The 144,179-nt window shown below is 44.9% G+C and overlaps 1 protein-coding gene and 1 non-coding gene across 3 annotated transcripts; one reads left to right on the forward strand and one right to left on the reverse strand.

Moving 5' to 3' along the window:
* The first annotated feature begins 9,769 nt into the window (after positions 1-9,769).
* Positions 9,770-77,366, forward strand: ccdc82 (coiled-coil domain containing 82). 2 transcript variants are annotated; one of them, XM_078221771.1, is made up of 8 exons: positions 9,770-10,104; positions 18,073-18,626; positions 28,024-28,195; positions 31,468-31,560; positions 37,239-37,363; positions 41,748-41,918; positions 54,327-54,512; positions 75,924-77,362. In XM_078221771.1, the coding sequence occupies exons 2-8, from the start codon at positions 18,078-18,080 to the stop codon at positions 75,990-75,992; spliced, it is 1,365 nt and encodes a 454-aa protein (XP_078077897.1). In that variant the 5' UTR covers positions 9,770-10,104; positions 18,073-18,077; the 3' UTR covers positions 75,993-77,362. The 2 variants fall into 2 exon arrangements, with proteins under 2 accessions (XP_078077897.1, XP_078077898.1); XM_078221772.1 differs by lacking the exon at positions 41,748-41,918 and having other exon boundaries at positions 75,924-77,366.
* LOC144500187 (U2 spliceosomal RNA) lies at positions 25,528-25,719 on the reverse strand. Its single transcript, XR_013498955.1, has one exon. It is a non-coding gene; the product is annotated as a U2 spliceosomal RNA (small nuclear RNA).
* Positions 77,367-144,179: the final 66,813 nt, after the last annotated feature.

Raw genomic sequence — 144,179 nt, forward strand, 5'->3', positions numbered from 1 at the left:
AGGAAGAGGACAGATGTGACCATATGTTGCCTGAGGTTCCGCACCTGGATGGTACAGAAGCCTGCAGTGGATAATCCAGAAAAGGAAACAGAAGGTAAACATAAAAAGGAAACTGAACTTCCCAGTTTCTAAGGACAAAAAAACAAATTGAGGTTGGAAAACCAAAGCTTCTGGCAAGCTGAACCTGCTTAGAAGACATGAAGGGACACAGATCTGTCCAAGCTGAGCAGTAGTAGTTGATGAGTCCATTGGTGCAATATAAGCAGGCCGAAAGAGACTGAAGAAATCAGAGGTCATGTCCAGATGCTGAGAACACGTGGTTACAGCTGGAGATAAGCTTTTCTATGTCTTCCCTCCATTCTTCTGCTTTCAGAATGCTTCTTCGGCAAGGTTTCCAGCAACCATTCAGGCCCCTGCTGGCTGGGGCCCTTTTAAGTAGAGAGCCTTCGTTCACAGAGTGCAGGTCATCATCATGATTGGGTTACTCAGAGGTGGGATGTTAATGCTGTGGCTGAGTCAAACAGCCATGGCAAATCCTGCTACTTAAACAAATGGATTCCTGATGCACTACTGGTCTTCCTGCTGTGTAGGGGTCAATTCTATTACGATTATCCCAAGGAAACAGGTCCTATGGTCACTATTGTCTAGTCTCTATTGTGATCATTTTAAATTGATTACTACTTGCCGGAACAAATGGAATGCACATTCTCTGGGCCGGGACTCTCTGGAGTTAAAGCCTTATAAATAGGATGACTTTGAATTCCTTGACTTTTCTGATATCTTTGATTACAGTTGAGGAAAATATGCATAGCCACATTTAAACTGAAGTTGTGCCAACTCTTAGCAAATTGTAAATTGTTTAGAAAGAATGAAATTAACAGCATATTGACGTAGACGGGACCACATACTGGGGCTATAAATGAAATGCATATGTTGTCAGCTGTCCCAGGAAATCAAACAAAAACTTACCAGATGGACTGGATGGAAGGGGAAGACAAGATTTGACTGTTTAAGTTAGCTTTTTGACTGATTAGGCTAAGAAACCACAAACTGGTGGAAGGAGGTAGTTTTCAAACATCTACTGCTTAAGGGTTATTAGTGTGCCCTTCTCCATAAAAGGTATATTCTGAAAATTGGCATCCTAGGATAACACTAACTCCTTTCCCACACCCAATGAGGAGATCTGCAGCCTCTTGCAATGCGCCCAAGATCAGCAATTCAGCAACTTGGGAGAATGAAACTTCCAATTTGCTGTATCACTCTGCCACATGCTCACTGATTTAGGTTTTCAATGCTCCTCCCAGCCCACAGGTTCTCTAATACTCTTTTTGAACAATGCACAATGCTGGAGACTGAATCCTACTGGTTACTGATTGACTTCCAACCACGCAGGTCACACAGAGCCAGCTATGGCATCTCCCCATCATTCGCCTGGGCACCGACATTCTGCTGATTGCCCCCACACCCACCCCAGCTCACAATTCTCCCCCTGGCTGCTGATCCCCCACCACACATCCTGATTACCAATTCCCCTCTACAGTTCTCCCTCTCCTAGGACACACTAACATCTACATGACACCGATCAGCTCAGGGACTGTACCCAGCACATTGCCCACACCCCATCTCACCAAATTGGGCACAACTGAATTTCTAGGCCATAGGGTATAAGATATTCTTTCAATTACCAGACAAGTTAACATACTACCTATTATGTAGTTTCTGGAAGAATTAATCATTTTTCATCATAGTGCTCTACGTCAATAGATTATATTTATAATATATATAGTTTCAAATTCTGTGGAAGATTGCTAAAAACAAATCTTAAAATGTGACACCATCCAACTAATATTTAGCTTTATTCCAAGACACATTTTAAAGATAACTGATTTTAGTAGCAAGCAAAGTGCCTGATGCTGTTCTAAAGATTCAAAGATAAAAATCGGTTTTGCCTTGTTTTTCCAACAAGATGGTCATGCTTTGTGACCTGCTTCTGCTGATCAAGATAGGCAGCATGTAAATTTGCTGCTGCTGCCATCTGATGGCAGTGTTGGGCAAGGCACCTCCAACACTTCTGGCTGCCTCAAGGGCTGAGCAGAATTGTATTGATCACACAATCTGCAACCAGCTTTCTGTTCTTAAAGGCAGTCTGTCCCTCTTAAAGGGTGGCTGCTGCTAAATACTATTGCTGCAAGTCTAAACAAAAGAAATAAGCACCATGGGCTGAGACAGGGTTCCAAGAACATATGGGTGGCACTGGAGTCTTAGTGGTCAAGGTGGACAGGAGGAGGGACAAGATGGTTCTGTGGGATCCAGGAGGCCTTCAAGGATCATCTTCAGGATGAATTAGGAGCATATGGCCAGGGATACCTATTCCTAGAATCTGGACACAAGGATTTGGTAATAGTTCCACAAGAAGTCTAATGAGCTCAATCAGGTGGTCAAGGTTAGTGAATGCATCTTTATATAATATCTACCAACAATAATGCCAACAGCCTCTCACGCTACTCAACGCACAACAACTCATTATTAACCCAGCAGTAGACCATGGCACTTAGAATTCAGGCCTTATATCCAGATCCACATTGGTCTTCACACCTACCAATGCTGCCAGCCGCATATTCACCTTTCAGTGCCTCCACATACCTTCAGCTATTCAGCTATGGCAGGCACATCGCCGAAACACACGACAATACAATTAATGGCATTCTTCCCTCTCTCTTGCAGCTCAGGGTGGCACGCAATAGAAGAGAGCAGAGCAGAGCTTGGTGGGGGAGCAAAGTTGTCTAAGGGCTTACAAAGCAGAGCGCTTTCGGCAACATCGAACCGATTGTGACAGAGCTCTGAACATGAAAAGACACCATCAATTGATTGGAAAACTGCACCCACCAGTTCAGGTACTGGCGGTGTATGGATGTTGGAGAGTGGCATTGAGTTGGGATTTGCCTATGGTCATTGGAAATGAGTGAGCTGCAGCCTGGCCTCCTGTGCATTTCCAAAACCCTTTGTTTCACATTCCTGTTACTTTTATTTCTACATTCCTACTTACTTTTTGAGCAGATTCTACAGGAATTTGCAAGGAACCTCAATGATAAATAGCTTTCAGTTAAACACTTTTATTACCACAGATGGCAGTTACCTTTCAACCCGTGTCATTTATGGTGCAGGCATCATTGTTCAAAATGCCACTTTTGAATTAAATTATTGATTAGTTCAATCAGAACGGTGCACACTCTTGATAAATGATTGAATCTTCTTCATTAAGAAGCATGTTCTGAACAAATCTCTCTATATTGCAAAACATATTTTAGTTGCTCTGCTTTCTTTCACATTCAAACATATTACAAAGTTAAATAAAGAGGTAATAAATGTGAAAAACTAAATGCTTAAAACACTGTATGCATTAATTAAAATCATAAATCTTTTAACAACAGATAATTTATTAAATGTCATAAATCATGCGAAAACAAAACATTTCAGGAGAAATGGGAACGATTGTACTGCAATGTAGCAAATTTCAACAAGTGTATCAGTGTGTATAAGATGTTAAATGTAAAATTAATTGGATTAAAATAATATATTGGAAGAAAGTTGCTTCCAGGAGAAGTCGCAAGAGAAAAAGGTGTAACTTGTTCGGAATGGAGAAAGACTGGAGATAGTGCTCCCCAACAGCCATTGCTGGATCCACTTTCATTTCTGCTCAGTGTATATAATTTAAGCTTTGACATAAGCAGCACGATATCAATACTTGCTGATGCCACAAGCAGGAACATTGTTCTCAAAATGCATGACCTCACTCTTCTCTGCAATCGAACTGCTTATTGCACTTAGCTATCTATTTCCCTTGAAGTTTACTTTACGTCTTTCTCACTGTTTGCTAAATTTGCTCCTTTATGCCATTGGCAAATTTTTGGCAAGTACAGCACAGGAATAGGCATTTTGGCCCACCAAGCCTGTGCCGACACATGACACCTTTCTAAACTAAAGACCTTTTGCCTCTACACGGTCCGTATCCCTCTATTCCCTGCCTATTCATGTATCTGTCAAGATGCCTCTTAAACATTGCTATTGTATCTGCTTCTACCACCTCCTCTGGCAGCGAGTTCCAGGCACTTACCATCCTCTGTGTAAAAAAACTTGCCTCTCACATCTCCTTTAAATTTTCCCTCTTTTGCCTTAAACCTATGTCCTCTAGTAATTGACATTTCTACCCTGAGGAAAAAGACTCCGACAATCCATTTTATTCATGCCTCTCATAATTTTGTAAACTTCTATCAGGTCACCCCTCAGCCTCTGACATTCAAGTGAAAACAAATCAAGTTTGTGCAATCTCTCCTCATTGCTAATCCTCTCCAAACAAGGCAACATCCTGGTAAGCCTTTTGTGTACCCTCTCCAAAGCCTCCACATCCTTCTGGTAGTTTGACGACCAGAACTGTACACAATATTCCAAGTGTGGCCGAAATAAAGTTCCATACAGCTGCAACACGACTTACCAATTTTTATACTCTATGCCCCAATTGATGAAAACAAGCATGCCATATGCCTTCTTGACCACGTTATCCACTTGTGTTGCCACTTTCAGGGAACTGTGGACCTGTATGTCTACATCCCTCTGCAGGTTAATGCTTCTAGGGTTCTGCCATTTACTATACTTTCCTCCTGCATTAGACTTTCCAAAATGCATCACCTCACATTTGTCTGGATTAAATTCCACCTGCCATTTCTCCACTCAAGTCTCCAGTGTATATGTATTCTGCTGTATCCTCTGGCAATCTTCTTCACTATCCGCAGCTCTGCCAATCTTTGTGCCATCCATAAACTTACTAATCAGACCACCCACATTCTCCACCAATCCATTTATACATACTACAAACAACAGGGCTCCCAACACTGATCCCTGCAGAACACCAGTGGTCAGATTGCCAGTCAGAAAAACACCCTTCCATTGCTACTCTCTGTCTTCTATGATCAAGATGTGGAGATGCCGGCGTTGGACTGGGGTAAGCACAGTAAGAAGTCTCACAACACCAGGTTAAAGTCCAACAGGTTTATTTGGTAGCAAATACCATAAGCTTTTGGAGCAATGCTCCTTCGTCAGATGGAGTGGTCTCTGTTCTCAAACAGGGCACAGACACAGAAATCAAATTACAGAATGCTGATTAGAATGCAAATCTCTACAGCCAGCCAGGTCTTAAATGCACAGACAATGTGGGTGGAGGGAGCATTCATCACAGGTTAAAGAGATGTGTATTGTCTCCAGACAGAACAGCTAGTGAAATTGTGCAAGTCCAGGAGTCAAGCTGTGGGGGTTACTGATAATGTGACATAAATCCAACATCCCGGTTTAGACCGTCCTCATGTGTGCGGAACTTGGCTATCAGTTTCTGCTCAGTGACTCTGCGCTGTCGTGTGTCGTGAAGGCCGCCTTGGAGAACGCTTACCTGAAGATCCAAGGCTGAATGCCCGTGACTGCTGAAGTGCTCCCCCACAGGAAGAGAACAGTCTTGCCTGGTGATTGTCGAGCGGTGTTCATTCATCCGTTGTCGTAGCGTCTGCATGGTTTCCCCAATGTACCATGCCTCGGGACATCCTTTCTTGCAGCGTATCAGGTAGACAACGTTGGCCGAGTTGCAAGAGTAGGTACCATGTACCTGGTAGATAGTGTTCTCACGTGAGATGATGGCATCCGTGTTGATGATCCGGCACGTCTTGCAGAGGTTGCTGTGGCAGGGTTGTGTGGTGTCGTGGCCACTGTTCTCCTGAAGGCTGGGTAGTTTGCTGCAGACAATGGTCTGTTTGAGGTTGCGTGGTTGTTTGAAGGCAAGAAGTGGGGGTGTGGGGATGTGTCTGTGCCCTGTTTGAGAACAGAGACCACTCCATCTGACGAAGGAGCATTGCTCCGAAAGCTTATGGTATTTGCTACCAAATAAACTTGTTGGACTTTAACCTGGTGTTGTGAGACTTCTTTCTATGATCAAGCCAGTGCTGTATCCATCTTATCAGCTCATCGTGGATTCCATGTGGCTTCACCTTCTGTATCAGCCTGCCACAAGGGACCTTGTCAAAGGCCTTGCTAAAATCCATGGAGACAACATTCACTGCCTTTCCCTCATCAATCATCTTTGTCATTTCTTAAAAAAAACTCAATCACGACCTCCCCTGCACAAAGCTATGCTGCTTATCACTAATATGTCCATATTTTTCCAATTATAAGTAAACTTGTCCCTAAGAATCCTGTCCAATAATTTTCCTGATGTGGAGATGCCGGCATTGGACTGGGGTAAACACAGTAAGAAGTTTAACAACACCAGGTTAAAGTCCAACAGGTTTATTTGGTAGCAAGAGCCACACAAGCTTTCGGAGCTCCAAGCCCCTTCTTCAGGTGAGTCACCTGAAGAAGGGGCTTAGAGCTCCGAAAGCTTGTGTGGCTTTTGCTACCAAATAAACCTGTTGGACTTTAACCTGGTGTTGTTAAACTTCTTACAATAATTTTCCTACCATTGATATAAGGCTCACAAGCCTGTAATTTCCCGGATTATCCATGTTGTCTTTTGTTAGGGGAACTTTCTGGGGGCTTCTCGCTGGGGGTCCTGCATTCAGCCGAATTCAGCTAATACAAAACTTGCGAGAGACAGTATACAGTAAAAGACGTTCTTTATTTGATCAATATGCATTGGGAGATGCTAGAGTGGATTCCAACTTCTCTCTAAATTAACATCACATGAACATGAATATACTATTTTCCAAGATTCGTATTCGCCGCCCAATCTGTCATACAAACTGGATGATCCAATTACATTAATGCACATTATCTACCTTGGCCAACAGCATTCTACCCCCAGCATAATTAGGAATTCATTGGCTATTTGGACCCAAAAGTCTTTCCTTCGTTGCTTAGCAACCTGCTTATGTAGGTCTGACAGGTTCAAGGTTTGCTCTCATCACCTGCATACTGTGAGAACTAAAGGAGTCATCCTTTCTAACTGGCTACCTTATCAGGCCAGTGAGGGGTGGAATGCTCCTATTCATTTTAATTAGCAGTTGAATCCTTCTATTCATTCCATTATCTAGTATCTCACAACTGCAAGGTCTTCCAAAGTCTTTCATTGATTAACTTCTATAATTCATTGTTCCATTTGAATGTGGCCTGTCTGGTTCTGCTTTTTCCCATTATACTGTGGGGCAGTTGCTTTTGGCCAGAACTCACAAAAACCTTTAAAACTACATTTCAAAGTTTAAAAACGTGTTAAAAATCCATTACTATTGGTTATATATGTGGTTAAGGCAATACCTCCATATATGTAGGAGGCACATCGTGATACCTTTGGTATATATAAGGCACATTATGGTCCCTATTTTAGACTAGTCTACTTTGTTTTAAAAGCTCCTTAATGAGCAGGAGTTTCAGCACCTCCTGCTACATCCTTCTTAAACAAAGGAACAATACTGGCTATTCTTCAGTTCTCTGGGACCTCTCTTGTGACTAAAGAGGATACAAAGATTTCATACAAGGCCCCAGCAATTTCCTCCCTCGTCTGCTATAGGATTCTGGGATAGATCCCATCAGGTCCCAGGGACATGTCTACCTTAATGCTTTTCAAAACACCCAACACCTCCTTCTTTTTTCTATCAACATGCCCTAGAATATCAACGTACCCCGTTCTAGACTCACCATCCACCATGTCCTTCTCCTTTGTGAAAACCAATGCAAAGTATTTGTTAAGGACCCCACCCATTTTCTCCTACTCCATGCATAAATTTCCTCCTTTGTCCTTGAGTGGACCTACTCTTTCCCAGTTACCCTCTAGCTTCTTATATACGTTTAAAATGCCTTGGGATTTTCATTAATCCTGTTTGTCAAGGACATTTCATGGCCCCTTTGAGCCTTCCTAATTTCTTGTTTAAGTTCTTTCCTGCTTTCTTTATATTCTTCAAGGATCAAAATCCTGGAACTCCCTCCCTAACAGCACCTACCCCTCAAGGATTGCAGTGGTTCAAGAAGGCAGTTCACCACTACCTTCTGAAGGGCAACTAGGGCTGGGCAATAAATGCTGGCCTATCCAGCAACACTCACATCCCATAATTGAATTTAAAAAAGAGTATGGGAATGGAGTTTGGAGTGGGGTTGTTTTTATTGGAGCAGAGAAGTCTGAGGGGCAACCTGATCGAGGTACAAGATTATGAGGGGCATGGACAGAGTGGATAAGGAGCAGCTGTTCCCCTTAGATGAAGGTCAGTCACAAGGGGACATAGGTTCAAGGTGAAGGGCAGGAGGTATAGGGGGGGTGTGAGGAAAGGTCTTTTTACCCAGAGGGTGGTGACGGCCTGGAATACGCTGCCTGGGAGGGTGGTAGAGGTGGGTTTCCTCACATCCTTTAAAAAGTATCTGGATGAGACTTGGCACATCATAACATTCAGGGATATGGGCCAAGTGCTGGCAGCTGGGATTAGGTGGGAGTTTAGGTATTTCTGATGTGTCGGTGCAGACTTGAAGGGCTGAAGGGCCTCTTCTGTGCTGTATGATTCTATGATTTTACAACATGCCTATTCTTTAACCTGTTTAGATGTAATTAACAAATGTTAAGCAAGTACCAGAATATAACAACAGCATTTCCAGCAACCAAAGACCACCCCTGGACCCCATAGATATGAATAACCGTCTCAAAATATTTACTTGTAATCTGTCCCAAAATGTCATATTACATTCCTCATTCTGTTTCTGCGAGTTTTACAAATTTGCACATTTACACAACTGTACCAAAACTGTGAACCAGTAAATATCAAATAATGTAATTTAATCTCGCCCTACCTATCACAATGATTATTGATTGTGTAAATTGCACAAAAGATTATCTGGTAAAATTATCTGCTGCAGGAACACTTGTGCATTTCTTCCAGTACATCTCCTGCGGACAATGAGAAATGTATAATCAATATCAGAATATTATTCATTTTCATGTAAAGTAAGTCGACAGAATTTGTGTTCATACAAATGCACAATGTTCATTTTGGAAAGTTAATGGGAGGTGGGGGATTGGGCACAGCTGGAGACTTACCTAGGAATCTAACGCTCTTGCACTAGCCCTGGCGAAAACTGAAAATACAATTTGAGAATTATATTGCACAACAATTTTAATATTTCTACAGCCACAGCACGGTGACAAGCACTGCTGCCTCACATTGCCAGGGCCAGGGACCCGGGTTCGACTCCCGGCTTGGGTCACTGTCTGTGTGGAGTTTGCATGTTCTCCCTGTGTCTGCGTGCGTTTCCTCTGGGTTCTCCGGTTTCCTCCCACAGTCTGAAAGATGTGCTGGTTAGGCGCATTGGCTCTGCTAAATTCTCCCTCAGTGTATCCAAACAGGCGCCGGAGTGTGCTGACTCGAGAATTTTCACAGTAACTTCATTGCAGTGTTAATATAATACTTGTAATAAATAAACTTTACTCAGGTGAATATGTAGCAGGTTCTGTACAAGTGAATCATGTGGAAAGATCGTGAAGTGCTGAAAAGAATTACAAACAGAAATATCTATCACTTTTCTGTTTTGTAAGTTAGTGACAATATAGCTATTAGCAACAGAGGAAGTCTTTTCAGGGAATATGTTGGGTGATATGGCAATTGCCAGCGCATTAATGTTTTGAAAGTACTTTACACTTTGAAATATCCTTCCTCCTCTGCCACATTATGTAACGATGTCAGTGAGAGGCGGAATCTCTGTAACCCTGTTTTCAGCTCCTCTATTGGAGCCAGGCGCTTTTACTTTCAGTTTCACTGGGAAAGCTGCCCGTTGCCGTTTAGCTGCTGGGTGTTTCCATTCCAGCGGAGGCTGCAGCTCACTTTCCCGCGGTGCGGGGCTGGCCAGGCGGCGCTTCCCATTCATTGCACTGTGTGATTATCGAAACTCAGCCCGGCCGCCTCTGAAGCTGCAAACACCTGGGTGCGTCTGAGCCCAGGGCTAAAGGCCGTTTCATTCTCATCAAACGGGCGATAAATTTGATATAAGAGGCCGAAGCGGAAATGTTGTTGGTATTTCAACAAGAGACAAAAATCCTCCTTTAAGAAGGTGAAATCCGAGGAGTCACTGCTGCAGGAGGACATTAGTGTGGTGAGTTCAAGGACTAATTACTGTTTGCAGTTGCCCCTGGACCCTCCCAGTGTATCTGCCTCCACCACCACCCTGGCATTTATAAAGACCACAGTTTGTGATATAATCCCCGCAGCGCTCCCCGGAACCGATTTATAATCAACAGAGTGGCCCTCTCTCACTCACTAGCTAATATCCCAGCCAATCACCGAGCAGCCCCAACCCTTCCAGCCAATCACCGAGCAGCCCCAACCCTTCCAGCCAATCACCGGGAAGCGCCAACCCCTCCAGCCAATCACCGGGCAGATCCCAGACCCTTGCAGCCAATCACCGGGCAGCCCCAGACTCCTCCAGCCAATCCCTGGGCAGCCCCAGAATAGCTACATTCCACTGGGGAGGGGGCCAAAGTCAGTGACATGATTCTATTAGAAGAAGGCAAATTACTGCTGGAATCTGAAACAAAAACAGAAATTGTCAGACCCTGCTGAGATTTTCCAGCATTCACTGTCTTTGTTTCAATGACATGACTTCCTGGCTTAGCATGAAAATAGAAAGCTCTTTTCCCCTCGCCCAGCTGGTTCACAGAAATTTAACAAGGGTTACTCAGAGGCATAGTGGTTAGCACTGCTGCCTCATGACACCAGGGACCTGGGTTCGATTCCCAGCTTGAGTCACTGTCTGCAGAGTCTGCACCTTCTCCCCATGTCTGCGTGGGTTTCCTCTGTGTGCTCCAGTATCCGCCCACAGTCTGAAAGACTCGCTGGTTCGATGCATTGTCCATGCTAAATTCTCCCTCAGTTTACCCAACAGGCGCTGGGAGTGTGGCAACTAGGGGATTTTCACAGTAACTTCATTGCAGTGTTGATGTAAGACTACTAATAAATAAACTTTATACCCATATCTCAATCTCACTTTGCCACAGAGTAACTGATATCACAGCTGTGACTTGGAACATTTTTGATTTTCCTGAAAACAATTCATTGTCAAATAATTAAAAGTGAAATCAGTCATCAAATTATACCAATTTTCCTGCAGTTCATGACGTTATTGTGTAAAAGAAAAAAGGTTGGTGCCGGAGAAGGCCATTCAGCCCTTAATCCTTGCTCCACCATTCTGTACAATTGTGGCTGATCTTCCACTTCAGCTCCACATTCCCATACGAGCCTCGTGTGCCTTGATTCTCTAACTATCCAAAAATCTGTTATCCTCTAAGTGAGCATCCACAACTCTCAGGATAGCAAATTCCAACGATTCACAACTCTTTACTAAAGATATTTTTCCACATCACAGTATTAAATGACCATTCTGAAACTGATTCTAGACACCTAGGGACACCAGCACTGTAGATCAATCTCCAGGACACTGCTGTGTGCAACCCTGGAGAAAATCGTTGTGAAACTCAGGAGATTTTTTTGTTTTGCCATTTTCTTTGGATATTTCAAAGAATATATTTTTAATATCTTATATTCTGAGAATATAAAAATATTGAAAAAGAGGAAAATTTGACAGTCAAATATTGTGGTGGGGAATTCTGTTTATCCTTATGTTGGGTATTATATGATTAAATATTCCCTCCATCAAATATCATCCAATTAGGCACTGTGTCTTTCTGAAGCGGGGGGGGGGGGGGCGGCATGTGATGAAACCTCCAGGAATGCATTTATTATAGAATCATAGAATCCCTACAGTGCAAAGGGAGGCCATTCGACCCATTGAGTCTGCACCAACTCTCCGAAAGAACATTTTACTCAGGCCATGACAGGCCTCAAATTGGAGGGAGGGGACATGCTGAAAGTAGGGAAAGAGGAGACTGGCTATCAAGGGAGAATGGGGATCAGGAGGGAAGATGGAAACTAGGCATCGAGGACTCAATTGTAGAGACGGAAACTGAGAAATAAGGGCTCAGAGGAGAAATCGAGGATGGAGAATAAGACTTTTGGGGGAAGAGATGAAGATTGGCGAATAGAGTCTTGGGGGTAAGTGGAGATTGCAAAATTGTGGCTCCAGAGTCATGGAGACTGGGGAATAGGAACTCTGGGGTGTTGGAGACAGAGAACCTCATGTCCCTCAATCACCTCTCCTGAGCTCACAACAGTGTTCAGACTCAGTTGTAGTTAACACTGCAACTTATAGAACATAGAACAGTACAGCACAGGAACAGGCCCTTCTGCCCACGATGTTGTGCCGTACATGACACAAAATTAAACAAATCCCTTCTGCCTGCCTTTGGTCCATATACCTCTATTCCTTGCATATTCATATCCTTATCTAAAAGCCCTTTAAACACCCCCCATTGTATCTGCCTCCACCACCACCCCTGGCAGCACTTTCCAGACACCTACCACTCTCTGTGTAAAAACAACTTGCCTCTCACACCTCCTTTGAACTTCCCCCTCTCACCTTAAGTGCATGTTCCTTAGTATTAGACATTTCAACTCTGGGAAAAAGATTCTCACTGCCAACCTATTTATGCCTCTCATAATTTTATAGACTTCCCTCAGCCTCTGCCATTCCAGAGAAGAAAACCCTAGTTTATCTAGCATCTCCTTATAGCTCAGACCCTCTATTCCAGACAGCATCCTGGTAAATTTCTTCTGCATCCTTTCCAAAGCCTCCATATCCTTCCTGTAATGGGGTGACCAGAATTGAATGCAATACTCCTAAGTGTGGCCTAACCAAAGTTTTATAAAGCTGCAACATGACATGCGAACTCTTGTACTCAATGCCCCGACCATACTCCTTCTTTACCTCCCTATCTACTTGTGTAGCCACTTTCAGGGAACTATGGACTTGAACCCCAAGATCACTCTGTACGTCAATGCTGTTCAGAGTCTTGCCATTAACTGTATACTTACACTTAACATTTGATCTCCCAAAGTGTAGCATCTCACACTTGCCCAGATTAAACATCATCTGCCATTTCTCTGCCTATATCTCCAACTGATCTATATCCTTTAACAACCTTTTACACTATTCACAACTCCATCTATCTTTGTGTCGTCTGCAAACTTACTAATCCATCCATCTATGTTTTCATCCAAGTCATTTATATAAATCACAAGCAGCAGGGGTCCCAGTACGGATCCTTGCAGAACACCACTAGTCAACTTGATCTGTTGTACTTTCAGTTGGGGCTCTTTTTTCTGAATCACCCTTTCGAACCCCAATAAGTCCCATGAATTTCCTATGCAACCTCGAGCACTGTGCATGAAGATGTCCCACTTTGTTACAATGTAAATACTTGGGCCTTTGAATATCACCTCCAACCTCAACACCTTCCTTTGTGGTCTGAGTATGATTTTCCAGGCAGTCCCAGCTTCTCTTCTCTTTACTGGCTACTTGCCTTCCTTTCATCCTCCCACACTTCTCTCTGAAATCCATTGCCTTGCAGAAACATGGCTTTTATGTTGATTGACCGACGTGTCAAGTTTCATTTCCACCTCTTATCAGAGATTTACTCAACAACATTGGTGTTACACCAGAGACTACATCAGTACTTATAAAATGGATTACCCCAGTTATTTTACATGGAATTACAATTCTCTTTAGTGACTTCAGTGTCACCATCCACTAAACCTAACACAAGGAGCACTTTTATATTGTTTAACGTTACATCGATCCTAACTACTTAGTCAATCAAGGCAACATGTTAAATAATCTGTTCCACATACTATTGAAGTGCAAGCACTGTCGAGCACTTCAAAGTTAAAATGTGCCTATAATTAACCCATTCATTACAGGATTAAAACTCCTTTCAACCACTATAATGTCGTCACATTTGTCATTATCTTTGTCACCTTCCTCAGAAATCTTTGCTCATGTGTCATTTCAAGGACCCAGCCTCTCTGCTTTGGGCAGTTCATTGCAAAATGATACTTTGGGTTACACCCAAAGAAACTATTAACTCTGCCTTCGAAATTCCTGGGATTCATTCACCTATTAATCTGTTCAAATTCTGTCTTCTGCTGCAATAGCCAAATCCAAATCTGCCAAAGATGCTTCCATCTTCATTCTGTCTGTCTTTAACAGTAGATATTTGATCAAACAGGGTCTCTCTTTCTAAGAATGAAACACCACTTAGAACTAGGAGTCTGTCCCTATAAGTCATCTTAGCACAATTCAGCAATTGAAAATTATTAATGATCTTGCGATCCCCAAATTGAATTAAGAGTAATGTATATAACCTGCTAAAGCTCATGATGCATTCCTCCATGGTACAGGTCTTGCCGGTAGTAGCAAATATTCAAAGAAGCACTTTGAAGGCCAAAATGGAGGAGGATTCTATGTGAATAACATGGGCTAGTTGGTCCAAAGAAAGAGGAAATCTATCAAAGCCTGACCATGGCTTATTGGCATTTAACAGATTGTCGTTCCAGTAAATTTCTTCCAAAAACTCTGCTGGAAAGTCCGAACCATCAATCTTCATTATCCAACTGACAGGCATCCAGCTCACAAAATATTTTACTTCTGATTTTACTTCTTGTAGGAAGTAACAATGCTAAGACTATACCTTGGTTCATCTTCAGTGGACACATTCTACCTAATTCTTCCATTAGTCACATGGGTGGGTAATCATACCCCAACAATTTGTACTTGCATTCTGCCATAAATGGCTCCTAAGATTGCAAGATTTTCTTACTGGCTTCCAACCTTTGGCAACCATCCTCTGCTACCATGTTCTAATCCTGATGTGGAGTTGCCAGCATTGGACTGGGATAGGCACAGTAAGTAGTCTCACAACGCCAGATTAAAGTCCAACAGGTAATTTTCATTATAGGAGCTTTCGGAGTGTTGGTCCTTCATCAGGTGAGTGAAGAACTCTTCACTCACCTGATGAAGGGGCAACGCTCCGGAAGCTTGTGCTACTAAATAAGCCTGTTGGGCTTTAACCTGGTGTTGTGAGACTACTTATATGTTCTAATCCAGAAAGCCAGTTGGTGAAGAATGGAACTGGAGCCAATCTTTTCACAACTTTATCTTTATTTTCCAAGTTATGCCTTACAATCATACACCTCCTAACCCAACAGCCAGCATTTTAGTCTGTGTCTATTTAATGAGCTCAAGTGAAACTCCAGTCTTTGCTCAGCACCTGCATAGAATTAAGCATAATTTAATATTCAATTAACAAAAGGGAAAAGTGATCAAGAAATTGGCACCCAAACGAGCAGAGATGGAGGAAACGGTTGGGTGGACGTGGGATCAACATTGCCCATAGAAATGGGCTTTTTCGAGCAGGGTATTGAGGAATGGAGCTTGAGGACATTCCAGTCAAAGACAGAGTCTCAGTTGAATAATCCTTTAAAATGTTCTCTCTAGCAGTTTCTCCTGACTGCCTTCCTGTCCTTGTCACGGTCCCCTCCAAGCTTGGCTCTAAGTAGGGTGGGCCCTTGATTGCATAGGCCATAGATTGGTTTGAAAACGCTAAAAAAGCCATACATATTGTTGATGCCCATGAGTTATGGATCTCGCATGCTCTTTCAACCCACTATTTGTTCTTTATGTTGAGGGTTTTATGCTGTACCACTGCCTAGGCTTATTGAATTCCAGCTTTTCTCTTGAGGTGAAATGAAGTTTCTAGACTGCAAAAGCTTTAAACTTGTGCTCGATTGGGTCCTGTATCTTTTGGTTGTTTTTGTCAAATCAGTAATGATGCATCCAAGCCAAGGACTCTTCAGATCTTCTTGTTATTGTAGACTTTAGGATGAACCAGGAACTTTGGGTGCACTGTGGCTCCTGGTAGCTAGAGATTGAGAGGTTGCAAGTGAGGCACTGGCAGAGAAGAGCTGCTTTGGTGGAATCTTTGAGGCCTTCTATGCTAATTTTCTAGTGGCATTGCTTCTGTTGCCTCTTGTTTGGGAGCCATGTTGATGGAGATGATAATTCAGAGAAGGCGATCATCGGTCTAGCAGTCTTTGCTATTTGTCATGGGATGAGTAACATAGACATTTCTGCAGTTCCTTGCATGAACGCTGACATAGTCAAACAGGTGCCAATGTTTGTTCTGTCGAAATTGCTATGAGGTCTTGCCAATGGAACAGGGAATGTGACAAGGTCATATTCCAGACTGTTCAGGACATGCCAAAACCAATGAAGTATTTTTGTAGTGTAGCTCTATCTCACCTCTTCACATCTTCTTGTTATGGTAGACTTTAGGAGTAATATTCACTTGGCATCTGTCAGAATTCTAAATGAAACAAGACACTGTAGCCTGTCACTAACAGCAGCAGGGTCCCAGGGACAGGCCAAAGACTTGCAGTTAAGAGCTTGAGCAGATCCAAATCTCTGCTGCCCATAATCTAATCTAAGTCCCATTCACCCACCATCCTGATGCTCTCAGTCCTTCATTGGCTCCTGGACCACCAACATATCAATGGTATAATTCTGATTTCACATTCAAACATTGCCATGGCCTTGCCCCTCCCTCTCTAACGCCCTGCTGCCTTATAAACCTCCACGAATACTCCAACTTTGACCTCTTGTTCATCCATTACTCCCTTTATTCCAACATTGTAGTCAACTAGGTGCTATAGTTTTAGAATTCCTTCACTAATCCTTTGTTTATCCACCTCTCCTTGCATCTCCCTCAAAACTTACTTGACAAAACTTATTGTCACCATTCCTAATTGCCCCCCCTTTGACTCAATGATAATCTTTGTCTAATTATGCTCCTGTGAAATGCATTGGAACATTTTCCTGTACTTAAGAGGCTGCATAAATGCAAGTTGTTCTTTTTATTAAATAACAGTTTTGTTATTAAGCAACACCTGGAAATTTTGAGAGTGATCAGGGATTTCTAACTGCTGATTTTGACGAAAGGTCCTTACCAGAGGTCTGGCCTCACCTGCAGGTTGAAGTTTCAAGAACAAAGGGAACAAAGAAAATACAGCGCAGGAACAGGCCCTTTGGCCCTCCAAGCTTGTGCTGATCATGATGCCCTAACTAAACTAAAAAAAATCTTCAGCCCTTACTTGGCCCAAATCTCTCTGATTTCCTGCACCTTAGAATTTTCATAGAATCATAGAATCCTACAGTGCAGAAGGATGCCATTCGGCCCATCGAGTCTGCACCTACCCCAATCTATCCAGGCTCTATCCCCATAGCCTCATGCATTTATCCTAGCTAGTCCCCCTGACACTAAGGGGTAATTTAGCATGGCCAATCCACCTAACCTGCATACCTTTGGACTTGACCTTCTTGGTCAATGAGCCAATATAGGAGATCTCAGTGCTCCTGTTCCTGGACAGGAACAGCACTCTGGTTGGGAAGAATAGGAAAATCTCCTTATTGTATAAAAATATTTTAAAAAGCTATTCAAAGACACCAAAAGGAAATGACAAATCAGTTTTGAAATATGGCTTATCTACTTTTTAATGCTGTGTTCTTCCAACTGATCTTTTGGGACCAGTTGTTCACCTAAATGGCGCAGTTTCTCCTTGGCAGTTTTCTAGATCTTTTCCTTCTATATGGCAGCACAGAGACACAGTGGTCAGCACTGCTGCCTCACAGCGACAGGGACCTGGGTTCAATTCCGACCTCGGGTGACTGTCTGTGTGGAGTTTGCATGTTCTCCCTGTGTCTGCATGGGTTTCCTCCGGGTGCTCCAGTTTCCTCCCACACTCCAAAGAAATGCGGGTTAAGTTAATTGGCTGTGTTAAATTGCCCCTCAGCATCAGGGGAACTAGCAGGTGAATATGTTGGGTTACGGAGATAGGGCCTGGCCCAATGCAGGTTCAATGGGCCGAATGGCCTCTTTCTGCACTGGAGGGATTCTATGATTCTAGCTGAAGGCTCTTTCACCGAGGCACCACTGTGAACATTCGACTGATTCTGATTTGCTGCGGTTTTATTTTGAGCTAATTGTCAAGGTGTGACTGGAAAAGCGTGATGTTATACAATAGGACATGCATGTGGAAGCTAGTTGTATAGTATATAATGCTTGATATTAACAGTTTTATAAGTTCACACCTTTCCTGTTTCCTTCTTAATCAGAAACAATGGCGACTGAAATAGTTCGATACAAAACACGAGCAAGAACCAGCGCGGCGCAATGTTTACCGAAAGCAAGGATTGATCGAAGGCGTACACGGATGGACTCAGTTTCTCTTTTGTGTGACACGGATGAGGAAGAGGAATCTCCGTGTGAAGAGAGTGATGACGAAGAGCAAAGGAGCAGTACCTCAGATGATGAAGAAATGCAGAACATAGTCAGTAAAGCAGAGAGCTCAGATGAGGATAATATTCGAAGGAAACGTGTGTGTTTGAGCAACTTATTGACAGACAGTGGCAGCAGCTCAGACAGTGAAATTTACAGTCGACCAGTCAGGAAGATAAAAGGTAATTCACGTCGTGTTTATATACAAGATGTGGATGAAGGCAGTGAAGAGGAGAGAATTTCTGCTACTAATTTCTATGTACAAAATGAAGATGTCGCTCAGATAGAGAAAGAGCTAACAATTGCTCGAAAGAGAAAGCGACAGATGGAGCTCAAACGGTTGTCAAAGAAGAAACAGCCTCATTGCACAACCAGCTGTGAGTTATTTGAGGTTTGTTTTCCACAAAATTTATAATTAAAAGTCTCATGAACATACTCTGTTCTCTTGTCAGAGATTGCATTCTCCCTCTTTGCTGTTTCAAGCTGAACCTGACTTTGCAGCCTTTAAGTTCTGTTCAATCCCAAGCTGTGCTTCAACCTCATATCCTCCCTATTCTCGAACCATATGCTTTCATCTCCTTGGCCAGCATTTTTAGGATGGCAGGGTTTGTCTTCCTGCCATCCAAACAGTCGACAGAGAACACAGAGATTGCTTGCCCTGCCCTGCAGCCATTTCAACCTCAACAAGCACTACTTGCCTGGAGACAGCACTTCTGCCCCTCACTCAGGAGGAAGCTCCGCCTCAGAGAGCAAATTCCCACCTCAGAGCATGAAGCCCCATCTCAGAGAGCGAATAGTCCGAAAGACGTGCTGGTTAGGTGCATTGGCCATGCTAAATTCCCCTACATGTACCCAAACAGGTACCGAAGTGTGGCGACTAGGGGATTTTCACAGTAACTTCATTGCAGTGTTAATGTAAGCCTACTTGTGACATTCATAGTCGAAGCCCCATCTCAGAGAGCTGCTGGGCAATCTGATTGGCCAACAGCTCTGTACACCATGCAGCGCCAGAAGCTGCAGTGGACGAGACTGGGACTGCAAGTCCCCAGAGCCTTGAGTTCCAGGAATCCAGAACCAAGTGGGGAGGTCTCAGGGCAGAGAGGCTTAGGGAAGTGGTCAGTGGTAAAGAGGCAAGGGATGAAAAGACTCAGCATGGATCAGACCATTTGGGGGGGGGGGGTTGCTGTGTTAAAAGGACGATGCTGTAGAAGATATCCCTCTGAATAGGTTCATTTTTGGACTACCCCCTCCCCTCCATTGAAAACTGTCAGTGTAAAAATTGAAGCTGGGTAGGAAACGGCCCTTGAGTGGTTGTTAATTGGTCAATTGATGCAAGGGTAGGCAGGCTGACCTATACATCACCCATTCAGGTGTAACTATGGAGCCATAGAATCCCTACAGTGCAGAAAAAGGCCATTCGGCCCATCCCGACTGCATCTACTCTCCAAAAGAATATCCCACCCAGGCCCTTCCCTCCATCCCAATCCCTCTAACCCTACACATTTACATCAGCTAATCCACCTAACCTACACACCTTTGGACACTAAGGGGCAACTTAGCATGGCCAATATCCACCTAATCTGCATACCATTGGACTGTGGGAGGAAACCAGAGCCCCTGAAGGAAACCCACAAAGATATGGGGAGAATGTGCAAATTCCATACAGTCACTGAAGGCTGGAATCAAACCCGGGTCGCTGGTGCTGTGAGGCAGCAGTACTACCCACTGTGTCGCCCTCAAATTGCAGTGAGTTTGGGGTGGGTGAGAAGGCTTTCTGAGAAATTTGTCAGTCACCATGCTCCCACCGAGAAACCTGGCCTGAGTATTGCTAACCCAGCCATGCCTCTGCTCCTTGTTGCTGCCAGAACTGTCATACATGCCATCAACATTTCCAGACCCAGCTACTCCAATACATTTCTTGTTGACTTTCTATTTTTCACACTTCATAAACTTCAGCTTGTTCAGTACTCTGCTGCATGTATCCTGTTGCGAAGGTGATGGTGAACCACTCGAGTCAATGTGATGTATAGAGATATAGGTACAGAGATACAGATATATGAATTGACTTTGGGATACACAGAAGATGCTATCTAAATGCTGGTGGGTGATATTAAAAAAAAATAAAAACTAGATAGCTGGAAGATTTTACTGTACCAAATTCAAATTTTATTACATATTGTTTTCTCTAATTAACTACAACATATTTTACCACGTGTCTGATAGTGTGAACTTTACAAAGAAAATTGTCTTTAAATATATGAAAATGTTGACATATGTCTCTTTAGATTGCTGATCATAAACATTCTTTAAAATGTAACTTAGTCATATTTTACAATACTCTGAATGCTTTAAATTACCCACATTTGTAAATACAGTAATTTTACAAAAGATTTGTACAGTTAAATGATGAATAAAATAAGTCGGACACTTTAATTGTTTTTCTAGGCAGACATTGCAGTTACAATTTGGATACATTGTTATAGGTTTCCACTGGAGAGAGGCTGCCCATTGTGGAATCTATACCATGGACATAGAACTATTTTTTAACATAGTACTGTGGTGGCAATTTTTATGGATAGTCTTGAAAAGAAGGCCGACATCACTTTTGTAGATAAATTAGTGATGAGATGTAGCTTTGTGAGAGTTGCACAATTCCTTTCAACAAATTTTAGAAATACCATTGCTTATTTTTTTCATTCATTTTATGGGATGTGGGCATCACTGGCTCGGCCAGCATTTATCGCCTATCGCTAGTTGCCCTTCAGAAGGCGGTGAGCTGCCTTCTTGACCCGCTGCAGTTAGACGGTAATTAGCCGAGTTGGATTTGTCGTGCTCTTTGTGTACAGGACATACCTGGGCAATTTTCCACATTGTTGGGTAGATGCCGGTGTTCTAACTGTACTGGAAGAGCTTGGCTAGGGGAGCGGCACGTTCTGGAGCACAAATCTTCAGTACTATTGCCGGAATATTGTCAGGGCCTTTAGCCTTTGCAGTATCCAGTGCCTTTAGCTGTTTCTTAATATAATGTGGATGGAATCAAATTAGTGATGCTGGGGGCCTAAGGTGTAGATACAACCACAGTGCCGTTAGGGAAGGAATTCCAGGCTTTTGACCCAGTGACAGTGAAGGAACAGTGATATCTTTCCAAGTCAAGATAGTGAGTGACTTGGAGGTGGTGGTGTTCCCAAATATCTGCTCATCTTTCTAGGTGGTAGTGGTCGTGGGTTTGCAAGGTGGTGCCTAAGAGACCTCGGTGAGTTCCTGCAGTGATTTGTAGATGGTACAGATGGCTGCCACTGTTCGTCAATGGTGGAGGGATTGAATGTTTGTGGAAGGGGTAGCAATCAAGTGGGCTGCTTTGTCCTGGATGGCATCAAACTTCTTGAGTGTTGTTGGAGCTGCATTCATCCAGGCAAGTGGAGTCTATTCTATTACACTCCTGACTTGTGCCTTGTAGATGGTGGGCAGGCTTTGGGGGATCGGGCGGTAAGTTACTTGTTGCATGGTTCCTAGCTCTGGTAGCCACAGTATTTATATGGCTAGTCCAGTTCAGTTTCTGATGAATGGTAACCTGCAGGATGGTGATAGTGTGGATTCAGCGATGGTAATGCCATTGAACGTCAGGGTGCCATAGTTACACCCTCCCTTGGTGGAATGCCTGTCACTTGTTTGGTGTGTTACTTTGCACTTGTCAGCCCAGGTCAGGATATTATCCAAGTCTTGGACATGGATTGCTTTAGTATCTGAGGAGTTGCGAATGATAATGAACATTGTGCAGTTATCAGCAAACATCCCCACCTCTGACCTTATGACAGAAGGAAGCTCATTGATGAAGCAGCTGAAGATCGTTGGGCTTAGGACACTACCCTGACGGACTCCTGCAGAGATGTCCTGGAATTGAGATGCCTGACCCTCCACCCACCACAACCATCTTTCTTTGTTCCAGGTATGACTCCAACCAGTGGTGGGTTTCCCTCTGATTCCCATCGACTCCAGTTCTGCTAGGACTCCTTGATACCATTTGACCTCGGTCAAATGCTGCCTTGATGTCAAGGACAGTCACTCTGACCTCACCTGTGGCATTCTGTTCTTTTGTTCTTGTTTGCACCAATGTTGTAATGAAGTCAGGAGCTGAGTGACTCTGGCAGAACCCAAACTGAGCGTCCGTGAGCAGGTTATTGCTGAGTAAGTGCCACTTAATAGTACTGTTAATGAACTCTTCTATCACTTCACTGATGATCAAGAGTACACATATGGGACGGTAATTGGCCGGATTGGATTTGTCGTGCTTTTGTGTACAGGACACACCTGGGCAATTTTCCACATTGTCGGGTAGATGCCAGTCTTGTAACTGTACTGGAAGAGCTTGGCTAGGGGAGCAGCAAGTTCTGGAGCACAAGTATTGCCGGAATATTGTCAGGGCCTTTAGCCTTTGCACTATCCAGTTGCCTTTAGCTGTTTCTTGATATCATGTGGATGGAATCAAATTGGTTGAAGACTGACATCTATGATGCTGGGGGCCTCCGGAAGAGGCCGAGATGAATCATCCACTCAGCACTTCTGGCTGAAGATTGTTGCGAATGCTTCCGTCTTATCCTTTGCACTGATATGCTGGGCTCCTCCATCATTGAGGATGACATGGAGATGCTGGCGTTGGTCTGGGTGGGCACAGTAAGAAGTCTCACAACACCAGGTTAAAGTCCAACAGGTTTGTTTGGTATCACGGGCTTTCGGAGCACTGCTCCTTCATCAGATGAGTCATTGAGGATGGGGATATTTGTGGAGCCTCCTCCTCCAGTGAGTTGTTTCATTGTCCACCACCTTCACAGCTGGATATGACAGGGTTGCAGAGCTTGGGTCTGATCCATTGGTTGTGGGATCACTTAGCTCTGTCTGCTACTTGCTGCTTATGCTGTTTGGCACACATGTGGCCCTGTGTTATAGTTTCACCAGAGGTTGAATCCTCAGTTTTCAGTATGCCTGGTGTTGCTCCTGGCATTCCCTCCTGCACTTTTCTTTGAACCGGGGTTGATCCCCTGACTTGGCAGTAATGGTAGATTGGGGATTTGCAGGGTCATGAGGTTACAGATTGTGGTTGAGTGCAGTTCTGCTGCTGCTGATGGCCCACAGTGCCTCCTGGATGCCCAGTCTTGAGTTGTTAGATCTGCTTGAAGTCTCTCCCATTTAGCACAGTGATACTGCTACACAACACAGTGTGTGGTGGTCACTCCTACTGATATTATCATGGATAGATGTATCTGTGGCAGGCAGGTTGGTGAGGATGAGGTTAAGTATGTTTTCCCCTGTTGTTGGTTCCCTCACCACCTGCTGCAGTCTCAGTCTAGCAGCTATGTCCATTAGGACCCGGCTTGCTCGGTCTGTGGTAGTACTACCAATCCATTCTTGGTGATGGACATTGAAGTCCCCACCCACTGTACATTCTATATCCTTGCCACTCTCAGTGCTTCCTCCAAGTGCTGTTCAACATGGAGGAGAACTGATTCATCAGCTGAGGGAAAATGGTAGGGATATGGGGGTAGGGCCTGGGTGGGATTGTGGTCAGTGCAGACTCGATGGGCCGAATGGCCTCTTTCTGTACTGTAGGGTTTCTATGATTCTATGGTACGTGGTAATCAACAGAAGGTTTCCTTGCGCATGTTTGACCTGGTGCCATGAGACTTCATGAAGTCCAGAGTCGATGTTGAGAACTCTCAGGGCAACTCCCTCGCAACTGTATTCCACTGTGCAGCCACCTCTACTGGGTCTTTCCTGCCGCTGAGAGAGGACATACCCAGAGAATGGTGATGGTGGTGTCTGGGACAATGTAAGGTATGATTCTGTGCGCCCTATTTTACAATTTTGATTCTACGTGCTGGGTGGACTTGAAACTGGGAGTGTTTCAGATCCGACTTTTAGATCCGTTCTCAGGCGCTCCCATACACACTCTGCCTGAAAAAATATCAGCGATTCTGAATCGTGCTGTAGAAGCCTGTGGGCGGGGCTTAACGCGCCTGAAATCCTGCAGCTCCGATCGGCGCCTCCAACTGTGCATGCGCAGAAAAATAAATAGAATGTGGCTGCCCTCATTGCTCCCGGGCTGGATAATGCCACCCCCTGGCCCCCACAGATATTGCCCCACCCCCCCAACATTACTGACCCCCTTATCCCCCACCCCTAGACCACCCAGATCACGGGCCCCTCCCCCTTCCCCCCCCCCCCCCCCCCCCACTGATCTCAGACAGAGTGGCAGCGGACCCCCCCCCCCCCCCCCGTCTCCCCCCACTGATCTCAGACAGGGTGGCAGCGGACACCCCCTTCCCGCCCCCACTGATCTCAAGCAGAGTGGCAGGGGACCCCCCCCTTTCTGCCCCCACTGATCTCAGGCAGAGTGGCAGCGGACTCCCCTTCCCCCCCACTGATCTCAGACAGAGTGGCAGCGGACCCCCCTTCCCCTCCACTGATCTCAGGCAGAGTGGCGGTGGACCCCCCTTCCCCTCCACTGGTGGCAGGCAGTGGACCCGCCACCCACCGATTTCAAGCAGAGGGCTGTCGGGCACTAGGCACCTACCTCCTCACTAACTGGAGCGCCCGAATCGAAGCATGTCCATTTTGCGCCAATTCTGGATGGGCGATCGCAGTGGTAAAGGGGGAAGTACCGGTAAGGTTGGGCGTGCAGCCCATCTAGTCAACTTAAATGCATGTAAATGCATTTAGATGGCCGTCGCTTTGGGCATGGTCCCGATCGCGGCCATTTTCGGGCCTTGGTAAAGTGGGAACCGGCGCGGAGGCGGGCGCGGATCGCGCTATTCGGCTCACACCCGACATTACCAAGTTTGCGTGCCCAAAAACGGGCGCAACATGATGGTAAAATAGGGCCTGTGAGTACAACTATGTCAGGCTGTTGCTTGACTAGTCTGTGAGACAGCCCTCCCAATTTTGGCACAAGTTCCCAGATGTTACTAAGGAGGACGTCGTAGGTTTGACAAGGCTGGGTTTGCCATTGTTATTTCTGGTCCTAGGTCGATGTTGGATGGTCCTTCAGTTTCATTCCTTTGTGTTTTCTTCGTAGCTGTTGAATAATTGAGTGGCTTGCTAGGCCATGTTAGAGAGCTTTTAAGAATCAACCATATCGCCGTGGGTCTGGAATCACATGTTGGCCAGACTAGGTAAAGATGGCAATTTTTTTTTGTTTTTATTCCAATTCAATCAAATCAAGTCCAATTCAGAGTCTCAACAAGTTGAGACATTCCCGATCCAAGCTGACAAGACAGGGCTCTCACCTCCTGTCTTGGGCTTGATCCAAGCTGATTGGAGTAGGCATAGCTCCTCCTCCAAGGCTTGATCTCATTTGCATCTTGGCCAAAAGGCTGAGATGCCGCTTTTAAAAATAGCTTCAAATGAAGCTAAAATGTAACCTAATGACATCAACCAAGTACAGCATGTTGATACTACACTTGATCTTAGCCGAAAGGCCAAGAAGCGATGGCAGTTTTTTTTCATTTCCAAAAGAAAACTCAAATAAACCATTGCAAAACGACAGATCCAAAAGTTACAAACAGTGCAAAAAGGAATCATTTTTACAGTACAATACAGTACTTATTTACACGACATTACATTCATTACTTAAAACTATATACCTACATCAGAGTTTACCGTGTGCTGTTATTTTTCAGGTTGGCACACAGTTACGCAGGCCGAGGGTATTCTGCAGTTACCGGGCCCTCGGTCTGCCTCGGTTGGAAGGCTTTACACGGTGGCCTTTCCCCATTGTGCCTTTGCGGCGGCTGCCCCAAGCTTGAGCGCGTCCCTCAGCACATAGTCCTGGACCTTGGAATGTGCCAGTCTGCAGCACTCGGTCGAGGACAAATCTTTCAACTGGAAGATCAGCAAGTTTCGGGCGGACAGTTTTTTTTATACTTTTCCAATTCAATCAAATCAAGTCCAATTCAGAGTCTCAAAAAGTTGAGACATTTCCGATCCAAGCTGACAAGACAGGGCCTTCACACCTGTCTTGGGCCTGATCTACATGAGCCAAGCTGATTAGGGTAGGTGCAGACTCAACTCCTCCAAGGCTTGATCTCATTTGCATCTTAGCCAAAAGGCCAAGATGCCACTTTTAAAAATTGCTTCAAATGAAGCTTGAATGTAACCCAATGACCTCAACCAAGCACAGCATCCGATCCATACTACACTTGATCTTAGCCAAAAGGCGGACAATTTTCCTTCCCAAAAGGACATTAGTGAACCAGATGGGTTTTGTATTTACAACAATCAATAATGGTTTCATGGTCATCATTAGACTTTTAATTTCGGCTGTTTTACTGAGTTTAAATTCAACTATCTGCCAGTTGAACCCCAGAGCATTTACCTGGGTCTCTGGATTGCTAGTCCAGTGAGAATACCACTGTGTCACTGCCTCCCCATTTTTGGGTGGACGTATGCAAATGAGGTGGCATTGTACTGCTACACTATCATAGAATATATTTGCCATCATTTCTGTATTTATTCACACTGAAGACTGTTTTATACAGATGCCTGGGATGGCAAAGTTAATTGAGGACGCAGAAGACAATTTATGGAGCAATGATTCTATTAAATACAGATGTTAAAAGTTTTTATCTCAGTTGCCTACAAGATGTTTTGTTTATTTTTCTTTGCCCTCTGCCTTTCAACCTTTTGTTAATTTGTTGTCATTTTCTCTGCCTTGTTCCCCCATCTGGCACAGAGCATTGGGAATTCTTTATCTTTGCTTCTTGTATTGATGTCAGGCTACAGAAACTGCACTGGAAGCACCCAACAGCCACTGCCTGGTTATTTTATGATGTGGAGATGCCGGCGTTGGACTGGGGTGAACACAGTAAGAGTTTTAACAACACCAGGTTAAAGTCCAACAGGTTTATTTGCTACCAATAAACCTGTTGGACTTTAACCTGGTGTTGTTAAAACTCTTACTGTGGTTATTTTATACCAGAGAATACAGCAATTGGCTTGATGAACAGAGTAGGCAGAGGTTTTGCTTTCCAAAAATGGAAATGCACAGACGCCACTCTGACTGACTAGAGTCTAGGACATGGGGTCATTACAGTCTGTGGACATCTGCAAACATTAGATAAATAGCTGAACTGATGTTTAGACAAGTATTAGATGCTAAATAATTGTTCAAACAAGTGACTTTAATTTCTCCTGCTACATGGATGACAACAGCAGCATGACACGACATTGTAGTTTTACATAGAGAAGGATCCCTGAAGAACCAAGGAACAAGCTTGTGCTCCCATGGCCCTTTGAACTTTGCTCAATGCCACCACATGCGTCCACTCCTACAATCTGCAGCTCATTAGTGACCAGCAAAACAGCATTGTTCAAGTAAACGTTCACTCTTCTGGGAGTCATCACAATGCACACATCTGACAGCAATCCAGTTTGAGCCAGAAAGGTAAATCTGGGTGACTTCTGGCAGAAAAGCCAAACTGTACACTACATTCACTGTTGGTGATTCCTGTATGGTGCATAATGAGAGATTGTCAGATCTAACACTGAACAGGATTCATGTTCATGTGTCTCTGTGAATACAGTTGAGGTCGGGTTGAATACTGTGTGTTGTTATGTTAAAATAATAGCCTGAGGTTTGCTTCATTTAGAGTCAGGAAAATATTTCAGACTTTTACCCCAGTGGTTTTATCTGTACTCAGTAACATCTGAGACACTAAGATGGTAGAGTGGATTTATATAGAAATGGATCCTTTACATTTCCAAGATATTGTGATATTTTTCTATCTGCTCATCAGGAATCAGAAAAAGACTCGAGGTCATCTTCTCCGTCCCAAGTGGTAAGCACCTCCGAATGGGAAAATGACAGTTTAAAAGACTTCATTGTCTTTGATGAAAAAGAGCCCCAGGTGACAACATCAGGGCAACCTGAACCATCAACATCTGTCCTGGCAAAACACCTTCCAAAGTGTAAGTAAAAACGGGTTTATATTTTTGTGGGATTGCTCTTATGATCCTTGTATAATCAGAAGGCAAAAGTCAATTGTCATTAACTCAAGGCTGACCAATCACAAACCTTAACTGAAGTTTAACTCTATTGTTTGCAGAGTTTTGGAGGAACAATAAAAACTCATTTATTTTCAACTCTTTTTGATTTTCTTATATTTGATTTTGTTAAGATAAACAGACTGGGTTAATTTGATGTTTTGCAGGTGATGACAATGTTAAGTTCTCTCAGATCAGATACGTTTGAGCTTGTTGCAGAAATGTTCCAGTTTAACACTTGTGAAAAAATATTAATTTTAAAAATCTATTTGATCACGGACTGATGGAACATTTTGATCATGATCAATTAAATTTGAAAGAAATTGTCGAGGGTGAGGGTGAGGTATCTAAATGGATACAAAATTGGCTTCTTAACAGAAGCCAAAGGGTGGTTGTAGAGAGTTGTTTTCCAAACTGGAGGCCTGTGACCAGCGGTGTGCCTCAGGGATCAGTGCTGGGTCCACTGTTACTTGTCATTTATATTAATGATTTGGATGAGAATATAGGAGGCATGGTTAGTAAGTTTGCAGATGACACCAAGATTGGTGGCATAGTGGACAGTGAAGAAAGTTATCTCCAATTGCAACAGGATCTTGATCAATTGGGCCAGTGGACTGACGAATGGCAAATGGAGTTTAATTTAGGCAAATGCGAGGTGATGCATTTTGGTAGATTGAACCAGGGCAGGACTTACTCAGTTAATGGTAGGGTGTTGGGGAGAGTTACAGAACAAAGAGATCTAGGGGTACATGTTCATAGCTTCTTGAAAGTGGAGTCACAGGTGAACAGAGTGGTGAAGAAGGCATTCGGCATGCTTGTTTTCATCGGTCAGAACATTGAATACACGAGTTGGGTCATCTTGTTGAAGTTGTACAAGACATTGGTAAGGCCACTCTTGGAATACTGTGTACAATTCTGGTCACCCTATTATAGAAAGGATATTATTAAACTAGAAAGAGTGCAGAATAGATTTACTAGGATGCTACCGGGACTTGATGGATTGAGTTATAAGGAGAGGCTGGATGGACTGGGACTTTTTTCTCTGGAGCGTAGGAGGCTGAGGGGTGATCTTATAGAGGTCTATAAAGTAATAAGGGGAACAGATCAGCCAGATAGTCAATATCTTTTCCCAAAGGTAGGGGAGTCTAAAACTAGAGGGCATAGGTTTAAGGTGAGAAGGGAGAGATACAAAAGTGTCCAGAGGGACAATTTTTTCCACACAGAGGGTGGTGAATGTCTGGAACAAGCTGCCAGAGGTAGTAGTGGAGGCGGGTACAATTTTGTCTTTTAAAAAAACATTTAGATAGTTACATGGGTACGATGGGTATAGAGGGATACGGACCAAATGCAGGCAATTGGGATTAGCTTTGGGGTTTTTAAAAAAAAGGGCGGCATGGACAAGTTGGGCCAAAGGGCCTGTTTCCATGCTGTAAACCCCTATGACTCTATTTCCCAACAAGTAATGAAAAACCAAGCAGATAAGAACGATGCAACTTGAACTTTTAAACTTGGAGATAAAGTAGTAGTTCTGTTACTTCTGCTGGGTGAATCACTGAAGGCTAGTGGACCTTATTATGCTGAAAAGAGACTTGGGGAGGTAAACTATGTAATTAGTACCCTGGACAGAAGGTAACATCAATGAATGTGTGATATAGATATTCTGAAATGGTGTTAGGACAGTGATGCTGGTCAACCAGGGAGTGTACTCTCAGTAGCAAAGAAAGAATATCGTGATGTGAACACACTTGAAGGTTCAAATAATGAGTCAGAGAATTAAACTTCTCATACCAAACCCTCAGTAATGGAAATAGCCAATACCAAGCTGTTAAAATATTTGGATAAAATATTACACCATCTTCCAGAGGAATCTCAGAATGACATAGCCATGGTGCTAAAAAATAATGTCAGTGTGTATAGACTATGGTGAACTTTGCATGACATTGATGTGGGAAATGTTACACCAATCAACAAAACCCTAACTAACTCAATCCTGGAACATTGGTCCTAGTCAGAGGAAATTAAATTTCTGCTGGACAATGATATAATTGAACCAAGTCAAAGTAGCTGGAGTGCTCCAGTCATCCTGGCACCAAAACATGGTATATCACTAAGAGTCTGCATTGATTACAGAAAAGTTAATGCTGTAACCGCACAGTGCAATTCCTCGACTTGAAGGTTGCATTGATAAATTTTTTTCAGTAGTGTCACAAGTAGGCTTCCAATAACACTGCAGTGAAGTTACTGTGGAAATCCCCTAGTCGCCACACTCCAGCACCTGTTCGGGTTCACTGAGGGAGAATTTAGAATGGAAATGCAGCCAACCAGCACTTCTTTCAGACTGTGGGAAGAAACTGGAGCACCTGGAGAAAACCCATGCACACATGGGGAGAACGTGCTGACTCAGCACAGACAGTGATCAAATCCAGGTCCCTGGAGCTGTGAGACAGCAATGCTAACCACTGTGCTACCATGCTGCCATTGTTAGAAATACAGACTTTGTGACCAATATTGGCTTGTGATTCTCCTACCTGCATTCATATTCCCTCATGCACCGAAGAATCTTACTCAACTCTAGAACACTGCTCACTCCCAGATTTCCCAGATCCTGTGAACCTCTAAGCGTTCACCATTCCCCAAACCCCATACTCCCCAATTTTACATCATTGAATTTTAGATTCTGAAATCTTCCTCTTCGATTCGCCCAGATCCCAGTGCCTACTGCATAGTCCCTCATACATCACAGTGTAATGTCTATCCCCCCCTTCCGCCACTCCCCACTCTAAATCCTGAGAACCCTTCCGGTATTTTCAGAAGTGCTTTCCCACCACAGGGACACCCCTAATGTTGGTACTTCAATGTCCCTGATAACTACTCAGCATAGTAAGAAGGCTCACAACACCAGGTTAAAGTCTAACAGGTTTATTTGGCAGCACAAGCCACCTGAAGAAGGAGCCTGAGACTCCAAAAGCTAGTGCTGCCAAATAAACCTGTTGGACTTTAACCTGGTGTTGTGAGACTTCTTACTGTGCCCACCCCAGTCCAAGCCGGCATCTCCACATCATGGCTACTCAGCATAACAGCCTTGATCTTCTAAAAGCACTGACACACATTGATCAATACCACAGGAAATCTGCCAGTATTGAAATCAGGTTAAGAGTTAAGGACCAATATAAATTTGTTTCTATTTATATTTGCAGTACTCATCCATGATCTGCAAACCCACTTCAAAAGAGTTGTGAAAGCTTTGATGATCAATGCATTTGATGGCAATTTCCTCAAATCCTTATATGGTGAGTATTGCTTTATAAAGGGAAGTGGGAGTTTCTCAATATTTCAGTGAATAAAGGCAGTGTCCACTGGGGGACTGTGTGCAATGGAAGGGACCATTTAAAACAAAGAGAAGTACAGCACAGGAACAGGCCCTTCGGTCCTCCAAGTCGGTGCCGATCATGTTGCCTTAACTAAACTAAAGAAACAATCTTCTGCCCTTTACTGATCCGTATCCCTCTATTCCCTCCCTATTGATGTACCCATCCAGATGCCTCTTAAATGTTGCTAATGTGACTGCTTCCACCACCTCCTCTGGCAACGTGTTCCAGGCACCCACCATTCTCTGTGTGAAAACCTCCCCGCACACCTCCCTTAAACTTTCCCCCTCTTATCTTGAATCTATTTGATTCCCATTGTGTTCTGACTGAGACGATTTTAGTTGCAGCAACAGGAATAATGCAGTGATAGATTTGGACTCCATGCAATCTGTTATGGAGGGTAAAAACATCAGTGATCCACTGCTGAGTAAGGACAGACCCAAACTCAAGTGTGGTGCCTCCGTAAACTCAGTAGTCTACTAGCAGTACTGTCAGGCTTCACACATAAGGAATGACCACCAGTAGGGGACTTCAGGTCCATTGTCAAGAAATGGTTTAGTAGCACCACGACTGATGTAACTGTCTCGAGTCTTGAAGAACACATCTGCCAGACTGGGCCTGCGGATGGTGCTGAGGGAATCAAAAAGAAGGAAAGACCTACTTCGCCTCACCCTCACCAATCCACCTGTTGCAGATCTATCTGACCATATTGGTTACAGTGACCATCACACAGACCTAGTGGAGACAAGAACCATCTTCATGGTGAGCATATTCTCTATTGTGCTGGGTGGTACAACTGCGGCACGGTGGCACAGTGGTTAGCGGTGCTGCCTCACAGCGCCGGGGACCCGGGTTCGATTCCCTGCTTGGGTCACTGTCTGTATGGAGTTTGCACATTCTCCCTGTGTCTGCGTGGGTTTCCTCCGGGTGCTCCGGTTTCCTCCCATAGTCCAAAGATGTGCGGGTTAGGTGGATTGGCCATGCTAAATTGCCCCTTATTGTCAGGGGACTAGCTAGGGTAAATGCATGGGGTTATGGGGACATGACCACAATAGGATTGTGGTCGGTGCAGATTCGATGGGCTGAATGGCCTCCTTCTGCACTGTAGGATTCTATGAACTGCAGCTCAGAACTGGGCATCTATGAGGCACTGTGGGCCATCAGCAGCAGCAGAAATGTATTCAATCAAAATTTGTAGATTCATGTATTGGGACATCTCTCACTCTCCCATTACCTTCAAACCAGGAAACCAAGGCTTTCCAATTCAATAAGGGGTCCAGGACATAGCTGAAAAGGAGGTACTGACCTGGCGAAGCTATCACACACAACTCCATGCTCTCTAACAACAACATTGTAGCATGTTAAAGACAGAGCTAAGCGATCCCACAACCAAGTGATCAAGTCAAATCTCTGCAACCAGACACATTCAATCATGAATGATGGTGGGCAATTAAACAATTAATTGGAGAATGAGGCACTGCAAACATCCCAATCATCACATTAGTGTGAAAGAGAAGACTGAAGGACTTTCAAACATCTTTGTCAGAAATGCCAAGTGAATGACCCATCTCAACCTCCTCCCAACATCATAGTTATCAGCCTTCAGCCAATTCAATTCACTCCATGTAATACTTATTCTTATGTGTGAAGCCTGGGGAGGCGATGGCCAAGTGATATTATCGCTAGACTATTAATCCAGAAACTCAGCTAATGTTCTGGAGTCCCGGGTTCAAATCCCGCCATGGCAGCTGGTGGAATTTGAATTCAATAAAAAAATACCTGGAATTAAGAATCTACTGATGACGATGAAACCATTGTCGATTGTCGGAAAAACCCATCTGGTTCACTAATGTCCTTTAGGGAAGGAAATCTGCCGTCCTTACGGGTCTGGTCCACATATGACTCTAGAGCCACAGCAATGTGGTTTACTCTCAACTGCCCTCAGGCAACCCGGGATGGGCAGCCAATGATGCCCATGTCCCGTGAATGAATTTTTAAAAAACTAGGTGTGGCTGAATGCACTGAATACAACTAAAGCCACAGGCTCTGATAACACCCCAGTGTAATAGTGAAGATTTGCTGCAGGTCGAGCCAGGCTAATTCAGTACAGCTGCAAAATAATGGAATCTACCCAAATATTTCCCAGATTTGGCTTGTCCATAACCAGCAGGGTAAATCCAATCCAGCCAATTACTGCTCCACTAGTCTACTCTCAAATGAAAGCAATAGCAAAGTGATGGAAGGTGTCATTGGCATTGCTATCAAGTGGCACATACTTGATAGCACGTACTCACCAATAACCTACTCACCAATGCTCAAGTACATTCCCTCAGGGCCACTTGGTTCCAAACCTCATTATAACCTTGGTCTAAATGCCAAGCAATAACCATCTCCAGCGTGAGAAAAAAAATCTAACCATCTGCTCCTAACATTCAATGAATGAACCATCAGTGAAACTCTGATCATCAACATTCTGGGGGTTACCATTGACCAGAAACTGAACTGGACCAGCCATATAAATACTGTGGCCTACAACAGCGGGTCAGAGGCTGGGAATTGAGGCGAGTCACTCGCCGTAGCTGACTCCCCAAAGCCTGTCCATCATCTACAAGGCATATATCAGGAGTGTGATGGAATACTTTCCACTTGCTTAGAGGAATACAGCTCCATCAACACTAAGAAGCTCAATATCATGCAGGATAAAGCAGTTGATCAGAACCTCATCCAAACCTTAAACATTCACTCCTTCCGCCCCTGATGTAAGTAGCAGCAGTGTGTAGCAACTACAGTATGACTGCAGCAACTCTTCTAAGCCTCTGTGACTATACTTCCCAAACCCAACAACTCTACCACCTCGAAGGACAAGGGCGGCAGACGCATGGGAACGCCACCTGCAAGCTCGCTTCCCAAGCTAAAATAAGTCCTAACTTGGAAATATATTCATTGTTATTGGATCAAAGCCTATAGCTCTCTCCCCAACAGCACGGTGGATGTACTTACATTACATGGATTACAACTGTTTAAGAAGATGGTTCACCACCACCTTTTCAAGGACAATTAGAGATGGGTAACAAATGTTGGTCTCAGTAATGCCCACACCGTATGAACGAGTGAATAAAGAGTCCTCAGCAGCCAGTTTACTGTATTCATCAGCAGAGAAGAGGAGGTAAAAGAGAAAAGCAGGAAAAGGAATTGAAGAATAATTGATGAAAAAATCAGAGTCAGAATGGTGAAGGGTCAATAACCATAGAACATAGAACATAGAACATTACAGCGCAGAACAGGCCCTTCGGCCCACGATGTTGCACCGACCAGTTAAAAAAAAACAAACTGTGACCCTCCAACCTAAACCAATTTCTTTTCGTCCATGAACCTATCTACGGATCTCTTAAACGCCCCCAAACTAGGCGCATTTACTACTGATGCTGGCAGGGCATTCCAATCCCTCACCACCCTCTGGGTAAAGAACCTACCCCTGACATCGGTTCTATAACTACCCCCCCTCAATTTAAAGCCATGCCCCCTCGTGCTGGATTTCTCCATCAGAGGAAAAAGGCTATCACTATCCACCCTATCTAAACCTCTAATCATCTTATATGTTTCAATAAGATCCCCTCTTAGCCGCCGCCTTTCCAGCGAAAACAATCCCAAATCCCTCAGCCTCTCCTCATAGGATCTCCCCTCCATACCAGGCAACATCCTGGTAAACCTCCTCTGCACCCTCTCCAAAGCCTCCACATCCTTCCTGTAATGTGGGGACCAGAACTGCACACAGTACTCCAAGTGCGGCCGCACCAGAGTTGTGTACAGTTGCAACATAACGCTACGACTCCTAAATTCAATCCCCCTACCAATAAACGCCAAGACACCATATGCCTTCTTAACAACCTTATCTACTTGATTCCCAACTTTCAGGGATCTATGCACACATACACCTAGATCCCTCTGCTCCTCCACACTATTCAAAGTCCTCCCGTTAGCCCTATACTCAACACATCTGTTATTCCTACCAAAGTGAATTACCTCACACTTCTCCGCATTAAACTCCATCCGCCACCTCTCGGCCCAACTTTGCAACCTGTCTAAGTCTTCCTGCAAACTACGACACCCTTCCTCACTGTCTACCACACCACCGACTTTGGTGTCATCAGCAAATTTGCTAATCCACCCAACTATACCCTCATCCAGATCATTAATAAATATTACAAACAGCAGTGGCCCCAAAACAGATCCAGAAATATTAAATCTGTTTCTAGCCCCATGGATGCTGCCAATCCAGTTGAGCATTTTCTATTGTTTATCAATTGTAGTATTTTGCTTTTGTATTACTGGGTTATGTTTCTGTTTGCTCAGGATGGAGTTAGTGTTCCATAAGAAGAAATCTCATTTACCCAAATCCAGAGATTTTAGATGCAAGTTGACAAGAGTCAAATTTTAGGGATGCTATTGCTGTTAATCCAATCAACAAGATTAAGGTAACATCAACACTGCAAGCTTTCTATCTTTTCCATTTTAGCATGAATGGATCCTGCTGTTCCTTCATCTTCACTGGGTCAAAGCCCTGAAATTCATTCTCTGACACCATCAGTGGTGCACCATCAGGACAGAAACTGCAGCAGTTTGAGGGGCAGGTCCACCACCATCACTTTATCAGAGCAGATCGGGACAGACAATAAATGTGACCTTGCCCACAGTCACCCACATCCTGAAGATATTTTTTTTTTAAAGTATGCAGCTTAGCAGTATAGGGCACTGGCACACTTTTACTGCCTGTCCAAATGATACCACCACTGGCTTGCAGAGTTATCTGGAACTGTTAGAGAAGATGACCAGTTCCTGTGACATAATTACCCCTACAGGCCTATGTCATGGACAGGCCTCCCTTCCACAGCCCGACGCCATTTTGTGTGTGAAACTTCACCAAATTCAGATTGAACAGTCAGTGATCAACAGCGATCTGGTGACTACAGATTTGCCTGGCTCTGGTACCTCAGAATTTAACAACTTTACGCTGTATTGTGAAAGTATCTAGAAGCCAAAGGATATTACTTTCCACAAAAGCAAAATATGGCAGATGCTGGAAATCTGAAAATAACACCAGAACATTCTGGAAATACTCAGTAGGGTAAGCAGAATCTGTGGAGAGAGAAATAGTCTTAGCAAAATATCATATGAAATATGAACAGGAGTAGACTATACAGGCCTTGAACCTGCTCTGCTATTCAATACAATCATGGCTGATATTCTGCCACTACTTCACTTTCCTGCTGACTCCCCATTTCTTTGGGCACAAACTTACCGACCATTCATGCCCACTGTCACTGCAACGAGGACAGACAATTCGACGCCCATCCAAATCTCCCATTCAGTGCAGCAGGACCAGAACATCCTACTGGCGTGAACGGCCGTAAGATTCCGGCTTTTGATTCCCTCCCTGAAAGAATAAAAATCTGTTTATCTCAACCTTGAATATACTCAACCCCAACCCTCAGTGACCTGAAATGTTAACTCTGCTTCTGTCTCCACAGATGCTGCCAGACCTGTTGAGTATTTTCTGCAGTTTCTGATATTATTCTCCTCTTTACTGTGTGTTCCAACAGAGGGAAGCAGGAAAAAGAAATATGCACAAGAAATGCTGAAATCACTGGATCATTTAGATGGTCGTTATATTGAAACGCGTCTTGTAAACTTAAAGACAACGAGTAAAATGAAAAAACGCTACCAGGTGAGTTTTAAGAATGTGATTCTTTTGTGTTTTCTCTGCATATCAAGTAAGGACAGGGTCGGGCTTATACATGATGCCAAATGCCCCACCTTAGGCTGTCTATTTCCTCAAATAGCCCAGTGACACTCTTGCTGAGGCGCACACATGAAGACAAATCCTTGGGTGAGGGATTGAGCCAGTGGGCATTCCAACTGTAATATAGTGAAAGTTGTTGTCTTCTCAAGAGAAAGACATAAGAATACAAAAATGGAATTTAGGAGGATAGAATTTCTCACTACTCTACTTCCTCTGTCCATTTCAGACACCTGTGATGTAGACAAGGCTTGAATACTCTCAGTTGACATGTTCTGGTGCACTGGGCATTGTTCAAAATGAGTCTCCAGGAAAGTACGTTACTGATAAACCATTATATCACATCTAACCAAATGAATATGGATTTACAAGCTGCGGGTGATGTGAGCATGTACTGATATTTATTATGTGCTTCAAGTTTCACAATGTAATTACTGCTAAAAAGCCACAAAACTGAGAGAGAAGAAACCCATAAGGATGTGAGGTATTAATGGTTGCTTCCAGATCATTGTCTCACTGGATAGAACAGTCACCATCAATGGTGACTCCCAGGACATTGATGGTGGGGGGTTTCAAGGATGGTAATGCCATTGAATGTCAAGACAGATGGTTAGACCCTCTTTTGGGAGATGGCACTTGTGTGGCATCAATGTGGCTTGACATTTATTAGCCGAAGCCTGAATATTGCCCAAGTCTACACTACATGGGCATGGATTGCTTTATTATCCATGGAGTTACAAATGGAATAGAACACGGGTCAGAGAATATTCCCTCCTTGTGATGACAAGAAGGTCATTGATGAAGTAGCTGAAGATGGTTTAGCCTCGTACACTCTCCTGTGGAATTCCTGCAGTGATGTTCTGAACCTGAGATGAGGAGCCTCCAATCACCGCAACCATCTTTCTTTGTGCCAGGAATGACTTCAGCAAGTGGGGAGATTTCACCCAGATGTTTATTGATTTCAGTTTCATTTGGGTTTCTTCTCCCTCAGTTTTGTGGCTTTTTAGCAGTAATTACATTGTGAAACTTGAAGCACATAATAAATATCAGCACATGCTCACATCACCCGCAGCTTGTAAATCCAAAATAGGTGAGAAGAAAGTCAAATGTAAGATGGAGGATTAGATATGGAGATATTACCATCTTTTAACCTGTTGCTAGCCATGGCCATCTCAAAAAAGGCCAGGGCCACCTTCTTGGGCTTAGGGCACACAGATACATCACCTGTGACCTTTCAGTTGGCTGCTGCAACTTCCAGTTGTATGCTGCCTTGTGCTGCAAGAAAAGAACAAGGGCCCGATTTTATCAATCGGAGCCTAAGGGCGGGATCCGAGCTCGGAATCCTCTATCCAGCGCGCACATACGCGTTTTGCCGGCTCCGGTCCAATTCGCGCCCGACGCCCAACTTTACCGCGATTTCGCGCACGTACATTTTGGTAAAATCGGGCCCCAAGTTTGTCGATGAGGGCGCTGGAATGTATTTTGATGATTTGGCTATCATGGTTGAATAGCGATTTGTGTAACGTGCTTCAAGGACAGGGTGACGGTCAGTGCTTCAAGGACAGAGTGACGGTCAGTGCTTCAAGGACAGAGTGACGGTCAGTGCTTCAAGGACAGAGTGACGGTCAGTGCTTCAAGGACAGGGAGACGGTCAGTGCTTCAAAGACAGAGTGACGGTTAGTGCTTCAAGGACAGAGTGATGGTCAGTGCTTCAAGGACAGAGTGACGGTCAGTTCTTCAAGGACAGAGTGACGGTCAGTGCTTCAAGGACAGAGTGACGGTCAGTGCTTCAAGGACAGAGTGACGGTCAGTGCTTCAAGGACAGAGTGACGGTCAATGCTTCAAGGACAGAGTGACAGTCAGTGCTTCAAGAACAGAGACGGTCAGTGCTTCAAGGACAGAGAGACAGTCAGTGCTTCAGGGACAGAGTGATGGTCAGTGCTTCAAGGACAGAATGACGGTCAGTGCTTCAAGGACAGGGAGACGGTCAGTGCTTCAGGGACAGAGTGACGGTCAGTGCTTCAAGGACAGAATGACGGTCAGTGCTTCAAGGACAGGGAGACGGTCAGTGCTTCAAGGACAGAGTGACGGTCAGTGCTTCAAGAACAGAGACGGTCAGTGCTTCAAGGACAGGGAGACGGTCAGTGCTTCAGGGACAGAGTGACGGTCAGTGCTTCAAGGACAGGGAGACGGTCAGTACTTCAAGGGCAGAGAGACGGCCAATGCTTCAAGGACAGGGAGATGGTCAGTGCTTCAAGGACAGGGAGATAGTCAGTGCTTCAAGGACAGAGTGATGGTCAGTGCTTCAAGGACAGGGAGACGGTCAGTGCTTCAAGGATAGGGAGACGGTCAGTGCTTCAACGACAGAGTGACGGTCAGTGCTTCAACGACAGAGTGACGGTCAGTGCTTCAAGGACAGAGACGGTCAGTGCTTCAAGGACAGAGAGATGTTCAGTGCTTCAAGGACAGAGAGACGGTCAGTGCTTCAAGGACAGAGAGATGTTCAGTGCTTCAAGGACAGAGAGACGGTCAGTGCTTCAAGGACAGAGAGATGTTCAGTGCTTCAAGGACAGAGAGACGGTCAGTGCTTCAAGGACAGAGAGATGTTCAGTGCTTCAAGGACAGAGATGGTCAGTGCTTCAAGGACAGAGAGACGGTCAGTGCTTCAAGGACAGAGAGACGGTCAGTGCTAGCTGGAGGGAACATTTTGAAGAACTCCTCAAACAAGATACTGTCTTCAACTTGATCCAGTCTTCAACTCCTGCCACATCCGGCGAAGTCTCAGCGTTATCCCAGCCTGGAACAAAGTTGAAAAGGCCATTCGATTACGGAAGACAATAAAGTCCCTCAAGCAGGTGGATACCCTGCCAAAATTCAAAGGGAAGGCAGAGGTACACTACTGGAACAGCTGCATAACCTCATAGCCTTCAGCTGGGAAGAGGAGTATAGGCTGGAGGATCTCTGGGATGCTGTGATCATGGTCACATTCAAGAAGGGAGACAAGTCCAATTGTGGTATATGTCTTTTTTAAAAATGTTATTGTTTCACGGGATGTTGGCATCACTAGCAAGGCCAGTATTTGTTGCACATCCCTAATTGCCCTTGAACTGAGAGACTTGCTCAACCATTTCTTTTTTTAAATCTATTAGTGTCACAAGTAGGCTTACATCAACACTGCAATGAATTTACTGTGAAAATCCCCTAGTCACCACACTCTGGCGCCTGTTCGGGTACACTAAGGGAGAATTTAACATGGCCAATGCACCTAACTGGTCTTTCAGACTGTGGCAGGAAACCGGAGTACCTGGAGGAAACCCACGCAGACACAGGGAGAACGTGCAAACTCCACACAGACAGTGACCCAAGCCAGGAATCGAGTCCAGGTCCCTGGCGTTGTGAGGCAGCAGTGCTAACCACTGTGCCACTGTAATGTTTGGATAGTAGTTAAGAGTCAACCACATTGCTGTGGGCCACTTACCCCAGTCCAACGCTGGCATTTCCACATCATGGCCACATGTAGGCTAGATCAGGAAAAGAGGCAGATTTCCTTTCCTAAAGGGCATTAGTAAACCAGATGGGGTTTTACAACAATCAATGATAGTTTCATGGTCACCATTACTGATGACATTCCTAAGGAGATTAAACATCCCCACCAACTCATGGAGTTTTGTGACTGACCAAAATAGAGAAGGTTAATTCAGAAGGTACTGAACACATCAAGAGACTTCAGTGGGAGGACACTGAAGTGAAGTTGAGGCATTGGAGAGAGCAGACAAGCAAAATGTCCAGCACTGCTTACCCTGCGTGTGACAGCAAATGAAAATCATGCTTTGGGCTTCCCAGCCATCTCAGAACCCATCGAACTGGAGTGCAAACCAGTCAGCCTTGATCCTAAGGGACTGCCTAAGCAGAAGGAAACAGCAGTGAATACACTTTAAAAAGTGCTTAAATGGATGTAAAGTACTTTGGGGCATGCTAATTTTGCCTTTTTCTTCATCTTTGTGTCCAGAAACTGACAGGGCAAAAATATTTGGACTATGAGGTGCAGGAATAAAGTTCTGAGATGTCTTTGCTCCAACAAATTCCACTCTTTGTTTTTTCATTCAATTATCATATGTAAATAGAAGCATTTGTTCATTTGGTTTGATCTGAATAAATATTCTGTTTGTTTCTGAGGACAGAAGAATCCTGTGCCAGCACCTGACACATTCTCACTGCCACTACACTCTCGCCTGATTATTGTGCTTTTTCAACTTATTTGGTTTCACCTGGCTCTTGCTAGATATTTGATGTATTGTTATTATTTTTACAGGAACGTGTAGATTGTTATCCTAACCTTCAGTTGAAAGAACATCCAGGTTTCAAAACATCATGTCAGGCCTGTGAGTTGCAACGTTACTGCAGATTTACAGTTACCCTATCAGGACAGCTATATGACAGCAAGAGTTTGGAACAAGACAGCTTCATGTCAAATGACAAACAGGTAAACTGAAGTGAGAAAGTAGGAGATTTGCAATGTTGTGGTTGTTAAGGAAGCTGTCACAGCTCTGAAAGCCTTGTGAGATAAACTCTGTATCCCACAATTATGGTTGTATTTAGACATTTTAACTGCCGTTCATTTTTTGTAAATTCTCTCAAATGAACCCACAGATGTTGGGAAGTTCAGAAAAATGACCATCTTCCTCTGCGGGTTAATCTTGGAGTTTTTTTTAGCTGATGCAATGTGGCTTGAAAGATATACCAACAGTAAAAAGTAGCATCACAGCTAGGTTGAGCTTTTCATCAGTGACTATCCACTTACACACATACATACACACATACACAGACATGCTTACAACACACACACACACATGCTTATACTCACACACACACACACACTCTCACTTGCAGAAACACAGATACAAACATAGAGATACATACATGCTTTCACACACAGACACACACTCCCTCACACACACAAATTCACGCACATAGACACTCTCGCATACACATATACACTGCCATACACACACACACACACATGTCTGCCCGCTGACAGACATACACACACACACACACACACACACACACATATTTAGCCATTGCCATCTGCTGGTTATTTTCTGTATCACACACAAACACACATACAAAAGCACGCACACACATATGCACACACACACCTTCAGCCACTTCCATCTGCTGGTTATTTTCAGTGTCTCACACACACACACACACCACTGCAGGGGCTGCTCAGTGGCAGTCAGAACTGGGAGCTTGAGATGATTTTCCCTACTGGAGGTTCTCCACTATCCTGGCTGATAACAACATAACTTGAGTTTGAACTGGCACATGGCCTGTATGGAGTGGCTGATCCCTGACTTAAACAGCTAAGTAAGAAGTCTAACAACACCAGGTTAAAAGTCCAACAGGTTTATTTGGTAGCAAAAGCCACTAGCTTTCGGAACAGGCTGTCCCTTTGTCAGGTGGGCGGGAGTCCCACCCACCTGACGAAGGGACAGCCTGTTCCGAAAGCTAGTGGCTTTTGCTACCAAATAAACCTGTTGGACTTTAACCTGGTGTTGTTAGACTTCTTACTGTGTTTACCCCAGTCCAACGCCGGCATCTCCACATCATGACTACCATTAAACAGCTAAGCAATGAGGGCAAGGTGAATGGTGAAGAACACCAAAAGGAATAATTCTCCTTACTCCATTGTGATTTCCTCACTGTCAATCAGTGTCGTGACCCTTTTGAACCATACTGCTTTAAAAACTAACTTTTTAACAAAAAGCTGGCATTGAGCTTTGTTGGATTGGTGTCAGGAATCAAAGGTGGAATGTTTGGAGTGAAAATAGAATCAATAGTTGGTGAGCATTTACATATAAAATAGGAGCAGGAGACCACTCGGCCCTTCAATATGATCATGGCTGATCCTCTATCTCCATGTCATACTCCCCAAACTTTTTGACGTCTTTAGAGTCTACAAATCTATCTAATTTCTTGTTCAATATATTTACTGGCTTGATTTCCACAGTTTCACCACCCTCTGAATTAAGAAATTTCTGCTCATCTCAGTCCTAAATGGTCTCATCCACATCCTAAGACTGTGACCCCTTGTTCTAGACTTCTCCCAGCCAGAGGAAACAACATCCCAGCACTCAGTCTGACCAGTCCAGTCAGAATTTTATACATTTCAATTACATCCCGTCTCATCCTTCTCAATTCCAGTGAATACAGGTCCTGCTGAACCAATCTGTCCTCTTATGACAATCCTGCTATCCCAGGCATCAGTCCGGGCATCAGTCTGGTGAACATTCACTGTACTGCCTCTATGGCAAGTGTACAAGGATCAAGATACAGTTTAAAAATAGGGGTGAAAAATGCCGACATGATTGAGGTAATATCCCAGCATTTGGAATGAGAGAAAGAGGAGGCTGACACAGGTACAGTGCAGCTTGAGTTAGCTAAAATTTAGTTGCAGGTGAAGCAGCTTGGAACAGGAAGAGATAGAGAAAAACAAAAGCTTGAACTTAAAAATGAAGAAAAAGGAAAAAGCAAATGAAATGGAAATGCAAAGGCTCGAACTAGAATTCCAGAGAGGAGTTAGCAGGGGAGAAAACAGATGAGGAAAGAAACAGGCCCTGATTTTACTGGCACGGCTGCCCGAGGCTCGTAAGATTGCGCCCAAGGCCAACAGTGAATGCTGTTCTGAGAGCCTCGCCGCCCCGATTTTGGGGCGGCCGTGTCGGCAAAACCAGGGCCAGAGAGTTTCAAAGAGAAAAAGAAGAGAGATAGTTTACCCTGGAAAAACGAAAGCTTAGTTAATGGGGTGAAAGAGAGGCTAATAGTTCGTGTGATGAGTTGAATCAGAAAAGCATGGGTGCTTTTCTGGTTGGCGGATGGTAACTAGTGGCGTGCCGCAGGGATCGGTACTGGGGCCTCAACTATTTACCATTTATATAGACGATCTGGAGGAGGGGACTGAGTGTAGGGTAACAAAGTTTGCAGGCGACACAAAGATAAGTGGAAAAGTGAATCATGTGGAGGGCGTAGAAGGTCTGCAGAGAGATTTGGACAGGCTGAGTGAGTGGGCGAGGATCTGGCAGATGGAGTATAACGTTAACAAATGCGAGGTTATTCACTTTGGAGGAAAGAATAGCAAATTGGAATATTATCTAAATGGAAAAAAATTGCAACAAGCTACTGTGCAGAGGGACCTGGGGGTCCTTGTGCATGAGACGCAAAAACCCAGTCTGCAGGTGCAACAGGTGATCAAGAAGGCAAATGGAATGTTGGCCTATATCGCAAGGGAGATAGAATATAAAAGCAGAGATGTCTTGCTGCATCTGTACAGGGCATTGGTGAGGCCGCAGCTGGAATACTGTGTGCAGTATTGGTCCCCTTATTTGCGGAAGAATATATTGGCCTTGGAGGGAGTGCAGAGAAGGTTCACCAGGTTGATACCAGAGATGAGGGGTGTTGATTATAAGGAGAGACTGAGCAGATTGGGTTTGTACTCGTTGGAATTTAGAAGGCTGAGGGGGGATCTTATAGAGACCTATAAGATAATGAAGGGGCTGGATAGGGTAGAGATGGAGAGATTCTTTCCACTTAGAAAGGAAGCTAGAACTAGAGGGCACAGCCTCAAAATAAAGGGTCAGTTTAGGACAGAGTTGAGGAGGAACTTCTTCTCTCAGAGGGTGGTGAATCTCTGGAATTCTCTGCCCACTGAAGTGGGATAGATGGATTCCTGATCGGTAAGGGAATTAAGGGTTATGGGGATCAGGCGGGTAAGTGGAACTGATCCACTTCAGATCAGCCATGATCTTATTGAATGGCGGGGCAGGCTCGAGGGGCTGGATGGCCTACTCCTGCTCCTATTTCTTATGTTCTTATAATCCAATTCAGAGATTTGATTGAACAAGGAACCTTCACCGTGTGCCTAGGTTCACTGAGGACAGAGTTGAGAGATTTTTTATCTCATTTGGAAAAGTGGTAGAGTGACCAAACGGCGCATGGGCCAGTATTTTCAAACATTCCCGCCAATGTCAATGGACGTTTTGCTGATTCACCAAACTTTTTGTCGCGCCAGTGACGGGTCCTGCCTGAAAATCCCAACCATGGACTCTTGTTTTGCTGAGTGTTTTAGTGGGGAAAGCAATTGAGGTTTATTCTAATCTTTCAGAAAAACAATCTACAAAACTGTGAGCCAGTTACAATCATGGGACTTAATGCTTGTGAGCATGGCCCCAAAGCCTATTAGTTAAAATTTCGGACTTTAACGGAACATCATGGTGACGCAGTGGTTAGCACTGCTGTCTCACAGCACCAGGAACCTGGGTTCAATTCCAGCCTTGGTTACTGTCTGTGTGGATTTGCACATTCTCCCCTGCTTGGTGTCTGCTTGGTTTCCTCCGAGTGCTCCATTTCCTCCCACAGTCCAAAGATGTGCAGGTTAGGGTGATTGGGCATTCTAAATTGCCCTTAGTGTCAGGGGGATTAGCAGAGTAAATACATATGGTTACGAGGATAGATTGGGTGAGATTGTTGTTGGAGCAGGCCTGATACTGTAGGAATTCTATGAAAGACCAAATGAATTTGACATCGAGAAATAAATACTGTGGGACTGGTGGTTTTGAGTGCTGAAACTTGAACAGAATTTTGAGAATGTAAGAGAGCTAATGATAATGAAAGTATTTCAAACAGCATTCCATAGCCATCAGGTTATAGCTAGAAGACCACAAGGTTTCTAAAATAAGAGGAGCATCAGTTCTGGCAGATGGATATGATATATAACATAGCTGCTAGAGAGCAGTAGATTTCCATCTGTAAACCCACAGGGAAGCTGGATGGATAGAACAGCATCTGACTTTAAGGAGAAGGCAGAATCTGTTCTAATCAATAAAAATGATAGTGATAAGAATAGAAGTGAATGACAGCAACCAGGATGCTTTCATTGCTGTAAGATAGGGTTGTAAAAAGCACATTGTGGGAACCTGAAGAGTAAATTGGTGACAGTGATAGGGATGCTTCAGGAGACTTTGGAAAAAAGAGTATCAATAAAGGAAATGGGTATTAAAATAATGTCAGTGGTACATGTGAAACATGTTCCCTCAGAACCTAAGAGAATGGGGAATTTGGCTCAGGATAGTCAAGGAGATTCTTCTCTGGATGCTGGTGGAGTGAGTCAGGTTAATGGAATTACTCCGACAAAAGTAAACAAATGAATATTTTGAAAGACACTGGGGTAGTTCAGTCGCTGATGGTGGCTGATGATACAGTTTGTAATTCAGATGGCTTGATAAAAGATAAAGTATTATTGGGGGGTATTCATGGGACTCAGAACCTGTTCCCTTGTACAAAGTTAGTTTATAAAGTGATTAGTAAAGGGAGTTGTTATTGTGGGAATTGTTCTTAGCTCACCCATGGAGAGGGTAGATTTTACACTGGATAATGAGTTGGCAGGCGCAGACAGTAACATGGTGGGGAATATATTGCAGCAGTTGCTTGATCATGCTGAACTTGCCAAACACCCCAGAAGTATTGTGACCAAACTTGAGAAGCTTATCAATGATTAGATTTAAGGTAAGAGGCAGGAGATTTAGAGGGATTGAGCAAAGTTTTTTCACCCAGAGGGTGATGGGAATCTGGAACTCATTCCTGACAGGGTGGTAGAGGCAGGAACCTTCACAACACTTAAGAAGCATTCAGATGAGCACTTGAAATGCCATGGCATACAAGGCTGTGGACCAAGTGTTGGAAAATGGGATTAGAATAGATAGGTGCTTGATGGCCAGTACAGACATGATGGGCCAAAGGGTCTCTTTTTGTGCTGTAAAACTCTATGGGCGCGATCTTACCGGCCGTTCAAGCGGCCGGCCAAATCTCCATTCACTGCAGCAGGATGGGCAAATCCCACTGGTGTGAATGGTGGTAAGATTCCGGCATTAGACTCTATAAAGAGGCTGAAATGCAGAAATAACTGGCCCAAGGCCAACAAAAGTTGTATCAGAGACTTTTAAAATTATTTTCATGGGATGTGGGCATCACTGGCTTGGCCAGCATTATTGCCCATCTCTGATCACTCTTAAGGTGGTGGTAAGCCACTTTATTGAACCGCCACTGTCCACATGGTGTAGGTACACCCACAGTGCTGTTGGGGGAAGCTCTAGCATTTTGACCCAGTGACAGTGAAGGAAAGGCAATGTATTTCCAAGTTGGAATGGTGTGTGGTTTGGAGGGGAACGTGCAGATCCTCATGGCAGGTTCGCATGCATCTGCTGAATATGTCCTGCTAGGAGGGAGAGGTTGCAGGTTTGGAAGATGCTGTCGAAGGAGCCTTAGTGAGTTGCTGCAGTGCATCTCGTAGATGGTACACGATGCTGGAATGTCAAGAATGCTGGAATGTCGAGAGTACAGGAATGTGAAAGGCCACATGGGGAACTTTCTATACTTAAAGAGCAATCGAAGGAAAAACTGATCAGTGTAGAGAACCAGCTTTCATGCACAAAAAGATGAATTAGATTAAAATAAGAGAGCTGGAAGGAACAATTGGGCGTGGCCACAGGAAGTGGAACACTTGATTGAGGAGTTTAAATGTCTAAATGATAAACTTGTAGAAGCAAATTCAACAAAGATAGTTCTTCTGTTAAAACTTGAGGAATTTGAAGTCTCAGAAAACCGCCTTGAACAGGAAAAGGAATTACTGATGAATCTGTTGGTTGAATGTAGCATTTCAAAATTAACATTTTCAATAGTAAAGACTGCAACCACAAAGTGACCCTGAAGGAGCAAGGACACTGATACCATATCCAAAGTGTTTGTCAGTGTTGAGATGCCTATCCAGCAGCAGGAATCTAGGCAAAATACACAGAAGACCCTTTAAAGCCCCAAAAAGATTGCAATGATGTTGTTTGTGAATTGCCAGGAAGGTACAAAGTGTTGGAAAAAATAATAAAAGTTCAGAATGAGGAAGCGGTTGACCTTGCTGGAGAAGAATGAATGAAGGCACATTCTGAAGAGGATCAGGAAATAGGCAGAGATTACAATATTTAACAGGCAGACCAAACAGGATATCAAGCTTTCTGCTTGAGCACAAAAAGCATCTGAATGATATCCTGGAAGTGGCAAAGGAATATTTTGACTAAGGGAAAAACTAACTGTTGGCACAAGAAGAAGTCATTTGGAACATGATAATGCAAAAGGAGAATTTAAAATGCTCACGTCTGAAAAATGAACTTAAAAAGAAAGATACGCCGAAAGCTGAAGAAGAGGAAAGCAATCAGACTGCGGACATAGCCCAGACTCTTTAGTGCAGAGTTAAAGAAAGGGCATGCGGGAACGGCCTCTGATTTATGACAATTCGATTAGTCCTCCTTGTCGTAGGTCCTTGCCTTTGTTTTGGTTAAATTCTTATCACTTCATAAATACCACGGAGGTGATTTTCCAGCCCCGCTCATAAGAGGGGCCATAATGTGATTTGAGACAGGGAAAACTCATTTGAGATTCTCCCCACCCCCAGCCAGCAACGTAAACTAGTTCTTGACCAGCAATGGCATGAACCAGATTAGCATATTTAAATATGCAGGAACTATTTTAAGCCGGATTCATCCGGCTCCTGGAATTCACCCACCTGCCAGCACAAAGTGAAGCCGGCAAGAATCACTACTGCTCCCCACAGAGACCAGATATGATGACCACTGCGGGTTCTGTGAGGCCATTGGAGCCCTCTGGTCATCAGGGACATGGCTGGGCCATGCGATGCCCCGGTATTTCTCTCTAGTGCCCTGGTTGTGCCAACCTGGCACTGCCAACATGTCAATGGGCAATGCCAAGACTGCTGATGAGTGGGGCGTTGCACACTTGGGGTGAGTAGAGGTTGGTACCGACAATTGGATGGGGGTGTGGGGGGAAGGGGGTGCTGAAAACAGTGAGTGGAGGGGTGGGGTTGTAGCGTTATTTTTAAAAGGGTGCCCCCGATCTCAGGATCCGACCTTGCTGCCGTCATTAAGCCCCGCACGTCTCTTTCACAGCGCAGATCACCTGAACCTCCAAAAAATTGTCTAAGTGTGGGTGGGTTGTGATCGGAATTTCATCAACCCACCCGGCATGAACCGCACCACATTTCCCGCTGCAACTGCACTTCGAAATATTTTGGGAGAATTGCACCCCATATGTGTAATTGTGAATAATGAAAAGGTTACCTGAATGCTATGTAATAAACTATTTGTTAGAAGAGATTATGATGACAACTTTTGTGAAGAAAGCTTCACTACATTTTTCTTGCACCAGGGCAGCACAGTGGCACAGTGATTAGCACTGAAGCCTCACAGGGACCCGGGTTCAATTCTAGCCTCAGGTCACAGTCTGTGTGGAGTTTGCACATCCTCCTCGTGTCTGCGTGGGTTTCTTCCGGGTGCTCCGGTTTCCTCCCGCAGTCCAAAGATGTGCGGGTTAGGTGGATTGGCCATGCTAAATTGCCCCTTAGTGTCAGGAGGACTAGCTAAGGTAAATGCATGGGGTTATGGGGATAGGGCCTGGGTGGGATTGTCCAAGAACTGTGGCAGAAGAAGGGTGTTGTGTATGTTGGGGCTTAGCCCCTTTAAAGGGAATGGGTCATGTGGCCTGAGGTGTGGGGTGAGCTGGTTGGGAACCGCCCTGAGTGGGCAGCCAATGTCTGGAGTGTGGAGCGAGTAGACTGAATAAAGAGCTGTGTTCCCTGACGCCTGGCTTTGGAGTAGTTCTTGAGGAGACGCCTCAGCACTAAGAGATTTAACAAAAGAAGTGAATGAGGAGGAAGTACCGTACAAAGGGAAAGTAGGATTAGGAAAAGTACATTCAGCTAAATTAGTTGACATTTAGTGGTAGGGAGTCTGTTCCTCTCATTCTATCTCTCTGACAGGACTATAATTTTCGTCTCCCTGGAGACATTTCTCTCTGCTGCCTTTCAGCTTCCAGACAATAACTTGTGTCCATTAAGAAAGAAAGAAAATGAAACTTCTATTTATAATCCTCATCAAACCAGTTTGGATGTCTCAAAACACTTTGATATGCAATGAATTATTTTGAAATGCAAAGGATTGGTATGTTGGCGGATGTGGCAGTCATTTTACATACACGAGAGGCCACAAACAGCAGTGAGCTAAATGATCAATAAATGTCCTTTTTTAAAAATTATGGTTGAGGGATTAATATTAGCCCAGGCGGCAAGGGACTTGTTCTTCAGATAGTGCCATGGGACCTTTCATGGCTATCCCAACCATAAGAGCGGGTAGATAGGACTTGAGTTTCTTCAGATATTTCACTCACCGAAGATCAGACCTACGTGAGATCCCTTGTTTCCCACAAACTGTACTCTTCCTTTACCTGGTAATGCAGAATTGCTGCCGTGTTAAACACAGCCCCTTCTTACTGTATCTATCACTGGAATACACATGCATCCTTTGTGTTTGTTGAGCCTTTGGATTGTCATATTCAGTTGTTCGTATTTGACTGGGTGTGACTGTTAACTGTTCTCTGTGCTGTGTGCTATTAACCAAGCTTGTAGGTGTGGTTAGAGCAAAAGAGAAACTAAAAGCAAACAGTAAGCTTGTCTCTGCTAACATTGTAAGTAAAACTCCAGTTCACATTTAGAAACCTGGTGTGTGTCAGCTCAGCACCATAAAACTGGGGAACAGAAGAAACACGAACAAGCTATAAAGTACAAATTGGATTTATTAAAAATAATAGTTGGAGAGCTGCAGAAATTCTATCAAGCAGCTTTGGAGAATTGTAACTTACACCTTCTTGGATACAAAAATATTAAAATTATAACACCTTGCTAACTCTCTAGGTAGTTTTAAACCTGGTCCAGGTTTAAGCTAAAGTTTTTAAAGTTTATTTATAAGTGTCACAAGTAGGCTTACATTAACACTGCAATGACATTACTGTGAAAATCCCTTAGTCGCCACACTCTAGCACCTGTTGGGGTACACTGAGGGCAAATTTAACATGGCCAGTGCACCCCACCAGCATGTCTTTCGGACTGTGGAAGGAAACCGGCGCATCCGGAGGAAACCCACGCAGACACGGGGAGAACGAGCAGACTCCACACAGACAGTGACCCAAGCCGGGAATCAGTTGAGTAGTTCAACCACTATTAGCATCCTCGGCAGTTATTTAAATGATAAGGTGGCGACATGGGGGGGTTTGAGAGGGCGCGGGTCTGAGGGCATCTTGTGTTACTTAAGCACTCTGCCATCTACTGCAGAGAGTTTGGCCACCCCTAACAATGTTGCAGCCTGGCCCACATAAGGAGAGTCAGTGTCACCAAGCTATGTAGCTTCAGCCAAAGCTCAAACAGCTGTCACGCAGCCTCTGGGTTTCACTATGAAGAGACAAGGTTCACCTTATTTGGTAGATTGAAATCGGTAGGGGCCTCCAAGGTGTCTCTCATTTTCTGTAATCAGCTTTCCCACAGATGAGTGGTGAGACTCAGACCCTCCGGAATGACAATGGCATGATGACAGCAGTGTGCGTTAGCTTCTCTCAGGATGTCAACCTGTCTGCACATTTGCCCTATCCTCAGCCAATACCTGCATTGGTCCCAGCAAGTCACCTGGGCCAGACTTCCCTAACAGCAGCTGAGCTGATGTCATTTCCAGCCAGGCCCGCACAGGCCTGACAAAGTCATCGGCTCCGCACACCTCAAGATTCCCAGCTGTCACCTCCTCTGTTTAGGCCACAAGTCAAGCATTTCAGAGAGTACAGACTCTGGAGTTAGGAAATCTTATCAGGAGGTTTCTTATCTTCTGTTAAGAATATTTCCTAACTCTAGAGGCTTGACGCCTAGATGAGAAATAAATGAGATGCATATCTGTGTTGGGAATTAAATTCAGGAAGCCTGCAGCGGGGGGTGAACAGCAGCAATAGTTCGGCGCACATTTTAATCATGAGGCTGAGGAAAGTCCTTAACATGAGTGACATGATCCAAAAAATATCTGTGGAAGCTAAAAATTGGTTGAATCTTACCATATATAGTGTGATAACGTAAACATGCACACATTATATTATAATTTTTGTTTTCTACGGGTAGAATTGTTACCCTCACTGTTAAAGTAAAAATATTGTGCAGTGATGGAGTGAAAGCTCCAGGCAGTTATGTCCATAAGGTTCCATCAGATGGTGCTATGGTACATAGGAACAAAGGAATATAGGGACGTTGGAGCAGGAGTAGGCCATTTAGCCCCTCGAGCATGCTTCACCATTCAACAAGATCATTACTGATCATCTACCTCAACACCACTTTCCTGCACTATCCCCATATCTCTTGATATCACCCGAATCTAGAAATCTATCAATTTCTGTGTTGAACATAAGCAATGACTGAGCTTCCCCCGCCCTCTGTGGTAGAGAATTCCAAAGATTCATCACGTCTGAGAGAAGTCCTAAGTGGCTTGCCCCTTATTCTGAGACTGTTTACGCAGGTTCTAGATTCCCCCACCTAGGGAAAACATCCCTTCTGCATCCACCCTGTTTAACCCTTGAAGAACTTTTCAAGTTTCAATGCGATCACCTCTGATTCTTCCAAACTTTAGAAAATATACGTCGAATCAGTTCAATCTCTCATCATAGAACACCCTGGCTGCATAATTTAAAACCAATATAGACATTGAAATATGTGAAAATGTGTGGGACAGTTTATGTTTGTGCCTAATGGAAGCTGTTTTGAAGCATGTTGTGCCAAACATGACACCAAATTAAATTAATCCCTTCTGCCTGCCCTTGGTCCATATTGCTCCATTCCGTGCATATTCATGTGCTTATCTAAAAGCCCCTTAAACGGCCCTAACGTATCTGCCGCCACCACCCCTGGCAGCACATTCCAGACATCTACCACTCTCTGTGTAAAAAAAAACTTGCCCCTCACATCTCATTTGAACTTTCCCCCTCTCACCTTAAATGCATGCTCCTAGTATTAGACATTTCAGCTCTGGGAAAAAGATTCTGTCAACCCTACCTATGCCTCTAATCCTTGCCATCTATAGACATCTATCAGGTCTCCCCTCAACCCTAGTTTGTCCAGCCTCTCCTTATAGCTCACACCCTCTAATCCAAGCAACATCCTGGAAGTAAGGCTTTTTATTTTGTCCCGTGTACACAAACCCCTAAAACTGTTTTGTCGAGATTGAATCTGAACAGGTATATAAATACCTTGCCCAGTAATGCGAAGGAACTGAATTAGCCTGCGTACAGCTGAGCTTAAATAATTTCTGTGCTGGGGTGCTGTCAGCTGATATTAATTCAGCTCCCTGTGGGAGCTGATAAACCTTCAGACTGGAATCTAACTGATGTCAGATTGACTGATAACTTTCCCCTCATCCTCAAAGGTGCGGATTTATCCTGCGTCGCAATTCCACAGGCTCCAAGCATTTCTATTTACCTCATTCAAATGGCCGTCCTTATTCTGTGAACCTAGATAGTGAGTGTCAGTAAGCTATTTAACTGCCTTGGGAGGGGGGAGCTCCAAGCAACAGCCTCTTGGAAACAATGGCCAGTAGGGGCCACTGGAGTGATGAGGAGCTGGCTGATGTTTTCCCATCGAGCTAAGGTTTGCTGAGGGCATCTTATTTCTTACAGATCAAATATTGAACCAAAAACCTTGTCTGTATGGATCAGTTGCACACTCGCTTTACCAGAGTAGCCTTTGGGAGATATAGCATCTACTGCTTAAACAATATCATTTAAGAAAACAACAGTATTTTAAAAATATCAAATTTATTCAAATTAATCCTTGCCATATTTTTGACCTTGAAAGAGTTGTTAATAATGAAACCCTCTCTTTGATTTACAAATAAATGAATTCATATTGAAATGCTGTGCACTTGATGCATGTTCAACTCATCAATTTTCTATTTTGTTCAAAACATTCTAGGTGATGGTGGTTGGCAGAGTGTGTGCAGAGAGGACAGAAGTGTACCACAGTCTAAAACATTTTAAATACAACCTGTATCAGCAGTGCCGTTCCATTGCGCAGAGTAATGATAACCAGGATGAAAATGTGAAAGACACTGTCAATAGGATCTATGAGCGTCTGGAAGAACAAGCCTGGATTGAAGAGGTAAGCTTTCCCTGAAATGTGGCATGTTGTTAATTTATTCTACTGGGAAATTAAAAATTCAATCTGAGTAAGTAAAACAGTAAATGAATTAATAACAGTAATAAGATTGTAAATCCAGAGGCATTAATTAGATAGGCAAGAAGATGATTAGTTGGTGAGTTGGTTTCTTTTATCTTTAAACTGGGGCAGTCATTTAAATTAGTAGCACGCTGAATTAAATTTATAGCTTAACTAGTTAAAACAACTTAATGCAACTACAGGGGCAGCATGGTGGCACAGTGGTTAGCATTGCTGCCTCACAGCACCAGGGACCTGGGTTTGATTCCCGTCTTGGGTGGCTGTTTGTGTGTAGTTTGTACATTCTCCCCGTGGGTTTCCTCCGGATGCTCCGGTTTCCTTCCACAGTCCAAAGATGTACGGGTTAGGTTGATTGGCCATGCTAAATTGACCCTTAGTGCCAGGGGGATTAGTAGGATAAATAAATGGGTTCATGAAAGGCAGGTCATGTTTGACTAATTTGGTGGAATTCTTTGAGAACATTATGTGTGCAGTGGACAATGGGGAACCTGTGGATGTGGTGTATCTGGATTTCCAGAAGGCATTTGACAAGGTACCACACCAAAGACTGCTACATAAGATTGGGCAGCATGGTAGCACAGTGGTTAGCACTGCTGCTTCACAGCTCCAGGGACCTGGGTTCGATTCCCGGCTTGGGTCACTGTCTGTGTGGAGTTTGCACATTCTCCTCGTGTCTGTGTGGGTTTCCTCCGGGTGCTCTGGTTTCCACCCACAATCCAAAGATGTGCGGGTTAGGTTGATTGGCCATGCTAAAATTGCCCCTTAGTGTCCTGAGATGCATAGGTTAGAGGGATTAGTGGGTAAAATATGTAGGGATATGGGGGTAGGGCCTGGGTGGGATTGTGGTCGGTGCAGACTCGATGGGTCGAATGGCCTCTTTCTGTACTGTAGGGTTTCTATGATTTCTATGATAAGATAAAGGTGCACAGTGTTACAGTTAATGTATTAGCATGGATAGAGGATTGGTTAACTAACAGAAAGCAAAGAGTGGGGGTAAATGGGTGTTTTTCTGGTTGGCGATCAGTGACTACTGGTGTGCCTCAGGGATCAATGTTGGGACCGCAATTATTTACGATTTACATAGATGATTTGGAGTTGGGAACCAAGTGTAGTGTGTCAAAATTTGCAGATGACACGAAGGTGGGTGGAAGAGCAAAGTGGTGCAGAGGATGCTGAAAGTCTGCAAAGGGATATAGATAATCTAAATGAGTGGGCGAGGGTCTGGCGGATGGAGTACAATTTTGGTAAATGTGAGGTCATCCATTTTGGTAGGAATAACTGCAAAATGGACTATTATTTAAATGGTAAAAAATTGCAGCATGCTGCTGTGCAGAGGGACCTGGGTGTCTTTGTGCAGGAATCTCCAGGAGTTGGTTTGCAGGTGCAGCAGGTAATTAAGAAGGCAAATGAAATTTTGTCCTTCATTGCTAGAAGGATGGAGTTTAAAAACAGCGAGATTATGTTGCAGCTGTATAAGGTGCTGGTGAGGCCACACCTGGAGTACTGTGTATAGTTTTGGTCTCCTTACTTGAGAAAGGAAGTACTGGCACTGGACGGGGTGCAGAGGAGATTCACTAGGTTGATTCTGGAGTTGAGAGTGTTGGCTTATGAGGAGAGACTGAGTAGACTGGGGCTATACTCATTGAAATTCAGAAGAATGAGGGGAGATCTTATCGAAACATATAAGATTACGAAGGGAATAGATAAGATAGAAGCAGGGAAGTTGTTTCCACTGGCGGCTGAAACTAGAACTAGAGGGCATAGCCTCAAAATAAGGGGAGCTGAGGAGGAACTTCTTCACACAAAGGGTTGTGAATCTGTGGAATTCCCTGCCCAGTGAAGCAGTTGAGGCTATCGCATTGAATGTTTTTAAGGCAAGGATAGATTATTTTTGAACAGTAAAAGAATTAAGGGTTATGGTGAGCGGGCGGATAAGTGGAGCTGAGTCCACAAAAAGATCAGCCATGATCTTATTGAATGGCGGAGCAGGCTCGAGGGGCCAGATGGCCTACTCCTGTTCCTAGTTCTTATGTTCCTAAGTGGTGTTATGGGAATAGGGTAGGATTGTTGTTGGTGTAAGCCTGATGGGCCAAATGGCCTCCTTCTGCACTGTAGGGACTCAATGAAATTATTTTTGAAAGGTATTTGTAAACTCGATACCCTAATTAGTTAAACAAAATACGATACAGGTGGCAGGGCGGGTGACGTATTGCAGCTGTAGTGTGTGGGTGCTGGTGGACACCAGTGTGATCAACAGCAACCACATCTGCGTCAAGCGATGCAGCATGAGCAACTTTGGCTCAGAGTTGATGAGCTGGAGTCTGAGCTTCGGACACTGCGATGATCATGGAGAAAGAAAGTTATCCAGACACTTTGTTCCTGGAAGTTATCACACCTCTTAGAGTAAGTGCATCAGATTTAATCCATAGTCACCAGGAGGATATGACTGCAAGTGAGGCAGTTATGGAGCCTCATATGGGGATCCAAAAAGGAGCCTCACTTGTTTAAGATGTTCTTCAGCCTGTGTGGATGAGATGAGGGACTGCAGGGAGGAGGAGCAAACTGACCACAGCACCCGAGCCGTTTGGGGTTCAGCATTCAGATGGTGGGAGTAAAAAGGAATGCGGTTGTCAGAGGGTCAGTTGTTGTGGTCCAGGTAGGTACCAACAACTTAGGTAGGACTAAGTAAGAGGTGCTGCTGAGAAGGTATGAGTAGCTAGGGGCTGAATGAAAAACCAGATCCACAAAGGTAATAGGTAATCTGTGGATTATTGCCTGAGCCACAAGCAAATTGGTTTAGGGTAAATAACATTAGAGAGTTGGTAACGTTGCTCTAAGATTGGTGTGGGAGAAATGGTTTTCAATTCACTGGGCATTGACACCAGTACTAGGGATTCAGCAGTGAGTACCCCAGAGAACAGACTTCATCATTGATATACTTCAGGCAGAATTCGAAACAATAGAGATGTTTTTGATTGAATGGGGAGTCAAAGATTATAGGTGCCGGCAGGAAAGTTGAATTAAGACTACAATAGTTTAACCATGATCTTATTGAATGGTGAGTAAGGCATGAGGAACTAAATGGTTCATTCCTGCTCCTATTTTTAACAATCTTATGATCGTATGATGATCTTACTGAATGGCGAAGCAGGCTTGAGTGGTTAAATGGCATACTCCTGCTACTTATGTTCTCATTCATACAAAGCAGTTTTAGATCGGGGATACAGCCACTGTTTGTGTTTTTTATTTGTTCAGGGAATATGGACATGGCTGGTTGGACCAGCATTTATTGCCCTTCCCTAATTGCCTTTGAACTGAGTAGCTTGCTAGATCATTTCAGAGGGCATTTAAGAGTCAACTACATTGCTGTGGATCTTGAGTCAGTTGTAGGCCAGACCAGATAAGGACATCAGATTTTCTTTCTTAAAGAACATTCCTGAACCAGGTGGGTTTTTACGACAATCGACAGTGGTTTCGTGGTCATTATTAAACTTTTATTTCCGTGTTTTCCTCTTCTGCTTTCACTTTTTATGCCTTTGTTTTTAACCCAGTTTCCATCTCCTCCAACACCCTGCTCAGATACCCATCCCCCTGCCATACCAGTTTAAAGCCTCCTCGACAGCACTAGCAAACTCCCCAGCATGGATATTGGTCCCAGTCCTGGTGGGGTGTAACCCATCCAATTTGTACAGAGCACAATCCCCCCCCGAGAACCTGTCCAAATGCCTCAGGAATCTGAAACCCATCCTCCTACACCACCCTCCACCTACACATTGATCCTACCTATCTTCATTTTTTTGCTCTGGCTAGCGCGTGGCACTGGGAGTAATCCTGAGATTACTACTTTAGAGGTCCTGCTTCTTAATTTATCACCTAACTCCCTGGATTCAGCTTTCAGGACCTCATCTCTTTTTTAACTATGTCATTTGTACCAATGTGTGCCACGGCCACTGGCTCTTCACCCTCCCACTCCAAAATGTTCTGCAGCCGCTCTGTGACATTCTGGATCCTCGCACAAGGGAGGCAATATACCATCCTGGAATCACTTCTGTGGCCACAAAATGTCTTTCTATTCCCCTTGCAATTGAATCCCCTACCCCTCCTTACCTGTGCATTTGAGCCACCCATGATGTCACGAACTAGCTTTTCACTGCATTCCCCTGAGAAGTCATTACCCCAACAGTATGCAAAGCAGCATATCTGTATGAGAGGGTTATGGCCCCAGGGGGTACCTGCACTACCTGCTCGCCTCTGCTCTGCCTGGCATTAACCCATTGCTTTCTGCCTGTGCAGTCTTAACCTCTCTAAACGTGCTATCGACGAAAATCTCAGCCTCACAGATGCTCCAGTCTGACTCCAGCCGCCGCCACTCCCACTCCAGTACATGGATTCCCAGTAGCTGCAGCTGGAGATACTTCCTGCACACATGTTCTCCTGGACACTGGAAGTGACCCGAGCTTCCCACATAGCACAGGAGGAGAATTCCATGTGGTCTAGCTGTCCCGCTATGGCTTGCCCTCACATCACTCCCCTTACTGCTTCCACGTTTGAGAATATTAAAGCTCTAAGGACCTTCTTCCAGTCCAGATGCTGACTATGTAACCACAGACCTTACCTGTATTCTTACTCTACTATCAAATGGTGGAATAGATACACACCAGTTCCTACTTACCAATCAGCAGATTTCCAGACTGCTTCACTGTGATGCTGATTGCAGGACACTCTTCCCAATATGACTATGTCAGGTGGTTGCATGGCTAGACTGTGAGACAGTTCTCCCAATTTTGGCACAAGCCCCAGATGTTAGTAAAGAGGACCTTGCAGGATCAACAGGGCTGAGATCGTTGTTGTCTTTTCCAGTGCCTAGGTCGATGCCAGATGGTCAGTCCCGTTTTATTTTCTTTTTGACTTTATTGGAGCAGTTTGAGGTGTTTCAAATTGTTTTTAAAAGCTTACCCACCACTGATGTTAAACTGAAAAACCTGTAGTTAATACGAATATCCTTATACATTTTCTTGAATGAGAGAATTACAATTGGCACTTTTCTGTGTATCTAGGGAAGATTGTGCAAACCCTTTCACTAATTCCACCCCCACGTCCTTTAACAGCCTGGAATGCAAATCACCTGGAATAGGTGACTTATCCAATCCAAGCATAGCCAGCCTTTTCAGTATATCCTACCTCTCAATTTCTATCCCATTCATTTCCTCCACTATTTTCACTTTAACTAATATTTTGTCAGCATCCACTTCCTTAGCAAACATTGATAGAAAGTACTCAATAAGTACATTGACCTTGTCCTGTGCCTCTACACATACATCATCTTTTTGCCCCTAATGGACCCTAGCTTGCCCCTTGCTATCCACTTATCACTTACATGATGGAAGAAGGGGAAGGCAGTGGTGTAGTGGTAATGTCACTGGACAAGTAATCCAGAGGTCCAGGCTATTATTCTGGTGACAGGTGTTCCACCATGACTGTTGGTGGAATTTAAAATTCAATTAATAAATCTGGAATTAAAAGCTACTCTCACTATTGGTGACCGCAAAACCAAACCAATGTTGATTGTTGTAAAGACCTATCTCATAGAATCACAGAATCCCTACAGTGCAGAGGGAGGCCATTCAGCCCATCGGGCCTGTACCGACAACAATCCTATCCAGGCCTTATCACCTTAACCCCACGTATTTCCCCTGCTGGCTCCCCTGACACTAGGGTCAATTGAGCATGGCCAATCAACCTAACCCGCACATCTTTGGACTGTGGGAGGAAACCGGAGCACCCGGAGGAAACCCACACAGACACGGTAGGAACATGTAAACTCCACACAGACAGTGACCCCTAGCTCGGAATCGAATCCGGGTGCCTGGCACTGTGAGGCAGCAGTGCTAACCACTGTTTCGCCGTGCCTGGTCTACTAATGTGCTTTAGGGAGGGAAATCTGCCATCCTTATCAAGTCTGGTCAACATGTGACTCTGGATGCAAAGCAATGACCTGGCAAGACACTCCGTACTTGTGAAGAGCAGCGATGGTTGTACTTTGGAATGCAGCAGCCATTTTGTGCTGCATGTCCCAATAATGCTCCAATGACGAGATAATCTGTTTTCATCATGACATTTATTGAAGAATCAATTGACTGTGACACCTGGGAAACTTTAATTCCTCTTCAAAATAATGCCTTGGGATTGAGATGGAGCCTGGGTTTTGAGCACTATAAAGACAGTTTAAATAGTATGGCTGAGCTATGAGAGGAAAGACATTCAGAAAGAGTGCGAAAAAAACAGCATAAACATATTTAGCTAGCTTGGAAACTCAGTAGCAGGTAGCAAAGCTCAGCTTCAATCGTTTGACCTTTTAGAAAAAAAGAACCAACACATATTTCTTCAAGCGCAATACCAGCCAATGCAATAAATCCACACATTGTTCTGAAAAATAGTGAAGGGTTTATTTTTTACAACACTGGCAGCATGTTTAATCCAACAGCTGTTGTCCCACAGCTCCCAGGCCATACAAATGATATTGAATGTAACCATTATCACTTATGGTTATCTTAGAAGACATAACTTCCGCAATTACACCATCTGTTAAACTTCCTCTTTCCCTGTGCTCAACTCTCAATATTGTCATTTGTTGGGAACAATGCCATGAATTTGCGTCTCCCTTGTGCATTAGGCTTTTCTCTTTGAATTCTGTTTTGAGAGGCAGTATCATTGCTGAAAGGTATCTTACAGAGCAGGTGGCACAGTGGTTAGCCTCACAGCGCCAGGGACCCAGGTTCGATTCCCGGCTTAGGTCATTGTCTGTGTGGAATCTGCATGTTCTCCCCGTGTCTGCGTGGGTTTCTTTCGGGTGCTCAGGTTTCCTCCCACAGTCCGAAAGATGTGCTGGTTAGGTGCATTGGCCATGCTAAACTCTCCCTCAGTGTACCCAAACAGGCGCCAGAGTGTGACGACGAGGGGATTTTCACAGTAACTTCATTGCAGTGTTAATGTAAGCCTCCTTGTGACAATAAGAAATAAGCTTTAAATTACAACATCATAATTCCACCGGTGAAATGATATTGCACTTGGGGTTCCAACTATAGAAATGTGGCTGCTACATGGCTCCTGCTTGCATTTTGTAGTTTTTTTGCAGTGTGATGCAGCAATATTTGCTCGGTGGCATGACAGTGCAAGGAGCAAACCTGCTCAAAACTCACTAAAAAGATGTTGCAGCTGTAATTTTTTGGCTTTTTTTGAGGCGGTGTTTTCTCACTTGTTCATTAATTACTGCCACAGGAATGTGGGCTTTAGAACTGATACTAAAATTGGTCCAGATCTTCCCGTCTTCAGATCGTTGGAGCCCGGACATATCCCCCAAGATAGACGACAAGACCCCTCGGAAGCCCCAACACAAATGTCTCCGTGGGAATTGCCCAAGAAGTTTGAACTTCCGATGGGCTATTCCCCGTTCCCCAGAAATCTCTGAGAAAGTCTCCAATTCTGAGTTAAATATTAGGCAAATTAAATCCTACTCTAACACCTGGACAACTGTACAACTGACCCTCCCTCCAATGCTAAGCAATCACACTAAGACTATATTAGAGGAAGGGAGTAGTGTATAGATATGTTGTTAACTATCCATAAAATTACATTTTGAATCTCATATTTTTAATTACCCATTTTTCAGAAAAAAAAGGCCTGAACCATTGACCTCCCAGTTTTAAAGAGGCTGTTTTTCTAGCTTTTTGAAACCTTCCACAGCAAACAAAAAGGACAGATAAGCTTTAGGTTTACTTATTATTGTCACAAGTAGGCTTACTTTAACACTGCAATGAAGCCACTGTGAAAATCCCCTATTTGCCACACTCCAGCCCTGTTCGGGTATACGGAGGGAGAATTTAGCATAGCCAGTGCACCTAATCTTTTGTATTGTGGGAGGAAACCGGAGCACCCAGAGGAAACCCACGCTGACACAAGGAGAACGTGCAGACTCTGCACAGACAATGACTCAAGCCGGGAATCAAACCCTGTCAGGCAGCAATGCTAACCACTGTACCATTGTCCCCTATTGTTGTAATAGAGCACATTATTTTCATAGACTGAGAAACTGTGACGTCAAACCACTTTTAAAGTGAATTGACAAAATAAGCATCCCATAAGCATATTTTGTTTCCTTTTTTAACTGAAGAATTTGGGTTTCTTTTCTAAAACTAGAGCCAGAAATAAAGTGTGGAATTTAAAGAAGCAGTAGGAAAGTTTTACAATTGCTAATGATTTGTGGCTTTAGGTGGAAATGGTGTTTTAAGCAACATTTAGGTAGGCGCAGGTCTGAAAATGGATTAAAAGATTAAGTCTAATTAGGGATTTGCCACTTTGGTAATCCAAAATATAATTTAAAGATTTGTATTTGTGCAGTCAGAACACAGAATACTCTAAGGATGAATCAAACTGGAACATAGGCTTGGAAAATTGTTTTCCAAAATGATAATATTTAATTTGGTATTGGGAATGTACATTTGCTTTCTTGCTAAGAGAGAAGACTGAGAGATTCACCACATTTCTCAACTGTTTCAATCATTTGTTGTGTCTAGTTTGTCAGACACCGCAATCAATTGGAATTAACTCTGGCTTCTTTTTAAAGCTTGTTCCAATGCTTCCTGCTATCTAATAGAACTTGATCATTTGTAGGGGGAGGTGATGGTATTATCATTAGACTATTAATCCAGAAACTCAGCTAACGTTCTGGGGACCCAGGTTCAAATCTTGCCACGACAGATGGTGAAATTTGGATTCAATTTTTTTTAAAATCTGGAATTAAGAACCTACTGATGGCCATTGCCAATTGTCGGAAAAACCTATCTGGTTCATTAATGTCCTTTAGGGAAGGAAATCTGCCGTCCTTACCTGGTCTGGCTTACATGTAACTCGAGAGGCACAGCAATGTGATGGACTCTCAATGGCCCTCTGATCGAGGGTAGCTAGGGATGGGCAATAAATGCTGGCCAGCCAGCGACGCCCATGTCCCACGAATGAATAATTTTTAAAAGGACAGCGGTCCCAGAAAAATCATGTGTGTTCAAATGATTTGGTTCCAGCTGAACTCATGAGCAAATGGTCTTTCAGAACAGTACCAATCACTGTCAGCAATGAAACGATTATTCACCGTTTTATTCCAAAAATATTGGAGATCCTTAACAGAGTCAGAGGGTCAAATGGCTTATGAAGGGGGTCAGGTATGAGCATGTTTTGTTCTATTGTTTAGCAAGTTTCAGTCTGATATCCAATTTGCTTGACTGATTTGTTCCTTTTACAAATGGCATGTAAGTTGAACATTGGTGCTTGAAGTATATTTGTTTTACCTCAAAACAAATTGTTTATTCAGTTTGTCTCGAGGATGTTTGGAGTTTTAGGCTTTTTCTAAACAGGGTCCAGTTTAAAGCCCAATTAAACTCTTTCTCTGACTTATCTCGCACATAATCTATTCTCAACTCATCAGCCTGTGACTTTCTGGCCATTTCATAGAATCGTAGAAACTTTAATGGGAAGTGTGGAAGTGGAAACTCCCAGCCAACATGTCCAAAATAACTATTCACAAACAGTGCTTCCATTGCCGCACCATGACCTGTTAATATACAGTACAGTAAATGCAGATTCAAGCTTTTGCCCCATTTGAGTTTCTGATCTCTCACATTTTGATCTGGCACTGAACACAGGCAAGACATCTACCAACTGGGGAAAGTGGAATCATTAGCAAATTTCCACTGGCAGTCCTTGGCACCTCCTGGCAATTGAATGAAAATGATCAGTTCCATATCCACTGGATAAAGGTGCACTGTGAATATTGTAAAATACAATAATTTCAAAAGCCATTGAAACTGAATTGACTTCTCCAATACCCCAGCGAATGAAGGTGCCATATGGTTTGCTCTAAAACCGTACTGAGCAGGAGGGTCCTATTAAATGATTCACATTCTTGATGACTAGTAAAGAGAAAAAAAGGAGGGGAGTGGTATAAAAGCTGCATGTCTTTTTAGCAGGGTAAATAATCTCCTAGACAACTGCTATTACATATCATTTAGCTTTTACCCTTCAGTTAGGCAACACTTTCCAAACCCACAATCACTGCCATCTAGAAGGAGAAGGGCAGCAGACGCATGGAAACACCACCACTCCAAGCCATTTACCATCCTGACTTGGAGATATATCGCCGGGGCAGCATGCGGGCAAAAAGGTCAGCACTGCTGTCTCACAGTGCCAGGGGCCCGGGTTCGATTCTGGCCTTGGGCGACTGTCTGTGTGAGTTTGCACGTTCGCCTCCTGCCTGCGTGGTTTCCCCCGGGTGTTCCAGTTTCCTCCCACAGTCCAAAGGTGTAAAGATTAGGAGGATTGGCCATGCTAAATTGGCCCTTAGTGTTCCAAAATGTGTAGGTTAGGTGGATTAGCCATGGCAAATGAGTGGGGTTATGGGGATAGGGCAGGGAGTGGGCTTGCTCTTTCAGAGAGTTGGTGCAGGCCTGATGGGCCAAATGGCCTCCTTCTGCACTGTAGGGATTCTATGGTTCCTTCACTGTCACTGGGTCAATATCCTGGAACTCCCTAACAGCACTGTGGGTGTACCTGCACCACATAGACTACAGCAGTTCAAGAAGGCAACTGACCACCACCTTCTCAAGGGCAATTCTGTATGGGCAATAAATACTGGCCTAGCCAGTAATGCCCACAACCCTTGAATTTAAAAAAAGCTATCTTGAGAAACACGTTTGTAAAATGTTCCTTCAAGAGCTAATGTTGTTTTATGAACTGCAACATAAATTAACAGAGTAAACCCTGAGAATTGTTTACAAATTTCCAAACAGGACAGTTTGAATAGTTGCTGTGGCTGTTAAAGGAGAGTGCATTCTTTTTCTTCACAATTCCAACATTTGGATCATGTTATCATCCCCTTAAGGACCAAAAGCTTTTAAATAGAGGGAAGTTTCCCAAACGATTAATGGAAATAAACCAGTGGGCAAGATTTCACTTTTTAAAACTTTTGCTGTAACAAACAAACTCAAATCAGCATAGATAAAACATTAATTACCAGACAACTATAACATCAAATGGAAGAAAAAGCATTCACTAACTAACAACCAAAATCTGTTTAATGATACGTCAATACAACACTTCATTTCTGGATTACAGGAATGGTCCCACAAACGATCCCAGTTCACTTCCCCTCACCACACTAGGTCAAAACTTCCAGTGTTCTTCAGCCGTTCTACTTAGCCTTAGTTTTCTCAGCTATGATTACCATCAACAAGGCACACCTTGACAACTCTCCATTTCTTAAATTTTCGTGAGCCCTGTGTATTTTGTTTCCTTTCCATTGAACAGAAACCAAATGCTCACCAGTATCCTGCTTGGGTGTTAACCCAAAACCTGTTCATCCTGCTTCCCATAGCAGTAGCTTCTGATTTCTGCATCTCAAACAGCAGCCATCCTTTTTTCTGTGAGATACAGTGAGAAGGTGTTAAAACTGCCACCCCACTTCAATGGCTTTCTGTTTGATTTGCTCTTCCCATGGCAACTGAATGACGTGCAAGCTGAGGTGTTTATCTGGAATTCTCCATTTTACTTTCAGTTAAAGGTGAATTTTAAAGCATAACCGTCTTTGTAAAGTTCAGCATTCATGACAAAAAAGTCATAACTTTAAGCCAGTTTCATTCTGTTTTATATTTGATATAAGACCATTAATAATCTGGAATTATTTGTAACTCTGCCATTTATTTATTTACCGAGGAAAGGTGAATAGTTGCCCTGCAAAAGCCAATGAGAATTTCATGAAGCTATGGAGCTGATTTACTGTCTGTGCCCAGTGAGTAAAGGGCAATGGTGGGCTCAAAACGGCAGTACAGCAGTTATTGCCCATTCATGCCCCCGATATCGCCACAGCTATTCCCAATTTGGCTGCATCAGGTAGAAGTTTCTTTTTAAATTAGAGCCAGTTGTGAGACTCTGATGAAATTTTAATGTACCATTAGGTCGTAAGCAGCCAAACCAACCATCTTTAAAAGGACAGCTGCAAGTCACGCTGGGAATAATAGGTGAAAGCTTTGTGCATGAATGCACTTTGTGGCCCGTATCAATCATCTAGCCTACTGCTGACCCATAAGCATTCCCTGTCCCTCTCCTCCGAACATGGAACTTTTAGTCTGGATCTGTAAAGAAACCACTGGGATTTCTGCTTTCTTCCCTTCTCTGATTGGACAGCTGCCCAGTTTGTTGCTTGTAGTTCACCATTTTATCCAAATGAATCCTGGCCTTCAAAATGGTAAGAAGTTTAACAACACCAGGTTAAAGTCCAACAGGTTTATTTGGTAGCAAAAGCCACTAGCTTTTGGAGCCTTAAGCTCCTTCTTCAGGTGAGTGGGAATTCTGTTCACAAACAGGGCATATAAAGACACAAACTCAATTTACAGAATAATGGTTGGAATGCGAATACTTACAACTAATCAAGTCTTAAAGGTACAAACAATGTGAGTGGAGAGAGCATTAAGACAGGTTAAAGAGATGTGTATTGTCTCCAGACAGGACAGCCAGTGAAGCTCTGCAAGTCCAGGCAGCTGTGGGGATTACAGATAGTGTGACATGAACCCAATATCCCGGTTGAGGCCGTCATCATCTGTGCGGAATCTTGGCTATCAGTTTTTGCTCAGCGACTCTGCGCCGTCGTGTGTCGTGAAGGCCGCTTTGGAGAACGCTTACCCGAATATCAGAGGCCGAATGCCCGTGACTGCTGAAGTGCTCCCCCACAGGAAGAGAACAGTCTTGCCTGGTGATTGTCGAGCGGTGTTCATTCATCCATTGTCGTAGCGTCTGCATGGTTTCCCCAATGTACCATGCCCCGGGACATCCTTTCCTCCAGCGTATCAGGTAGACAACGTTGGCCAAGTCGCTGAGCAGAAACTGATAGCCAAGTTCCGCACACATGAGGACGGCCTCAACAGGGATATTGGGTTCATGTCACACTATCTGTAATCCCCACAGTTTGCCTGGACTTGCAGAGCCTCACTGGCTGTCCTGTCTGGAGACAATACACATCTCTTTAACCTGTCTTAATGCTCTCTCCACTCACATTGTTTGTATCTTTAAGACTTGATTAGCTGTAAAGACTCGCATTCCAACCATTATTCTGTAAATTGAGTTTGTGTCTTTATATGCCCTGTTTGTGAACAGAATTCCCACTCACCTGAAGAAGGAGCTTAAGGCTCCGAAAGCTTGTGTGGCTTTTGCTACCAAATAAACCTGTTGGACTTTAACCTGGTGTTGTTAAACTTCTTACTGTGTTTACCCCAGTTCAACGCCGGCATCTCCACATCTTCAAAATGGTTCCAGCTTCTTGCTGAAGGATTTGAGCAGGCAGTGTGATTGCATTATCTGTCTGAAGTCAAAATCAGTTTCTGTATTTCTCTAAAAGCATTGTCAAGTTGAAGGCTGCAACTTCACTCCTACCTGCAGGCCTCAGTCAAGCAGCTGCTTTTTACTGCTGCACTTGTCAGTAGCTGCATCATAGCCAAGCTTTAATGTTCATGCCTGCACTGACTGGGCGGCACAGTGGTTAGCACTGCTGCCTCACAGTGCCAGGGACCTGGATTCGATTCCCGGCTTGGGTCACTGTCTGTGCGGCGTCTGAATGTTCTCCCGTGTCTGCATGGGTTTCTTCCGGGTGCTCCGGTTTCCTCCCACGGTCTGAAAGACGTGCTGGTTAGGTGCATTGACCACACTAAATTCTCCCTCAGTGTACCCGAACCGGTGCCAGAATATGGCGACTAAGGGATTTTCACAGTGACTTCATTGCAGTATGAATGTAAGCCTACACGTGACACTAATAAACAAACTTTAAAAACTTTGAATGTCAGCAGGGACACTGAGTAACAATTCAGTGAGCTCTTACTGAGTATTCCTCCTTCTCCACACAAAGTGACCAATTCATTCAACACAAAGTAAATCTCAAACCTGGGAACCATCTAGGTCTGTTTTCCTCAGTGCTACACCATGGAGGCTATTTATTGGTCAGGGAAATTAACTGAGTTTATAACGATTAAGTACATATCTGTGTACCATAGTCTGGGTTTGAAAATAATTTAATTGTAAGAAAGAGCTCACATTTGTAACTTCCAGCACTTCACAGCCAATGAAGTACTTTTGATAATGGAGTCACTTCTGCAATGTGTAGCCAGTTTGCACACAGCAAATTCCAAGATAATCTATTAAGAATGATATTGGTTGAGGGATAACTATTGTTCCAGGATTCTGTGAAAACTTCCCTGCTCTTCTTGAATTATACGAAGGGATCTTTTGTGTGCATCACAGGGGACAAATGAGGCCACAGTTTAATATCTTATTTGAAATGTCCCTGCAGTGAAATGCCAGCCTAGATGCGCAGGTGTCTGGAGTGGCACTTGAACCCACAACCCTTCGACTTGAAGGCAAGAGTGCCACCATTGAACTGCAGTCAGTGACTCATCTAAAAGCCTCAGATGATATACTAAAATAAGGTGCCAAACAAAGGTCCATCTGCCTATTTAAGACAATGTAAAGATCCCTTTACATGCTTAGAGCAGGGTCTTCCACTGATGTCTTTGCTAAGGTTCAACTTTCAACCATTAACACTAAAACCGTTTGTGAAACTTGCTGTGTTCAAGTCAGCTACCGCATTTTCCTACAATTGCCAATAACTTATTGACTGTGAAACATTTTGGATATCTGAAGGACATGAAAGACTCAGAATAAATGCAAGTTTCTTCTTTCTTAATTGTTAAATCACAGTACAATATTGAATAAAGTAGTCTGTGAAAAAGGATTGTTACAGTAAAAGTTTTGGTTTGTACAGGTTAAACTTCCCTCTGATGTTGTCAGGTTGCCCACCATTTGGGAGAAAGCCAATCACCAGAGCTCAATAGTTGGAGGTTTGTAAGAGGTAGATGGACTGACCAAATAACACTTTGTATTCATAATGTTTGTATAGAAATGCAGAGTTGTGTATGAGTTTGCTTCAGTTCAATATAATATTGAGCTCAGATCAAACCTACCTTTGCAGTTTGATCGACCACCGCAGCAGAGAACCGATGCCTTTCGCCGGATTTTGAGGATGGGGGTGACCTGACGGCACTCACCGTTGACCTCGATGAAGACTGCCCATAAAGATCTGCCAATCTCCGTGGCATGGATCTCAATGTTCCAATGTTAATCCCATTCTGACGCCAGCTCTAGGGGATCTCCAGCATCCAACAGCAGTGATCTCATCAAGCAAACTAAGCAGCTCAAAGCTCTGATTATCCTTTAATTTTAATCGTTTTGCAAAGAGGGAAATAGGGACTAAGTTGAAATATCTTAATCCAATTTTTAAAAAATGTTTGAACAATCTGTGGAATTTCTTCGCCGTAGTTGGAGACATTTGACATTCCACAAATATTAAATAGGCTTTTCTTAGACCGGAGAGGTTGATTAGGAACAATTATGAACTTATTTTGCTTTAATGCCAGGTGAAAAACAGGGAGTAGCTGAGAAAGATCTGGATTTCCATGTTTAACACCGCAGGTGCAGACATCAGAAGCAGATGTCAGAAGTTGCTGTCAGTGTTACAGTTGTAATGATGGCAGGCATTGGCACTTCTGACCATTCTCAATTCTTAAACATCCCAATCCAAATTCCTAACATGCATCAGGAATGAGAATGACTCCGAAGGTTGTGGAATGTAATTCAAGTCAGCAGTGAGAGAGGCTCAAGCTACATACTTAGCCTTTCCAGCCATTTCTTTTTAACACTCATGACTCACAGGGGGCGGGCGCAAGGGCACACAAGATGCATAGTTACAAAGAACTGCACAGTTAAAAAACTCTCTTGCTCCTCTCCTACATCTGTTTTGCTTCTGCAAGAAGTGGGAGAAATTCTCACCTGCCACGGGAATCGTAGTGGGTGAGGTCAGACCATGCAAAGGTCCATTGACCTCGGGTGGGATTTTCCGACCTTGGGGCGAGTGCAACCGGAAAATCCCTCCCTCTGTGTCAAAGAGGAATATTATCAAGTTTTGGGCGCAAGTGGGAAAGTGGAAGTTTAGTTCACAGTCTAGTGTGACCAGAGACATTCCGGTGATTATACAACAAGAACAACAATAAATTGAATGTATGCACTCCAGGGGAGCATTATCAAACCAAATTTGACTCCAAGCCATGTTAGGGGATATTAGGACAGTGGCCAAAATCATAGTCAAACATCTCACAACAGGATAGAGAAGTGGAGAGGTTTAGGGAGTGAATTCCAGGGTTTGGAGACGAGGCAATGATGGAGTGTCACACAAGTGGTCAAGATTGGAGGAGGGCTGAGATCTCAGACGGTGTCAGGCTGGAGGAGTTAACAGAGATAGGGAGGGGTGAGGCCGTGAAGGGATTTGAAAACAAGGATGAGAATTTTAAAACTGAGGCTTGCGTGGACTGGGAGCAAATATAGATCACTGAGCACAGGAATGTTAGGTGAATAGAACTTGGGGCCAATGAGGATATGGGCAGCAGAGTTTTAAATAATCCCCACACGTTTCCTGCCTGTAGCAAAGATGGTATAAATAAAACCAGAAATCACAAGCAAAAAGAACAGCCACGTTGGAGGAAAAAAGAATGCGGAGAGACAGAAAATCTACAATCTTACTGAATGGCACACATACAAAGATCATACCACATCAAAACTGATGGCAGAGCATCTTACCAATGCAACCTAAAGTTTCTTCACAAGCTAACTTTTAATCCAGAATTGAGATATACCAGTTGAATTACCGACACTAATGTTACCAACAGCTGAAATGCAAATAGCTAGAAAGAATCATGGAAGCAGAAATGCCACAAATGAGAATTTTCCCAATCCAACACATCACTCTGACAATGAGATCCCTGATAAAGATATCCAAATTAAGGTTTTAAGGCTTCTACTGTAAAAACGTTTAGAACATTGACTAAACATTACTGAGTAAACAATTAAAACAATAAATTACAAAAACGGTAATCCTCCTTTAACTTCTTAAACAGAAAACCCCATGCTGCATTTATACATTGTACCATGCTGTCCGCAGATGTGTAATATTAAGTTTAAAGTCCAACTCCTCCCGCTATTAACAGGATCCCTTCTCCTGCTTTGCCAAGGTGAATTTTCCAGCGTCTTTTTAAACCACGTCATATTCAATCAATCTGTTGAGAGTAATGGAAGGCGTTCCCTTTTCCATCTGCTAGTGCCCTGGTGTCCAGCCTCTCACAACCCTTGTTTCCTCGGACATGAGTTCCAGTCTCACCAGCCTTTTGCTTGGGGATTAACCCAAAAACAGTTTTCTCTTATGTTTCTAACACCTCTTGTGGTTTCTCTTTTCCTAACTCCTTCAGTCTGATTGCCTTTGAGAGTGTGTCGACTGGATTGCAGCCCATTGTGCTGGGAAACGTGACGACCAGGCCCACTTATTTGTGGAAAAGGCCCTGCTTCATCTCCTGGTGGTTGTGGTGGCAAAACCTCCCCTAGTTAAGTCTCAGTGTAGATGGGGGGATGGAGGATTCCCAGCTGACAGCAACGGGATGTCAGTTAGGGTCATTGATGAGCCAGTTGACACCCATTATCCCTGAGACCACTGCAATTTAGTGGTGGCTCAGGGATTAAGTGTGCGCATCAGGGCTTTCCTGTGCCTTTGGAAGGCTGCCCAGCAGGTTTCCCAGAATGGGGGTGGAGGGCCCCTCATAGTTAGACATTCTGTGACCAATCAAGGCAATCGGGCAATGGGACCCTGTGCGAGAACTTCTCCGGCTATGTCGAGGGCATCCTGAAACCCATTGTACAAAGAACCCCCAGCTTTTGTCGCGACACTACGGACTTCCTACAGAAACTCGGCACACATGGAGCAGTTGAACCAGGAGCACTCCTCGTCACAATGGATGTCTCAGCACTCTACACCAGCACCCCCAACGATGATGGCATTGCTGCAACTGCCTCAGTACTCAGCGCCGACAACTGCCAGTTTCCAGATGCAATTTTACAACTCATCTGCTTCATCCTGGACCACAATGTCTTCACCTTCAACAACCAGTTCTTCATCCAGATACACGGAACAGCCATGGGGACCAAATTCGCACCTCAATATGCCAACATCTTCATGCACAGGTTCGAACAAGACTTCTTCACCGCACAGGACCTTCAACCGATGCTATACACTAGATACATCGATGACATTTTCTTCTTTTGGACTCATGGTGAACAATCACTGAAATAACTATATGATGACATCAACAAGTTCCATCCCACCATCAAACTCACCATGGACTACTCTCCAGAATTGGTTGCATTCTTGGACACACGCATCTCCATTAAGGACGGTCACCTCAGCACCTCACTATACCGCAAGCCCACGGATAACCTCACGATGCTCCACTTCTCCAGCTTCCACCCTAAACACGTTAAAGAAGCCATCCCCAATGGACAAGCCCTCCGTAGACACAGGATCTGCTCGGCTGAGGAGGATCGCAACAGACACCTCCAGACACTGAAAGATGCCCTCATAAGAACAGGATATGGCGCTCAACTCATCGATCGACAGTACCGACGCGCCACAGCGAAAAACCACACCGACCTCCTCAGAAGACAAACACGGGACACAGTGGACAGAGTAACCTTCGTCGTCCAGTACTTCCCTGGAGCAGAGAAGCTACGGCATCTCCTCCGGAGCCTTCAACATGTCATTGATGAAGACGAACATCTCGCCAAGGCCATCCCCACACCTTCTTGCCTTCAAACAACCGCACAACCTCAAACAGACCATTGTCCGCAGCAAACTACCCAGCCTTCAGGAGAACAGTGACCACGACACTACACAGCCCTGCCACAGCATCCTCTGCAAGACGTGCCGGATCATCGACACGGATGCCATCATCTCACGTAAGAGCACCATCCACCAGGTACACTGTACCTACTCTTGCAACTCGGCCAATGTTGTCTACCTGATACGCTGCAGGAAAGGATGCCCCGAGGCATGGTACATTGGGGAAACCATGCAGACGCTGCGACAACGGATAAATGAACACCGCTCGACAATCACCAGGCAAAACTGTTCTCTTCCTGTTGGGGAGCATTTCAGTGGTCACAGGCATTTGGCCTCTGATATTCGGGTAAGCGTTCTCCAAGGCGGCCTTCACGACACACGACGGTGCAGAGTCGCTGAGCAAAAACTGATAGCCAAGTTCCACACACATGAGGATGGCCTCAACCGGGATATTGGGTTCATGTCACACTATGTGTAATCCCCACAGTTTGCCTGGACCTGCAGAGTCTCACTGGCTGTCCTGTCTGGAGACAATACACATCTCTTTAGCCTGTCTTAATGCTCTCTCCACTCACATTGTTTGTATCTTAAAGACTTGATTAGCTGTAAGTATTCGCATTCCAACCATCATGCTGTAAATTGAGTTTGTGTCTTTATATGCCCTGTTTGTGAACAGAATTCCCACTCACCTGAAGAAGGGGCTTAAGGCTCCGAAAGCTTGTGGCTTTTGCTACCAAATAAACCTGTTGGACTTTAACCTGGTGTTGTTAAATTCTTACCAATCAAGGGACCAGGAATTGGACAGGGGGTGTGGATGCTGAAAGCCACTCCCCCACCCTTGCCTCTGCCCATCACTTTTACAACTCCGGCTTGCAATCCCTTCATCCCAACCTCACTAACCTTTGGTCTGAGGTCCCGTGGTGATCCTGGGCCTCTGGTGGATGTATTACCATGAGCAGCCACTGCTGGCACTGACAGAATGAGGGGCTGCCAGCCTCTGATTGTCTGGCAGATCTCGGCAGGCACTTATTCCACTGCTGGGCACTTCAAATGTGGCGAAGGCCCAACATTGGCTACTTAAGCACCTAAAAGGCACTTGATAATGTTCTCTGACCTGTGGGCAAGACTCCCATTGGCCCAATGAAATCCTGTCTTGAGTCTGCAACAGTATGCTCAGCTGCCTTTGCTTTTGTGTCTAAGTGTCAAAGCTTGCACCTGACTTTGAATAAGTGTTGACCTGGCCCTGTCCCCATAGAAACCAGATCACATGGGCTTGTCACTGTCCAAAATTCAATCCAATTTCACACCATCCCCCCCAGTCCAATAAAAAAAACATAACATTCTTATAAAGCAGTCATAAAAAATGTCTACATGCAATTCCATAGAGAGCAGTAAATAATGTCAGGATTGAAAACCCATGCTAACAACTTTCTCCCTTCCTACCTCGAATGGTGAGGGAAAGTATAAAGCCCATAACATTTGCCCTGGTTGAGTTCAGGTTTCAGGAGGGACTTTAATTTAATAAATGGAACTTTCTGGTTAATATGGCCCATTGCTACACTGGATGGGGGCTTTATCTGTTAGATTATCAGGGAATTTCCGAACAAAAGACCTCGGCCAAATAAACAATGTGCTCATTCGCTCTGACACCTGATCCTTCCAGTGAGTCCTAATACCAGGAAGGTATTTAGCATGTTAGTGCTCTACCACCTTATGCCAGAGACTGATCGGATGTGGGTTTGACTTGCAGTTTATCATGTGGTGTGTTTCTAATTTCAACCTTGCCATTAGGAAATATGCCAAGTTGGGGCCAGACACACTTCCCCAGAAGGAATGAGGGGAAATCCGTGATCCAATCACCCTAGGCCATCTTGAGCATTTCCTTGACAGCTGTTTAAAGTGTCAATGCTGGAAGATTTGGAATCTGTTACCTACCTACCCTTTTGGCTGGATGAAAATATAGAAGCTCCTCTTTATATCCTCCATCTCTTAAAAAAATGTATCAGCTCATTAAGGGTATTGGTTAGTGTTGTACAATGCTGTGATTGATTTGTATTGCTGCCCACCTGCTTTGCTCACCCTCAAATTTAGCTTTGCCCTGACTACCTTTGTGGAGAAAATCTACAATAAACAGTCACCTTTGTGCTTGAGCCATACAAGCCGGATAAAGCTACTGTTAAATGCAGGCAATGACTGAAATGTTCTGGCCTAAACCCAACCCCCATGGTAATGTTAAATCGACACTGACTGTTTCAGTCCGGGCTGAGTAATTGGTTCCATTTGTGTGTTACTAACATGTCTTTCTGACTCGCAACTGAGTCTGTGCTAGCAGGTGGTAACTTAATACTGTGAATGCATGATTGGTTCTCAGACCAATTAGTTGCTTCGTTGTTCAGTGAAGCTAACCAGGGAAGGCATCACTCTGGATGCAATGATCTGCTTTATTAATCCTGTTTTTCTCTTTGACTTTGAATGTAAAACATATACTAACAATGCTTATATTTTGTTTCTTTCTTACCCTGCAGCAATATGAACGTCTTGAAACAATTCTGAGTGATGCAGACAATTTCAGTGAAGAGAAACTTCTTGACTAAGCCGACAAGAGGCAGGCAGAAAGGAAGAAAATGTTTTTTGAACTTTACGTGCCGGCACCTCTCTTCTCTCGCTCGCTTTTCGAGTCTGGAACAAGCTGAGCTGCAGGCTGCCCTATCACCATTCTGATTGGCCAATATTGAAGGTCAACTGTGGGACAAACTTCACAATTGTCTCGTTGTGTAGCAGGCAGTGTCCCTCATACTTCCCACAACGCCCCCCACACCCCTCCCCCCTCCAGCCAACCCCCTCCCCAACATGTGATTCCAAGCCCCTATTTTTATTGTAGAAAATAGTTTGTTTTAATATCAATAACAAACCATAAACTGATTTAATTTGACAATACAAAGGATATGGTTGAATAGAATTAGTATGAAGTGTGCTACGTTCCTCAAATCTTTCACATTAATTTATAATTGCTGTGCTATAATCGTCATAGGTCAATATAAAAGTCAGAATCATTGAGCGACCAAAAACTGTTCACATCAAATGCAAACTTTTTGTCATTTGTGTGTTCTAACCTATCTAAGGTGTGACATATATACCAGCTCTTAGGGTATGTTTTTATTTTGGAGGCAGCTGTGTTAATGGGGGGAGATGTAAAGTGATACCAAGTTAAGGATAAGGAAACATTTTGTTGACAGCTCAATCTGCCCCCTCTACCTTCTAGAACTTGTGCTGAGTCTTGGATACATTGCTTCTTGCCGAGAAGGTTCAGGGATTCATAAAAAGGGCAAGATAGATTGAATTTATTTGTATGATGGACCATGAGGCAGTGCAGTATTCTGCAGCAGAGTGGACTAGGGCCGCTGTTACAGTGTGACGTGTTCTGGTTGTGTTTTCCCGTGGATTTCCACACCAGGTTCATCCTGATTTTTTACCTTCCGGCTGGTGATGATGAAGTGAGGCTGATGAACGAGAGTTTTTCCAGAGTTAGGCCCAGGTATTTAGGATGGGGGGTGTAGCGGGATCTTTCCCTTTACTTCACTTACAGGCCGGTATTTGGGGGTCTGCCGAAAGCTGCGAGTGTCTCTCTCTCACAGGCCTTGAAATTCCAAAGGCCGGGGAATGCTGCACTGGGGCAACTCCACAGGAGAGAGAGCGCTGAACCAGGCTCACTGTTTATACCTGACCGGTAGCCTGATACTTATATCACACAGCCATCCCAAAACCGCCACCAAGGCCTGAGTGATTCTCTCCCTTCTCGGTGGGACAACGGCCACCCTGCACCCTATCCACTCGAGTAGGTCTCCAGGAGAGAGAACAGAGAGACTCGTTCTTTATCTCCTGACCAGCAGTCTCCCCCTTGAGTGAGCGGGTTCGAATCGCTCAGATCACCCTTAGTTCTAGACTCCGGATTTGTGGTAAGGGATATTGAAACTGTGACCTCGCCAGAGTGCGCTGATGAGAGAACAAGAGGCAAGATGAACTCCAAATGAGTTTCAAAACTTAGTGATTTATTTAACAATAGAATCGACCCCTCCAATACCACACCACACATGAATAAAACTTATACTTTATACTATCACTATGGGAGAAATGCTAACGGGTACAACATAAAATCTTACTTTACACAGTTCAAAACAAGATTACTGAACTTCAAAATTACAATACACCACCCCTCCCCTTGCCTCAACCTCTATCCTATCCTCAGGAGCTTCACAAGGTTGGCTGGGATACTCACAATTCTAAAAGGGGTTCCTTTTTGATGGGCTCGAACGTCTTAGTGCAGGGTCGAAACTGGGCTGCTGTTGGTCTTCACCTCTGCACATCAGCTTGTGATCCTGGAAGAGAGCTCCGTTTGGCTTGTCTGTCTCCCTTGATCTTAACTTCAGCCCAATTTAACAACCAACTTCCCTGCCCCCGGACCCGATTTCAAGGACAATGGGCTCTCGATCACCGGCAGTCTCGGTTTAATTGAGTCAAGTCAAAACACAAAAGGCTGGAACTGCCTTGACCCCCGTGGGTTGTTATTTTAATGTCTTTTTTAATTGGGAAGGCTATAAAAACAAACAGAGGATAACAAAGAGAGAAATAAGGAAGGAGAGGATCAAATATGAAGGTAGGCTAGCCAGTAACATTAGGAATGATAGTAAAAGTTTCTTTAAATACATTAAAAACAAACGGGAGGCAAAAGTAGACATTGGGCCGCTCCAAAATGACGCTGGTAATCTAGTGATGGGAGACAAGGAAATAGCTGAGGAACTTAATAAGTACTTTGCGTCAGTCTTCACAGTAGAAGACATGAGTAATATCCCAACAATTCAGGAAAGTCAGGGGGCAGAGTTGAATATGGTTGCCATCACAAAGGAGAAAGTGCTAGAGAAACTAAAAGGTCTGAAAATTGATAAATCTCCGGGCCCAGATGGGCTACATCCTAGAGTTCTAAAGGAGATAGCTGAAGAAATAGTGGAGGCGTTAGTTATGATCTTTCAAAAGTCACTGGAGTCAGGGAAAGTCCCAGAGGATTGGAAAATCGCTGTTGTAACCCCACTGTTCAAGAAGGGAACAAGAAAAAAGATGGAAAATTATAGGCCAATTAGCCTAACCTCAGTTGTTGGCAAAATTCTAGAATCCATCGTTAAGGATGAGATTTCTAAATTCTTGGAAGTGCAGGGTCGGATTAGGACAAGTCAGCATGGATTTAGTAAGGGGAGGTCGTGCCTGACAAACCTGTTAGAGTTCTTTGAAGAGATAACAAATAGGTTAGACCAAGGAGAGCCAATGGATGTTATCTATCTTGACTTCCAAAAGGCCTTTGACAAGGTGCCTCACGGGAGACTGCTGAGTAAAATAAGGGCCCATGGTATTCGAGGCAAGGTACTAACATGGATTGACGATTGGCTGTCAGATAGAAGGCAGAGAGTTGGGATAAAAGGTTCTTTCTCAGAATGGCAACCGGTGACAAGTGGTGTCCCGCAGGGTTCAGTGTTGGGGCCACAGCTGTTCTCTTTATATATTAACGATCTAGATGACGGGACTGGGGGCATTCTGGCCAAGTTTGCCGATGATACAAAGATAGGTGGAGGGGCAGATAGTATTGAGGAGGTGGGGAGGCTGCAGAAAGATTTAGACAGTTTAGGAGAGTGGTCCAAGAAGTGGCTGATGAAATTCAACGTGGGCAAGTGCGAGGTCTTGCACTTTGGAAAAAAGAATAGAGGCATGGACTATTTTCTAAACGGTGACAAAATTCATAATGCTAAAGTGCAAAGGGACTTGGGAGTCCTAGTCCAGGATTCTCTAAAGGTAAACTTGCAGGTTGAGTCCGTAATTAAGAAAGCAAATGTAATGTTGTCATTTATCTCAAGAGGCTTGGAATACAAAAGCAGGGATGTACTTCTGAGGCTTTATAAAGCACTGGTTAGGCCCCATTTGGAGTACTGTGAGCAATTTTGGGCCCCACACCTCAGGAAGGACATACTGGCACTGGAGCGGGTCCAGCGGAGATTCACACGGATGATCCCAGGAATGGTAGGCCTGACATACGATGAACGTCTGAGGATCGTGGGATTATATTCATTGGAGTTTAGGAGGTTGAGGGGAGATCTAATAGAAACTTACAAGATAATGAACGGCTTAGATAGGATGGACGTAGGGAAGTTGTTTCCATTAGCAGGGGAGACTAGGACGCGGGGGCACAGCCTTAGAATCAAAGGGAGTCACTTTAGAACAGAGATGAGGAGAAATTTCTTCAGCCAGAGAGTGGTAGGTCTGTGGAATTCATTGCCACAGAGGGCTGTGGAGGCCGAGACGTTGAGCGTCTTCAAGACAGAAATTGATAAATTCTTGATTTCTCGAGGAATTAAGGGCTATGGGAAGAGAGCGGGTAAATGGAGTTGAAATCAACCATGATTGAATGGTGGAGTGGACTCGATGGGCCAAATGGCCTTACTTCCGCTCCTATGTCTTATGGTCTTAATGCTCCTCCAGAGCTTCCTGAACGGTATCCCATTAGTGGGATCGGTCTTCTTGTCTTCTGTGGATGGGCCGATTTCCGGGGCCATTGTCTCCCTGCTGGTCTGTTTACTGTTCGTCTGCTGGTCTCCATCTCCCTTTGTCCTTCTGATGATTAGATCACTGGTGTGTCTGCCTTTCTGGCCACTTGCATATTCAGGGGGCTCACACCTTTCCTTAGCACAGTTCACAGGCAGGTTATGTTTGTCCTGCCGAGCCTTCTGGGAGGTTTTTATCAGCCAGCAGCCAGAGTTGGCCACTTTTAAACTGTCAGGTTTCTCCTGAGTCCTTTTAAAATATGGAGGATTGCCCTGAAACTTACAGACAGTATTCTGCAGCAGAGTGGACTAGGGCCGCTGTGTGACATGTTCTGGTTGTGTTTTCCCGTGAATTTCCACACCAGTTTCATCCTTTTTTACTTTCCGGCTGGTGATGATGAAGTGAGGCTGATGAACGAGAGTTTTTCTAGGGTTAGGCCCAGGTATTTAGGATGGGGGGTCATGGTTATGTTGCCTTTTGGAGAAGTTAATGTTGGGTTCTTTTCCCGTGGTGTTATTGCTCAGATGGAGTGGTGACACAATAATCTGTTCTGGATGTAGCACTCCAGGATATATATATATGTGTGGAAATTACAGTCACCTATTGGGATTTTGCTAAGCCTAAGAATTTTGTGGCATTGAATAATTGTTGAAAGCTGCAGTAGCAGGCATCCGTACCAGACAGTGATGCATTCCATGATAAGTCTATGAAGGCAGCTCCAGTTCTCAGTTTCCAGGTTTCTAGAACTCTGCCTCATGTTCATAGTGAACGCATGGACTTGGTCGGCGAAGCTGCTTCCCTCTCTGAAGCCTGCTTACTCATTTGGGAGGGTGGCTTCTTAAACCAGGTTAAGGATGAGCCATTCAACCACTCTATAGGGGAGTTGTTTAGCTCAGTTGACTGAATGGCTGGTTTGTGATGTAGAAAGACGCCAACAGCAGGGGATTAATTCCCACAGCAACTGAGGTTATTCATGAAGGCCCCGCCTTCTCAACCTTGCCTGAGGTGTGGCGATCCTTGGGTTAAATCTGTCCCTCAGAGGGGAGAGCAGTCTATGGTCATCTGGGACTATGGCGACTTTACCTTTTAGGTTAGATAGAAAGACAGTAGCTTTTGTAATCATGAGCTTGTTTTCCTGACTTTAGGATGGCGATGACTTGGGAACAATACCTGACTTCTGAGTTTATTACAATGTAAAGGATGTTAGAGGCGAGTTTAACAAGCCACAAGTATTCTGTTTGGTCTGTGGTTCATGAATAATTCTGCATGGATGCTCTCAATCCCAATGGCTTTCCCTGATGTGGTGGCTTGCAGTGCAGTGTTCACCTATGTGGTATGAAGGACAGAAAAAGATGGTATGTAGAGCAGCTTTTAATATCCGGAGCTTTAGCAGCTTTTACACTCTGCATTTGGTATCGGTGATAGTCATTGCCTTTGAGTTGATTGGCAGACAGGCTGCAATGGCATCTGCATTGTCCTTTGGCACCTTCTGAGTCCAGTGAAGTGACGCCAAGTTGGCGAAGTAGTTTTCAGGAGTTTCTGCTGGCGATGAGAAATCCGGCTTCTCAGTCATCGGGCTAGTATGGAAAAATCACGAGCAACTTTGACCTTCCAGAGTTGAAAGTTACTATTGAATCTGCTTCCAACAGCACCACCATCTCAGGCCATTCATTCCAGCTCACAACAACTTGTGAATAAGTCTTCATTTTGCTTCTGGTTCTTTTGGAACATCAAACACTGGAAACAGTTTCTGCAAAACCACACTCAAATCCAAACACCGCTGTGAAATCGCCATCCCTTCCCCCAGCCCACCAACCCTATTGGCTGTGAGCAGAGCAACTCCAGCCTCTCCAGTTCCTCCATGCTCAACCTCTCTCATCCCTTTAAATCTCCTCTGTAATTTCTCCTGGGTCCCAACATCACCCCAAAGCGCGATGCCCAAGGTGAAACATCACCATGCAGCTGTGCCTAATGGATGTTTTACAAAGATTTTGTAAACTTCCCTTCTCCTCTATGCCTCCACCCATAAAGCCAAGGATATCACATCCTCCTCCAAAAGCCTTCTCAACTTGTCCTACCACCTTCAAGGATGTGTGTACGATTCTTCATTCCTGCGACCCTTTCCTGCAAAAATTGCACATTTAGTTCATATTGTCCCTTCTCACACTTCCCACCAAAATGTCACTTTACAGTCCTCTGCATTTAAAATTTCTGTAAGAAGTCTCACAACACCAGGTTAAAGTCCAACAGGTTTATTTGGTAGCAAATACCATAAGCTTTCGGAGCAATGCTCCTTCGTCAGATGGAGTGGTCTCTGTTCTCAAACAGGGCACAGACACAGAAATCAAATTACAGAATACTGATTAGAATGCAAATCTCTACAGCCAGCCAGGTCTTAAATGTACAGACAATGTGGGTGGAGGGAGCATTCAACACAGGTTAAAGAGATGTGTATTGTCTCCAGACAGTACAGCTTGTGAAATTGTGCAAGTCCAGGAGGCAAGCTGTGGGGGTTACTGATAATGTGACATAAATCCAACATCCCGGTTTAGACCGTCCTCATGTGTGCGGAACTTGGCTATCAGTTTCTGCTCAGTGACTCTACGCTGTCGTGTGTCGTGAAGGCCGCCTTGGAGAACGTTTACCTGAAGATCCAAGGCTGAATGCCCGTGACTGCTGAAGTGCTCCCCCTGGGCAGCAAACTACCCAGCCTTCAGGAGAACAGTGACCACGACACCACACAACCCTGCCACAGCAACCTCTGCAAGACGTGCCGGATCATCAACACGGATGCCATCATCTCACGTGTGAACACCATCTACCAGGTACACGGTACCTACTCTTGCAACTCGGCCAACGTTGTCTACCTGATACGCTGCAAGAAAGGATGTCCCGAGGCATGGTACATTGGGGAAACCATGCAGACGCTACGACAACGGATGAATGAACACCGCTCGACAATCACCAGGCAAGACAGTTCTCTTCCTGTGGGGGAGCACTTCAGCGGTCACGGGCATTCAGCCTTGGATCTTCAGGTAAACGTTCTCCAAGGCGGCCTTCACGACACACGACAGCGCAGAGTCACTGAGCAGAAACTGATAGCCAAGTTCCGCACACATGAGGACGGTCTAAACCGGGATGTTGGATTTATGTCACATTATCAGTAACCCCCACAGCTTGCCTCCTGGACTTGCACAATTTCACAAGCTGTACTGTCTGGAGACAATACACATCTCTTTAACCTGTGTTGAATGCTCCCTCCACCCACATTGTCTGTGCATTTAAGACCTGGCTGGCTGTAGAGATTTGCATTCTAATCAGTATTCTGTAATTTGATTTCTGTGTCTGTGCCCTGTTTGAGAACAGAGACCACTCCATCTGACAAAGGAGCATTGCTCCAAAAGCTTATGGTATTTGCTACCAAATAAACCTGTTGGACTTTAACCTGGTGTTGTGAGACTTCTTACTGTGCTTACCCCAGTCCAACGCCGGCATCTCCACATCTTTAAAATTTCTGCCATGTGTCTGCCCCTTTCACCACTCTGTCTCTGTTCAACTGAAGTCTGTTGCCAGGAACTATTTGTGCACTGGGCTAAAACTATGGAGGTGTTAATATGTATTCTGCTGGATTGCTTGTCTGTTTATAATGCAAAGTACTAAATTGAAGGAATATCAATAGGAGAAAGTTGATTGTAAGGAAACTGATTATTTTCACTGTTAAAAATCTCAAAATGTTCCTTACTGCATTTTTGCCGTTTTTATTTTTTGGAATAATTTTTCAGTAATTCACAGCATTTGTGTTGTTTTTCCAATATTTATGATGTAGCAAAATTAAATTAGTAAACATTGCTACTTTTTATGGTTTCTTTTTGAAACTGTTAGTTGTTTCTTGCCCTCATTTCCTTGATTTTGAACATTGTATTTGTACATATTGAGCAACATCCTCTCAGTGTATTTTCATACTGTTGGTTGGTTTGTTTAGTGTTGTTTCTTTTGTGTTAGATCTTAAAAAATTAAACAGACAAGCTCATCAGCATACAAACTAAAAGTGCAAATAGAGAATGAGTCATCAGGGCTCTATGGGACTGGTAGGAAGAGTATTACAGAGCACATATGGTACATGGCCACTTCATTGACACCTCAGCAGTGTGTTACAGGAAAAAAAATACACTTAAGCTGTATTGTGTGATACACTTGTGACGCATTTAATTCATCTCTTAAATTGCTCACACTGCTATTACTCATCAGTAGCAAATGTGTAACCAACATTATACAGTTCAAATAATTTCCAGTCAACCTGAGTTTGTTAGGACAATATCAACAATCAAAGTTGATTAAAGTTTATTAGTGTCACAAGTAGACTTACACTGCAATGAAGTTACTGTGAAAATCTCCTAGTCGCCACACTCCAGCGCCTGTTCGGGTACACTGAGGGAGAATTTAGCATGGCCAATGCACTAACTAGCATGTCTTTCGGACTGTGGAAGGAAACGGGAGCACCTGGAGGAAACCCATGCAGCCAAGGGAGAATGTGCAGACTCCACACAGACAGTGACCCAAGCTGGGAATTGAACTCGGATCCTGGTGCTATGAGGCAGCAGTGCTAATTAATGTGCAACTGTGCACTTAAACTTAAAATTTTACACACTCACAATTGCATTACACTGAAATTTCAGCGACAGTTGTCAATGACTTAGAAATGTTGGATTCTCTGAGTAACTATCAGCTGCTTTGGTAACAAATGCATTGAAAGTTATCTGGGCTTTATTGTTTTAGATTTCTTGCACCACAGGATGTCCTACACATTCGGGTTACTGTGTACATTGTTCTATTCGCACACTCATTTTCACTATAGCACTTGGAACAAATTGCAGACTGAATCGTCCTATATGATGCTTAAGCTTAGCAACAAGCTTAATGCTGAATAAAATAGAATAATGGTGTTATACTGCCTTAGTAACAGACAGTATTAACCAGAAATGGATGGGTCAGAGGCAAGCACTCAACTGGATTCATGCGTTCAACATTTTGAACGCCCATCTGGTCCAAACCTACGTGTTCTTTGAGGTAAAATTTCTCCCTTCTGCAACACCCCTCCCCACCATGAACAGCATTTTACAGGGGCTGGATGGGCCATGGGCCCCACAGCAAACCACCCCCGCCCCCCCCCCCCCCCCCCACCTCCTCGCCACTAAATATACCACTCCCACCCCTGGACCGCAGCTATTACACGCTGTGGGCAGACTGAATAGACAGCCAGTGGGACTTTGGCTCCTCTCTGGAGGCGGAAAGCCCCAATCTCAGAAACTGCCTGCCAATTGGATTGGCCAGCAAATCTGGCAGTGCCAAGAGCACACTGGTGGGCACTATCGGAACAGCAACCAGGCCCAAGGAGGCGGCCAATGGATCCTGAAGCAAGTTAACCTGGGATCTTTGGCAGGGAGGGTTTTGGGCAGTTTAGGGAACGGGAGCATTGGGTTGAAGTGATGTGTTTCTTGCAGTAGGAATCCCACTGATTTTCTTTTTATTTCAAAAATATACTTTATTCATTAAAAAAACTCTCAAATAAAACATTGCAAAACAACAGATCCAAAAGTTACAAACAGTGCAAAAGAAGGATCATTTTTACAGAACAATAGAGTGCTTATATTTACAGAACATTACATTTCATTACTTAAAACTATATACATGTGTCAGAGTTTACTGTGTGCCGTTATTTTTCAGGTTGGCACACAGTTACGCAGGCCGAGGGTATTCTGCAGTTACCCGGCCCTCGGTCTGCCTCGGTTGGAAGGCTTTACGCGGTGGACTTTCCCCATTGTGCCTTTGCGGCGGCTGCCCCAAGCTTGAGCGCGTCCCTGAGCACGTAGTCCTGGACCTTGGAATGTGCCAGTCTGCAACACTCGGTCGAGGACAAATCTTTCAACTGGAAGACCAGCAAGTTTCAGGCGGACCAAAGTGAATCCTTCACCGAGTTGATGACCCTCCAGCAGCGGTTGATATTTGTCTCTGTGTGCGTCCCCAGAAACAGCCCGTAGAGCACAGAGTCCTGCGTCACCGAGCTGCTCGGGACGAACCTCGACAAATACCACTGCATCTCACTCCAGACCTTCTTTGCAAAGGCACATTCCACAAGGAGGTGTACGACCATCTCATCACCCCCGCAGCCACGTAGGAATCCCACTGATGTTAAATGCGAGGGTATCCCAAAACCCAGAAGGGGAACTTGGAACACCAGTTTTTAGCAGACTAGAAGGACTATAATACACTTCAACACTACACTAATGGCAATACACACAATATAATATAAGAAGTTCTCTCTTTGTACCTGTGTTTCCTGAACTTTGAGATGCTTCTTGTTTCCAAACAGCATCCAATATTATTTAACTCTGTGAGCTAAATCCAGCAGATAATTACCATGATCCGGTTATTTAACCACATTTGGAAAAACCAGCTTCCATTTCAGCAAAAGCAAAATCTTCTCAGTTGGAGTTTTGTGATTTTAACCTGCCGCCTTTTAGCAATAGTTTGTTTTTGGGAAGACAGTTTTCTGCAGCTGGGTGTGGTTGTGATGGTAGCTGCTGTGTGTCTTTCTCCAGTTATTGTGCTATAGATATATCATACTTTCCCTTTGAAAGGTTAGTCATGGCACAAATCAATTCCAGCCTCCCGGACTACCTGGATCCACTACAGTTTGCCTACCACCGCAACAGGTCCACAGCAGACACCAACTCCCTGGCCCTGCACACTCAACCCTGGAACACCTGGATAACAAGGACAACTATGTCAGACTCCTATTTATTGACTACAGCTCAGCCTTCAACACTATTATTCCCACGAAACTCATCTCCAAACTCTGTGGCCTGGGCCTCGGCACCTCCCTCTGCAACTGGATCCTGAACTTCCTAACTCACAGACCACAATCAGTAAGGATAGGCAACAACACCTCCTCCACGATCATCCTCAACACCGGTGCCCCACAAGGCCGCGTTCTCAACCCCCTACTATACCCCTTATACACCTATGACTGTGTGGCCAAATTCCCCTCCAACTCAATTTTCAAGTTTGCTGACGACACCACCGTAGTGGGTCGGATCTCAAACAATGACGAGACAGAGTACAGGAATGAGATAGAGAATCTGGTGAACTGGTGCAGCAACAATAATCTCTCCCTCAATGTCAACAAAATGAAGGAGATTGTCATTGACTTCAGGAAGCGTAAAGGAGAACATGCCCCTGTCTATATCAATGAGGACGAAGTAGAAAGGGTCAAGAGCTTCATGTTTTTAGGTGTCCAGGTCACCAACAACCTGTCCTGGTCCGCCCATGCCAACACTATAGTTAAGGAAGCCCGCCAATGCCTCTACTTTCTCAGAAGACTAAGGAAATTTGGCATGTCAGCTACAATTCTCACCAACCTTTACAGATGCAGCATAGAAAGCATTCTTTCTGGTTGTATCATAGCTTGGTATGGCTCCTAATCTACCCAAGACCGCAAGGAACTACAAAAGGTCGTGACTGTAGCCCAACCCATCACGGAAACCAGCCTCCCATCCATCGACTCTGTCCACACTTCCAGCTGCCTCGGCAAAGCAGTCAGCATAATTAAGGACCTCAAGCAGCCCAGACATTCTCTCTTCCATCTTCCTCCTCGGGAAAAAGATACAAAAGTCTGAGGTCACATACCAACCGATTCAAGAACAGCTTCTTCCCTGCTGCTGTCAGACTTTTGAATGGGCTTACCTTGCATTAAATTGATCTTTCTCTACACCCTAGCTATGACTGTAGCACTACATTCTGCACTCTCTTGTTTCCTACTCTATGAACAGTATGTTTTGTCTGTATAGCGCGCAAGAAACAATACTTTTCACTATGTTAATACATGTGACAATAATAAATCAAATCAAGTGTTACCAACACTGTGGGCCTGACCTTGAAGAAAGGGCCCTGAAAATCACAGGGGAGGCCCAAGGGCAGCCAATAGCCAACTGCAAGGTCAGGATGCCCTGAGCAAGTAAGAGTCCAAAGCACCTTTATCCAGATGACATGTCTCAAGTGAATCTAACATTCCCCACATCATTGCGAATCCCAAAAGCTAAGCATGTCCTCTCTCTTCCAGGATCATCTCCTGTTGAGGGTGGGCCATCTGGAGTCGCACCCCCACATCCAACCCCTCAGAGCACCCCTCACCACGGCTCCGGAGACGACACTGAATTCTTGTCCCTGCTTTCACCTGCACCATCCAGTGCAGATACATTGACCTAAGTGTTAGCAGTGAGGCTTCTGGAACACTTTGTGTTGAGCACCACACAGCTGCTGCTGCCCAGGCGAGCTGACAGTCGGAGGACTGCTGGCTCCCAGGAACCAGCTGCTACAAAGGCAGATAACGATCTTATGGGAAAGCTCACCCCAGCACTGATAGTGATGCAGAAGCAGAGCCATGCGTATCAGGAGGGGATGTCCGGAACCTTCTGCAACTGCAAAGCCATCTGGAGGAGTCCACCAGTCTTCTGTCGCAGGGGATGGTACCAGCAATGCGTGCAACCCATGTCAACACTGAAAGGTTGGTGGCTGCAGTGTAGAGCCTGGAGCAAGAGGTCCAAGCAATGTCTGACAACGAACAAGGCCTGGCTCACTCTGTGCTGTCCATTGCTGAGGGCCATGACAGCATGGGCAGCATTCTTATGGGCATGTCAAAGACCCAGGTGGAGATGTTAGAAACACTCCAGAGGTTGGCCCAGCCACACTGGACCCTGGCCGAGGGCATTGCCCGCATTTCTCAGACTATGCAGGGCCTCCAGGACTGGCATCGCCAGATGACATTGAGGCATCTGGAACTCACTCCAGCAGCCTGTCCATCCTATGGAGTGACCCAGAGACCACTGGACACCCTGAGGGAGGAGGAAGTGCTGAAGCATAGCCGGAGCCTTTCCACCAGGAACTCTCTGACATTCTCTAGCCCTTCTGAATCCCCCCCTTCCTCCCTCCTGAAACCGGCACATCCACTAGGATTCGGGAAGAACAGAATAACATGGTGTCACCAGTGACACCTGAAAGTCAGCCGGGCCCCTCCAAGTCCAGGCCCTCCAGAGGCCGCCCACCTTGGGCATCATAGGCCAGAGGATATGGTATGCAGCAGGCTGCCTCCACTTCCAATGTGCAGTCCAGGGGAGTACCTAGAAAGAGCAGAGATCTCGGAAAGTGAAGACGTTACAGGAGCACTGAGTTGGTGCGGGTGAAGTATAGAAGGGTTAGTTAATTGCCCCCATTGAGATGGATATGCCCATCAAGAAGACAAAAAAGTTTTAAAATGACCACTTACCTCCTAGCTTCTTCTCGGATGTCTTGCTACCAGGTCCCTGCTTTTCAATAGTATCACTAAATTACGCCCATGTGACTTCTGGTAGAGCGGGTGAGTGGATATCGCCTGGCCGCTCCATCTGGGATCAATCCCGCGAATGGGATTGAACTAAGGTATTTGCATCATTTTCGGATTGTGGCCCGCTCGGCGGGAACCTGAGCGGGGCGGCTCGGGTGAATCTCGATTTCCTTCACGCTCGTTAGGAATCCTGAGTTTTGGCCGGTGCTCTATTCAGCGGGGCATCGGAATTCCCACCAGTCATCGAACAAGGTCAGTGAATCGCCCCCGTAAAGTGAGGCAATGTTCACCAAGGTTCTAGGGCCTTCTCTGTAAGCTGCACTGTACAAGGAGCACAAAAATCAAAATTCCCTTCATCCAGTCCTCTACTTCAAGGAAAACATGTGTTTTATTACTTAGCATCTTCCCTCAGTAACGTAAATTGAGACCAGGAACTCAGTTGAGTTGGGGATTAAACCTGCATTCCTTCAATCTGTGTTTTCACTTTTAAAAGTCGTCCTGACTATTTATGACCAGCACGTTGGCACAGTGGTTAGCAATGCTGTCTCACAGCACCAGAGAGCCAGGTTCGATTCCTGGCTTGGTTCACTGTCTGTGTGGAGTCTGCACATAGGGCAGCACGGTAGAACCGTGGTTAGCACTGCTGCTTCACAGCTCCAGGGACCTGGGTTCGATTCCCGGCTTGGGTCACTGTCTGTGTGGAGTTTGCACATTCTCCTCGTGTCTGTGTGGGTTTCCTCCGGGTGCTCTGGTTTCCTCCCATGGTCCAAAGATGTGCGGGTTAGGTTGATTGGCCGTGCTAAAATTGCCTCTTAGTGTCCTGAGATGTGTAGGTTAGAGGGATTAGCAGTTAAATATGTAGGGATATGGGGGTAGGGCCTGGGTGGGATTGTGGTCGGTGCAGACTCGATGGGCCGAATGGCCTCTTTCTGCACTGTAGGGTTTCTATGATTTCTATGATTCTCCCCGTGTCTGCCCGGGTTTCCTCCCACAGTCTGAAAGACGTACTGATTTGGTGCATTGGCCATGCTAAATTCTCCCTCAGTGTACCCGAACAGGTGCCAGAGTGTGGTGACTAGAGGATTTTCACAGTAACTTCTTTGTAGTGTTAATGTAAACCTACTTGTGACTAATAAATTAACTTTCAACTTTACTTTTTATATTCCAAAGAATATAGGAACAAGTGTGGATCAGTCACCTCCATATGCCGGTTCACCATTCAGTTAAATCATGGTTGATCTTTACCCCTGCTCTATTTCGCTCCACGCCCATGGATACATTTGAGGTGTAGACTATCATTTCAGATTAATTAACCACTTTATTTTTGTAACCAGAAGAGAAAATGCTGGAAAATCTCAGCAGGTCTGGCAGCATCTGAAAGGAGAGAAAAGAGCTGACGTTGAGTCCAGATGATCCTTTGTCAAAGTTAAAAGACAGAGAAAGTGGAAGATATTTATACTGCAGGGTGAGGGAATGAAAGATGAGCCACAGAAACCAGGGGAAAAGACTGCTAATGGCAGTCCATAGAGAGAATAGAAGAAGTGAATGGCCAAACGGCAGAGAAGCTGAATTCAGAGGGTAAACTGTGACAGATGAAGATGTGGGGGAGGGGAGTGGGAGAGAGGTAAAATTGAGAAAAGGGGGGGGGGAGCAAAGGGGGTGAAAAAGTAAGGAAGGGGGGAATAAAATAGAGAGAAAGAGTGGGGGGAATGAAAAACAAAGAAAGAAAATAAAGAAATAAAAGGTAGAGAACAGTTAAAAATTAATTAAATGAAAATAAAGGAGTTGAGGTGGGGTAGAGCTCATCATCTGAAGTTGAATTCAATGTTGATACCAGAAGACTGTAATGTGCCTCGCGGAAGATGAGATGCTGTTCCTCCACTGGAGCTTCACTGGAACATTGCAGCAAGCCAAGGACAGACAGGTGGACATAGGAACAGGATTGTGTGTTAAAATGGCAAGCAATGGGAAGGTCAGGGTCCTGATTGTGCACAGACTGAAGGTGCTCAGCAAAGCGATCACCCAGTCTACGCCTGGTCTCGATATAGAGGAGACCACATTGGGAGCAGTGAATGCAATAGACCAGAAGAAGACTTTCTTTTTGGATATGGGTTTAGTATGAAGCACACTTGATGCAGTTCTAGAATTTTCTAGATGGAGTATTGTAATGATGCACGCTACAGACTTTGTCAGGAATACAACGGGAATTTATTAACAAGGAAAAACTGTATAGAGGCCAGCAGCCCACCAGCTGCCCCTGCCCCTCCATGTCAACTATTTGTCTTCAGACTGTCTTCTGCCTAAGGTAGGACTCCACCCCCTAGGATGATTACCCATTCTCAGTCCCAATTGTTCCCTCAAGCCAGGTGACCCTCTTCTGCTGTGTTGCCCTTAAAGGGACAAACAATCATAGGGACCGGGTTCGATTCCCGGCTTGGGTCACTGTCTTTGTGCAGTTTGCACGTTCTCCCGACGTCTGCGTGAGTTTCCTCCGGGTGCTCTGGTTTCCTCCCACAGTCCAAAAAGGTGCGGGTTAGGTGGATTGGCCATGCTAAATTGCCCCTTAGTGTCTGGGGGACTAGCTAGGGTAAATGCATGGGGTTATGGGGATAGAGCCTGGGTGGGATTGTGGTCGGTGCAGGGTCATTGGGCCGAATGGCCTCCTTCTGCACTGTAGGATTCTATTTCAAAATTCCTTGCAAAGAACTTTTGGTGTCTTGAGGTTGTAAAATGTCCCATATAAGAGGCACTTCTTTCTTAAACTTAAGCATTGAGTATGAAAACAGTTGTAGAGAAGAACACTGAGCTCTTCGAATAGTTAGATTTACTTAACAGAATAAACAATGGGGTATTTAAAGCCAATTTAGTGCATCACCATAGTCACGTTTTAATTGGATCACTGACCATTAAATTAAATTTGATGATCCAATGGCCTCCTTCTGCACTGTATGATTCTATGATCTACGATCTAAATTTGTGAGATTAATCTAGGATTAAACTCCTTCAATTACTAACAAGTTAGTACCATTAAGTTAGGAGCCAGTCCATTGGACAGATTAAAGTCTATGTGCTGGTGGTTATCATTTTTCCAGAGTTTATGCAACCTCATCCCTACGAGCTTCTGGGATATTGAGTTGATGAGTCTCTATTGATGCTGGGATTATCTTATTCCACTCTAATCCTTCTCTCTGGTTTAATTCACTTTGCAAATAACAAATTGTATTTCAAATAGCAAACTTAATTATCACCCTCTTTGATCTCTAGTAACTTTTACAATTAAGTGACATGCTGGAGTTTTGTGGCTCAGTTGGTAACGCTACTACTGAGCAAGGCTGTTCTGTATTCAAACCCAGAACTTGGTGGCCATGGAAGAAGCATCCAAGACATGGTTGAAGCAGACTGGTAATCCGCCAGCTAATATTTCCACTCTATTCCCAAAGGAAAAGAGGTGTGTGAAGATGCAATGGCAAGTTTCTTTTTATCTGTTATATTTTGTTTGATAAAAAGTCTTGGAGTTTTTTTAATGTGTTAAAGATGCTAAATAAATACAGATCATTGGCCTGGATTTTCAGCATGGCGTCCGAGTGTGAGCAGTCAGACTGGAAGCGGATGTATAATCCGCTCCCACCTGCAATCAGGAGCCAATGTTGGTTGGCCAATAACTGCTGGCCAGTGTGAAATGTGCGCTGGGAGAGGCTCAGCTCTGCTGGTGGGGGTGGAAAGAGGGTGGGCACCAGGAAGGATGTGAGCAGGGAATTTAAATGTAGCTCCTGGAAGTCTGTGAGTAGAGCCTCAGGGAGCTGGTTAAGATATCACAATATTTTGGTCATCTTTCTTTCTTTGGAGTGCTGCTCCTGTATCCAAATGGCATTGTTACCCAGAACTATGCCAGGCATAAGGGGAATGCCAGACCCAATTTGCCCCCTATCGTGAATTTGCCTGGTAACAACAAGGCCCAGAATTAACAAAGGGAATGATGGGATGTAATCCACCTAGCAACAAGGGAGAATCTGCCAGCAGCCCACATGCAAAGGGGCCGATGAAATCTGTCCTATTCCCAGTAACGAGATTAGCAGACATCTAGATAAAATCAGATGTAAATGGCCCTATCATCAGGAAGCAGTTTACTGAGAAGACTGAGAGATTAATGGAGGCATACAGATGCTAAATTTCAAGAATCAGGAATATAAGAGAGACAGTTAGTCCAATAAATGGTAAACAGAATCAAAGAGAGCCAGGGGTATAATTGTCAACTCCTGCAGAAGCAGACAGGCCAGTTTAACATCTTACAGGAAAACCAGATTTAACGTCACACAGGAAAGCTAGGATACCCTCTAACTGCAAACCAGCTAACAGCAGAGGTCCTTTTAAAGTCTTACGACTAAGTTAATGCAGAAATCTTTGTAAAGGCAATTTACCTATCTTCACTGAACCAGGCAAAGACACTTCCCAAACTGAATCATCCTCCTGGTATTGTGTGATAACTATAAACTGGATTTAACTTATAGATTTGTTTAAGGTGGATGTTGTTAGGGGAACAGGAAAGTCTTACTGAGTTCGGGTTTCAGGGATATAGTTTGTAACAAGGGGTAATTTCTAGATGAAACTGTGTATGTGTATTACTCTGGTGATTATGTATCTTTAAAATTATAGTATTGTTTCTGTCTATTTGTCTGACTCTTGTAGACATACACATGATATGGACATTGAGGGAGTGGAAGCCCTCTCTATTGGTAAAGGCTCCCGGCTCACCCATTGGTGCCTTTATGGGCACTCGCGTGCAGTCAGTGGCTCTCTGGATCTGGGGGAATCCTGCAACTGGAGCAAATTCTCTGGCTCGCTCTACCTGGATAGCCTCATCATCCTAAGGCGTATGAAGGTACAGTGACCAGCTTGATGCAGTTGTTGGCAGCCGATTGGGAGAACCCACATAGATCTCCTACTGATTCTGAGAAGAACCTGAGGCTAAAATGTTCAGACCAACTGACACCTTAAGAGCCATTGGCATAGCGTGCTTACCTACACAGTTAGGGGAAATTTTGGGACTTATCATTTTGTATATGCAGGTGACAATGCTCCAGCAGAATTGGCACTTTCTTCGGCACGTACCCTCAGACATACCCAGGTAGCATGAGTAAACTCTGCCTGCTGGGGAATGGTGCCTTCTCCAAACACTTCTGCCTCACACTTCCTGCTGGTCCTTCTGGCTGCGTCTCTGCTAACATAGACTCCAACCCTGGGATGTGCCTGAGGGTAAGTGGCCTCCTCTCTGTTCTGGCCCTCTCCTCCTCTTCTCTGGAGGTCCCTCCAGCAGGGTGGGCAATTCAAACTTGTCTGAAGATGATTGAACAGGATTATGCACTGAAGGGGCCTCTCAGCAGAGAGCCTCTGTAAATGCTGAGAATCTCCAGAACACTGAAAAATGCCCCTTTTAAAAATTTAGTTTCAGGATGTGGGCATCACTGGCTAGGCCAGCATTTATTACCCGCTGCTAGTTGCCCTTCAGAAGGTGGTGGTGAGCTGCCTTCTTGAAGCACTGCAGTCCTTGAGGTGCAGGTACAACAACAACGCTGTTAGGGAGGACCTTTTTATTGACTTTGTAGCGGTTGAATACAACTGAATGGTTTACTAGGCCATTTCAGGGAGCGTGGAAGAATTAACCATATTTCCTTGAGTCTGAAGTCACATGCCCAGGTAAAGACGGCAGGTTTACTTCCCTAGAGGACATTAGTGGACCAGGTGGATTGTTATGAAAATTGAAAATGGTTTCATGGTTGCCCTTAGATTTATAGGGCGGGATTCTCTGATCATGTCCAAGCTCACCCCCACCCCGCTGCACTAAAACGTAGAATTTGGTGCTCCAGCCAAAACTCCATTCACTAGAGCGGCACTGGAAAATCCTAGCCGCGGATGAGGTCAAAGGTTTTCAACAATAATTCCAGATGTTCTATTGAATTTTTGAATTCCACTGTCTGCCGTGGTAGGGTTTGATTGCTAACTTCAAGACCTTCTCTGCTTCATGTCCTCTGCATTCGCTGTATTATCTGAGTCATCATACACAGTTCAAAGTTAATGCCGGTATCATAGATTTCAGAAACATGCATTGCCCAGAAATGAGTGATTGAAAGCCAGAGCTTTTGTGTCAGAGATAAAGAAAAACCTATTGCAATTCATGCAATATAACATAACCTCCAACCCCAGAGCATTATCCTGGGTCTCTGGATTACGAGTCCAGTGACAACACCACGGCGTCACTGCCTCCCCATTATCTGTAAACAAACTCCAACCAACTCAGATCCAGACTCCTACCTACCCGCCTTTCTGAGATCCTGTGTGCCTTATAACCCATCCTGGATATAGAATTCATGATAAATGCAAAGGCTTCCAGGCCAAGTGACCCATGTGCCAAGGGTAAGAGCACATGGACCACTCAAAATCAGAGACAACTGTTCTTTAAATGGCCTTAATTGACATGGTTCCGACTTCAAGTTGTGCCCACTGACTGAACTATTGCAAGACAGGGCAATGACCTCAAGAGACCTGCCCCACATCATCGTGCCCCATTTCACATTCCAACATGTTAGTCACATGCCCACCCAGTGCACAATATTCTGACCATTGTGTTGTAACTGCATTGCGTTGCCACACCATTGGACTTCCATAATCTCTTGTTCCCTTTCTGATATATTTAATCCTTATAACGGTATCTTTTTGTATCCCAGTAATGGCTACTGTAGAAGAAAATTAGTGAGGCCAAACAGCAGTTCCAACCACAAAACAAACCAAGCGTATTTTCTTCCAATGAAACTGTGAAAATTTGCTGAGAGATGTGCCAAGTGCCACCATATATACCTTAACTTCAAAGAAAGCCGCCGTTGTGTTCAATAGATCAATCTGTGTGACACACATTCCTGGAAGGTTTACTCCCTAGCCGCTCGATCTTACCTTTAACAAAGAGACCTACAAAGGACTCGCTAAGGGCAATGACGTCTTTATTTCCCATTGATGAACTATCTCGGGGTCTGCACCTTAAAAAGTAGCCTTCCATCACTCGTACGGAATGTTTGATTTATTAACACTGGTTTTAGAAATTATAATTGTTTTAATTAAGTTTCCTAGCCTCGTCCCTGCAGTCAGTTTAACTACTGAATCCATTCCATTATGGGCACAAAAAGCTAAAACTCTTTTTTGATGTCTTGGTCAAGGAAAGATGGGATAATGTTTCTAATTGCCAACTTCAAGAGCTTCTCTGTCCTCTTCCGTCATTATATTATCCAAGTTATCCTACAGAGTCAATTGGGTCATAATTAATGACGGTATCATTGACTTCACAAACATATATTTCCCAGAAATGAGTGATTTGAAAGCCAGAGCTTTTGTGTCAGTGACAAAGAAAAACTTATTGCAGTTTATGCAGTATAACATTATTTGGAAGGAATATTTGATAGCTAGCATCAACCTCTAAGATTGTAACTGAACATTTCTGACAATCTCAATTGGAGAAAGCAAAGCCTGAGAATTAGCAGAGTTGCAAAATTGCATTATTATTTCAAGTGCTGAATCACTGACTGTTAATGTATTGTGTAGGCTTTGTTTTGCTAAATTACGTCTATAAATACTTTTCTTTCCATGATGTGACTCTTGCGATAGAGGTGGCACAACTTGCTGAGATTATAAAGCTGTCAATGATGTAAAAGTGAAAGGTGTTTGACAGCAGGATACTGGTACCAGAGTGTCCAAAACAGGTTAGCTGACTTTTCCTATTTATTTTCTTATACAAGCAGGTGGAAAGCACAGGAAAGCTTTTGAAAAAAAAAATCAGTGAACTGTTAAGACAGTTTGGTTCAGGGCTTTTAAAAAATTGCTGAAGAAATGTTGGAAACAAATGTGTAATATGTGGCAAAAGCACATTTTTACATTTTATAACACTCGATTTTCTCATCATTTTTGCCCAAATCATAGTTTAAAGTCAACATGCAAGCATTTTTGAGGGTGAGTTCTGGGACAGGCACTACATTGGCCAGGCTTTCAATTCGATCACAATCTGGGCTCATCCATGTGTCTTAACTGATACTCTGGAGGAATCAACATCTGAAAGCATAGACCCCCATAACCAGATGAATCCTCCACCCAGTTGAATCTCTCAAGAACTTTGTCCTGCCTCTAGTGGCTGCTATGTTCCTGGGACACATCCTTCAAAGAGTAGTTTAGACATTATCCTCAGCCTCTGAACTGCCTCCAAATTTGATAGTGTTGATTCTTGAAGTCACTGTCGGCAGACAGCTCCACAGGATGGCTGCCTGTTCCCTTCAAACTTAATTGCCGCTCAGATCTTGCCTCCTTTAAGTTTCCGTGCAAACCATACAGCAGTTATAAGGTCAGAAAAAGCTGATAATTAGCTCACAAGTACTGCGGATGCTGGAATCTGAAACAAAAACAGAAAATGCTGGAAAATCTCAGCAGGCCTGACAGCATCTGTGGAGAGAATAGAGCCAACGTTTTGAGTCTAGATGACCCTTTGTCTGATAATTAGCTGTCTAATGACCTTAGTGACCTATCCATCACTCACCTGTCTGCTACTGATCTGTTCTGCTGTACACAGGGAGTATCTGAATGTTAGTCCTATTGACTTTCTGTTCCCTTCTTTTCAATGCACCATTTCCTTCTTTGGCTAACTCCCTCAGGTCCTTCACTTAAAGACATATTTTAAAAATTCCATATCATCACACATAAAGTTTCTATGGCCTCTATGTTTCTATGGCCTAAAAGGTAGGGATATGTTCAGCACAACTTGTGGGGCCGAAGGGCCTGTTTTGTGTTGTAGTTTTTCTATGTTTCTATATATAATGCATTTAAGTTACACGAGGAACAATTCACCAAGCTGAATGTATTTCCATTTACCTGCTGTTTCAATCTCCAGCTATTCTGTATTTTTCAATATTTCATTCCTTGTCAGGATTTTGCAGAGCAATGGTGGTCCGGCCCCCAAAACCTGCTGGCCAATTCAAGTCAGAGGGGTCAGCTCCTCAATCCCAGAAGTGCCACTGGGAGTGGTGGCCATTGCTGGGACTGCAGGAGGCTAGGATCAGCCACATGGAAGAGGGCCAGGAATGAAGCTGAGCTTGTGGGACTTGTTGAGGTCAGCGAGGAAGTTCCCAGTGGGGAGGACTAGGGATTGGTCGATCGTGAAGATAAGGAGGAAGGCTTTTCATAGGGTGGCTAGAGGGGTCCCTTTATGGGTCACATGGAGTGTGAGCAGCTCACCCCGTGCACTAAGCCACACAGAGGCTGCCATGTATACCTGTCAGTCTCCCCACATATCAATGTGTCCACCCTTGCTGATAAAATACCAATGGCAAAGGATAGAGGTCCTTAAGTGGCCCTTAATTGACCAGTTAAGTGCCTCAATTCAACTGAGGGAGTAAGAGGAGGCACAAAGAGGGAGACAATGTCTGAGTAAGACATAGACCCAGTGCACAGTTGAGAATTTGGTTCAAGTGGTAAGTTTTTCTGAAGTTGAAATGAAGATTAAGAGTCAGGCATGAACATAAAACTTTCAAACTGCAAAGTTAGTGAAATAGTCTAGTTAAACAGGGAGCTGCCTGGCTGTGGTAGTTAGCAGTCAATCAGCTGAAAGTAGTTGCCTTGAATAATTATTGTAATAGAAAGATGAAGACATTGCAATTTGGGAATGAGTCACCAGTGGCTATATAAAAGCCAGCAGGATTGCAAACTACATGGAGTAAGGGGACAATGCCAGAGTGTGATATGGACTAAGTGCAATGTTGGGAATTTTGTTCATGTGGGAACTTCTGCTGCAGATTTGAAAAGAAGTAATCTGTTGTCTACCCATTTCCATGATCCTGTAACTGTAGAAAACAGAAATTTCACTGGAAATGATGGATGACCTCGAGGCAGTGGCAAAAGTTTGAAATTAATTGGGATAAATATTAAAATAATGTAAGCACAAGCAACACAAAGCATAAATTAAAATTGGATTAGGAAAATAAATAATGAGTAAATTGCAATGCTATAAGGATGACAGGGCAGATGATGTGTTGCAGCTGTAGCATGTCAATAGCATTCCCAAACCTGATTGTGAAGAAGACACACTGAGACAAGGTAGCTTTGGTGGAGAATATTTATTGGTTATCACATAGCTTACTTGTCCATTCTAACATCAGATAGCCAGTGCTGGCTGACTCTCCTTCATGTACACATCTGAGTATAATTAACGATTCAATACCCAACACCAGTTCACCTTGATCTGGTTAATGTGACCTACTGGATCACAACATGCAATATCTTTCAGATATTTTGAGATGCACTGCAATGTCTTTTTATACAAAGAACAGTGAGAATCTTAGATACACAGCCTTTTGTGTGTGTGTGTTTTGGCCTCTGGGTTTACCTTTTAACTGGCTTAGTTTTCATTTTAAAATGATGTCCTCTTGCTTTGAGTTCCCAAGAGGGAGGATTCAATTCCTATTTAACTTTCTAATTCCCTCATTAATTTAAGCATTTCGACTAGATACTATTTCACCTGCTCACAATCAGGGAGTTTAAGTTTACCAAATCTCAATATCAGCTCACAACTCCAATCTCCTCATAATTTGCAACAAATTAACACACTCATCCCAAAGAGATGATAGAATATCTAATATGGGAAACAGAGAAAAAATGCGCTCTTGAGTTTTGTGATGGAGAATATTGGAGTAAGAATACCTTAGGATGTTATGTTTACCAACATCAGGAATACATTTGTGAGGACTTCCTCTATTTGCAATATCTACCAAAAACATTATTATATTCTAAAAAACTTGGCTGCCTAAGAATTCTTACACCATTGTTGGGAAAATATATAGAACACAAGAAACAGAAGCAGGAGTAGCCACCAGGCCCTGCAAGTTTGCCCCATCTTTCAATACAATCATTGGTCATCTATGCTGGCCTCAATTCCTTTTCTGTGCCATTTCCCCATAGTCCTCTATTCTTCAATCTAACAAATATTTATCCACCTTGACTTTGAATACTTCTAATGATTCAGCCTCCACTACCCTTTGGGGTAAAGATTTCCAGAGACAAAATTGCTACACACCTCAGGTTTAAATGAGTGGCCCTTTATCTTGTAGCTATGTCCCCTTGTCCAAGATTCTCTCACGAGCAAAACATCTCACTATCTACCCTGTCAAGTCTCCTCAGGATCATACATGTTTGAATAAAGTCAGCCTTCACTCTTCTAAACTCCAAGGAATACAGACCAAGACTCTTTAGTCTCTCTTGATTGGACAACCATCTCATTCCCAGGAATTAGCCTGGTGAATCTCCTTTGGACTACCTCCAATGTTACTATGTCCTTTATAAGGGGACTAAAACTGTACACAATATTCCAGGTGAGGACTCACCAACATCCTGCATAATTATAACAAAACCTCCCTATTTTTAAACTCCAACCCCTCTGCTGTAAGACCAACATGCCACTTGCCTTCTTAACTACTCGTTAGACCTGCCTGCTAGCATTTTGTGAGTCATGCACTAGAACACGTAGACCCCTCCATACTTCACTCACCTGCAGTCTCTCTCCCATTTAGACAATCTGCCTTTTGATTCCTTCTACCAAAGTGCATGAGCTCACACTTCCCCACACTAAACTCCATTTGCCAGGTTTTTGCCCAGTCACCCACCTGTTACACCCTCAAAGAATTTGAGTAAATTTGTCAAACATGATGTACCTTTCATAAAAGCATGTTGACTAGAGAATCCTCTCCTCTACATTGCCTTTAAGGATCCTATGTGGAATTATTGGTTTAAATATTGCTGTCAAAATGAAAGTGAGGCTAACAGCGCTCGTTGTTATTTAAGTAGAAATGCTACAGCAGCTTCAGGGTAAGACAGATCCGTGATTAAATGCAGAAACCAAGATGTTGCTGTTGGAGATGCACCATGCGTTTAATTGTTAACTTTATGAACATAACAATATGGAGGCTGGCTCACCATCGAGTGCACTGAACAGCATGAAGTTCCTGTACTTATACTGTAGCTGCAAAGTAAACTCACACAGAAAATTAGCCCCTGCCCACCCAACCCCTTCCATCTAGGAAAAGCCTAACTAAAATGAATAAGTATGGCACAAAGTACTGTAAGAAAGGAAAAAATGTGTTTGTAAGTAGTTTTCAAACAAACTGTCATCTAACAGTGATACACATCGAACAAACTCATCAAAAATGACTAAAACCCCGAAGCTGTTCTCTGATCTTTAATAGACTTCTACCAGTGGATTTTTAATTTGTAAATTGTTGAAGTTTTTTTGATGGGAGATGTTTAAAGAAGATTGTTGGGTGCATGCGAGCATACATCCCCTATATTCTCAGGCAGCCAGCTTAAAGGACAGTCATCCGAACTCAGTTTGGTATTACAGCGCTGTTAGTGGGATTGTGCTCTCGAGCTGCAGAAAATGCCAACCTGTGCATTTATGAAATAACAGAATGTGGGAACGTTTTTGTCACACAGGCCAGATCTTACATTCGCAGACTGGTTTGAAAAGCTTCTCTCACTGTAAAGGAACTTTATACAAATACAGCTAATCTAATGAACAACATGTACTGTATTGTGAATAACTTAGTCTGGCTCGTAAAAAGAATATTTCTTTAATCCAAAGGACTCCGCTAATATCCAATTTCTAATGCTAATTCATTATCATTAATATGCATATAAGATAAAGGTTTGCAATGGACATTTGTTGAGCTTAATAGCTTTAACAGACAGGAGGCCCCTTGCTTCCGACCAAAATTTAAGAAACTAAGATGTTTTACTTTATAGTTATTTTCCAATTATACAATGCTGTACTCACCTTTATGCTGGTTTTAAACATTACAGTTGTAATAGTTTGGTTCCAGGTATACCATTGCATAGGGCTTACAGATGACCTGGTCAAATAATTTAATTGTTTAATGTGCTTCTCTTGTGATCCTCTGTGAGAAACTAAATTAATGGACAATAACTGGATAAAATTTACCTCTTTTTTTCGTAGATACGATTCAAAAAGATCTTAACCAAATAAATAGATGGGCTAAGTAATGGAAAATTGATATTAATACCGTCAATGTAAGCTGATGTAGCTTGGAACAGGAAAGGTGAATTAAGTGTTTCTAACAAGCAAGTCCCAATTTAAGTGCAGAATCCCACACGGATGCAAGAAATGCCTTCCCTAAACTGGAACCTCTTCTCCCAACAGCCTGTGAATGTTGAGTCGATTGAAACCATCAAGGAAATGATCAATAGATTGATGTTGGCTCAGGATATGGAGGAAAGGCAGGTAGATGGAATTGAGTTACAGATCAACCGTGATCTACTTGAATGGTGGATCAAAGAACTGAGTGGCCTAGTCCTTCTGTATGATGCTGTCACTAATTACTCATCAAGGAGCTATGAAAGCTGATGGATTTTCTTTTTACATTTTGATCAGCATGAAGTGTCAGCATTTTCTCAGAGTTTCTGAATGAGTGAGTTGGCAGCCTGGCCCAATCCTTTGCCAAGGTTCTCTACAGCCAGATTGCAGAACCCGCATGCAAGGAGAAAACAGAGATTGCATTTTCAGATGTCCAGATTATCATTATATCACAGAAATCATAGAAACCCGACAGTGCTGAAGGAGGCCATTCGGCCTATCGAATCTGCACCAACCTGTTTGATAATGGTCTCAAAATGGGGTTGATAGACTTACCAACCTGAGATTTTCAATAGAGCTGCATTTACCACAGTGACAAACCCTTTTTAAGGCATTCTTCCTTCGGTGGCTGATGCAACCACCTATTTCTGGTGGTAGACCTGCTGATTGTCAATGTTTAAACTCCTATGACAGAATTAGAGACCCAAAGGCAATTTTCAGAGACACATGGACCATACACACACTGACCATTTGATTAGCATTAAGTAATCTAAAGATTCTTTGAAGGGATTATTGCTGGCCACTCTAATAATGAACATAAACATTTCTGTTGGTATTTTGTACAGTCAAGAGGGGCAGGAGTGATACTCATAACTCCACCAAAATACAGTGAGCTAACATGGGCATGAGTTCCCACCATTTCACATTTGCTTACCTTGTTCCAGGACTTGCTTACAACTGATGCAGCATCTAAACTGCCCGATATTGAGGCAGCCCAGAGCTGGTGAGCCGCATTAGAATGTTTAACTGGGGAAAACGGCAAAATTTAATTGAGACTAGAGCTCAAAATGGCTTGAGTCTCTTCATCCATTTGACAAGTAGGCGATGGCGAACTCTGTCAAAAATGGAAATTATCCTCAATGATTGCCTCACATCTCCACATGATTTTTCCTTTCCCACAAAGAGTTGCTAGGGTTGATTTTTGTCTCTGGTTTTCACTCTTTTATGGCATGTCTGAATCACAAGCACTAATAACATGTAATTGCTATGTCTCACTGATTTGCATAATGATCATAATTTGAAATATAAACTCAACTTGCTCTATGGTGGTAAACAATAGAAACTTTAATCCAGACAATTAAACTGATGGTTACAGGAGAGGTACGAAAGATAATGGACAGAATTTTATGAGAAAAATCCTAAATGTCCAGCTAGCATGAAAATAGGAGAGTTGTAGATCCGTTTTTGGGCAAGTTTTTACTCCCAACTTTTGCACATAGTGCATGAAGCACTAGGCTAGACTGTTTCTAGCTAATAGAGGCAGTGGACAAGGCTTAATTCACAGAGGGAGCTATTGCCCATCTGCAGATCTCTGTGTCTGCACATGTACAATTACAACAGCAGAGAGAGAGCTATCAGGCCTCTGCTGTTGGAGCTGGCCTGAACCAGCCCCCCACACCCCCCGGCAACCATGGGGGCCTGCGGCCGATCATCAGCCGCACACCACCTGAAAATTCACCCCCGCTGCCCTCCCCATGCTGCCCAGAGCAATCACACCCACTGATCACAGCTGCAGAGTGGCAGCGGGCATCCCTCTCTCCCTAACTGGAGCAGCAGAGTGGCAATGGGTCTCTCTCTCCCCGATCGGGTCGCCCCCATAGACCCCACCCTCTCCAAGACCCACCCCTATAGGCCCCACCCCTGGGGCCTACCCTCTGGCAATGCCAAGATGCCAGGCTGGCACTGACCACCCACCCCCCCCCCCACACCCCCCCCCCACACCCCCCCCAACCCCCCCCACCCCCCCATGGTCAGGCCTGATCGCCGTCTTCCCTCCCTCTGCCTGTGATCCCTGTGCAGAGTGGCAGTGGGGCCCCCCACCCCCACCAATCGCACACCCAATAAGCGCCACCCCCTCTGGCCCTGCCCATTTTGGCACTGCCCAATGCTAATGAAGACACTAATGAAATTGAAATCCCGATTTCCATATGGTGATCAGCTCAGTGCCGATTTCTGGCGCGGAGCTGATTACTCTGGAAATCTTAGCTGCGGAGACTCACAGAGGTCATGGCGCCCAGCGGGAAGCCCACGAAACACAGTGGTTAGCACTGCTGCTTCACAGCTCCAGGGACCTGGGTTCGATTCCTGGCTTGGGTCACTGTCTGTGTGGAGTTTGCACATTCTCCTCGTGTCTGTGTGGGTTTTCTCCGGGTGCTCCGGTTTCCTCCCACTGTCCAAAGATGTTCAGGTTAGGTTGATTGGCCATGCTAAAATTGCCCCTTAGTGGCCTGAGATGTGTAGGTTAGAGGGATTAGTGGGTAAATATGTAGGGATATGGGGGTAGGGCCTGGGTGGGATTGTGGTCGGTGCAGACTCGATGGGCCAAATGGCCTCTTTCTGCACTGTAGGGGTTCTATGGTTCTATGGAAACGGCCTCCGCTGATGTCATCCAGACCGCTGCACTGCCCGAGCAGCACAGCGGGCAGGGAGAATCGCCCCCCGAGTCTCTTTCACCCAGGGATTCTGTCTTTAACTCAGCCATAGAAAACTGGCACTTTCCCTCCAGCTCTCCACTTGAACTCAACCAGGAAACTAAAGGGTTGATACTTCCTGAACGATACTTACAAGCTTTCCTCTTACCCAGCCCAGCTGGTCCCCTCTAGTCTCTGTTTATTTGGAACACTGATCAGACATCCAGGGGAATAAATGTCATTTCTGACGTGTTGTCCAATGTCCGGGTGTGCAGTGAGGAATAAAAGCAGGTGCGCCTTTCTTATGCATCTCTGTACATATGTTCAGAACCTGCGGTGATTAGGGATTAGTTACTCTCTGCACGGTCAACACTGTGAATGGTCAAGGGTAATGTCTCCCCTCGTGGACAGAGTCCTTGTGAACTGTTTCAAAATACCCTTTTAAGTTGGTACAAAATTCCCAGAGCCTAATATTCCACATGTTTGAGAAACATCACCCAGGTTTCACATTGTTTCTTCACTTGCTTGCCACAATGATAACCATGAAATCAGATAAAGTTATAAAATCCCTTTGAAATTTTACCTGACAGTGTTTTGATATTTGTGTCACTTGAATGTTTGCAATAGGAACAGACCCCGATATCTGGCTTCTTATAATTACAGGCTTACGGTCAATTATTGCTTATATCATTTCCATAGAAGTGGAGTTGCCAGCATTGGATGCGGTGTCAGTGGTAGCCATGATGTGAAGTTGTCGGCGTTGGACAGCACCGCCAGCAACTCCACATCATGGCTACCACCAACACGGCAAGCACTCACCTGATGAAGGAGCAGCGCTCTGAAAGCTCATGCCACCAAATACACCTATTGGACTTTAACCTGGTGCTGTGAGACTACTTGCTGTGCCATTTCCAAAGAATGAAGCACATACGTCCCAATTTTCACTTCCGCAAAGATCAAGATCGCAAAATCGACAGTGGTTAATTTGACTTAATATATCATGCTTTGTATACAATCGCAACAGCATACTAAACATAACTATAGTCATGGTATGCAGCCAAACATTGGTCACTTACATCGTCAGCTCAATAATTTCAGTCCATATTTATGGCCGATGAGGCCATACAAGACATAGGAGCAGAGGTTAACCATTTGGCCCATTGAGTCTGCTCTGCCGTTCAGTGAGATCGTAACTAATCTAGTTCAACGCTGGGACCAACAATGCCATAAAGCCCTTCAATGTCCCCGTTACAATCAGAGAAAGAAGCTCTCACTTGCTTCCACCTGGAGTTTCACATGTCCATCTCAGATATGATGCAAATATCAATCATGGCTGAAACTAAAGGAAGATTTGGCAGGCATTAATTCAGTTGACTTTTTGTTCATTTTTCATTGCATTACTGCCCCAATTTTAGGGGAGAAGCATAATGGAAATTGCCCGCCCTCCACCTTCAGCCTGGTCCCTGACTACAGTATTTAGCTATAACAAGGACCAAGGTTAGAATTTCTTCAAATTATTTACATCACTATTGCATCTTTTTTTTAAAAAAGTATTTCATCAGCCAGTGGCCTATAGAGAGAAATGTACAAGAATTTCCAGAGTCTACTTCTATATATTTCCTTCAGTGCAGGCATTGATGTAAAATGCAGATTAACAACCAGGAAACTGTTGTGCAACCTTGAAAAAGACAGTTCAACCTGCCCCCTTCAGCATCAAACTAGAAGATACACAGGTAAGAGAGGAAGTATGTACAACCACCCTTTTCTTGCAAGTATTTTAATTATATTTATTGGGAACTATGAACGTTGAAGCAGCAAGCCAGAGAACAAAAATGTACAACTTCATTCATTCAGACCTCCAAGTTCTCCTGGTGTACAGAATGGCACATTCTTGGTGTGGAGGCTATCAAGTTATGTGTGTCACTTGTGCCTGCCAGAGGGAGATGACACCGGCACTGTCTGCTACACTCCTATCTCCAGGACTGCATAAAAGGACTCCATAAAGTTCCATATCCTTAGACGGGCAAGCAAAGTCACAGGCAGACACCTCTCCATTTCCTACTTTGCCCACCTTGGGCACCAGCACATTTTTCATCATCTACTCAACCCTACTTTCTGTTTAACTTGGTATCTTGGTTATCGAGTTCCTCTTGTCATAATTCCTTCCATTCACTACCCTCTTCTCTCTTCTCCACTTTAACAATCTCCTACCCTTACATCTCATAATTCACTTGCCCATGCCATTTGGCACACCGTCTTCAGCTGTTGGCCTTACCCTTTTTTACTCCATTTCCTCACAGAAACATAAAAAATATGAGCGAAAGGCCGATTGGCCCATCGAGCCTGTTCTGCCATTTATTTTGATCATGGCGGATCATCCAACTCAATAGTCTGTTCCTGCCTCCTCCCCCCCCCCCCCCCCCCCCCCCCCATCCTCCCATATTCTTTGATCCCTTTAGCCCCAAGAGCAATACATCTAACTCCTTCTTAAAAACATACAATGTTTTGGCTTCAACTGCCTTCTGTGGTCGAGAATTCCACTTACCATTCTCTGGGTGAAGACATTTCTCCTCATCTAAGTCCTAAATGGTTTATCCCACAGCCTTAGAAAGTGACCCCTGGTTCTGGACTCCTCTGCCATCCCCTTCCTGCATCTACCCTGTCTAGTCCTGTTAGAAGTTTACAGCTATCTATGAGATCCCTTCCAAACTCCAGCGGATATAATCCTAACTGACACAATCTTTCCTAATATGTAAGTCCCACCAACCCAGGAATCAGTCTGGTAAACCTTCACTCATTCCCTCCATAGCAAGAGCATCCTTCCTTAGAAAACAAAACCAAAGCAGCACACACCTGCAATATTCCAGGTCTCACCAAGGCCCTGTATAACTGCTGCACGACATCTCTGCTCCTGTACTCAAATACTGTCGCTATGAAGACCAACACACCATTTGCCTTTGTTATCACCTGCTGCATCTGCATGCTTACTTTCAGTGACTGGTGTACAAGGACATCCAGGTCTCATTGCACATTCCCGTCACTCTATGTACAGCCATTCAAACAATAATCTGCCTTCCTGTTTGTGCTACCAAAGTGAATAACCTCACATTTATCTATATTATACTACATCTGTCATGCATTTGCCCGCTCATCCAACTAGTCCAAATCATACTGAAGCATCTCTGGATTCACCTTACAGCTCGTCCTCCCACCCAGCTTTGTGTCATCTGCAAATTTAGAGATATTACATTTAGTTCGCTTACCCAAATCATTAATACATATTGTAAATTGCTGGGGTCCTAGCACTGATCCCTGTGGTACACCACTAGTCATTGCCTGCCACTTGGAAAAAGATCCGCTTATTCCTACTCTTTGTTTCCTGTCTGCCAACCAGTTTTCTATCCATTTCAATACATTACCCCCAATCCCATGCACTTTAATTTTACACGCTAATCTCTTATGTGGGGCCTTGTCAAAAGCTTCTGAAAGTCCAAATAAACCACGTCCATTGGCTCCCCCTCATCAATTCTACTAGTTACAACCTCGAAGAATTTCAGAAATTTGTCAAGCATGATCTCCCTTTCATAAATCCATGCTGACTCTGTCCAATCCTGCCACAGTTTTCCAAGTGCCCTACTATTAATTTTTTTATAATGGACTCTAGCATTTTCCCCACTACCAACATCAGGCTGACTGGCCTGTTTTCTCTCTACCTCCTTTTTAAATAGTGGGGTTACATTAGCTTACAAACCTTGGCAGATAACCACCAATGCATCGATTATTTTTAGGACCACTTCTCTTAAGGCCTTGGAGATTTATCGGCCTGCGATCCCATCAATTTCCCAACACCATTTCCCTGCTATTACTGACTTCCTTCAGTTCCTCCCTCTCACTGTTCCTGCCTCCCCACCAGCCCCCCATATTCTTTGATCCCTTTAGCCCCAAGAGCAATACATCTAACTCCTTCTTAAAAACATACAATGTTTTGGCTTCAACTGCTTTCTGTGGTAGAGAATTCCCCTTACCATTCTCTGGGTGAAGACATTTCTCCTCATCTAAGTCCTAAATGGTTTATCCCACAGCCTTAGAAAGTGACCCCTGGTTCTGGACTCCCTGCCATCCCCTTCCTGCATCTACCCTGTCTAGTCCTGTTAGAAGTTTACAGCTATCTATGAGATCTCTTCCAAACTCCAGCAAATATAATCCTAACTGACACAATCTTTCCTAATACGTAAGTCCCCCCAACCCAGGAATCAGTCTGGTAAATGTGTTCCCCAACATTTCTGGTATGTTATTCCTGCCCTCCTTTGTGAAGACAGGACCAAAGTGTGTATTTAGTTGGCCAGCCGTTTCTTTGTTTCCCATTATAAATTCTCCTGTTTTTGACTGTAAAGGACCTACATGTGCCTTCACCAATCCTTTTCTCTTCACATACCTATAGAAGATTTTACAGTCCGTTTTTATGGTCCACGCAAGCTTACTCTTGTACTCTATTTTCCTTCTTAATCAATCCTTTTGTCCTCCTTTGCTGAGTTCTAAACTGTTCCCAATCTTCAGGTCTGCTATTTTATCTGGCCAATTTGTATGCCTCTTCCTTGGGTCTAATGCTATCTCTAATTTCCCTTGTAAGCCATGGTGTGGCCACCTTTTCTATTTTACTTCAGGAATGAACAATTGTTGCATTTCACCTATGTACTCTTTGACTGTTTGCCATTGCCTATCCACCGTCATTCCTTTAAGTAACGTTCCTTAATCCATCATAGCCAACGTGAACCTCATACTACCGTAGTTTCCTTTATTTCAATTCCGGACCCTAGTCTCAGAATCAACTATGTCCTTCTCCATCTTGATGAAGAATTCTATCATATTATTGTCACTCATCCCCAAGGGGCCTCGCACAACTAGATTGCCAATTATTCTTTTCTCATTACACAATATCTAGTCTAGGATGGCCTATTCTCTAGTTGGTTCCTCAATGTGTTGGTCCAGAAAACCATGCCATACACACTCCAGGAATTCCTCCTCTACAGTATTGTTACTAATTTGATTTGCCCAATCAATATGCAGGTTAAAGTCACCCATAATTACAGATGCTCCTTTGTCACAAGTGTATCTAATTTCTTGCTTAATGCCATCCCCAACATCACCACTATCGTTTGGGGTCTATATACAACCCCCATTAATGCTTTTTGGCCCTTGGCATTTCTCAGCTCTACCCATACAGATTTCACATCGTCGGAGCTAATATCCTTCATCACTATTGCATTAATTTCCTCTTTAACTAGCAATGCAACCCCACCACCTTTTCCTTTTATTCTGGCAGGACAAGCTGGCACTCAAATCTTGCGAGCTTACTAATTTACAGTGCCACCCAGGCATCTTCTTGAAGCACCAGTCACAACTTTCCTCCCTCTTCTCTGTCTCTTAATCCCAAGAGTTTAATCTCATCCATTCTTAGTTTCTAACCTCTTTTCCTGTAGATTTGTGTCAGCACGGGCAGCACAGAAAGTTGAAGGTGATGACAGCAATAAAGAGAGTGATGAGAACAATTCACTTTGCTGTTATGGGCATTTGTTGCTGTTTCTAAGGAGATGCAGAAGCAGATTCTCTGCCTCAAGCCACTTCCCTCTTCGCAGTGCACTGTGAAATGGGGAAGGCCGTGGCATAGTGGTAATGTCACCAGGCTAGTAATCCAGAAGCTCAGGCTACTGTTATGGGGATATGAGTTCAAATCCCACCATAGCAGCTGGTGGAATTTAAATATTCAATTAATAAGTCTGGATTTAAATCTCAGTAATAGTGACCACGAAACCATTGTCGATCTCCAACAAGGGGGAATCTAACCATCGCTGGCATTATCATCGCTGAATCTCCCACTATCAAATCCAGGGGTTGCCATTGACTGGAGCTAGCTCGATAAATACTGGAGTTACAAGAGCAGGTCAGAAGCTGGGAATTCTGTGGGGTAACGCACCTCCTGACTCCCCAAAGCATGTCCACTATCGACAAGGAGTGTGATGGAATACTCTCCACTTGCCTGGAGGAATGCAGCTCGATCAACACTCAAGAAGCTCAATACCATCCTGATTTGGAAATATATCGCTGTTCCTTCACTGTCGCTGGGTCAAAATCCTGGAACTTCCTCCCTAACAGTACTCTAGGTGTACCTACACCTCGGGGACTGCAGCAGTTCAGGAAGGCAGTTCACCACCACCTTCTCAAGAGCAATTAAGGATGGGCAATAAATGCTGGTTGAGCCAGTGACACTCACAGCCCATGAAAGAATAAAATAAAAATGTGGGAGGCTGCACTAAGCTACCAAGAAACAAGCTAACAAGAGAGAAGAGCTATGGGCCTCCTGTAGACCATGAGCAGCCGATCACCTCCCGGGATCCAGGCCGTCAGTTGGCACTATGAAGAAGCACAAGCTGGAGCGGCACAGTGGCACAGTGATTATCACTGCTGCCTCACAGCGCTAGGGACCCAGGTTCGATTCCGGCCTCTGGTCACTGTCTGTGTGGAGTTTGCACATTCTCCCCGTGTCTGCGAGGGTTTCCTCTGGGTGCTCTGGTTTCCTCCCACAGTCCAAAGATGTGAGGGTTAGGTTGATTGGCCATGCTAAATTGACCCTAGTGTCAGGCGAAATATGTGGGATTATGTGAATAGGGCCTGGGTGGGATTGGGGTCGGTGCAGACTTGATGGGCCGAATGGCCTCCTTCTGCACTGTGGGGATTCTATGAAGATTCGGAGCCCACAGGGATACCATAGGAAGAAGCTCTGATTATGGGGAAGGAGTGTAGGTGGTCATGAGAATTGGCTGATGGCCAGAGCCGGTGACAAGCAGTTAACGCAAGTGCAGGTGTTTGTAGGTAGAATCACAATGGAAGAACAGCTTTAAAATAATTTCCTAGCTGTAAAAACCTGAATTTGAAAATCTCCAGCCACTTCTATTTTAGGAACTCTTCACTTCCGCCTTGAACAGCTGATTCTGACAGCTGCTGTTCCTCATTGAACTGTGTCTAACCCACCCCAGGCAGAGCAGTCGTCCAGCTTCAGGGAACTCGGAGGTGTTACACCACTGCCTGTCATTTTGACACACTTAAATGAGGCCAGTGGTAATTTTGTGGGCAGAATACAGGCAGGCTGCAGAAATGCGAGGAAACTCGAGCAAAGCAGAAACAGCTTCCACCCAATGTTCCTCATACAGAATATTTCTTGCACCACTCCTGCTCAATAAGTACAGTGGAAAGAGCGGGGGAAAATCATTCACCCCAAATCTTTCCACTGTGTGGCACTGTGTTATTGATCCAACAAGCAACACCATGGCTTATGAGTACAGAATGGCTCAAGCTTTCACCTAATGAACTTAAATTCAATGCAATTCAGTTCAGCTCATGTGTCAATCACGGATAATGTAGTGGTTTACTGCTTTGCATGTTCAATAAACATCGAAGAGTGGTAGGATGTGGCTTCATGTTCGTTATTCCCCCAGTTGCAAGTTGCAGATTCTGTTGTGCCATCTGGCAAGGTAGAAAATAGAAGCTAGGTATTTCTGCAGTGAGAGGAGGGGGAAACTAATGGAGCAAAGCTGGAAGCCATTCTTGCACACCTTCCAGTGTCCTGGAAGAAGGAAAAGAAAGGAGATCAAATACATCTTAAAATTAATTAACATTTCTAATAACAACAGCTTATATATCGGCAGCAATTTTCTGAGTTTAATGGGTGAGACCTCACAAATTAAAATCACCACGGCAAAGGTTTTCCACATTAGAGTTCAATTCTTTTAAAAATTACTAAAAATGGCCCATGAAAAACAAAATACCATCAATCATCACACTGAAGAAATGAAAATTGAAAGAATTAATAAGAGATTTAAAATGCTAATTAATCAATTGTTTGTTGATTTGGCTTGAATTTCAATGTGATTCAAAAACACTTTCATAGCTTTGCAATGACGGGTTTACTATTGTTTTCTTCCTGATGGTGGTGGGATCTTCAGCCTGCACTCTCCGTCCGCGAGATCGTCGGCAGGGGCTCAAGATCCGGCAAGGCCCAGAAATCACAAAGATCGCAATTTCCGATTTTGGCCTCCTCATTTATTTCAATCAATTTAAATATAATTAGCAGCCACTTCACCCAGTGCCAACCTGGCAGCGCCAACCTGGTGGTGCCAACCTGTACCGGGGCAGTGTCTGGGCGGGTCCAATTGGGAGCCTCATGTGCAGGGGATTATTTATTGTGGAGGGGAAGTGAACATGCGAGCAGGGGAGCGATGCTGATGATAATCGGGGTCGGGGGGGTGTGCTAGAGATGATCAGGGGGAAGGGGACAGATGCCAAAGGTGGGCAGGGAGGCAACAGATACCTCTATGTTGTGGGGTGGGGGGGGGGGGAATGAATTTTTTCACAGTTTTTCCCTCTTAAAAAGGGCCTCCAGATCTCAGTGGAGCTGGTGCCAGCTCTAAGAATCCTCACCCCGCCTGAGTGATGTTGCATGCCACAACGACTCTCTTTTTTTAAGTTAAAGTCTCAAGATCCAGAGAGAAAACTGGCTAGTGGAGCTGGAAAGTTCCACACCTTCTTTCTCACCAGAACTGACACTCTGCCAAATTCTCGCAAGACTCCGCCAGGTGTGCTCTCAGCCTGGGCAGTGGGATTATGGAATCACTGGAGATTTCCCGCTGAGATACAAACCTAGTCTGTTGTGGAATTCGTCACCAATGAAGATGAGGGTGCTGCCTCTCATGGGGTGCCACCATTAATTTCAACCTCCTTAATACTTGTGACAGCGGGGCCATTTATGGCGCACCAGCCCTTCCATGAAAAGGACAACTGTGATGTGTGTCTCGGCTGTAAGCAGCCACACATGAGCAGGCTGTCTCCATCTTACCTGATTTGATTTGATTTGATTTATTATTGTCACATGTATTAACATACAGTGAAAAGTATTGTTTCTTATGCTATACAGACAAAACATACCGTTCATAGAGAAGGAAACGAGACAGTGCAGAATGTAGTGTTACAGTCATAGCTAGGGTGTAGAGAAAGATCAACTTAATGCAAGGTAAATCCATTCAAAAGTCTGACAGCAGCAGGGAAGAAGCTGTTCTTGAGTCGGTTGGTACATGACCTCAGATTTTTGTATCTTTTTCCCGAAGGAAGAAGGTGGAAGAGAGAATATCCGGGGTACGTGGGGTCCTTAATTATGCTGGCTGCTTTGCCGAGGCAGCGGGAAGTGTAGACAGAGTCAATGGATAGGAGGCTGATTTGTGTGATGGTTTGGGCTACATTCACGACCTTTTGTAGTTCCTTGCGGTCTTGGGCGGAGCAGGAGCCATACCAAGCTGTAATACAACCAGAAAGAATGCTTTCTATGGTGCATCTGTAAAGGTTGGTGAGAGTCGTAGCTGACATGCCAAATTTCCTTTGTCTTCTGAGAAAGTAGAGGCGTTGGTGGGCTTTCTTAACTATAGTGTCGGCATGGGGGGACCAGGACAGGTTGTTGGTGATCTGGACACCTAAAAACTTGAAGCTCTAAACCCTTTCTACTTCGTCCCCATTGATATATTCAGAGGCATGTTCTCCTTTACGCTTCCTGAAGTCAATGACAATCTCCTTCATTATTGTTGCTGCACCAGTTCACCAGATTCTCTATCTCATTCCTGTACTCTGTCTCGTCATTGTTTGAGATCTGTCCCACTACGGTGGTGTCGTCAGCAAACTTGAAAATCAAATTGGGGGGGAATTTGGCCGCACAGTCATAGGTGTATAGTAGGGGGCTGAAAACACAGCCTTGTAGGGCACCGGTGTTGAGGATGATCGTGGAGGAGGTGTTGTTGCCTATCCTTACTGACTGTGGTCTGTGAGTTAGGAAGTTCAGGATCAGGTTGCAGAGGGAGGTGCTGAGGCCCAGGCCACAGAGTTTGGAGATGAGGTTCGCAGGAATAATGGTATTGAAGGCTGAGCTGTAGTCAATAAATAGGAGTCTGACATAGATATCCTAGTTATCTAGGTGTTCCAGGGTTGAGTGCAGGGCCAGGGAGATGGCGTCTGCTTTGGACCTGTTGCGGCGGTAGGCAAACTGTAGTGGATCCAGGTAGTCCGGGAGGCTGGAATTGATTCATGCCATGACTAACATTTCGAAGCACTTCATAATGATGGATGTCAGAGCCGCTGGCCAATAGACATTAAGACACGTTGCTTGGTTTTTCTTAGGTACCGGGATGATGGTCGTCTTCTTGAAGCAGATAGGGACTTCAGATTGCTGTAAAGCTGAAAGGGACCTCAGATGCCACAAAGGGAGCACCACGTAGAAGTGGTCAAGAGCAGAGGCCACTCATCGGTCAGAATAACGAGTGGTCCACTGGAGATTATTTTGTTTGCAAATGTGAATTTTGTAATGGGAAATGTTGGGCACTTGTGAACTTTGTCACTGACATTGGCGCCATCCACATGAGATCATTATACCTCTTGTGACAATGCCGTCTGTGCTTGAGTCTAGACTCCAGGAGTCAACCTTCTTGCCAAGTGCTTCCCTTTAGGGTCTGCCCTTCCACATGCCAATGATGTCGCTCCTCTTGCCCACTTGCACCACCAGTGGATCCAGCATTGCATCCGTCAGTCTAGATCCTTTGCAGCAGCCTTTGTATTTAGCTTCGCAGTGTTGAGAAGAAGAGAGCAGTGCTGTTGGTGTAGAAAGGTGCACCTAAACCATTCCGATTGGAATTGTCTTTGACCTAGAAGCAGTAACATTCAGGAAAATTTGTAATTACTTTAAAATGTTTGGGGAATCCGTAATTATTTTGAAAAATGTTTAAAAAGGACTTTTAAGAGTTTGTAAAGGGACCAAATATAATTTTTGGATAATGGAAAGTACTGATGCATGTGACCTGGTGACACATCACCTGGAAACAGTGCTGACAGGAAGGAAATTTAAAATACTGAGACCTAGTGGCAGTCACAAGAACAGAGACCAAGAGGATACAAGAGCTGAGAAGGTTCCAGAAGAAGCGTGTCGTTGTGTAGAAGATTGCATGGGTGGAACACTGTTAATGTAGATGGTGCTGCCTATGGAAACTTAGCTAAATCTTTGCAGGAAAAGGATTGGGATTTTGCTTGGAAGAAGTTTGTAGCGAAATTGGCACCGTACAAGCAAAATGGAACGGCTTGCTACCTCTTTGAGATAATCTTTGCTGGATCTGCTATTCCATGTGTAATTTATAGTTTGTACTGAATGTGATTTGCCTGTTAAATCATGTTTAATTTGTGTTGATTCTGAATCGTGTTATAATAAAATTACAAAGTATTTTACAACCAATGAAGTACTTCTGAAGTGTCCAAATCCCCATCTCGGCTGATGAGACTGACTGGAGGACACAGTCCCACATCCTGCACTCTATTTATTCACTGAAACACTGTAACACCTCAAATGTTGTTTGCTGTAGGACCATTGGGAGAACAATGCTTTATAACCTCCCACAACTGCTCCCGTTTACACTTCCAATGACACAATACATTATCAGCCGTCAGGCTGAATTATTGAACTTGTCAACAGAAAAATTGTCTCTCTGGAAAAAGGTAAATCAGGAGGTTATATTCCTCTAAGTGCCGCCGATGTGAGGAGAGCCATGTGTTTTCCATTAATTGCAGTTTTATAATATAAAAACTCCTTTGGGATTGAGTGTCGATGACATCATGTGCTTGAATGAGTTTGCCTGAAGCTCTGAGTGGCTTCAGTTATATAAATGGCCCCAGGAAGGTAAGAAATGTTTGTATTGTGATAAACTAAACATCACAATTGTGTGGGACAAATTCAATGCACCAGTAGATTTTTCCTACGTATTTTTTGTACATTTTTATGTTCATAACAATTGAAATGACAAGCTTGCTGAAGCTTTGTATATCGAGACTGCATCATCCCTATGGACACACTGCTACTTTCACTAAAACATAAGAACATAAGAAATAGGAGCTGGAGTAGGTCATCTTGTCCCTTAAGTCTACTCTGCCATTCAGTGTGATCATAGTTGATCTTCTATATCTATTCCACCTTCTTGCATTTTCCCCATATCTCTTAATTCTCTTAAGGTGGCACAGTGGTTAGCAATGCTGCCTCACAGGGCCTGGGTTCGATTCCCGGCTTGGGTCACTGTCTACGTGGAGTCTGCATGTTCTCCCCATGTCTGCATGGGTTTCCTCCAGGTGCTCCGGTTTCCTCCCACAGTCCAAAAGACGTGCTGGTTAGGTGCATTGGCCATGCTAAATTCCCCCTCAGTGTACCCGAACAGACATCGGAGTATAGCGACTAGGGGATTTTCACAGTAACTTCATTGCAGTGTTAATGTAGGCCTATTTGTGACACTAATAAATAAACTTAAAACTTAGTACTAAATAATCTATGTACTTCTGACTTAAATATTCACAACAACTAAGCATCCACAGGTAGAAAATTCCATATATTCACAACTGAGTGAAATTTCTCCCAATCTCATTTCTAATTTTCCGATTGCTTCCTCTGATACTCTGACCTGGTGTTCTCCATTGCCTAGCCAGGCCAAATATTTTCTCAGCATTTACATTGTAGAACTCCTTAAAAATTTAGTCTCTTTTAATTATACTGCCTCACATTCTTTAAGAGGACTGACCAAGGATCTAATGGTACAATAAATATAAACCTTTTCCCGTAAGGCAATTGAACTTTCTGTGATATACTGTAATCTTCTCTGCTGTGAATGAAAGAAAGATCTTATTCTTAGGGTGTTGCAAAGCCCTACATAACCAATGAATTATTTATGACGTTATTTTATCGGTAAATATGGCAGCCAAATTGCTCAAATGGAGACATACGAAACAACAATGAGACAACTGGACATTTTATCTGTTTTTAATTTGCTAGACTAGGGAAAACTAAGGCCTGGATTTTCACCAAGTTGGGTTGACTCAGGCACCCTTTAAATATGGTGACCGTGTCCAAATTCCAGGATTCCTGACCTAATTCCCAGGTTGTGTAATTTTCCGAAGTGCCTTTAAAGGGTATGACTTGATTCCTGTCAAAAGCCTTTATCCAGTACTGCTGACCTGGCCTGCTCTAATGCAGAGATAGGCATACACCTACTCCTCCACGATTTTCATGGAATTGGCCAGATATTTAAAAGATTCGTGCTTCACAGCCCTCTAGATGCATCATGAACCTGAATGAGCATGAAGGAACCTTTTAAAAGTTTCAAAACGTCCCCTATGCCAACCTCTGCCCTCCCATCACCTGATTAGGTCCCTCAGGGCCCCATGCCAAGCTCTTCTCATCCACCCACCCCTTTTGGCTCCATATGGCCCCATGTCCAAGATCTGATCTTCTAATCACCCCTCAGGCCCCTCATATTCCCTATGCCAAACTCCCCTATGACACTTCCATGTTCATTAATTCACTGTACACTTTATAAAACCAATGAACATCATAGTGTATAGTGGTATATATTTTTTAAAATAGCTTTTTAAAAAATGTAATCCGTCGACAACTACTTCCCATGTTTGAAAAAAAAAGTCTGGACAGCAAACTCACAAAAATGTCAATCATCTAGGCCAGGGGTCTCCAAACTACGACCCGTAGGCCACATCCGGCCCGCAGCCGGCTACATCTGGCCCGCAGCCAGTGGGGCGGGACGGGATTCCCGCTGCCGAAAACACTCCCGCGTCCGGAACCCAGCCGCTGATTCAGGATCCAGACGTGGGTACGGAAGCTACAGGCCAGACATTTGCTGCCGCTCTGCATGGTGTCTGATGGACCCATGGGAATCCCCACCCTCTTTACCAGCCTATTGTCCAATCAGAGCTGCCGTCCTGTGACTGACAGTTTGTTAAATGAGTCAGCAATTGAGACATCTGTTATCCAATTGCCGCTCTGCATTGACTGAGTGACAGCTGCTTTATCCAATCCGTAAGCTCCATCTGTCTGAAATGAGCGAGAACAATGACAATGATGGCGGCAATTCAGACCAATTCAGTTATAGAAGGAAAAAGGAAAGTGGACAGTGAGTGCCGCCTGTTTAATGAAGAATGGGGTGTAAAGTACTTCTTTGTACAAGCAGGTGATAAAGCCTTGTGTGTCGTATGCAACAAAACTATTGCAGTTTTAAAGGAGTCCAATGTACGTCGGCACTATGAGACCAAACATGAACCAAGTTATTCCCAATTCACAGGAACACAGCGTTCGGAAAAATTTGAATCAATGCAACGCAGGTTACTTTCCCAACAAGCTTTTTTTACGCAGAAGATAACTGAAAATGAAGCTTTAACCAGGGCCAGTTACAAACTAGCTTATGTGTTGGCTAAAAGAGGAGAGCCATTCACCGATGGAGATCTCATCAAAGAGTGTATAATGGAAGCAGTGGAAGAGTTATGCCCAGAAAAAGCAAATCTGTTCAAAATCATCAATCTTGCGCCAAATACTGTTGCTCGTAGAATTGAGGATATAGGAAGCAATATATTTCATCAAATTGCAGACAAAGCAAGAAATTTTCAGTTGTATTCTCTTGCACTTGATGAATTGACTGATGTGTGTGACACATCACAACTCCTAGTATTCATCCGTGGCGTCAACAGTGAATTTAATGTGACACAAGAATTAGCATCAGTGCATAGCATGCACAGCACAGTAACTGGAGAAGACATCTTCAAAGAATTGCAAAAAACTGTGTTAGAATATAACCTGGAGTGGAATAAACTGCAATGCGTGACAATTGATGGAGGAAAGAACATGTCTGGGGTGAAGAAAGGTTTGGTTGGACAAATCACAAAAGCTTGTGAGGTTGGTGGATTCTCAAAGCCCATGTTTCTGCATTGCATTATCCATCAACAAGCATTGTGCGGAAAATATGTGGATATGTCTTGCGTTCTGAAACCTGTTGTTTCAACAGTGAATTTCATTCGATCTCATGGGCTTAATCATCGCCAGTTCATTTATAAAACTAATTTTTTTTCTTTGGCCCCCGAAAATGTGTAAAATATACGGTGTGGCCTTTGTACTGAAAAGTTTGGAGACCCCTGATCTAGCCCCTTTAAGTTTCAAAAACCATGAACCACAAACTCTTGGAACCACTTAACTTGTGTCAAGAAACATTGTGAAATTTACTGATGAGATCAGAGAGACTGAGCTGTCAATCAATAATGTTTCCTCTGAGGTGGGGGTATTCTCACATTGTAATAGCTATCTGGGCTCTCAGCCAAGCCTCATTATAAATGCTTAGCCTGAAAACCTAGACTGTTTTAGAATATTACAGCTCGTGGTTGAACACAAATGGGCCTATCGGTCAGGAACTGCTCTCCTCTGAATAATGCTTCGAGGTCCATCTGAGAAACCAGAGGAGGCATCAGGTCAACATCTCGTCTGAAAGATGGCACCTTTAACAATGCAACATTTCTGAAATGTCAGCCCAGATAATGTACTCCTGCCTTCAAGTGAGACTTAGGGCCCGATTTTACCAAGATTTTGCGCCCGTTTTCGGGTGCAAAGTCGTGGTAAAGTTGGGCGTCGGGCCTAAAACGCAGTCCAGACCTGACCCGAGGCCAATCACGCCTTTACCAATGGCCAATCCGGGCGCCGATCCGGCGCACGCCTGAATTGGCCAGTGGGCCGATTTTAAATGCATTTGCATGTATTTAAATCGGCATAATGAAGCCCGCACCCAACTTACCCAAGGATTCCACTTTACGAGGCTCCGATCCGATCGGCGCCCGCGCATTTACTGTGTTGCTGAATTCAAGTCCGATACGGCTTCAACTCAGCAACTGAACCGTCGAATCGCCCCCGACCACCCTTCGTGGACTGCCCCCCGCAAACCACCCCGGCAGCCCACCGTCCCCCCCCCCCCCCACCCCCCCCCCCCCCCCTCCGGCCCGGACCATCCTGGGACGCAGGCCCCGCCAGCAGCACCCCCCACCCCCCAGGGATCGGACCCCCCCCGGGCCCCCGACCTACCTTGATCGCTGGTGTCCGTCGAAAGCATCTCACGACCCTGGATCCTGGATCCTGGCCTTGCTCCGGGGGTCCTGATGGGTAGGATGATGTCTCTTCACTTGGGGGGGAGGGGGGGGTGATGTGACATCTCTTCCCTGAGGGGGGTTGGGGGGGATGTGACGTCTCTTCCCTGAGGGGGGTGGGGGGAGGGTAGGGGGGGGATGTGAGTCTCTGCCGCTGGGGGGGTTGAAGACGTCACATCCCCCCCCCTTTTCCCCCCCCCACCCCCCAGGGAAGCGACATCACATCCCCCCTCCACCCCTCCCCTCAGGGAAGAGACGTCAGATCCCCTCCTACCCCCTCCCCCTCAGAGAAGAGATGTCACATCCCCCCCTACCCCTCCCCCCCCCTTAGGGAAGAGATGTCAGATCCCCCCCCCTACCCCAACCACCCCCGCAGGGAAGAGATGTCACATCCCTCCCTACCCCCCCGCCCCTCAGGGAAGAGACGTCACATCCCCCCTGCCTCCCCCCCCCCCCCCGCCCGCCACAGTGAAGTGACATCACATACCCCCCCCCCCCCTTAGGGAAGAGACGTCAGATCCCCCCCCAACGCCCCCCCCCCCCCCACCTCAGGGAAGAGATGTCACATCCGCCCCCCCCCCTCCCAGGGAAGAGACGTCAGAACCCCTCCTACCCCCTCCACCCCAGGGAAGAGACATCACAGACACCCCCCCCCTCAGCGAAGAGACGTCAGATCCCCCCCCCTCCCGAGATGTCACATCCCCCCCTACGCCCCCACCTTCAGGGAAGAGATGTCAGATCCACGCGCCCCCCCCCCCAGGGAAGAGACGTCAGATCCCACCCCCCCCCCAGGGAAGAGATGTCACATCCCCCCCTACCTCCCCCCCCCCCCTCAGGGAAGAGATGTCAGACCCCCCCCCCCCAACCTCCCCTTCCCCCCCCCCCCCCCCCCCCCCCCCTCAGGGAAGAGATGTCACATCCCCCCCCCCGGAAGAGACGTCAGATCCCCCCCCCTATCCCCCCGCCCAGGGAAGAGACGTCACATCCCACCACCCCCCTACCGCCCCCCCCTCCCCTCCCCCCCCAAACCAGGGAAAGTCAAAGGCAGCGCAGACAGCAGTGCTGCCTTTGACTTTGGCGCTCGGGCGCTGAGTGCTGTCGGCTCTGAGCTGCGGATGCGCAGTTCGGTGCTCCAACAGATGCAAACGCGCTAGGCCCCGCCCACTGGACCCCTGCCGAAAAAAGGCGTATGGGGGCGCTGGAGCGTGGCTGCCGGGTGCAGGTCTGATTTACAACCGCACCCGGTACTTAGAGCCGATTTAGTAAAATCGGCCACTAAATCCCACAATCTTCTGACTGGCAAAAATATCAAGTCAAGCCTGGTCTCACTGAGTCAAGTTTGACAATGATGTGGTTTTCAGAGAGATCATTAGATGAATTTTTACCTTTAACCTGAGGTAGGAGCATTGAAACTGGATCTCGCACAAAAATATTCAACACAAGAAGTAATACTATGGCAGCCCTCTCATTTTAACCACTTTGTATTCAGTATCTCTCTCACACACACACACACATGCAATTCTCCTGAATGTTATTCCATTGGACTACTGAGCTCTTCAGAATGAAATATTTTTCACATCATTTCATCTAAATAATTCATGTTTTCACCTGTACTATACATTTATGGTATTTTTCTCTATTACTGCAATAACAAATATTCATTTCAAAATTATGATTGCTGAGAATGTATTTATAATGCTAAAATACCATGTTTACTGTACAAAATACACTAATTGCCTGCAGAATGTTATTACAGATTGGGACTATTTCCTGTGGCCAGAACATTTGTGTAACTCAAATGTTTGACTGCTTGGATTAGATTTCATTTACCAGGACCTGTTCCTTATTCCTATTCTTGTTCATTTCCTGTTTTAAATTTCGTACTGCTGCCTCTCAGCATCTCCATTCAGTCATGGCATCCCCGCTCTGATTGCCTGATGGACTTACACAGATTGAAATGGTCTTGCCTCTGCTCCAACTAAGATGGAGTATCCCAATGCATTCTACTGTTGACCTCTCCAAGGACTATCCATGGTTTGTCCCTTAGATTTCATTTTCAAATGAAACCTCGGCTGCAATACTTCATCTATAAAAGAAAATGAATGATAGATTCACATAGGTCTCATATGAAGCCAAAGATTGCTTTACCAAGGGTTCACAAACCTGCTCGCGCAGACATTTGAGATTGTTTCATAAATCAACAGCTAGTCTTCTACAGTTCAGCACTTACCATCAGGCGGAATTTTCCATTCCAGCTTGCGATTGGTTTTGTGGTACACAGAAATGGAAAATTTAAAGAGATGCCAAGAATTGGAATCCTGCCAGTGGGGAATAAATTTGAAATTGGGACAAGGCAAAGCTTGGTGTACAGGGTGCGCTAATGCACTTACCATCAGTGCTATGGGGTGCCTGGCTTGATATTGGGCTGCAGACGGGAAGGTCATGGTTAATGGACCAAGGCCTTCCCCTCCCTTTATATTGGGTCACCCCTTGCTCTATGGGGATATGCTGGCTGCCAAGTGGGCATCGCTACCCGGTTCCTGTTCAAACAGTAGCTGAGTGAGTGCCCTTCCTTGTTGGGAGCTGCAAACTGGGTGGGAGGTGGCCACAAGAGAGGAGCGGAACTGGGTGCGACTGTAAGGTCCTGGGGTCCTGTTTTGGGTGAGACCAGGCTGCAAGGGCAGTGTGGGGGCTCTCAGTGATGGAGAGCTACCCTGCCTCATGATGCATAAAGACCCTCTCACTTGGGGAAGGGCAAATGCAGTGAAACACACAACCCTCACTCTGTCAATGGTGTGAGACCAAAGGGGATTACCGGGCAGAAAGTTCAAAACCACTTCGCTGCAAACTGTAAAAGAGCATTTATTGTTCTCGTGGAAAGCTCTTTAACTGAACACCATTGAGGACCTTGAAGAAGGAGGGAATTACTTGGAAGGATAATTGCAGACATCTCAAGATTCAGCTGTGTCTCGTCAAGATGAATGTTTTTGCCATAGTGACTAATTGACTATTCTTTGAGGCGTCCACCAAGCCAGTTTAATATCCCAAGCTGGATCTAGTTGCACAGTCTAAAGACAAAGGTTAACCCTTTGGAATACCAAGCCCCAAGAATGTAGAAGCATCTTTCAAGTCAAGCCTCAGCAGTGCACGGCTCACACTGTGGAGAATCCTTAGACAGGGTAGGATGGTGCAACGTGCCTTATTGACTATCGGCCGCTGGCTCTGACATCCATCATTACGAAGTGCTTCGAAATGTTAGTCATGGCGCGAATCAATTCCAGCTTCCCGGACTACCTAGATCCATTACAGTTTGCCTACCGCCACAACAGGTCCACAGCAGACACCATTTCTCTGGCCCTGCACACTCAACCCTGGAACACCTAGATAGCAAGGATATCTATGTAATGACTCCTGTTTATTGACTACAGCTCAGCCTTCAACACTATTATTCCCACGAAACTCATCTCCAAACTCCGTGGCCTGGGCCTCGGCATCTCCCTCTGCAACTGGATCCTGAACTTCCTAACTCACAGACCACAATCAATAAGGATAGGCAACAACAGCTCCTCCACGATCATCCTCAACACCGGTGTCCCACAAGACTGTGTTCTCAGCCTCCTCTATACTCCTTGTGCACATATGACTGTGCGGCCAAATTCCCCTCCAATTCAATTTTCAAGTTTGCTGACAACACCACCGCAGTGGGTCGGATCCCAAACAATGATGAGACAGAGTACAGGAATGAGATAGAGAATCTGGTGAACTGGTGCAGCAACAATAATCTCTTCCTCAATGTCAACAAAACAAAGATATTGTCATCGACTTCAGGAAGTGTAAAGGAGAACATGCCCCTGTCTATATCAATGGGGACGAAGTAGAAAAGGTTCAGAGCTTCAGGTTTTTAGGTGTCCAGATCACTAACAACCTGTCTTGGTCCACCCATGCCGACACTATAGTTAAGAAAGCCCACCAATGCCTCTACTTTCTCAGAAGACGAAGGAAATTTGGCATGTCAGCTACGACTCTCACCAACCTTTACAGATGCACCATAGAAAGCATTCTTTCTGGTTATATCACAGCTTGGTATGGCTCCTGCTCTGCCCAAGACCGCAAGAAACTACAAACGGTCGTGAATGTACCCCAAACCGTCACGCAAACCAGCCTCCCATCCATTGACTCTGTCTACACTTCCCGCTGCCTCGGCAAAGCAGCCAGCATAATTAAGGATCCCACGCACCCCGGACATTATCTCTTCCACCTTCTTCCTTCAGGAAAAAGATACAAAAGTCTGAGGTCACATACAAACCGACTCAAGAACAGCTTCTTCCCTGCTGCTGTCAGACTTTTGAATGGACTTACCTTGCATTAAGTTGATCTTTCTCTACACCCTAGCTGTGACACTACATTCTGCACTCTCTTGTTTCCTTCTCTATGAACAGTATGTTTTGTCTGTATAGTGCGCAAGAAACAATACTTTTCACTGTATGTTAATACATGTGACAATAATAAATCAAATCAAATCAAAATGGTGACACCACTCACCTTGTTCAGTACCATGACTGGCACCATCTTTGAGGTGCCCCATTAGGATGCTGACCTTGTTGTCATGCATTCTCTCTAATGCACTTTTGCGCTACGCAATTATTTGTTGGGAGGGGGGGCGGCAGTGAATGTGTGTGTCAGATGCCATGAGACAATGGAGACTCAACATTATTCTTCCTGCTGGAGTACAGAGGAAGCTTTGTGGGGATGTGGCTGTAGTGTCAGAGTGAGTCATGTGAGGGAGAGCAGAAATTCTCTTGGGTGTACTTGGATGGAATCTCAGATGCATGGAGCAATGAGGGGCAGGGCTCTGTTAGGACTTCTCAGTGCTCACTGTGGTGTTCCTACTCACTGTGGTGTTCCTACTCACTCAGTGCACGATTCATGAGAATCATGGAGCCTGATGTCTTGATGTTTCTACTGATTGGGATTGGCCAGCAGCAGAGACAATGATGTGCTGCTGACCGGGCCAGGACCAATGGCCTACAGCTGCTCAGGGAGCAGGACCACACATGGAGCAGCAATCTTGGACACAGTACCAGCCAAAAATCTTGTTCCTACCTTCAGTTGTCCGAGCATCAGTGCTGGAGAAGACGCGTCTGTCCTGGGAGACAGTGGACCACCTCTGCCACATACTGCATGGGCTGGCACCCCATGGAATTAGAGGACACCCAGTGCTCTGAATTTTTATGTTAACAGTTCCTTCCAGGACAGCACAGGGGAACACCTGCGACATCTCCCAGCCTGACAGTTACAAATGTATTAGGCAGGTGACAGATGCCCTTTATGCCAGGGCTGAAATGTTAATCACATTTGACCAGGACCAGGTGAGCCAGGCTGCTAGGCCTATGGGTTTTGCCCACCTCAGAGGGTCGCCTTAGGTGCAAGGTCTGATAGACTGCATCCACGTGTCTCTTGAGTCACCATAGCATCATGCGGCGCCATTCAGGAAGCACAAGGGATTCCGCCCCCTCAACATTCAACTCGTCTGCAACCACACAATGCACTTCATGCAGGTGTGTGCCGGTTACCCGGGGAGCGTCCATGACAGTTACATCTTGGGTCACTCACAAATCCCAGCTGTGTTTGAGGGGAAGTGGAGGTGGGGGACAGGCTCCTCAGGAACAGCGGTACCCACGCAGGAGGTGGCTGATGATGCCAGTGAGGAGGTCACAAACACCAGCGGAGACTCAATACAGTGAGGCTCACACTTCAATGCGTGTGTTTGTGGAGCAGGTGATCGGACTGTGAAGATGCGGTTCTGGTGCCTGGACGGGTAGGGGGTGCCTGACAATACAGCCTCCAGAGGATCTCCCGCATTATTGTGGTCTGCTGCACTCTCCACAACTTAGCACTGTGGAGGGGAGACAACCTAGACCTTGAGGAGAGGGGTGAGTGCCAGATCTCCTCAGATGAGGAGGATGTTGAGGAATGCGGTGAACCTGGCGATGCTGAGGAGGAAGAATGCTGGGCAGTAGACAGGGCCAGAATTGGCCGTCGAGCAAGGGATGCCCTGATCGCCTCTTGTTTCAGAGACGAGCGGGAGCAGCAGATGGTGAGATCCTCCACAATGGGTATAAGGTCAAAACAATGATATTAAATCAGCATTATTAAAGTGGATTGGGGACTGGCTATCCGACAGGAAGCAAAGAGTCGGAATAAATGGGTGTTTTTCCGGTTGGAGGAAGGTAACTAGTGGCGTGCCGCAGGGATCGGTACTCGGGCCGCAACTGTTTACCATTTATATAGATGATCTGGAGGAGGGGACGGAGTGTAGGGTAACGAAGTTTGCAGACGACACAAAGATAAGTGGAAAAGTGAATCGTGTGGAGGACGGAGAAGATCTGCAGAGAGATTTGGACAGGCTGAGTGAGTGGGCGAGGATATGGCAAATGGAGTATAACGTTGAGAAATGCGAGGTTATACACTTTGGAGGAAATAATAACAAATGGGATTACTATCTCAATGGAAACAAATTAAAACATGCTACCGTGCAAAGGGACCTGGGGGTCCTTGTGCATGAGACGCAAAAGCCCAGTCTGCAGGTACAACAGGTGATCAAGAAGGCAAATGGGATGTTGGCCTATATTGCGAGGGGGATAGAATATAAAAGCAGGGATGTCTTGATGCACCTGTACAGGGCATTGGTGAGGCCGCAGCTGGAATACTGTGTGCAGTATTGGTCCCCTTATATGAGGAAGGATATATTGGCATTGGAGGGAGTGCAGAGAAGGTTCACCAGGTTGATACCGGAGATGAGGGGTTTGGATTATGAGGAGAGGCTGAGGAGATTGGGTTTGTACTCGTTGGAGTTTAGAAGGATGAGGGGGGATCTTATGGAGACTTATAAGATAATGCGGGGGCTGGATAGGGTGGAGGCGGAGAGATTCTTTCCACTTAGTAAGGAAGTTAAAACTAGAGGACACAGCCTCAAAATAAAGGGGGGTCGGTTTAAGACAGAGTTGAGGAGGAACTTCTTCTCCCAGAGGGTGGTGAATCTCTGGAATTCTCTGCCCCCTGAGGTGGTGGAGGCTACCTCGCTGAATATGTTTAAAGCGCGGATGGATGGATTCCTGATCGGTAAGGGAATTAAGGGTTATGGGGATCAGGCGGGTAAGTGGTACTGATCCACGTCAGATCAGCCATGATCTTATTGAATGGCGGGGCAGGCTCGAGGGGCTAGATGGCCTACTCCTGCTCCTATTTCTTATGTTCTTATGTAAACCACTGGGTTGCACATTTACAATGGTAGAGAGCTGCAGCCATTGACCTGACTCTGCAGGAGAATGATGCTGACTTACAGCGAGGACAAAGTGATGCTTCTCTCATCCTCAGCGATATGTCTGACTCCTGCCTAACAGAGCTGCATGTGCTCTGCCAATGAATCGGCACATCATGGGGTTCCTCAAAGCTGGAATGATAGTCTCAGGCAGTGCAGGCCCCTCTACCTATGGGGACAGGTTTTCTCTTTCATCTTACACCCGAGGTGAGCAGGCAATCAGCGCTTTGACAAAACCTTGGCCTCTCCTGCTCAGGTGAAGAGATGCAACATTGAAATGCTTTAACCCAGATGGATGAGTTGGGGGGTGGGGGAGGGATTGCTCCTTCCATGAATGGGGTCTCAGGAAGGATGGCTGGGGGTTAGGGGCAGGGTTGCCTGTACCAGGGTTCTTTACTCTGTCCTCAGTGTGGGAGAGACATAGCACAGACATTCTCACACTCCACAATAAGTGGGTGTGGGTCTGCTAAGCTTGGCAGCATAAAATGACAGGTTGGGGGCACTGTGAGTGAATGGAGTGATGTATTATTTGTAACTATATATAGTGGTGACCTCTCTACACTTGTGCTTACTTTTATCAGTGCCAACTAGGTACCTACCATTTCTAAATCTTCCTCACCCTCCCACTACATCTAGGTGCTTCCCAGTATCCGCAACTGAGGTTGAGGGGGCCTGATGACTTCCATGCCCTGATGCCTGAGATGACCTTGGCAAGTGTCCCCTTGGGGTCCTGGATATTGTAGGCCCTGGCCTGCTTTCGGTGTGTGGGGCAGGAGGTGTTTTGGTCTCAGGAAGAGGGTGACTCAGATAGACTGGACACCCCCAGGGTCTCCTAGATGGAAGGTCCCAGGTTGCCACCAGATGATCCTCATCCCTTTGGGTGCCTGATGGGTTCAGTGGTCCTCCATGGGATAGATGGCCATCTGTAATGAGATCCAGAAACCCCACTGTCCTCTGACACTGACACTCATGGAATTCCACCAGTGCCTGCACCATGCAATTGAAGACCTGCACCGTGAAGCTCATGCCCTCGGACATGGAGGTTATGAGCTCAACCATGGTGTAGAGATCTCCTGTCAAGGAGTGCATGTCCTATGTCAAGGTCTCCACTGTGGATGCCACCCTCACAGTGTCAGTCTCATTGCAGTGGAGTGACGGCACCATCTCTTCGAACAGAAGGCAATGAGACTCCTCCAGTCAGCCTTGCAGTCCAAGGAGCAATGCTGTCGACCCTTCCTGATGTTCGTGGCTCTGCCTTTGCAGCTCCATAAACCCTGGGACAACCGGACCCAGGGGCACATTATCAGCCATGTGCCCCTGATATTGGATTGTGGACTTGACATCATCACACTGTATTTCATATAAGCGCAGGGGTGGGGCGGGGGGCACCTGATTTGCAGCTGTAAAACTCCAGCTCATTGTCTGCCAGGTATCATAAAATGTCTACAGTGCAGAAAGAAGCCATTCAGTCCATCTAGTCCGCACCGACAACAACCCCACTCAGGTCCTATCCCCATAACCCCATGTATTTACCCTGCTTATCTCCCTGACTCTCATTGGTAATTGAGCATGGCCAATCAACCTAACTGGCACATCTTTGGACCATGGGAGGAAACTGGAGCACCCAGTGGAAACCCATGCAGACTCAAGGAGAATGTGCAAACTCCACACAAACAGTGACCCGAGGCGGGAATTGAACTTGGGTCCCTGGAGCTTTGAGGCAGCAGTGCTAACCACTGTGCCATCATGCCACCTAAGTATGTTTGAGTGAGAATGACAATGTCAGGTTGTTGCTTGACTAGTCTATGGAGTCGCTCTCCAAACCTTGGCACAAGCTCCCTGATGTTAGCGAGTAGGATTTGGTAAGGATCACTGACCAAGTATTCCGTCATTTCCAGTGCCTAGGTCCATCCAGTTTTATTATTAGCTTTACTGTAGCCATAGTGACTTGATACAACTGAGTGGCTTGCTAAGGCATTTAACAGGGTTAAAAGTCCATTGCATTGCTGTGGGCCTGGGGTCATAAGTGGGCCAGACTGCAACAGCAACAGATTGACTCTCTGAAGGAAATTAGTGAGCGGATGGGTTTTTTACACAAACCCAGCAATTTTATTATCATCATAACTGAAGCTAGCTTTTAATTCTGGACATATTAATACATTTATTCCAAGTTTCATCTTGTGTCTCATAGAGTCATAGAGGTTTACAGCATGGAAACAGGCCCTTCGGCCCAACTTGTCCATGCCGCCCATACCATCTCCAGACCGTTGCTTTTGGCCTCTGGATTACAGTAACATTAGCACCATGTTGCAACCGAGATTATGGAGGATGGAAGACTGGAGGCTGGCTAAGAGACTTTGGGATAGTCAAGCCCTGAGTGACAAAGGAATGAATGAGTATTTCAGAGCAGAATAGCTGAGGCAGCTATGAAGAGCTCACAGAATTGAGAATCTCATGTCACATTTTAGTATTGAACGAAGCCACTGTTAGTTGTATTTCTTGTGCATGTGCCTGGCAGCCTGATCTTGCCTGCTACCTTTCACTTGTGTGGACAGCTGAGGGGCTTAACATAATGTCTAGCCTGCAATGGATTTCTGAGAAACCGTACTATCAATTCCAGCCATTGCCATTCTTCTGCAACTGGCATCAGGGATACTCAAGAAGCCAGAATTAAAGGAGCAGAAATACCTCAGAGGGTTGTGAGGCTGGAGGAGGTTATAGAGAGATGGAGGAGCGTGGCCATAGAGGGATTTGAGAACAAAGAGGAGAATTTAAATGCGAGGTATGGTCGCATCTCTTAACAGAATCAGCAAGTATGGGGTTTATGGATGAATGGGGTTTGGTGCAAGTTAGGACAAAGGTAGCAGAGTTTTCTCAAGTTCACAGAATACTAGGGTGAAAGGCCTAATTATCCTAACCAAAGAGTGTGGCCTTTATCCTGGCCCCAGGTACCTGAAAGCTGGAACACAATGTTCTCTCCATCCTCTCCCCCATTGCCTTCAGCCTGTTCTTCTGTGAAGGATGAAGTAGTCCTGGGACACTCCTGAGGTGGGTGATGTGTAGGGTGGGGTTTGCTATTGCAGAGTCTAATAATGTTACCATACACCCCATTAATTTTTGAAGTGAAGGGAAAAACAGTTTCCCAATTGCTGAAAATAAGGCCTGAGACTCCAATTCAGCTTCTGTTCACACTGACAGACTGTCTTCACTCAGGTATCATGTTCCTTAAATATTATCCTTTTCAGGTGAAAATCCTTAAGAGATTGAATCCAATCACACTGCATCCAGTGTATCCCCAGACATCCTAACGACTTCTAGAGGAGATATAACTTCATCCACCTCCCAGTCCTCTGGCTTCCTTATATCTGTTAATCAGCTGAAACATAAATGGTTATTAGCTATTATGCTAATAGTTTCAATGCATTGTCAGTAATTTCACCTCACATGTCTCTGGAACTCAGAAGGAGATGTGCCTTGTGTTTTTTTGGGGTGTTACGCAGGCTACTGTTTAGTTTAATTTTCTATTCAGTATAGGCAACAGCTCCTCAATAAACCTTGTTGTTGTTATTTTGAATCTACATGTGCAACCCATATCTTTCTCTTTTGTTTAAAACACACAACACCCAACAGAGTTAGCACATTACAAAAAGAAAATTTGCGATGAGTCGGGCTTTTGTTTCTTTGAGAACATCGAGAAACGATTCCATTTTAAAAAATCGTGGGTCCTCAAACTTTGAATATTAGAAGGCTGGGAAAAATCAACAACAGGATTAAAGATTAAAGTACCAGTGAAGGAAGACCAAGTAGGAAAAAAGGGAGAAAAATCAGCTGGACTGCACTAGCTGTTGCATCCATGCATGTGTTGTACTGTGTAACGGTCGTACAGGAGACTCACTACACAGTTGAAGATGGATGGAAGCTCTCTCTGTGTAGTTTTAAAAGAGGGATTTTTCTGATCAGAGAAGAGTGAGAGTCCAGGCAGTATCTGGTGTTGTTAAAAAGAAAGAACATTTTGCTCTATGGCTGGGGCCATTTGAAAAAAGTCAACAGTCTCTCATTTAAAAAGAGGAGTATTGGGAAGACAGTAACAAATATATACACTGAGTAGTCTCAAGCGACTAGTGCCTGCAAGAGAAATGGTGGGTCAATTAGGAGCCATAGGTCCTTTCAATGAAGAAAATGAATGATGGAGTTCTTATACACAGTGTTTTCAGGACTTCGTACAGTGAATAAAATTGCAAACCAGTTGCTCATACCAGCTTTTCTCAGAACAATAGGAAGTAAAACCATCAATTTGCTCCAGAGCTTGGTTCATCCAGCAAAGCCAGGAACCAAAACTTACGAAGACTTGACAAAGATCCTTGAAGAGCATTACTCGCCAAAACCACTGATCTTCGCAGAAGGTTCCACTGAAGGAATCAAGTGGAAGGCAAAAGGATTGCTCAGTTTGTGGCAACTTTAAAAAGGCTGGCACAACATTGTGAGTTTGGTGACTTATTTGAAGATGCTCTTTGAGATCATCCAAAATGTAGCTATCCAAAGAAGTTGGCTTACTGAACATGCTTTGATATTGAAAACTGCAGTAGAAATCACAGTGTTGTTAGAGCTGACTGCTAATGAGGCTACAAGATTTGGTGCAGGAATGAAGATCAACAAGTTGGGAACTGAAGAAGTCAAAGTAGTAACAAGCATGTCACTGATGTGCCACAATGGCCAATTCAGTGAGTGACTGCTGGAGCAATGATAGTCAACGGAAGAATTGTGGCAAAATGGGTCACATTGCAAAAGCTTGTTGGGATAAACCGACTTCCCCTGAGAAAAATATCTGAGTATCTTCACGAAGAACAAGTTGCATTCTACCAAAAGAACTTACAACATGGAAGAAAAGAATTATGACTGTGAAGAAGAGAATGTCCAGCAATATGATGAAGAGCTCCAACTGAATGTCTTATCCTTACAGGGTGAATCACATAGAGTCTGGGTGATTCCGAAATCAAGTGGACAAACTATTAGGATAGAGATACTAATCTCCAAAGATGCCCCAAAGATAACACAAGGCACATCTCCTTCTGAGTTCCAGAGACATGTGATCTGAAATTATTGACAAATGCATAGAAACTATTAGCATGATAGCTATTAAGTTTATGTTACGCCTGATTAACAGATATAAGGAAGCCAGAGGACTGGGAGGTGGATGAAGTTGTGTCTCCCTTAGAAGTTGTTAGAAGTTGTTAGAATGTCTTTGGGTACACTGGATGCAGTGTGATGGGATGCTGTATCTTTAATTCCTGAGACTGCATACCAACAAAACTGAAGCATCTTCCTTTACAACTAGCTGATGTGATTTTAAGGACATACACGGAAGAGATCGTGCCTTTAAAAGGTTACATCATGGTCAATGTAAAGTTGAGTGAACAAACAGTAGAGTTGCCCCATGTAGTCTGTGGTGACTTTCCAGCTCTATTTGGGAGATCATGGCTGGAGAAGATAAAGCTTAACTAGAGTGTTGTCAACAGATTAATCGATGCCAAAACTGACCTACAGGATAAATACAAGAATGTATTCAAAGAACCATTGGGCTCAATGAAGGAAATTCAAATTCAACTCAAGATAAAGCCTACCAGTCAGCCAAAAAGTCTCAAAGCATAAGCGGTGCCATGTGCAATTCGTTCCAAGGTCGAAGAAGAATTAATGTGTCTTGTTAACTCTGGTGTGTTAGAACCGATTACAATGAGTGACTGGGCTGCCCCCATTGTACCTGTCATGAAACCAGATGGTTCAGTTTGTATTTGTCGTGATTTCAAATCAACCATAAATCCTGTGTTGTGTGCTGATCAATATCCACTTCCTTCGTAATTATGCAATGAGTGAGAAATGGGTACCTGCCATAGTTTTAGCAGAAACTGGTCCAATTTCTTACTTGGTTCAAACCAAAGATGAACTGGTGATGCTATGCTGACCAATTGTTGTCATCTCAAAATGATTTCTCAGAATCATCTCCAGAAGTACCAACTTCTCTAGTTGGCTCCATACCACCCTGTTTCCAATGGTTTGATAGAAAGGACAGTGCAAACTTTCAAGGCCTCGATGAGGAAACAATCCAACAGAGAGACAACTGCCTCTCCAATTAGCCTATTTCCTACTTTCCTATAATACAACCACCATCCCCCCCCACCCCCCCACCCCCCCCCCCGCCCCGCCCCTCCATGCTACTACAAAGGTAATGCTGGACTTATTGTTGATGGGTCAACATCTGAGAATCTGCCTTGATCTCATTTTCCCAAATTGATCAGGGGGAGTTGAGGCTAAGCAAGCCTCGCACGAGGTGTCTCATGATTCAGTTAGTGGAGAGAGGTGATTAGACATGAACGATATGGGTTTTGTTTGGAACTTTGGCAGGGGGCCAGTTTGGGTAACTGGGAAGATAATTCGAAAGACTGGCCCAATATCTTAAATTATTGACCGGCAGGGCTGTGAAGTGTGGAAGCACGTCGACCACACCAGAAGTTGGAAAGTAGTGGACTCAGTAATATAGTCCAGTTCACCAGCAGCTGAGTCAGCGCTGGCAGGAAGTAGTGTTCTCCAGGAAGACTCTTACTACAGAGGTTTGCAACAGAGTTCATTCAACAGCTAAATAAGGATCAAATGCATTAATATTTCAAATCCACCACAGATTACACCACCTTCGACAGCGAACACAGACACATTTTCAAACTCTGCTCAACTCCACTATTTCTAGCTATTCATTGGCCTAAGTCTGTTCCACATGTAACACTTGTTCAGGCGTCTGAATTTCACCTTTTTGCATTATGAATTGAATAAGTGGAGGAATCAAATTTATCCATTTCTTCTTAGATCGGGAGACATAAAAGAGATCAGGCAAAGAAATGCGGATACAGTCAATTTTGCTGCGTCTGCTAGCTTGTTTTGTTTTGTTTTACTTAAAATAAAAAAGTGCACAAATACTGTTGAAATGGTAGCTACTAAAAACTATCACATCATCTCAATTTCACGTTTTGGATTCAAAACACTGATACTTCACTTTTAAAGTATTTAATGATTAATTTTCACGAGTTGTATGAGTTGTAGTTTTGGTTGGATTGAATATTGTTTAAGATGGAACAATGGGCCCGATTTTACCACACGGGTGTGGAAACGTGGTAAAGTCGGGTGTGAGGCCATTAATGCGATCCGTGCCCGCGTTCACGCAGATGGCCACTTTACTGAGGCGCGGGAATGGCCGCGATCCAATTTGCGCGATTTGCATGTATTTAAATTGAATTAATGAACTGCCCGCCCAACCTTATCAGCATTTCCCCCTTTACCACCGCGTTTGCCAATCCAGAATCGCGCCGAAGTGGACATGCTGAATAAAAGTCTGTTTCTGGTGTTCTAGCTGCTGAAGAGGCAAGTTCAGAGCTTCCAATGGCATTCTGACTCAGATCGATGGTGGAGGGGAGAGGGAGGTGGGCCAGATCATTCTCTGGTTGAGGGGGGGTGGGGGGTGAGGGAGGATGGAGGTGGGTCAGATGTACCTCTGGCCGGGAGGGGGGAGAGGGGAGTGAAGCCAGATCATTCCCTGGGGGGGTGGGGGGGGGGGCGGGGAGTGAGTGTGGCCAGATCATTCTCTGGGGGGGGGGCGGGGGGAGGGGAGTGTGGCCAGATCATTCTCTGGGGGGGGGGGGGGGGGGGGGGAGGGAGTGAGGCCAGATAATTCTCTGGGGGTCAGGGGGAGTGAGGCCAGATCATTTTCTGGAGGGGGCGGGGGGAGAGGAGGAGTGCGGCCAGATCATTCTCGGGGGGGGGGGGGGGGGGTGGGGGGGGGGGGGGGAGTGAGGCCAGATCATTCTCTGGAGGGGGGGAGGCGGCAAGTGAGGCCGCATCATTCTCTGAGGGGGGGGGGAAGCCAGATGGATGTCTGGTAGGGGGGTCAGGGGGGGTCCGCTGCCACTCTGCGGGCAGGCAGTGGAGGGGAAGGGGGCAGGAGGTCGCAATCGGTCCGGGTAGCGGAGGGGGTGGGTGGATAAGCGGGACAGTGATATCTGTGGAGGGCATCACTCCCACTTTTTGCTCCCAGGCTGCTTTCTCTGCTTTCTGCGGCCCGGGAGCGATTTGACACAGGTGCAATTTTTCAAATTTTTCCTAACTGCGCTTTCAGAGCTCAGATCGTTTCGGGCACGTTAAGCCCCGCCCACAGCGCAATTCAGACTCACCATTTTTTTTTCAGGCTGTGTGCGTATGGGGGCACCTGAAAGCAGATTTCCAAGTCGGATCTGAATTGTGCCCAGATTCAGCACTCAGAATGAAAATGGTAAAGTCAGGCCCTATATGTTGGTTTTACATTGATTTACATTAGTTTTGTACAACATTTCACGGCACACTAAAACAGTTCTCACAGCGGCCCCCCAATGTGCCACAGCACACCGATTGGCAACTATAGGCCTATGGATGTGAACCCCCCATAAAGACACTCAGCTGTTAAATTCTGCAAGAGAATCATGAAACTCTTTTCTCTTTATTTCTTGAACTCACAACAGCACCCCACACACCAGTCCACAAACCCTCAAACAGACATCAACTCCAGATTAAAATCCTGGCCGCGCTCACAGTATTTTGTGGAAAACTTTCTTACTGAAACAACCCCTGCAAAGGCTGACATTTAAATCGTTTATAAATCAACATTTTTAACCTCCACAAACTGCAGCCATTTATCTTTAAATGATTGGATCTTCTTAAATTTATCCATTAGTCCGTGTAAATAATACTTTAATTTCCCAGCCTGCCTCCTCTGGGAAGCTCACAACAACAGACCCAGTCTGAGCCAGAATCTCACCTACAAAATTAATACAAGAAATAATTATCAGAAAGGAAGGCTGGAGAATTTGAATTACTGCAATAGAAATTGGGATGAGTTCCAGCGATGGTTCTCCCATTCGTCCATTGTAACTTTGACAGAAGACCCAGAAAAATGGCATATTGATAAGTCCAGGCACTTTGGCAGTAACTGTCTTTATTACACATCACCCCAGTGCTCACTGGCCTACATTATCTCCCTGCCTATTAATGTTTGATTTTTATTTTAAGGTTCATTCCTTAGATTGATCCTTGTGTGAGAGGACATTTCATTTGTAAAAACCCCACTAACCCCTTCAACCTTTATATAAGATTTTCTACATCCTGACAGAATCCCAAAAGGCCTCACAGCCAATAAAGTAACTTTCAACTGTAGTCACTTTCATAATAGAGAATAATTTATCTATATAACAGATAATATTCGATATTATAATAGAGAATTGCATTAGGTAGGACTCCGCAAACAAAAACAAGTTAAGTGACCAGATAATCTGCTTAAGTGATGAAGTTGAGAGAAAAATGTTGTCCCGGACACTGAGAGAACTCTTTTTCAATGAGGGTATGGGATCTTTCATGTCCACCTGTAAGAGCAGATGTAAACATTAATCTCACATCGCATTCAAAAGGTGACACATCTAAAATTACAGTGCCGCCTTAGTATGAGCCTTAGATAATGTCAGAGAGGTGGACTTAAACACTAAAACTTCTAAAAGTGCCAGCACAAAGGGAAGGTTCATTCCTTAGATTGATCCTTGTGTGAGAGGACATTTCATTTGTAAAAACCCCACTAACCCCTTCAACCTTTGTGCTAGAACAACTCTGCTCCCATTCCTATCAGCCTGTACAAGGGGGCTGATCCAGGAAGTGTTCTTTGGGAAGCCTAGCACCTTTGTTAAGCCAACACTTCACTTGGCTAGCCCATATGCACACATGTGGAGGTCAGTATACCTCATCCTTCATACCACAACTGATAAACATTGCACATCCAGGTTCAGGAATGAGAACACCCAGTTGCAGGAGTCTCCAACTCCAACCTACCATTTAAAATAATAAAGTAAGAAGAAAAATTTGGATTTATTTAGTTCCTTCCACACTGTTCTGGGATATCCCAGGTGACCAGTATTGTCAGGAAAACTCAAAGACAATGCAAGACTCACAAAGCCAGTGTTTCTGAACCAAAGACATAACTTTATTTGACCAGCAGCTGCTGGGAGATCATCAGAGGGTCTAGTCAGCTCTTGAGTGGAGCAGCTAGACCTCTCCGAATAGATTTGATGTTTACAATTCAAAACAGATCAATTATAGGTTTTCTTATCAATCATTCCCACCTTACATTAACTTAAAATCAATCATCTTTAGTATACACATATCAATAATAATCCCTGTCATGCACCTCAGCCAATTGCATTTTGCCATCCAGCATAATGATATCTCATTCATCTCTTAAATCCGGACGCTAACTCCCATCTTGGCTAAACTGACTTCCCTGTTACCATGTGTGGTGAACCATCGTTGGTTCCCACTGGATAGTACTGAGCCAGGGCTGGCCAGTACTACAGGAATGTATATAGGTTACTGTGGGATTGTACTAATGTTGCTGTTGGGTTAGGGTGGGGTTGTTACACCTGTGTTTGTTACGTTTGTGGCACATCCCAGTCGGGCTCCGCCTCCTGGGAGAGGTATAAGGCCCCCTGCTCGGACGGGACCCCTTCAGTCTGGGATAGTGTGTTAAAGTTCTGATAGCTCCATTGTTAGTTAATAAAAGCCTTCTTTTACTGAAGCTTCGAGCCTCGTGTCCAATTGATGCGCATCAATTTTATTAACTAAAATTAAACTCTCGACGGAAGAAAAAAAAAGAAAGGAGAGTATGGAGCAAATCCTCAAGCCAGAACGTCTGACGCTAGATCCACGTGCGGTGGGCGCTGCTAACACCTTCGACCACTGGCTGAAGTGTTTTGAAGATTACCTAGCAGCCTCCACAGTGGTCACCACAGATGATGACAGACTCCGGGTCCTCCATGCGAGGGTAAGCAACACAGTCTACCTTGCGATCCGTGCGGCCACCACTTACCCTAGGGCCCTCGAGCTTCTAAAGAAGCGCTATACGAAACCTCCTAACGAGATCTACGCTCGTTACCTCCTCGCTACACGACGTCGGCAGTCGGGCGAAACCATGGAGGACTACGCCAATGAGCTCTTACAGCTAGCCAGGGGCTGTGACTGCAAAGCTGTGTCGGCTGAGCAGAGCATGTACGACCTCGCCCGGGATGCGTTTGTGGCCGGGGTCGGGTCTTCATACATCCGTCTCAAGCTGCTAGAAAAGGGTAATCTCAACCTTACCCAGGCCATGGAATTAGCTGAAATGCTCGAGTCGGCTTCGAAGAGCTTAGTCCTGTATCCAGAGGACCACGTGGAGACAACGTGGCAGGAGCAGTCGCAAATCCCTCCTCGCCCCTCGGGCTTGAAGTGCGGTGTTATGGCGTGCTCCCATGTGGGCCAGACGACGGCTGCAGCCCCATGCGGCCCGCGGTGCTATTTCTGCGGAGGAGCAAAACATACCCGACAAAAGTGTCCCGCTAAAGCGGTAATCTGTACCGCATGCGGTAAAAAGGGGCATTATGCAAAGGTGTGCAGATCGAAGCCCAGGAACGGCAGTGCGGCCTGCGGCCCTTCGGAACTGGGATCATCACCATCGTCATCGAAGTCCTCGCGGGGTTCGTCCACGTGCGAGTCCAGGACGACACCATTGTGGTCGACGGAGTCGGAGGAGGATGACCACCAGGGGTCGCTAAGTTTGGCGCCCTCACCCATGTGCGATTCATGGGGGCGGCCATTTTGGTTGTCGATGACCACGAGCGACCAGCAGGGGTCCTCAGCGTCGACCTCAGCTGCCTGCAGTGACGTTCATGGACCAACGGTGGCGTCGATCATCCTGGACCAGGCTAAGCCTCACAGGCTTGATCGTTCGATGATGGATATCCAGGTAAACAATCATGTGCTTTATTGTCTGTTTGACAGCAGGAGCACTGAGAGCTTTATCCACCCTGACACTGTGAAGAGGTGTGGACTCCAGATTCAACCTGCCAAACAGACAATCTCTATGGCATCAAGGTCCCGGTCTGTCGCTGTGCTAGGACGTTGTGTGGTAACCTTGAAAGTACAAGGCACAATTTACGAGCGTTTCAGGCTCCTTGTGTTGCCGTATCTTTGCGCACCAATTCTCCTCGGACTAAACTTTATGGTCCACATGAAGAGTGTGATCCTACAGTACGGTGGGCCACTCCCTTCGCTGGCAGTGGGAGAACAGCTGCAGTCTCCAAATTGCCCAACGCGCCCTGCCTGCAATCTTTCTACGTTAAAGATCACCACACCCTCTTTATTTCAGAATCTGGTACCAGGCTGCAAGCCCATCTCTACTAAAAGTAGGCGTTACAGCACTGAGGATCGGATCTTCATCAGATCTGAGGTTCAGCGACTCCTCAAAGAAGGGGTCATACAGCCCAGTGTTAGTCCGTGGAGAGCACAGGTTGTGGTGGTCAAGAGCGGGAACAAACCCCGGATGGTCATTGATTACAGTCAGACCATTAACCGATATACGCAGCTGGATGCGTATCCTCTCCCGCGCATATCTGATATGGTCAATCAGATTGCGCAGTACCGGGTGTTCTCCACCATAGACCTCAAGTCCGCCTACCACCAACTCCCCATTCGCCCAGAGGACCGACAATACACGGCCTTTGAGGCGGATGGTCATTTGTATCATTTTCTTAGGGTTCCATTTGGTGTCACCAATGGGGTCTCGGTCTTCCAGCGTGCTATGGACCGAATGGTGGACCAGAACAGGCTGCGGGCTACCTTCCCGTACCTGGATAATGTCACCATCTGCGGCCATGATCAGCAGGACCATGACACAAATCTCCAGAACTTCTTACGCACTGCATCTCGCCTGAACTTGACCTACAACAGAGAGAAGTGTGTATTCCGTACGCGCCGGTTAGCCATCCTGGGTTACGTGGTGGAAAACGGGGTCATTGGCCCTGATCCAGACCGTATGCGCCCCTTTGCTGAACTTCCCTTGCCCGCTAGCGCAAAAGCACTGAGAAGATGCCTAGGCTTCTTCTCCTGTTATGCGCAGTGGGTCCCCAACTACGTGGACAAAGCCCGTCCGCTTATTAAGTCCACGACTTTTCCACTCACGCCAGAGGCCCAATTGACCTTCAAGGAATTGAAACACGACATCGCAAAAGCCACGATGCACGCGGTAGACGAATCCATCCCTTTTCAGGTGGAGAGCGATGCATCTGATTTCACCCTGGCCGCCACACTTAACCAGGCGGGCAGGCCCGTCGCGTTTTTTTCCCGCACCCTCCAAGGCCCCGAAATTCGGCATTCAGCGGTGGAAAAGGAGGCCCAGGCCATTGTGGAGGCCGTCAGACACTGGCGCCATTACCTGGCGGGAAAGCGGTTCACCCTGATCACGGACCAGCGGTCCGTGGCGTTCATGTTCAACAACTCGCAGAGGGGCAAGATCAAGAATGACAAGATCTTGCGGTGGAGAATTGAACTCTCCACCTATAACTATGATATCATGTATCGTCCAGGGAAACTCAATGAGCCCTCGGATGCCCTCTCGCGTGGAACATGCGCTAGTATTCAAGAGGATCGCTTGAACGCCCTCCATAATGATCTGTGCCATCCTGGGGTCACTCGGCTCTACCACTTTGTCAAAGCCCGCAACCTGCCTTACTCGGTGGAGGACGTCAGGTCGGTAACAAGGAGCTGTCGGATTTGCGCGGAATGCAAACCGCACTTTTACCGACCTGACCGGGCACATTTGGTCAAGGCCACTCGCCCCTTCGAGAGGCTGAGTGTTGATTTTAAGGGCCCCCTTCCCTCAACAGATCGGAACGTGTACTTTCTGAACATAATAGATGAGTACTCCCGGTTCCCGTTTGTTGTCCCCTGCTCGGACACATCGGCTGCCACGGTGATCAAGGCATTCCGTGATCTTTTTACCCTGTTCGGGTACCCCAGCTATATCCATAGCGACAGGGGCTCGTCGTTCATGAGTGATGACTTGAGGCAATTCCTGCTCTCATACGGGATTGCCTCTAGTAGGACCACGAGTTACAACCCTAGGGGTAATGGACAGGTGGAACGAGAGAATGCTACAGTCTGGAAGGCTGTCCTATTGGCGTTGAGATCCAAAGGTCTTCCAGTCTCCCGTTGGCAGGAGGTCCTCCCTGATGCGCTTCACTCTATTCGCTCCCTCCTGTGTACGGCAACCAATGCTACTCCCCACGAGAGGATGTTCTCATTCCCTCGGAAGTCTTCCTCGGGGATATCTTTACCAGCCTGGTTGACGTACCCAGGACCCGTCCTCCTGCGGCGACATGTAAGGGCCCGCAAGTCCGACCCCTTGGTCGAACAGGTCCACCTCCTCCACGCCAACCCTCAGTATGCCTATGTGGCATATCCTGACGGGCGAGAGGACACAGTCTCGATCCGAGACCTGGCGCCCGCAGGGGACGTAGCAACTCCTGTCGCTCCCATACCCTCAGTGACGAATCCATTATCCCTTATTTCTTCCCCGGACGTAGTGCAGGCAGCATCGGGACCATTGCTTAACAGTTTTACTCCAATGCACAGCTTGCCTGAGCCCCGAAGGTGGTCGCCACCGCAGGATGTGTCAGGATCCCCTGCACTACCGTCTCATCAGGGTCAACCGGCCTGTGAGTCCGTGGGAGAACAGCTGGACGCCGTTTTGGGGAGAACGCCACCGCAAGTGCCTACTCCGGTGTCACCACCGGTATTGAGGAGGTCACAACAACGGTGCGGTCCCCCAGACCGTCTGAACTTATAATCTGCTGACATTTTAGTCTGTTTTTGTACCCCGCCGGCCTTTGTTCTCAAAGGAGGGGTGAATGTGGTGAACCATCATTGGTTCCCACTGGATAGTAGGGAGCCAGGGCTGGCCAGTACTACAGGAATGTATATAGGTTACTGTGGGATTGTACTAATGTTGCTGTTGGGTTAGGGTGGGATTGTTACACCTGTGTTTGTTACGTTTGTGGCACATCCCAGTCGGGCTCCGCCTCCTGGGAGAGGTATAAGACTCCCTGCTCGGACGGGACCCCTTCAGTCTGGGATAGTGTGTTAAAGTTCTGATAGCTCCATTGTTAGTTAATAAAAGCCTTCTTTTACTGAAGCTTCGAGCCTCGTGTCCAATTGATGCGCATCACCATGTTACCTCAGACGCTCACTATAGGGGTCAAAGCGAATGTTCCCATCGGATCATTGTCAAACTGGATAGACATGTGGTCCTGTGTCCGGGCACGTTTCCATCCTAGGTCTAGACAATGAATGCACCTCTTCATAAATGTTGCAATATGTATTCCCGCATAAGAAGCTTACTGAAATGAATTTTGCTAAATACAGTGTTCCCGGTTTGGTTCTGAACTATTCGCCTTTACCATCATACCTTGCGGCAACTTGCCTTCAGCTGAAGTGAACAATAATTCATACAATACTTAAAATATATTTAATTCTCTTACTGCATTCACATGTGTGTAACCTATGATCTAGTTAGCTTCCAATCTTGTTTTAAGAATCATTTAACTCTTTGCCAGTAATTCTGTCAGTGCCTTAAGGCTCACTGTCTAAAAACCTTATTGATTTGTTGGAAATTTCCCACATCACACACCTTCAGAATGTTCCAAACTACATTACAGCCAATGAAATATGTTAGAA

This window comes from Mustelus asterias, chromosome 10 (genome assembly GCF_964213995.1).
Source record: "Mustelus asterias chromosome 10, sMusAst1.hap1.1, whole genome shotgun sequence".
NCBI lineage: Eukaryota > Metazoa > Chordata > Chondrichthyes > Carcharhiniformes > Triakidae > Mustelus > Mustelus asterias.

Excerpts from the sequence above, each read along its gene's own strand:
- ccdc82 (XM_078221771.1), top strand. The coding sequence starts at position 18,078 with ATGGCGACTGAAATAGTTCGATACAAAACACGAGCAAGAACCAGCGCG. Across the intron at positions 37,364-41,747 it reads AAATGAAAAAACGCTACCAG|GAACGTGTAGATTGTTATCC; the intron begins GTGAGTTTTAAG and ends TTATTTTTACAG. Across the intron at positions 54,513-75,923 it reads AACAAGCCTGGATTGAAGAG|CAATATGAACGTCTTGAAAC; the intron begins GTAAGCTTTCCC and ends CTTACCCTGCAG.